The sequence below is a fragment of the Amblyomma americanum genome, chromosome 7, assembly GCF_052857255.1.
Source record: "Amblyomma americanum isolate KBUSLIRL-KWMA chromosome 7, ASM5285725v1, whole genome shotgun sequence".
Taxonomy (NCBI): Eukaryota; Metazoa; Arthropoda; class Arachnida; order Ixodida; family Ixodidae; genus Amblyomma; species Amblyomma americanum.
Window position 1 is genome coordinate 91732595 of NC_135503.1, and position 122327 is coordinate 91854921.

At 46.7% G+C, this 122327-nt stretch overlaps 1 protein-coding gene across 4 annotated transcripts; it reads left to right on the forward strand.

Moving 5' to 3' along the window:
• The first annotated feature begins 19522 nt into the window (after positions 1 to 19522).
• LOC144099397 (DCC-interacting protein 13-alpha-like) lies at positions 19523 to 83874 on the forward strand. 4 transcript variants are annotated; one of them, XR_013307395.1, is made up of 22 exons: positions 19523 to 19934; positions 25957 to 26055; positions 28811 to 28870; positions 31113 to 31187; positions 32284 to 32371; positions 34259 to 34300; positions 35685 to 35797; positions 37814 to 37992; positions 42008 to 42166; positions 48665 to 48749; positions 53261 to 53358; positions 54202 to 54243; positions 55330 to 55459; positions 57142 to 57221; positions 58770 to 58907; positions 59588 to 59824; positions 62469 to 62555; positions 64984 to 65071; positions 69068 to 69118; positions 70140 to 70184; positions 74527 to 75346; positions 75878 to 78057. XR_013307395.1 is itself a non-coding variant. In XM_077632656.1 (21 exons), exons 1-21 carry the CDS (start codon positions 19881 to 19883, stop codon positions 74668 to 74670), a joined length of 2094 nt encoding a protein of 697 aa, XP_077488782.1. In that variant the 5' UTR covers positions 19523 to 19880; the 3' UTR covers positions 74671 to 83874. The 4 variants fall into 4 exon arrangements, 2 of the variants coding, with proteins under 2 accessions (XP_077488782.1, XP_077488783.1); XR_013307396.1 differs by lacking the exon at positions 54202 to 54243 and having other exon boundaries at positions 75878 to 83874; XM_077632656.1 differs by having other exon boundaries at positions 74527 to 83874.
• Positions 83875 to 122327: the final 38453 nt, after the last annotated feature.

Sequence of the window (122327 nt, forward strand, 5' to 3'; positions counted from 1 at the left end):
GCACCCTGCCCGCCCGCTTCACAGCGATAACAGCTTCGTCGCTAACCCCTCGAGTCGATATGGTGTTCTAAACTGTTGTATTCGCCTTCGATTTGCCCATTCTTACCCTCGCATAAGGTTTCAAGCGACAAACGGCTTTTGTTTTTGAGACAGAAGGGCGATTTTTCAGCTGTTAAGCCTGACGAAGTAGCGTTGGTCGTCGTCATAGCAACCGTCTCGCTATGGATGGCTTGGCTTAAAGACTTGTCCTGGATGATTTAGGCTACAACCAGTGTCTGTGTTTCTTAGTAGATGGCGCTAGGCGTAACTCGCGGCGTGTTTCGCGTACGTGTAACTATAAGGGTTTCAAACGACCTTCGTGCATGCTACGTAACTTCTCACGTTTGCGTACGTGAACCCTCTACGTACGTGAAACTAAAACTCTCTATTAAAACGGCGTTGCACTCTGATGCGTTCAGGGGAACGCTAGGTGGGATGGATGCGACGCCTGCTGTGGAGAGCGACACAAGAACCGCGCCCGTAAGGGAAGGAAAATAAAATAAAGGTGGTTTTAAAGAAACGAAATCATTCCTTTCTCATATATCTCAGTGTACACCCGAACAGCGCCCGTAAAGGAAGGAAAATGGAATAAAGTTGGTTTTAAGGAAACGAAATGTCTGTTTCACATATTTCCCTTCTTCTTTCACTCCCTCCCTTGTCCTTTCCCTTACGGCGCGGTTCAGGTGTCCAACGATATATGAGACAGATACTGCGCCATTTCCTTTCCCCAAAAACCAATTATTATTATTATTCATATCTCGGTGGACACCTGAACCGCGCCGTAAGCAAATGAAGGTTGGCTTTAAGGATAGGATAGGATAGGATAGGATAGGATAGGAAAACTTTTAATATCCAACAGAAAGAGGGTAGCCAGAGGGCTACCCGCCTAGACGACGGCCGAAAGGTCTTGACTCTCGGCGGCGGCTTCGGCCAGTCGGACGAGTTGTAACTGAGTCGCCGGGTCGGAGCTCAGTAGTAAGGTCTCCCATTGATCTTTTGTGTTAATACCTCGTCCCTTCCGGGGAGCATGAGGACATTCCCATAGTATGTGGTCCAAGGTGGTCCAAGGTGGCCCTAAGTTCGCAGTTCACGCATTTTTCTGAAAATTGCCCTGGGTACATAAGACTCCAGAGGGCCGGGTTTGGAAATGTGTAAGTTTGTAACCGGCGCCATTTGATGGCTTGGTATCTGGACAAGGATCTATCCGCTGGAGGAAGTCTAGCTCGTTGCAAACGATAGTGTTGTGTAATTTCTCTGTAGGTCACCATGCGATCCCTGTCTGTAAAGACCACCTCGCTCGGGTCCGCCCGGAAAGAAAAGCCTCGGGCGAACTCGTGGGCCGTCTCATTACCAGGCAGGGATGCATGTGCTGGTGTCCAGACTAGCGTAATTTTCCGGTCTATTACATGACGGCTTAGAATTGTATTCGTTAGAGGGGAGACCCGGCCCCTGCTGAAATTTAGTATGGCAACTTTGGAGTCACTGATGATGTATCTCGCTTTTGTGCCTACACAAGCCAGTGCTATGGCAGCTTCCTCTGCAGTCTCTGGGTTACCCGAGAGTATGGAGGCACTTATTTTGAGGAGTTGTTTATTATTGACGACCGCGACGGTCATCGTGTTCTTACCATACTCAGCGGCATCCACGTAGACCACGTCCTCGTCTTTGTAGGAGCGGAAGCGTTTCTCTAGCGCCTCTGCCCGCTTGGCCCGGCGCACTGAGTGATGAATAGGATGCATATTCCTGGGTAATGGGGGTACAACTATATTGTCTCGAATTTTTACGAGCATGTCAACTTTGGCGGTTGTTCTGTTATCTCGGCTAAGATTGAGTTTTTCTAGAATGGCCCTGCCGGTTGTGGTCCCGGCTAAGCGTTCGATTTGGGACGTTCTCACTGCTTCCGTAATTTCTTCCAGGGTATTATGCATTCCCAGCTCTAGGAGGCGGTGAGTGGATGTACGGATGGGCAATCCTAGAGCTTGTTTCGTGCATCGCTTGATAATTCCATTTATCTTTTCCTTTTCTGAAACTTTAAGATCAAGGAAGGGGGCAGCATACGAGATACGGCTTACTACGAACGCCTGTACCAGCCGTCGGAGATTCTGCTCTTTCATGCCGTGTCTTCAGTTGGCAATCCGCTGCATGAGCCGCATAGTTTGTTGCGCGCAGTTTTCCATCTTAGTTATTGCATCACCGTTATACCCGTTGCTTTGTATAATCATTCCTAAAATTCTGATTTTGTCAACATGAGGAACCTCCGCCCCTTGAGTTTGTAATTTGATGTTAGGGATGGTTCTAGTTTGTCTTTGATGCAGAGGTCTACAAAAAAAAAGTTCAGACTTCTGCGGCGAGCATTGCAAGCCCCTACGGCTGACATAGTTTTCGACCTCATTTATGGCCTTCTGTAGCGTACTTTCGATGTGCGCGTCGTGGCCACGGGTCATCCACATGGTGATATCGTCCGCATACATACAGAAATTCAAGCCATCTATCCCCTCCCGTCTCTTCGGGAGCCGTATCATGGCCACGTTGAAGAGAAAAGGGGAAAGTACCGAACCCTGAGGAGTGCCTATGCTGCCGAAGTGTATGTCTTGAGACTGACTTTCACCAAAGTGGATGCTCGCTATCCTGTCCGAAAGGAAATTGGCAATGTAGTTGTATGTGCGCTCCCCGACGTTTAAAAGAGCCAGGTTTTCTAGTATCACCTCGTGTTTTACATTATCGAAAGCTTTAGTGAGATCAAGTCCCACTATTACTTTCGCATCCAGCGACTTAGTGTCTAATATGTCATGTGTGAGCTGTATCATGACATCTTGCGTGGACAAATGCGATCTAAAACCTATCATCGAATGGGGGTATAAGTCGTTGTCTTCCATGAAATTGGTTAGTCGCGTTTGTATGACATGTTCCATCAGTTTTCCAACGCAAGAGGTGAGGGATATAGGCCTTAGATTTTCTAGATTGAGCGGTTTCCCTGGCTTAGGTATGAAAATTACCTTAGCGGTTTTCCATTGTTGGGGAATCTCACCCTTCTCCCAGCATTCTTGCATGAAATTGGTCAGCGCCGTTATAGATTTGTCATCTAGGTTTCTAAGCATTTTGTTGGTTACACCATCGGGTCCGGGGGCTGATTTGGTTTTCAGTTTTAGTATTTCTGCTCGAACCTCGAATTCGTGAATAGGGGCGTCTAGTTCGCTGTTGGATTTACCCTCATAGCGCGGTAACGTAGTTTTGGTGGCGGAGCCTATATATCGACAACGAATTGCATCGAGGAGTTCCTGCTCCGAACCTTCAAATTTATAACCTAATTTCTGTAAATTTTGTCGCTGTGTTAACTTGCTACCTTCTGGATCGAGGAGGTCCCGAAGGAGGTTCCATGTTTTGGCGAGGCCGATATTGCCCTCAAGCTGGTCGCACATTGTTTCCCAGTTCTGATCGCAGAGTCTAAGTGCATATGCCTCAATCTCTTTGTTGTGGCGCGCTAGGCGTCTTCTGAGATTGCGATTCCACTTTTGTCTCTTTAATCGCTTTTCCATACTAGCTTTGGCCTCCCACATATGAAGAAGGCGGCTGTCTAGTACTTCAAGTTCCGCGTTGTCGTCGAGCGTTTTAGTCGCATTCTTGGCGTCCCTGCGGAGTTCCTCCGCCCAATGTTCTATGTTTGTAATTTCTGCCTTTCTCCCGTCCTGGTTACGAGCGTCGCGGAAAGCGTCCCATTCGATAATATGCGGGGAGCGCGTTTGGCGCTTGGCAGGGCCAACGTCAGTTTCCGTTACAAGTATGTAATGGTCACTGCCTAGGTTTAGCAAGGAGTTGGACCAATTAGCTGTACCCGCATTCTTCACCAGGGTTAGGTCTGGGGACGTGTCAGCGCACACGCTGTTACCCATTCTTGTTGGGGTAAGAGGATCCGTGAGCAGGGTGAAGCCCATTTGCTGTATGTCTAGCCATAGCTCTCTCCCCTTCGTACAGGGCCGCGGGTAGCCCCACGCAGCCTGGTGGGTATTGAAGTCACCTAGAATAACCAGTGCGTGCTTGTTGCCGATACGCATCACTTTCCTGAAGAGGGAGTCGAATTTAACTTTCTTTTGACTTGGAGTGCTATAAATATTCAGAATAAAACGACTGCGTTGAGTCTTTGTGGCCGGAATAAGTTCGACGAGGACGTGCTCTATGTGGCGGATGCCCGTGTCATGTTCAGTGGCCGTAATGTTCCTTCTAACGAATGTGGTAACATTAGGTTTGTCGCCTGTGGCGTTAAAAGCTTGATAACCAATTAATTTTGACGCGCCTCCAGTCTCCTGGAGGGCAATAACCTCTGGGTGGACCTTCGGAGACGCAAGGAGCTGCTGGAGGATCGGCCTTTTCCGCCGATACTCTTTAAGGAGCAGGTGCTCTGGTGTTTCCAGTGCACCGCATCCGTCACACACATCACTCGTCGCGATTCCGGGACGCTCCCGTCGTTCCCCGGGCCACACGTAGCCAATGCACGCGTGGAAGGTCATTGCACGTTGCGACCGCGTAAGTGCGCGACAGCCGTTGATGCTGTCGATGCGCTCAGCACCTACGATGCGTGGGTCGGGGTGCTGCTTTCGGAGACGGTCGTGGATGACCGCACGCACGTCCTCCAGTGCAAGGGGCAGATCACTGAGAGGAAGTTGATGTGCGGCGGTCGTGGTCTAATCGCTTGGTCAGTTTTACGACGAGCCTTTACATCCTCCGCTTCAGGAGTTGATGATAATGTTGCCATTGCTTCATCTTGATTTTCTTGCGAAGGAACCATGCGAGCTGCTATGCGCCGCTTGTTACGCTCCGCCTCTTGGCGTCTCCGCTTCGCAAGATGTTCTTTCCTCAGACATCTCCGCCAATCGTTTAGCTTTCTGATGTTCATCCTTTCTCTTCAGAGTGACCAAGTGCCAAGCGACGACTTCTGGGTCCGAAGAACTGATCTTCTGACGATACCGCCGCATAGCGGTGGTTGGAGTCTCCTTTTCGTCACCCATACGAAGCGATTGTGAAACACCTAGTCGTATCACCTCAGCTCTTATACACACAACCACAAATACGCAGTTTATCCACACGACCCCACGCGCGGCCGAGCTCTGACGTCCTGCGCCGGCACCTGCTGCCCTTCTCCGGTTGCCGCGCATGCGCATTCAAGCGCGGCGCCGGCGGGCCTAGTCCGGCCGGCGCGGCTCCTCGCGCGGCGGCGAACTCTGACGTCATGCGCCGCGCACCTGCTGCTCCTCTCTGGTTTCGCTCATGCGCACTATCGGCCTCCCAGGCTCACGGCGAAATGCTCGACTGTGCGGCGTAGTGTAGCTCTCGCTACAAGAGAGACGCCCTGGGTCCCCGCGCGACCCCACTGCATTAGAGTGTTATCAAGGGAAGGGTGTAGCGGTGGGTAGAGCTGGCGCAAGGCTCTGTACGCCTGAGTCAGCTCGCTGAATTAGTGGATGCGCTCCTTCTTGAATTCCCGGTTCGTGACCTCCGGTCAGGGCTGCTCCGGAATAATTTCGACCACCTGGGGATCTTTACTGTGCTCTGGCTTTGCACAGCACACGCCTTAGCGTTTCGCCTCCATCAAAACTCGGCCGGCGCAGCCCGGTTCGAAACCGGGAACACCGGCTCAGTAGCCGAGCCCTCTAACCACCGAGCCACCGCGGCGTGTTATGCGTTCGTAGTACCAGCGCGAGGTAGAAACATTGGTACCGTGGGATTTCTGAAATGTTAGATGTGTTTAAAATTTTGCCGCCACCATGCACTGTTGCCGCTGCTGCAGGGCAACTATGACGCGTGTCGACGCAAGGAAGCGGCTGTGACTCATCTCGTTGGCATCAGTGTTTATCATACAGAGTGTAGAACGGGCAGTTCCAGTGAAAACACGAGAAGCACAAAGCTCAGTGGTCAGGGCCCACGGCTACTGATACGGTGTATCCGGGTTTGAACCTCACCGCGGCGGCCGCGCTTCGATTGAGGCGAAACGCAAAAGGCGCCCGTGTGCTGTACGATGCAAGAGCAAGCTAAAGATCCCCAGGTGGTCGATATTAATTCGGAGACCTCCACTACGGCACCTCTTTCTTCCTTTCTTCCTTCACCCCCTCCTTTTTTCTTCCCTTAAGGGGTGGTTCGGCTGTCCACTTAGATAAGTGACAGTTAATGCGTCATTTCGTTTCCTGAGAAACCAATTGCCATACAAACGCATTTACTTCTACGAACAAAAAGAGTGAAGAAGGAACTGCCCGCCGCCGTGGCTCAGTGGTTAGGTGCCCGACTACTGATCCGGAGTTCCCTGGTTCGAACTCAATGGCGGCGGCCGCGTTTCGATGGAGGCGAAATGCAAAGGCGCCCGTATGCTATAAATAGAAGGCGGATGAAGTATAAATACGCACGGAGTATTTATATACACGCACGGTGTGTCCTTTCCTATGATGCGCTTTCTGCTGCGTTCGAGCAGTCGTTCTTAGTCCCCCTCGTATGTGGTCTTGTCAGCTCGAAAGTGCTTGCAGCGTCCGGGTTCATCCCTTCCTTCCTCCGGGTTCGATCCCGACTGCGGCGGCTGCGTTTCGATGAAAGCGAACCGAAGGCGCTCGTGTGCTGTGCGACGTCAGTGCATGTTAAAGATCCCCAGGTGGTCGAAATTATTTCGGAGCCCTCCACTACGGCACCTCTTTCTTCCTTTCTTCTCTTAGTCCCTCCTTTATCCCTTCCCTTACGGCGAACACAGTGTTGGGATTTGAAGGCGCGGGCTCCTTTTCCAAGCCATGCACCCTGAGAAGCCGAGCACCAGGCCTGGGAATGGCTTGTACCCATTTTGAGGAAACCGGTGGGTAACAGGCCGGCGGTGGGAGTCGAACCCACCACCTCTTCCCACTGCCTGCTGTCCTTTATTTCCGCTGCCCCAGCTCAGGTGCTTCAGTATCGATGGCAAATGCCGGGGCTAGCAAAAATCTTTTCCTTCCTTTTTACTATTATTTTTAGTAAAACCACTACAACAACAACAACGGCGCGGTTCAGGTGTCTGCCGAGATGTGAGACAGATACCGCGCCATTTCCTTTCCCTAAAAACCAATTTCCAATTTCCAACGAGGTTCAGCGATTGTAAAAACGCAGATAATTCTTACGCGACTGCGTGTACAGCTCGTTCGGTCCAAAAGCCGTCGTCGTCGTAGTAGTAGTTGTTGTTGTGGTGGTGGTTAAAGCATTTATGTAATCATAGAGTGTTGGGAGTCGTGACCTTTCAGGTCACGCCCTTACCACCCCTAGGTGGGATGCCTAGTCAGGCACCCCATTGGCGGTTGCCGCAGCCCGGGCGCGTTGCGTTAAGGCCCTTTGGGCATCGAGGGTGCAGCAGCCGGACAGGGTCGCCTCCCAGTCCTCGGGTGGGGTTTGGGATAGGGGGCAGGGTTGGTTTCTACTGGCAGGCCCACATCATGTGGTAGGTGGCAGACACCTCCCCACAGTGCGAACACCACCCGTCGAATTGAGGATCAAAATGATTTAGAGTCAACGGGCACAGCATCATGTTAATGATAAGGCGCAGGAGTGCCCGCTCGTTGGCCTTGACCAGCCCTTTGCACGGGGTGAGAAGAGTTTGGTGCGTGTATTTCTAATAAGCGCATATTCTCCTAAAATTGTAAACCGGATTGAAATCGGAGTCCTGGTCGGCGTCGGCTGCTTCTTTTTCGTGGTGGCCTTGGTGACCTGGAGCCGAAACGAGAGATCGGCACGCGAGATCCAAGTCTCGGCTACTGTTTTGGTAGATGCGATAAGCCAGGGGAGCAGCCCACCCTTGCTTGACGTTTCAACAAGCCCATCGCGGGTTTGTGATTATATATTTCGAGGAGGAGATGGAGGCTGCCAGGGCGATGGCAACCTTTTCTGCGTGAATTGCTGGCTGGAGCTTGAAAGTAAGGCCGTCTACTGTTTTGCCCTCGTGTACGACCGCGGGCGCGTGTACCGTCCCCTGGGGTCCGGGCCGGAGGCCGGAGGCGTAGAAGACTCGTGGTTTTGTTCCCAAAATGGCGGTGCAAGGCTTCCGCCAGCGCTAGGCGCCTGCCATTATGGTCCTCTTAGGTCATGGTGGGGAGAGGCTGCACGTCGAGGGCTTGTCGGCATTCATAGAAAAATTCGTAGAAAGACAAGAGAAACAACCTAACATAATAGCTTACAAGAGACCAACATAACTCCGACCTTGAGTGGCTATGATTGCCAGGAGAAAGGGCGCACAGCTACCCTAATTAGTAAGAGAATTACCACCATAGAACACGATGAGATCCCGGACACCAAGCTAGAGCACGTAATAACTGAAATAATTCCCAAAAAGAAAGGGAAGAGCATCTTTGTCGCTAACGTTTATAGCCCGCCGAAAGAAAGGGATAGAGATTTCTCCAAGTTTTTTGTGGGAGCGAGCAGACTGTAAGAGCAACGCCCTAGTAATCCTAAGCGACTTCAACGCCTATCGCCAGAGATGGAGATATAAGAAAGACAGCAAGAAGGGAAAGCAGATCGACGATGCGGCGGAAAGCACGGGATGTACACTGTTCACGGGGGAGAGCCAGCTCACGAGGACCGGCAACAGCGTGAGCCCGGACACCTGTCCAGATCTACTTTCGTCAAAAACACGCGCGGCGCGGAATGGGACAGCCTCCTGGAAAACCTAGGAAGCGACCACTATATACTCAGAACCACGATGGAGGCGCAGAAGATGAGAAGGGCAATTGTAATCGCAAAGATCGTGGACTGGCACGAATTTAGGCAAGCATGCAAAGAACTAAAGGTTGACATCGGCTCGATCAAGGAGTGGAGCGCGCAGCTACAGGAGATCCAGGCCAGATACACCCAAGAGGTCAAAAGAACAGAAGCACCGGAAGTCGGCACCCACCTACTCCACCTGTGGGAGGCCAGGAGTGGGCTAACAGGAGACACAGAGACACAATAAGAAGCTAAAGAAGAGGATCTGCGAACTACAGAATGAAGCCGAGAGTTGTGCCAACCTCCTCGTGAGGCGAAGCTGGGACGACTTCAGCGACCAACTGAACGACACACTCAGTACCGCCAAAACGTGGAGAATAATCAAGGCCCTGCTCGACCAGATCAAAACTAGGTCGGAGGGCAACGAGGCAATCCAGAGGGTCATCCACACCTTTGAGGGTGACGAAAACGAGCACCTTAGAAGGATAGAGGACAAGGTATACGGCGCAGAAATACCGGACGCCTACGACAAGGAATACCGAGGCGAAGACAACCCGCACCTGGACAGACATATAACAAGAGAAGAGGTCTATGCAGCGGCCAAGGCGGCGACGCGCAACACCGCAGCCGGTGCAGCCAGAATCAGAAACTCCATGATAAAAAACATCAGCGATGAAGCGGTCGACCAACTGACCCAATTCATCAACGAGCACTGGGAGAAATGAATGGTGCCAGAGGAGTGGAAACACTCCACGGTGGTGATGATTCCCAAACCCGGAAAGAAGCTCCAAATAGAAAACCTCAGGCCGATATCGCTAACGTCGTGCCTGGGAAAACTTTTTGAGCAAATAGTCACCCGTCGGCTACAGCAACACCTAGAAGAGAAGGGGCACTACCCGGACAGCATGTTCGGTGTCCGGGCAAAGCTGTCCACGCAGGACGTCCTCCTTCAGATCAAAAAGAAGTCCTAACGCAAGTCCCGTACAGTGGCGAAAAAGTTATCATGGCCCTAGACGTCAAAAGGCACTTTTGATTATGTAGGCCACGCCGCCATCATGGAGGGACTCAACGACACCTTCTGCGGAAAGAAGATCCACGATTACACCAGGACCTCTCTAAGCAACAGGACAGCCACAGGGGGAATCGGGGAGCTCAGAGGAGAAAAATCAACACGCCAAACAAGGGCACGCCGCAAGGCTCGGTCATATCACCGGTACTCTTCAACGTAACAATGACAGAACTAGAAAGAAGACTCGAAAAGATCGAGGACATCGGATTCGCAATCTATGCGGACGACATCACGATATGGGCCAACCAGGGAATGCTAGGACAAAAAGAGAGAAGTTTGCAAGAAGCGGCGACGTGTGTGGAAGAGTATTTTAAAGGAAGAGGACTGGCGTGCTGCACTGAAAAGTCGGAGATCCTCAGAATCCAGAGAGGGAAGAAAAACCCGGAGAAGGTAGAAATCCTGCTCGAAGGAAGCCACATTCCGGAGAGGGAAATGGCCAGAATCCTCGGAATGTGGATCCAAACAAACTGGAGATGCGTATTCGCAATCAACCGGCTTAAGCTGGCTGCGACGCATATGGCAGGAATGATAACCAGAGTACAGCAAACGAGAAGTTACTAGCACTCGGCATTCCCAATACATTCGAAGAGCTGGAAGAGGCACAGCTAGAGACACAAAAGGAAAGGCTGGTGCAAACAAGAAGCAGCAGAAGAATCCTAGAAAAGTTGGGATACAACTTAGAAAAAATGCTAGAAAAGGAAGCAGACATCCCCGACAACATCAGAGCCACTATCAAAGTCTGCTCGCTCCCCAAAAACATGGACCCAAACCTCCACCCGGCTAGGAGAAAGGGGAGAGCAAAATACATCGAAGAGAAACTTGCGGTCAAAGAAAATACAGTATATGTGGACGCGTCCAGATATAGAGGAAGAGACGTGAGAATGGCAGCGGTAGCACGTACTCAACTGGGAGGGCACAGAATTTGCTGCGCATCCATTCGACACGGTTGATGAGGGCGAGGAACTCGCAGTTGCTATAGCGATCGCCGAAGGCAACCGGATCGGAAAATCTTTAACCATCCTAACGGACTCGAAAGAGGCGTGCAAGAACTGTATGAACGGAAGGATAAGTAAGTGTGCAAGACAGGTCCTAGCACGAGTGGCTCCAAAAAAGGACCAGGCGAGGCATGTTGTTTTCTGGGTACCCGGACATGCGGAAGTACGGGGCAACCTCAGGGCCGATGAGACCGCTCGAGCTTACACGAACCGAGCCTCTCACCCACTCAGGTTGGAGGGGGTCTCAGAAGGTGGGCAACCTTCTCAGAAATCACCAATTACTACAAGGGGGTAAGGAAAACATATCCGGAACCGCACTCTAGCCTGACTCAGGAATAGGCGGTCATATGGAGGAGGCTCCAAACAGATACCCTAGCTAATCTTTTCACATTACTTAAGATTTATCCAACGCAGTACAGGGACACGTGCCCCAAATGCGGAGGCAGACCCACGATGTATCACACAACGTGGGAGTGCAAGGACAATTATAGTTTCCATAATCTGAAAGAACCGTGTCGGGAGCCTTCCAACGAAGGCTGGTACAACATGCTGTGAAAGCTACCAGATCCAATGGGGCCTTGGAATAGGGGCTCCACTCGCTGAAGAGGGCGAAGGCATCGCAAGATGAAGACGACCTCTGCACTCTGAAGTGTATAGAAACTAGAGCAGTAAAGTTTATCCTATCCTATCCTATCCTATGTCGGCACCACGTGTCGGAAATATTCCTTCCCTTATGGCGCGGTTCCGGTGTCCACCTAGATATGTGAGACGCGTCATTTCATTTCCTCAAACTGTCCTACGCGCAAGGCGTCGCACCGAATGGGCGATGGCGTTCCGTGGACTCTGGCAACGCTGCAACACGCTGTCGTATCCCACTCTTAAAGTCGAAGCTTAAGCGTCCTGCAATTTTTATCCAACTAGGTAGGTAGGTGAAAACTTTATTGATGAGCCTTATGGATGAGGAATTGTCTAGTGTTGGTCTGGCTCTTGATCCCGGGTGGTGGCCAACAGTCCATGACGTGCGGCGACTTGTCCAGCCCACTGTACCAGCCGCCTTTGTGAGGCCGGTTCGGAGCTGGAGACCGCGATCTCCCAACCCTCTTTGTCTGTGTGGTTCGAGCCAGATGGTGTTTGGAATTCTCGGCAGAGTATAAAATGTGGTCAAAGTTGGCTCTCGGAGCCCCACAAAGAGAGCATTCGGGTCTATATTGGCCTGGTTGGATAAGGGCTAACAAAGCCGGTGAAGGGTATGTGCGAGTCTGGAGCTGTCTCCAGGTTGTTTGTTGTTCTTTCGAGAGGGAGATGTGGGGTTGGGGATAGACGAGTCTTTGCTCCCTGTAATGGAGGGTTATTTCATGATAGGGGACGAGCCGGTCCCTATCGCTACCCCGGTCTACGGTGTGCCCTGCTCGGTTGACGTACGCTCGAGCAAGAGAGTGGGCCACTTCGTTGCCAGGGTTGCCTGCGTGGGCTGGCACCCAATCAATTTGAACTGGTCGGGGTTCTGTGGAGCAAGAATTGGGAATTTTTCGGGTGGTAGAATGAATCTGTCCCCGTGCAAAATTCGTGATTGCTCTTTTAGAGTCACTTGATCAGAATGAGTGTGGCAGCGGAGGAGGAAATGGCAAACGCTATGGCTGCTTCTTCGGCTTCAAGTGAAGTTGTTGCCTTAATCGAGCACGAGGCTATGTGTTTGAGGTCATGCGATGCTACAGTGATGGCGTAGGCCGAATTGTGGATGTACTCTGCCGCGTCCACGTAAACCGCGTCCTTGTCGTTTGCATGAGCTTTGTGTAAAGCATTGGCACGAGCTTTGCGTCTGGCCTTGTTGCGAACTGGGTGTATGTTTTTGGGAAGAGGGTGAACTATGAGTCTGTCCCTGATGTGTGCTGGGATGGCGTGGATTTTGTTGGGGGGTGGACCTGTTGGCTGAATCTTTAGAGAGGCGAGAATGTGTCTACTTGTATTTGTGGAGGAGAGTGTCAATCTGAGCCGTGCGATGAGCTTCAGTTAGTTCTTGTAGTGTATTGTGTACTACCACGCGTAGGAGATGGGTGGTGGGAGCTCGTTGTGGGAGATTTAAGGCTGCCTTGTATGCCTGTCTTATTAGCGCATCTACCTTCTCTTCCGCCTTTGTGAGGCAGAGGCACGGAAGGGAGTAAACCATCCGACTAAACACGAATGCCTGCACCAGTCGCCTCAGGACATGTTCACGCATGCCTCGGTGCTTGTTGGCTATCCTTCAAATCAGTCGGATGGTTTGATATGTAGTGATTGTTAGTTTGGAGATGCTCTCCGTGTTGCGTCCATTGTTTTATAAGAACATTCCTAGGATGCGTATCTTTTCAACCTCTGGCACTGGTAGTCCATTGACCTCGACGTGTATGGAGGGGTTTTCCTTCCTGTTGCGGTTCGGGGTCGGGTAGAGTAGCAAGAGTTCAGACTTAGCAGAGGAGCATGCGAGACCTATAGAGGCTCCGCACTCTACTACCGCGTCCGCACCTGCTTGAAGGGTTTCTTCCATGGTCCCAACATGCCCATGGTGGTCCATAAGGCAATGTCGTCTGCATACAAGTGGGAGAGGTGTGAGGTGCGCTCTAGCTTGCGAGCCATGGGAATGAGAGTGATGTTGAAAAGTATGGGAGATAAGACTGACCCCTGGTGTGTATCACTGCTGCCAAGAGGGAAGGAGGGGGATTCTATAGGGCCTAGTTTGATTTCCGCTGTGTGGTCTCGTAGGAAAGCTGCTACGTAGGTACGTGTTCGAGTCCCGACTTCTAAATTGGATAAAGCGTCCAGTATGGCTGTGTGTTGGACATTGTCAAACGCCTTAGTGAGGTCTAAGGCTAGCAGTGCTCGTGTGCGTTTGCAATGTGTGGGATGTAGGATTTCTTCTGAGATTTGAAGCATTACGTCTTGTGTTGATAGATGGCTTCGGAATCCTAGCATTGTGTGGGGAAAGAGCTCTTTTGTTTGCATGTAAGCTTGCAGTCTGTGTAGGATTACATACTCAAATAGCTTTCCCAAGTATGAGGTGAGGGAGATTGGCCTGAGGTTTAACAGGTACAGCGGTTTTCGGGGCTTGGGGATGAGAGCGACCCTCGCGTGGTTCCACTCAGAGGGAAGAGTACCTTCCTTCCAGTGCTTGTTGAAAAGTTCTGTTAGGGCTTGGATGGAGTTCTCGTCCAAATTTCGTATCGTTTTGTTTGTTATCCTGTCTGCTCCTGGCGCAGACGTGGTGCGAAGTTTGAACATTGCTGCTCTAACCTCCCACGTTGTTATGTCCGCGTCGAGCTCGGGGCTTTCTACGCCCAAGTAGGAAGGAAGTGGTAATTTGGGAGTTGTGAGGGACCTGTCTTTGATATTCTGGATCAGGACATCATCATCCATACCTATTCTGTGAATGAGGCGCGTTACATCACGCTGTTGCGTGCTCTTCGTGTTGTGGGATTCTAAGAGGCAGCGCAGAAATTTCCATGCGTCTCTTAGGCCCACGTTGCCCTCCATGCGGTTGCAGAGCTGACCCCATTGATGACGGGTTAGTTGTGCTGCGTGTGCCTATATTTCCTTGACCATAGCTGATATCCTTAACTTGAGTGATATGCGGTGTTTGTTACCAAGCCACCGTTTCCGCAGGCCGGAGTGAGCCTCCCACATGTGAAGGAGTCTGCTGCCGACCGCGCCCGATTCGTGATTGCTCGGGATCTCAGATGTCGCTGTAGCGACGTCCTTTGCGAGTTCTGCCATCCACCTCGCAAGGTGTTTGATTTGGGTGGGGGCGTCGTTCCGGAGGTTCCGAAACTTGTCCCAGTCTGTGATCTGCAGTTTCTTTTTCATGAGCCCTCCACTACGTCACCCCTTTCTTCCTTTCTTCTTTCACTCCCTCCTTTATCCCTTCCCTTACGGCGCGGTTCAGGTGTCCAACCATATATAAGACAGATACTGCGCCATTTCCTTTCCCCAAAAAGCAATTATTATTATTATTATATTGTTTTTCATGAAGGGGGTGATGTAGTTTAGTGAGCGTGAGGTTTAAATTATGTAGTGGTCGCTGCCAAGGGAGGTCTGCGTGTGCGACCACTTCATTGTGTGATATTCTTCGCGAGAGTAAAATCGGGAGTGGTGTTGTGTTGCACGCTGATACCGATGCGCGTATGTTGTTGCGGATTATTGACGAGGGTGAGTCCCTCGTTCTGAATTAGTGTCCAGAGCTGTGCTCCTTTCCTGCACTTGAATTTGTACCCCCATCTGACGTGTCTGGCATTAAAGTCACCAAGCACTATAAGCGGGTGTTTAGCGCTTATATGGAGCGCTTTGCGTATGGCTGCGACGAGGGGGGCTGCTTTGCCTTTCGGGCTGCTGTATGTGTTGAGGATATATAGGCTAGTGCTATTCCTAGTTTGGGGAAGTATCTCTATTAGGTTACAATCTATGTCTTGAACCTCTATGGGGTGATCTGTAGCGGTGTATACTCTGTGAACTAGGGTTGCTACCCTTTCAGTGGGTTTGTCCATAGGCGTGTGGGGAGTGTAGTTGACTAATCTGACAGGAGCTTGAGTTTCCTGTAGTGTGATGAATGTGGGGACTTCTGTGTTGGAGAGAGATTGAATGCGGAGTTGCATATTGCTTCGCTTGGAGCGATATCCTCTGCAATTCCACTGCTACACTCTAAGTTCCGTGTGGTTTGCTGCTATAAATCGCTGGTCTGAAAGCGAATGGGTTGAATTTGATATATGTGGGGGGAAACACTTCGTCTATTTTGCTCTGCACCTGAGCAGCGATGGCGTCATGGGCGCTAGATCTCTGCTCGAGCGTCGTCATTCTGTTGTTGAGATTGCTCGCCCATGTGCTCATGTCTTCGGTCATGGTTTCGAATTTCTTTTCCATTTTCTGTTCAAGAATAGTGATCGCGTTGATCAGGGTTCCTAACGTTGTGACGTCCTCAGTGGTAGTGTTTTCTTTTGCTCTGCGCTTGGCAGGTGTGCTTTGGGTGGGTGAGTTCGGTGGGCCAGCTACCGGGGTGAGAGAGGGGATATCTTGAGGAATTTCCATTTCCTCGGTTGGCGGGATTTTTTGTAGTAGCAATTCAAGTTGCTTGCTAAGGCTATCGATTTGTTGACTCTGATGTTGGATTTGCTTGCTCTGCTGTTCGAGCTGTGCTTTAAGTTGATTATTCTCACGGACAAGGGAAGGAGATCGCGGACCCCAGCTCACCTGTTTTTCAGATGTGGACTGTCCGGTCTTTCCTTGTTTCCCAGACGTGGGCTGTCTGGCCAGGGGTGGGAAGGACTCGGACCGGGACCGGGACCGGTGACGGGAGTTGGCGCGGCTTCTGGAGCTTGATCGCTGCCTGCGGCGGGATTTCCGGAGGGTTGAGTTCTTTGTCGTATCATCCTTGGATGTCGGCCTTTTGTTGCCCGGTCGGTTGAAGCGCTGCTTGCAGTCCTTGGAACCCGTGAAGTGCGATCCAATGCAGATGATGCATTTGGCTGCGCACGTGGGCGGCTCGACTGGGGAATGAGGATCTCCACAGCGCTGGTAGAAATTTTGCTTGGGTTAGATACAGACGTCGCTTCTGTGACCGGCTTTCCGGCAGTTGAAGCGTGCCTCGGCTTTCGCCAGGAAGGGACAGCAGTTATATACGGCTCCGTAAAAACGTACTTGCTTAGGAACCGACTTTGTGTTGACGAAAGTGACGAGTGTGGACTTAGTCTTGCCCAAGCGCCTGGCGTCCGTAATGTCATAGGAACTACTTTTGTTGAAAGTCTGAGGTTCCTGAACTCTCTCTTCGGGCGTCTGGTCTTAGATAGCGTTGTAGAGATCGAACGCCTCGGATGGCGTTGTCTGGTTGGGCGATGTAGGCCTTTAATGGGTAGGTCATGTTGGAAATTTGAAGAGACTGTAGCTTAGCGTAGCGTTCCGCTCACTTCTCTGATGGGGTACTGATGGTAAAGGAGTTGTTTGGAGGATTTATGCGTATGGCGTCTTGTTGACGTACTGCCTCAATGGGGAGTTACAGGGCGGTGCATACGAGGGATAGGATTCAGCCCCCATTGTGTTTGCGGAGACCTATGCCCCCACTCGGGCAGTAGATGATTTTCAGGTCTGATGCAGGTAGCTTGGGTAGCGGATCCTGACGCTTTATATTTGGTGGAGGAAACTTGCCTTGCTTGGGCTGGGCCGGTGTGGCGGGTCCATCCGCTGGCGGGCTCGTGGAGCGGTGCTGAGTGCGCCAGTTTACGGGCTGTGAGGGCCCTGGTTTACGGGCTCTGAGGGATCCAACTGAGGCTCGGCTAGAACACGCGGTCAGGCAGCAGCCTGCGGAGCCCCGGCGCAGCGACGGGAAAGATTAAAATTGATTTTCGAGGAAAGGAAATGACGCAGTAACTTTCACATATCTCGGTGGACACCCGAACCGCGCCGTAAGGGAAGGGATGATGGAGGGAGTGAAAAAAGAAAGGAAGAGAGAGGTGCCGCATAGGAGGTGAGTGAGTGAGTGAGTGAGTGATAACTATATTGAGTGTCCGGCAGGGTTTAGCGCGACCGGGCCTAGGTCTCCACTTGGCGACGTCGGGATCTTGTCTCTTCGCCGCCTCGAGGGCCTGCTGGACGGCGCAGAGTTGGTCATTGAGGCTGGAGCTGCGCAAAGCGGCGGACCACCTCGACGAGAGGGTTTCGGGATTGACACCGGTTAGGTGTGCCTTTCACTCCCAGCTAGAGTATGCGTTTACGTGTAGCTACGTCTGTCTTCCAGACCTTGCATGTGTTCGTGTTTTTCGGGGAGATCCTGTTGTACTGCAGCGGTATCGGGTGCGTGCTTGTTTGTAATTGCCTCCAGGCGACTGCCTGAGCTCATCATAGATTGTTGCTAGGCTCACGATTAAGGTCCGGCGGGCCAGGTAGAAGGCTTTGGTTAACTCATTGAAGCTTGTCAGCCTATCTCTCCCCCCGTTTTCACGTACATGGCTCTCTTCGGCACGGTTTGCGAGACATCATGCGACGGAGTGAGCGACCTCGATTTTGAGGTTGGTGAGGTGCAGAGAGACGTGTGTGCGGGGAACCAAACTAGCTCGACCTTGTTGTCCGGTGAGCGTTTCATGTTCTGGATTATTCGGCAGGCTTCCACAGATATTCTCCCCTTGGCGTAATTCCTTATTGCAGTGCGCGAGTCGCTAACAACGATCCCGCAATCGTGATCAGATATGACGACTGCGATGTCTATAAGCCACTTCAGCGTGTCGGGAGCTGGCGGAGTGGATAAGCGTTCCTGCAGTGTCGACGACCGCAGCGGCGTATTCGATCGTCTTGATAATCGGTAGCGTCCAAGAAGCGCGCTTATTCCCTCGCTTTTCCGTAGACTCGCCGCAGGGCCGCGGCTCAGGCCTGTGTTAATTGTGCCTTGATTATACGTCGGGTGTACGTTTCGCGGGACTTCGAGGGATTTGGATGCCGTCCCTGACATTCCGCGGGATTATTTCCTTGTCGCCATGAACGTTGGCGGTGGTAGCCGATGCCCGCTCGAGTACCTATGTGTCGTCCAGCGTCGGTGGTCACCAGTCTTTGAGCTGCGCCTCTGCAAGTTCCTCCAGTGTGTTATGGGTTCCCACTTGTAGCATCAGCTCTGTGCTGGTCGAGTCTGGCAGCCCGAGCGCCATCTTGTATGCCGTATAATCCCGTCTATTTTGTTTGTCTCCAGTTGTGAAAGGCGGCCACGTAAGCTGTGACATATATATATATGACGACAGAGTGCACGAGTCATATATATCAAGCTCTCCTCCCTCACGCCACTTCTCCTGTTGGACTGTGATTCTTTTCATGATGGGGATGGTTCCGCTGTCACTCGTGTATAGCCTGATTTCTTCATATTCTGTCTTCTGCTTGGATGCGTTGGGTGGTTGTCCCTTCTGGGTGGGGCGGTATAGCAGGAGCTCCGATTACTTGGGCAAACATTGCAGCCTCGTATTTCTCATGAGGTGTTCTTCCACGACATCTATATATCGCTCGATCCTGCTACAGCGATGATTCGATCTCCCGTCGCTGCTGCGGTTGGCCCAAATCGTGATGTCGTGAGCGTAGATCGTGGGTTGGGAATTTTCGACATCTTGGAGTTTGCGCGCGAGGCCGATCATCACCAGGTTGAATTAAGAGCATTGGCGAAATGACCGATCCCTGCTGGCTGCCGGTGCTTCCCAGCGTTTGCTCCTCGAACGTGATATCTCCCTCTACGAGGAGCGCCCGTCTGTCGGAGAGGAAGTCTTTGACGTAGTTATGCTCTTTCGCCGAGGTTCCTCTGCGAGATTTGGGCTAGAATCACCGAATGGGCGACCCTGTCGAATGCGCTCTCAAGGTTGAGTCCCAGGATGGCTTTGGTGGAGTGAGTCGGCGTCCAGGATCTGATGTTTCAGCTGGAGCATATATTGTCCTGCGTCGAGAGGTGAAGCCGAAACCCGATGACGGTGTGTGGGTACGCACCCGTCAGTTCGAGGTGAGTGTTTACTCGATTGAGGAACCCAGTTAACTCATAATTTGTCAGTTACCCGTACAGCTATAACAGACGAAAACTGCAGCCCGTCCAGAGGCAACGCAGCCTTCTTAAGTTGCAAATTATACCTATGACCTGAAAGCAGCATGTCCTCGTGCACGAAATCAGAAGTAAAAATAAAAGTAACCGTAAACGAAACCGAAACCTTTAAGTAATTGTCAACGCACACATCCAATCCAATCCAATGAAGGAGACAGCTGTTGGTTGCTGTAGGTGCTCGTCCGTAGGCGAAGCTGTGATTGCTGCGTGCGTGATCGAAAGTAAACAAAGTTTCACCCTGCAACGTCGGGGCGAGACCATCGCTCCGCATCTTGCAGCCGTGCGTCGCTTTCGGACCGGCAGCAGGCGTACGAGCTGGGAGCATTTCTATCCCCGATGGGTGGCGACCGAGAGCGGTGATCGTTCCAGACGCTCGTCGACAAACGAGCAGGTGTGCGTGTGTGAGCGAATTTGCTAGTAGCTGCCGACACACACGGTGCCCCGCGAAAGGTTCGAGGTCGTCGCTGGTGCTCGCTCCTGAGGTTTCCCATCCGGAGGCGAGATGCAGGGCCCCGAAGCGCTCCACCTGGAAGACGCACTGGAGGACAATCCGCAGGTTGGTGATAGCCAGTCAACAATTCTCGACGGCTCTGCACGCTTCGGCGATTTCGATATCTCGTGGGCGTTCCCATCGCTGCTCCCAGCAGCATTGTTCTGCGTTTCTTCGTCCGTTGTTCTGGCGCCGATGTAGCCATGTAGCTTTTTAGCTGGCTGCTGGCGCGCACGCATATTTGCTCGTCCTCTCGTATGGTCTGCCTACTCGTGTTCACACGATATGGCCTTTAGGGAGGCTACGAAGGAGGCGATACGATTGTTTCGTGTTGTCTTTGGTGTCGATTCAGACGGGGTGACGTTAAATGGTTTGCAGAAAATTTGACGTCCCAAATTCGACGGTGTTCGCGCGTTTTAAACGGGACGGGGCGCAGTCTTCGTTAACGAAGTCTGTTAAATCGATGCCTCACAGCTAGCTACCGCAGAATAGGAAATGCCACGCTGTGTAATCTGTTTAATGGCATCTAAAGACCCTAGGTAAGCTCAAGCTGATCTATGGACTTTAGTGGCAACAGCTGGAGCAATTTCCGTTCGGGCGTAATTAATGCCGCGGGAAGATAGGTTGCTTCGGTTATGTTGGCTGCTAACGACATACCTGCGTAATAGTCCAGGAATTTTGTTCTGCGAGCGTTACCGAAAGCTCACGTGCATGCTCCCACTCGTAAGAGCTCAAAACCATTCGTGCCCTGTAGTTTGAGATGACTCTGAAAAAAGTGCCTTACTGGTTACTCCATCACGCAACGGAGTTCCCCTGAGCAGCAATTTAAGTAACAAATTGTTTGCTCAACTTCTAGAATAAGCCAGGCATTGAGTTTGTCAGGCAAATCCAGGATCAGTTTAGGCTAGCCGTTATTAGCTCAATTTTCCTTTCCCTGTATATATATATATATATATTTCCCACATCTTTGCTGCTTCTACAAAAACATATTATTTCATTTCTACAAACGTGTAAAATCAAGAATAATTGTGGTATTACGCATGGTAAGAAGACATGCAAGCTTCAATACTTCCACTTTAGGTGGGTGTTTACCTGTCAAGCACTCAGCTGCTCTGTGTATAGTACTATGGAGACTAATCTGAGCTAAATATTTTTGACGGGTTGTTTATAATGTTTTCTTATCCTGATAAACTGAAATCAATTTGTAAGTGCCACACTGGATTACTGTGATTAGAGTTGCCCAAATCATGTCATGTTCCTTCCAAATATAAACTCACTAACATCACAAACATGAAATGCGCCTACAAATCCTTGGCATTTATTTATCGGCCAATAACAATTTCGAGCAGCTCATCAAAAACCATGGAATGTATAGTGTATTCCGACAGCAACATCATCCACCACTCACAGCACGGGCTCCAACTAGGACTGTGTTGTGAAACACTAGTTGCGGCATTAATTTCTTCATGGCTTACGCTGCATTCTTCATATTAACACAAAATCAGACACAGTATTTTTGACATGTAGAAACCAGTCAATGGCGGCTGCACTTAACGACAAAATTAGCACTCTTCAGTCTTGACTCATTTGTGTTAAACTCAATCTGTAGCCTTGTTTCTGACAGGATGCAGTGTGTTACTGTGAATTGCAATAACTTAGTCAATGGTGCCATCATTTCTGGATTTCCACAAGGTACAGTACTTTGGCCATTCCGTTTCTAATGTGTATCAGTAGCCTGTCTTATCAATGTGATTTGCATGTTTGCAGACAATTGCATTATATTTTCTTACATATCTTTCACAACCAGCAAGCACTACAAGAGGGCCTTTTAACTGTCGAACAGTGTTGTAAAAATTGGCAGACATCTCTAAACGCAACCAACTTCTAAGTTCTTAAATCTTCGCTAGTCTTTTTTTTGAACCTTTGAAGGACCTTTTATAAACACAACAACTTAGCTGCACTGTTTCTGCAGCAAGCAAATGCCTGGTCCATCAACATACATTAAAACTCAAACCTACACAAATAACGCTACCAGCATACATAGCACTCAGACATCCAAATTGGCTCTAGGTTGCAGCCATCTGGAACTCACAGTAATGGTACATTCAAATCTGGGCATTCAATGTCAAGAGCGAGCGAAATCCGTCTCTGCAGCTCAGATTTCAAGGAAAACAAGGCGGAAAGTTCAGTCAGTCCGGAACGAATTTCTGTTGGCGGAAAAAGCAGTCACTTGCCACTAGCCAACAGGTGGTTTACATGTGGTATCATGGGCGCTATGATGGCGAGCCGGAGAAGGCGCAATAAATGATTAGAGAAATGCGCAGGTTCTTGCTGTGCTTGTGGTGTGCGAACATCTTGTACGACCTTATTGTTGTGCTTGCAGGGCAGAAGCATCAAGTGCCTTGACGTTCCAGTGGCCGTGAATTTTGCTCGCTCTTGATGCCACCTTAGTGCCTCATATTACCACAAGAAGATTGCCAGAGTTTCAGTCTTTTATAATTAATACTGCACCCTATCACCTAGTATCTACATAGTGCCCCACTGTAAGCCCTGCAGTTGTAGGAGGAACAACTATTTATGAACCTCTCACCACTTCACCTTGACTATCATGTGCACGCGCTTGTTCTTAATTCATACAGCTAAAAAGTGGAATATGTTACCTGCAGCATCATACAGTTCATTGATGCTGTATGATGTATGGAACATTTATCAGAGTTGGAAAACATGTTACCATTTTCTTTGCACTGCGGATTTGTCTGATATTTCTCCTTTTTCCTGCCACTTTAACCTTGCGAGTGATAAGAACTTTCCATTGACTAGAGTGACCCTACAGTGACCGCAGTTTAACCATGTCCTTTATGTAATACTCATGCCCAGGACCTTTGAAGCAGATAAAATGAGATGAAGTTACAAGCACTTTGCATGTAAACAGAAAGAGGAAGTAGCCCCCCTTAAGCACTGCAGTGCTACAAATTTTTTGCTTTGCACCTAGAGTACAAAGGGAGAGCTCTTAAAATTTATAACAGTTTTATGTTCTGGCTTTTATAGCACATCACCGACCTGCACAAACAGCTATAAATGAGACAATGCTCTGACCCCCTGTGGCATCTGCCAGCAGCACATTGTCGTGGTCGATATGACAGGCGCCAGAGCTCATTGCAGATGTTTTGTGCAGAGCGAGCCGCGCATGTTTTCGTTCTGCAGATTTGCGTCGCGTTGTTGAGGTTAAGGCAAAATGCAAGGGTAAAGGGTTGATTTAGTGCTGTTGCAGAGCACTGTCCTTGTATTGCAGCTGTGCAAAGGACTTATCAACAAACAAAGTAGCAAACGATATATGCACAAGCTCCGAGTATCATGTGGATGCTACTTAACTAGCCTTTACATGCATATTGCTGGTATATGCTTGAAGCGATATCAATTATCTGTGACTTTGTGAATGAAAATACCAACAGTTCAGTGTTGAGGATATCACTGCATTCTGTGTTGTTATTACTTGAACTGTAAGCAGGTTTTTGCTCTTAACTGAATTATTTTGAAATGCTTAGTGTTTGTCAATTTCGGATCTTTTATTTACCTGTGGTACTCTCTAGGCTAAGGGCATAATGAAGGGAAGTGATTTAAGTGTTTTAACATGAAAACCACAAAAGAACAGCAAGAAAATATGACACTGGTGCAGTTTGGCTCTCAGAAAACAGTGCTAGCTGAAATGTTACATAACATGTTATCTAGTTGGTTCAGGAAGGCAGGTTTCCAATATGGTGGGGTGGGATGTGTAGGGAATGTGAACTGCTTGCTTCTGCAGTATCAGAAGTTGTAGTGCTTTGTACACGTAGCTCCACTTATTAGGCACATTGTTAGGTTCACATTTGATTGGTGTATAAATATGACCGCTGTCTCTTACTGTGATGTGTTGATCAGTTTAACATACAGAAATGAATGCGTGTTACAGTACACTGTATAGCAAAGTGTTTCGAGTCTAGCTTTGCCACCTTCAGGAATTCAGTTGTGGTCAAATCTTGCACATAGCTCTCTTTGCATGCTTTGTTACCACTGAAATGTGACCACTGCTACTGCAACTAGCAACCAGGCAGACCAGCGATGGGCTTGCATTGTTTTGTTTTTTTTGCCACAATCGCTCATCTCTGCTTTTTTGTTCCTTATCACAGCCAAACTTATGTGTACCCTTTCTGTCCTGCGTTCACACAGTGATTGTTCGCCTTGCACGTTTTTTCTTTTGACCTTGGTGGTATGCCAAACAAGTGCTGATTTGGGAGCATGCGTTGAAGGACAACGAGAAGCTCAGTGAACGTCAATGTGGGGAACGATGTAAACTGATATAAACGCAAATAACCAAACATCTACTTGTCATTGTGTGTCTTCAACTTGACCGTAAACTGAACTCTGTGCTACAACATCTGGCTGTCACAAAACATTTGGCCAAGAAAAGTTATCATTTGTCTGCATGTCTCATCTCTTCTGCCCGCATTTGTTGCCAGTTGTGGCATATCTCGTTGACGGACCGTGGTGCCCATCAAATGAAGCACACGAACTTTGTCGTCAGCAATTGTTACTGCAGTGCTTGCAAAAGGAAGCATTTTTTTATGTGCTGCCATCCTTTTTAACCCAAGCATTTATCACTGACGTTGAGGCTTTGAAGATAGGCTTTCAGTATTCAAATGGTGCGCACAAACAGCACTAGACCTGTGTCTGAGTGAGTTGGTGTATAATGAATAGAGAGGGACAGCAAACTAGAAAACATCACCAAGGGAAAGATGGACAACACACCCAGCCTCATGTCGTGTGTGCTTCCTTTGGTGTCGTTTTGTTGTTGGCTATACCTCTCTATAAACACTAGACTGCATGGCCAGTGCCAGCGCTGAGGTGTGACAGTGCTGAAAATAGTAAAAAGGCAGAAAAAAGAAGGGTGCTGGCAGCGAAGGGTGCCATGCATTAATCAAACACCTGATACGCAGCCAGCGCGAATTGGAGGGATATAGTATGGGGACTGGGGAGCCCAAAGAAAACAGAAGGTGATGTAATGAAGGACAGTAGGAAGTGGGTAAAAGAAGGAAAATCTATATATATTTACATCCTCTGCACACATTCATGCAAACATGTGAATAAGCAGGATGCCCAGTGCTATATGCTGGACGCTGGACAGCACAGTGCATTTTGCATAGCTTCAGCATACACCATGCAGTCAGGTTAGAGGATGCTTTGTCAAATAGCACCTCTGGTCTGGTTGTAAATAATGCTGTTTAAAAGAAGCTACCTTATGGAAGGTGCGGCATTCTGTAATTTGCTGTTTTGGGCAAAAGCGCTTTTGTATCACAGGGAGGTCATTGGGCCAAACCATTTAAAACTGATACTGAATATTGTGTTTGGGTAGTGATGTATCACCACCTTATTTGGCAAGAATCCTGGCCCGGTGTTGCTTCCAAACCTTATTTGCACAGGGCTCATTGAGCCTGTAATGAAGCCGCCGCGGTGGCTGAGTGGTTATGGCGCTCGGCTGCTGGTCCGAAAGACGCGGGTTCGATCCCGGCCGCGGCCGTCGGATTTCGATGGAGGCGAAATTCTAGAGGCCCGTGTACTGTGCGATGTCAGTGCACGTTAAAGAACCCCAGGTGGTTTAAATTTCCGGAGCCTTCACTACGGCGTCTCTCATAGCCTGAGTCCCTTTGGGACGTTAAACCCCCTTAAACCTAAACCTGAGCCTTTAATGAATAATTACGCCCTCAGAATTAAAGGTGAAAACTTCATTTCAGGCGAGAACGGAAGAAAAGAATGGCAGTGAACAGCCTTAACTATCTTTAACCAAAATGGCACTGGTCATTTGTGATTAAAATTCCGTATCATGTCTTTGCCCAGACAAAGACAAGTCCTTTTGTCAAAATGCTGGCTAAGCATCGTGAGGGTTTCCATTCCTTGTTCACTTTGTGTTGAGAGACAGGATACAGATGCACCTGGACACCGTGTGATGTGAAGTGAGAAACTTGACAGGTCCCTTCGAAACAGGAGTCGGGTGTTGGTATAACCTTGTTTTTCCATGCTGTTGATGCACTTTTCCCGCTGTTGGTTTGTGCAGACGCGGTCTCTGGTCAACCTGTTCGAGCATGATGCACACCACCTGGACAAGTATGTCAGGGTGATGTACGAACATGCCAACCGCATATGGAACGCTGAGGTGAGTGATAGTAACGTCTGATGATTTTGTTATTTTTTTTATGTACCAGCTAAGAATCTAAAAGGACCCCGAGGTGTTGCCATGGTTCAGGAGGTCGGGCAGTTCAAATGCCGGAGGCAGGGTTTTTCTGCTTACATCATGTCAGACCCGTGTTATAGTTGCTGTTGACCAGTTTCAAATGCATATGGGGCATATGCTGTGGAGTATGGCCTAGATTGAGATCTGTAGGAATCACCATTGCTTCAAAACGTTAACGAAATTTTGTGTGGGGAGATAAAATGGTAAAGTGGAGCTTTTGTGTCTTATCTTCATCAGAATAAATCCCTGTCACCTCTATCACTTGGTCTCTGCGGTTGCGGTTCTCGGTTTTCACTGGAACATTCAAGTGGATCTTCTTTTTAGTAAAGTTCTGAAGACAAAAATAAAAGACAAATAAAATTATGGCCCCTTAGATTTTTTTTTTTATTATAGTCAGTGAAAACAACTCTGCTGTGTTGTTTCCACTGAAGCTTGCACCCTTTCAGCTATGACTGCAGAAACGCATTGAAAGTGAGCTTTCCAAGCTTTAGTTGATAAGCTAAAAGAGATTTTGAAACTAAAAGGTACAGTTCTGATATTGGTGATAGTATCACTGCAATAACTGGCCTTTAGCACATGTCCGATTGAATGCAATTTGTCAATAATTAATTCCGATATGCATTAAGGGACTATAGACGTGCAATTTTTGCCTTTTTATTTCAAATGGTACGTTCAACATTATTATCCATCACCTATGGCCGCTAAATGATTTATACAGTCGACCCTGGTTATAACGATATGGTTCATAACAAAAAAATGCATATAACGAAGGAATGACGATTCTGCTAGGCTGTAGGCTTTTTTTTTTAATCGCAGGATGATATTGAAATATTTCACATTCAAATACAAATTAGTAATGTGATTTTTTCCCAAGAGTGCATTGCTTTTTAGCATAGTTCGCAACAATGAGGATGGGCCTTAATCACCGTTACGCTGTTACCTTCATGTTGTCATAGAAGAACAAGCGCGGCAGTTTCGCCTTACCTGTATCTAAAGTGTGGACCTCGCGCTGTTATTGTTCTGGCAGTTTTTCAGAATGAAGGAGCATAGAAAGACCATGCACTTGACATGAATGCAGTGTGCAGTTGTTGTTAACTGCTACCCAGCTTTTAAGGGGGGGAAGAGTGTTTTAAAAAAAAAAATTAATGAATTGACAATCAGTTTCGCCCAAATAAAAGGCAAATGACACGGAAGAAAAAGCTCGGGTAAGCTTGAGAGGCTTCTGGTCCCAATGTAAAAAGGCACAATTGCAGCGGCCTAAATACCGTATTAACTCACGTAATTTGCGCATCCCCAACATTTTACTCGGATTTTTGAAAAAAGCACTTTTACTCACATATTTTGCGCTCTCTGCTGCGCCAGACCGCCATCATATGCGGTTGCGTGCAAAGCAGGCTTAGGAAGATTAGCGTGGCCGTGTAATCGTGTGTGGTTGTGAACAATGCGAGTGGCGAGGGCACGAATTGTGCGCCGTTTACCCGGCTCGCTCGCGCTGAAGATTTCATAATTGTGACTTCATTAAAAATTTTTTTTCTTTGACCTTCTTCCCAAATATCAACCAGTGCTTAGCTCCCAAGAGAACAAAAGTTAACAGTGCTTTCATTCAGTTGATGCACAAAAGAGTTGAAAATGAGAGGCGGCATCTCTCATTTCTTCTCTGAGGCGCAGTTCCTCTTACCGGAGGCAGCCAAGTGGTTTATGCCAAAAAAACCAGTCGTGATGTGTAACTGTTGTGGAGGCTGCTCCCTTTCACAAAAAGATATCTTTTGCTTTATGCACCTTACATTTACATATTAGTGTAAACTTTAGTTTTACATCTTGCTTCCCAGAAGTCATTCTGATTTCTCTTTCTGACTCTGTTTTTGATCTCCTGTGCTGCTCACAGTTTGTTTGACTAGATCATCATGTTGCATCTAAAAGAAGCTTTATTCTTTTCAAATGAGTAGAAGATGCATCTCTCGGCCTCATTAGTGGAGCACAAGACAGACGACGCTAAAATTGTTCTTCAGTAGAAACTTCGCAGCATGGTTCACTTGATTCAGATAGATGGAGTGGTCATAAACCATACTTTAGTTCCGTTTTGTTTGCCATTGATTGTTACCTTCTTTGGCCGTTTCTTTATAGCTCATTGTCTCAATTATGCAATGTGCAGTGCGAGTGCAAGTGTCTACATGTTAAGTAAGTGATGAGCATGGTGATAAACAGATCTTTATCACACCATTTTTGTGAGAAACACATCATGTGCGAGGGGTAATGGGTATCGCATTTGGAAGGGGAGCTGCAGAAATCTTCTGTAGATTGTTTATTGCTCTTTTGGTGGAGGCCTCATCAGAAAGAAAATGGCGTGACAGATAAGCATTAGAAACTCGATTCACTGCCCAAGCTGTATGTGGTATTTTCCGAAAGACGTGAGTATTGATGATGCTAGCTAAAGCATTGTTGCCGTGTGTACAGAGACCAGGTATATCACTGCACCACTTGCTTGTGTTGCATTTCTTTCTCTTCTGTCTTCTGTACTTTAGCAACTATCATGCTCCCTGCTTATGTTGCATTCACCTTGCTATGCTAGTTGGTCCAGTAATTGCACTCACTCTTCTGATTTGGCAGACCCTGTTTTCTCTCTGCATTTTTTTCTCTCCTGTCGTCCACTTCCTCCACTCCATTGTGTGGCCTGCAGAAGGAACTGGCAGATGCCACTGCAAGCTTGGCATTCCACATGAGGCAGTATGATCTTCAGGTGAGCTCACCACTATGTTGATGCACTGGGTTTTTCAGTGGTGCAGATAGTGCACTGGTGTGGGAAGGATCACCATAGCTTCTATTGAAGGTACCTTGGAGGAAGGTGAAGGTAGCTGCACCAGCGTGTTGCTGCATCATGGCATGAACAGGATCGTCATGCATTTAATTAAACTGAACACAGTACATGCCTTGCTAAACAGAGACATTTAGCTTAGCGTGTACCGCCACCTCGATCATATACCACCTCTATCGCCAGTGACGGCGCCAGTACCAGAGCACACAGGCACGTGATGCCAGATGCTTGCACATGGCACCTCAGGGAGATCTGCACATGCAAAGATGAAGTGCTGCACCTGTGTAGTTGGCTGCACCTCATCTGACTCCCAGAAAATAAGCTTTGCACCCAGATGCAGCATGTCACTGAACCGCCCTGTGTACTAGGATTACAGGTGATAAATCATTGTAACAATGAGAACCTGGATCCTTGCACCCAGTCGTCTGACCTTGCATCTTGCGTGTTGCTGTAATGCTGTTGTGCCACCTTGGCTCATTTTGCCTAGAGAATGTCATGTCATATGAACTGAATAAGTGCAGAGCATTTCTGACACAGCGTGCAGTTCAGTGCGGTATGGATCAACACTCGCTCTTCTTTTTAAGACTCACGAGTGTCCCTTGAGTTCTCAGTCACTGAACTGTCACGGCATGAGCTTTTGGCGATGTATGGGCACAGCTAAGAAAATGTGAGGCTGCAGCACTTCCTCTAATTCGGCACCTTTTGTGCTCAAGCTAACGTAGCCTTCGTGATCATCAGCTGGCAATTGCAGCCGCATGAGAAATTAATGTGTCGGCAACACGCTAATACAAACTCAGTAATGCATTCTGAGAACTGACTGACTTGAGCCACCTAGTTTTTAGGCACTGTGGTACAGCTGTGGATAAATTTAATGCAGAAAGCTTGGCTAGTTGGTGTTTAGATAGAGACGACATAGTAGTAGTGCTAAATAACAGGGACAAAAGGAGAGAAGAAAACACAGGTGCTAGACATTGTGCCGCTGCATCATGGTATAATAAATGTAAATTTGGACCGAAGTATGTAATTGTTGTAGGTGCCTACAGGGCTGCCCTAGCATTTTGTTTTCTTACGCAGGAGTTGAGAATAGATTGCTGCATTCAGTCCTGTGGAATTCATCAGTATGAAACAGTTGGTACCTGGTCAGGAAGAATTTTGACAAAAATCTGTCTTAAGAGAGACTAAAGATGCTTACCAAAACTTTGTTTGAGAAATTCTGGCATTTAAGCTGTTGTGCGGAAATTTCATTCATTGTCTGACAGCAGTGCTGCATGAAAAACATTTTTGCTACGATTTAGTTGTCACTGTGATTTAGTTTGTCTTATTTAAGCATGCTGCTTGTGCAAGAAGAGAGCTTGGTGACACCGTGTGTGGCTTTGAAAGTACAAGCTTGTTTTTTGCGTATTGGACACCTTGCCCACTCTAAAAGGCCTGTTAACCCCTGATTTCATTACTGTGAAATTGATGAAGAAATTAGTATCGCTTTGCACTTTTGTTTGCAACCACAGAAAGGAGCTGGCTCTTATCTTAAAGTCCTTGAGAACCAACATATGTTCTATGTCAGTATAGGTTGGTGAGTTGGTGATTGAACATGCTGAACAAAAAGAGTGCAGCGGATTGGACGAAGGGGCAAAGCCAGCACTTGTGTGTGTACCTCCCTTCTTCACCCCTTCATCCTGTCCATTGCATATGCTCTCTAATTGAATCAGCGTCGTACCGCAGCAGTGGCCAAAGTGGTTGAGCATCCGCCTCGCATGCGGGAAGTACGGGGTTCGATCCCCAGTACCGCTGGGTACTCACCGGTGAGAGAATGGGTACAAGATTTCCCCTGCCCTGGTGCTCGGCTTATTTAGGGTGAAATCCTTGGGAAATGGGTCTTTGAGCCCACCTTGAGAAAAAGAAAATATCTTGTGTCATGGCGCTCTTTGGCCATAGATGCCCTTGCCCCATAAAAATCGATAATCATCATGAATCAGTGTCGTCGCTGCTTGATGTGTGTTGAGTTGGTAACCATCTCTCAAAACTGACAGTGCAGCTTGCCTCCAGATGTCCCAGGGCAGGACAGGAGGTGGTGTGTGGGAGAGTGTGGCATTGTTTGGACTTGTTAAAAGCTGCTCCCTCTTTGCACAGCCTGCCGGTCTCACGCTGGACCGAAAAATCTTACGTGCAGGATTTCCCCCTGGACACAGACCCCGACAGCATCCTCCGGTGCACACTCAGGCAGCTTTCCAGCAGCCTCGAAGAGGTGGGCGGTGTGGTGCTTCGACTTTGTTTGTTGATGCTTCCCTCAAGCGCAAGCCAGTTCTTGAGCTTATGCTTATCAAAATGATTCCTGTGCCTGGTTTTTGCTGTATAGTGATTCTATATGTACTCTGTGTACTCGGTGCATAGCGAAAAGAAAAAAAGAAGCTGTACATTTCATGATGAACTTCATTATTGGATTGCTGTGCATGGCTGGTTCATGCCGATTGTACAGTACAAAGACACTTACCATGCATATGACTGTAGTCTTGATAGGCAGTGCTCGTGAGCTTTGAGAAGAGCTCTGATAGTACATAAAATCTTTCTGGAAAGCTGAAACCGGATGAATGACACGTGGACAAGAAGTATGAAGGAGCACCTGTCTTGTGCAAATTAGTTTTGCTGAGAAAGAAATGGACTAGTTTTAAGGAAACAAAGGTGGTCTTTGGCAGAGATCTTGTAATATGGACACCAGGGAGTTTTCGTATTCAAGCTTGACAGCACAGTAAATAGAGGTAAAAAGAAAGGGGGGGGGGGGGGGGGGGGGGGGGGGGGGGGGGGGGGAAGGCTTGGAGGATAGAGTGTTCTGCCTTTCCTTTATCCTGTCTTTATCTCTTTTAGGCTGGGTAGCCAGAATATGAATAGTGTGTGCAAACTTGTCTTAGCATCCTTGCAAGCAAACATAAGTGGAATTCTGGGGACCCCTGCCCTGCTAGTCATAGTAGCAAGTCAGGATAGTTTTTTAATACACATGAGTTCCAAGTGTTGTCACAAAATTATTTTCTAGGTGTATTATTCGTGGAAAAATATTGAGCGACCATGCTGTTTATTCTGAGATTGTCTTCAACATGTAGCAGTACTTGTGGCGTTGACATTTTTTGTGTGCTGTCTGTGCTTAGAAAAAAAAGACGAGTTAATTCCTGTGAACTGTCAACACATTCTGCACGCACAGGCAAAATATTTAAAGAATAGGTGTGTGCTTGCACTTTGGGCATACTACCGCTTTGGGTGTGAGTAGTGAACACATGACTTTGCGCAAGCTGTTTTGTTGTGGCAATCCTTGACAGGTCATGACAAGCGTCATCGTTTGTTCTTTGCAGATCAGCTCCTGGCACCAAATGTGCAGTGCACAGATTGGAGACGGCATGGTCTACCCACTGTCCAGGTTTCTAGAGTCTGACCTCAGAGGTGGGTCTGTATGGGATGCTGTCTCTCTATGTTCCTCAGGTCTCCTGTTGTGGTTTGCATCGGAGAGAGTGTCAATGCTCAGATGCATGGCCCCACTGCTGTCCACTTATGGTGGCTGTTGTTCGGATGTCTTTTTTGTGGCTCTTAGTACCAACTTATGTTGTATTTTTGCTGAACCAGTGCGTGGAAAGTTCATGTTCAAATGCAAGCAAGAATCCAACTTGGCAGCATTTTTTCTTTCTGTTTTGTGTGGAACATTAGACTCAAATGTACAGTTGGCAATCTTGAAATTTTTTTTGTATGGATGACATACTGTGGTCACTTTTTTTTTTCTCTAGTGCAGTAGCACTTCCAGAGATAAGTAGAACCAGATGTAGGCATGTGCGAATATTCATAATTTCAAATATTCGGTCAAATAGTTAGGTATTCAACCCAAACATTCAATCAATGTTTGGTATTCGAAATCTCGATGTAGTCGTCTCGAGTGAATAACATTTCTGGAACTCTTGCTGCATGTGGTTTCGGTTCTGCATGCCTCCTCCGGGATGGCACCATGGCGCGAGTGCAACCAAAGCCCCAACTCCGCACTGCCTGCATGTGCTACTGCACATATGCTGGAGTCATTCTGTGCATGCTCACGGCAACAGACGAGAGCAGGCGGAAGCGTGGTGCCCAGATCTGTACCTGCCAGGTGTCTGCGGCCGCTCCACTCGCAGTGTTCACGCGCCGTAACCAGCATGGCGGTGCGTGCACATTAGAAGAGATTTAGCACAGTGCAATCCGCTTTCACACACCATCAGTTTGCACGCACTGATTGGGCCCGACGGGACAGGCGTGCAAACAGCTGACCGGCGCCTGATGCCTCGTAGCGTCCTCAGGGTGATCTGTGCATGTGCAGTGGCTCCGGTCGAAGTGGGTCGCCCTGTGCTAATAATAATAATAATAATAATTGGTTTTTGGGGAAAGGAAATGGCGCAGTATTTGTCTCATTTATCACTGGACACCTGAATGGCGCTGTAAGGGAAGGGATAAAGGAGGGAGTGAAAGAAGAGAGAGGTGCCGTAGTGGAGGGCTCCGGAATAATTCCGACCACCTGGGGATCTTTGATGTGCACTGACATCGCACAGCACACGGGCGCCTTAGCATTTTGCCTCCATAAAAACACAGCCGCCGCGGTCGGGTTCGAACCCGGGAACTCCGGATCAGTAACCGAGCGCCCTAACCACTGAGCCACCGCGGTGGGTCGTCGTGCTGTGCCAAAATCCTGTAATCAGAGGATGCTCTGGTCCCTTGACTTTCACGGGATGACTCTGAGCTGACTGCAGCTGCTGGAGGCACTGTCCTCCTTGCAAAATTCGCTAAACAAGCGCGACAGCGCAAGCGCAAAGGGGCGCTAGCATGAGACTCATGGAGATGGGTGCCCCTTTCCGACACCTGGCACGGTATGGCGCTGGGTGCGCGGTGCATACTTATCGCAGGTGTCAAGGAGTCAACGCTCAAAAACAACAGCTGTGCAAAGACGCAATTGCAGTTAAGAGCAGCAGTTGGAGGCCCCACATATAGGTCTCATACTCCGCAGATACGGCAGCATCGCATGCAGTTCGGCTCCCCCAATTTCTAATCGCCATTTTTGCAGACAGTCGACAGTGCTTCAACGAGTGTGACTTGTGTGTTAAAAAAATACGATTTTGAAAATCCTTATTTTGCCATTCAACCTTTTTTGTGTGCCACAAGTATTCGAAATCATTCTAAGAAAATTACTATTGCTTCGAACCAGAAAAACCACTATTCACATATACCTAGCCAGATCCTTATGGACGTCTGGTTAGGTTATGGTGTTATACTAATATCTGCTTGGTTTTTATCTTGTTTGTCTTCTGCTTTTAGACATCTTCAACCTTGAGGAACAGTACAACAAGGCCACTGCTGGTGAGCTGTTTTAACTTCACCTTGCCCAGATGTGGCTGATCTTATCTGAGCTCATTAGCAGTTTCTTTAACGGGCTTCGGTTCTTGGTGTGGGAAGTCCCAATTCTTTCTCAGTTGTGAGGGCTTTTATACATTCTGTTAAGGTGTTAGTGTAGCACAAGTCACACATGCAGTGCTCAGTGCCATGTGTGTGTTGCCTCGTAAAAATATACTGAGTTAAAAATGTGGTAGGGTTTTAGCGTAGTTATATCGAGTAGAGGTGCGGAAAGCATGTATTTAGCCTGGTTGGCTCATGGTTTTGCTGTGCTGGGCCGTCGGCAGACATGCCGACGATATTAGTTTAATAGTAGTGTTAGTTGGTGAAGACGACGATGTGCAACGCATAGTGCGAGAGTGTGTTGCAGTTTAAAGGGGCTGTGAATTGGGCTCTAATAAAGTTGCGGCATGCCTGGGATATTGAAGCATGCCGCTTCACGAATAGTGTCCAGCAAGGATTTTTAAAATGCGCTTTGTAGGAGCTGAGTTATCTGTAGTTAAAATTTGAATTTCAGCATCTTCGCGCCTTTCCCTCTCTTCTCGTCACTTTTTGCACGCTAGAAGGTAGGCGCTCCTTCGCCAACCCCCCTCTGGGAGCGGAGCTTTCCGACCCGCCGGAGCTAAGCGGCTTATTGGCCGCGGCCACGGTAGCTGCCTGACGTCTGAAAGAATCTAGCCAATGGCCACCTCTCACCTTGTCTACGCAGATGCGGGGGACGGAGGAGGGTGCGAGCATGAAAAAGTCACTGGGAAGGGCTCGCCAACTTTGACGCGTGATTGTGGGTCATCTGCTGCGTGTAGAAAAGTATTATTTGGCTCTGGTTTTCATGACAACACAGTGCAGTGATTGAGTTAATGTGCTCTCCTCGGAAGGCGTTTAAGAGCCCCTTTAACACAAAGCATGATCATCTGCAGTGATAACATTGTGCTCTTTCCAGGCGTGGCAATATTTCTTTTATTTATTTATTTATTCAAGGTCAGGCTTCAGCGATGAAACGGCTGTTGCAGCTTTGATCGTGAAGTAGGGTTTTCGTTCTAAAAAATTTCACGCAGCAAGCTTAGCCCAGTGTATATGGTATTGGAAGCTGGAAGGTTAAGGCATGCTCATTCTTCAAATGAAATTACTGAAGCAGAGTAATTTGTCTCTTTAAACAGTGGTACTAACCTCTGCAATGGAACTTCGGTTTAAATTTTGTGGGGAACCAGAGATGTGGATGTTGTGCTTAAAGAGCTGTAGCTGTTGGCACCTGTAATGTAATTTGGTGGAAGTGTAGAGAGGTGCAGTATAAATGTGATATAGTGGAAATGCCGCAGATACTTTTTTGTTGACGATGTTGTTTTGGACGCAGAACGAGAGCAGGCCCTGGGACGCTACTGCAAGCAGTCGAGACGCAAGGACACCGACCGGCAGCGGCTAGACCTGAGTGAGGAGTTGTACTTGGCCAACCGCCGCTTCCACACGGTCAGTTGCATGCGGTCATTCGATAACTTTTTTTGAATCAAGGCTTTATTGACAGAAATGAGGCAGGCAGGTCGAGTGCCGAGGGTGGTTCCAGGGCTTGTTGCCAGGGCTTAGGGGAAGTTGGCTCATGGCTGGACTAAGTTCAGACTTGTTCATTTTCTGCAGTTTCAGCTTAGTTCTTGTAGAAGAAATGGGTGTACAAAGGTCTGGGTATTTTATTTCTAATAGGCATAAGTTCATCATGTGCCTAGAGCCAAGCATTGACTGAATTGGTTCACGTGGATAGAGTGATACTGGAGCATCTGTTGGTGGTTGCTCAGTCCATGTAGAAGCAGCATTTGTTTTGCAGTTAACAATGTAATTGTATGTACTATGACTGCATTTTGATAGACTAGATCTGAACAAAGGCTTTATTCCCTCCAGGCACTATAATTATTATCCAAATGAGGAAAAATGTTAAAACCTTCAGAATTTTTCGAGGAGCATGTCATGACTGCACAGGAAAAATTCACTTTCTCCCAGACGCCTAATTATGGAATTTCTGTCCAGACCTTTTATCTCCTTATCATGTCTTAACTCCAGTTCCAGGGTCTCAAATACACTTCTTTTTTGACTGATCCTAGTAATGAGAAGCTGTGAAGTAAACAAATCAGCATATATTGGGCAGTTTAAAGCACTCATGCTTTTAGAATAAGCAAAAAAAAAAAATGCACTCACCGGATCTGTACCATAGCTACCGTGAAACGCAGACGCATCCGTCTTAAAACGACTTTTTGAATTAATGTCACATGCCTGGCTTAAAATGGTTCCACAGAAGATTTTGTACGTTTGAGCACTATGTTCTATTGAGCACATCTGTAGACATTACACCTTGTTTATGAGGATTTGACAGTGTTGAGATCATGCGTACAAGTATAGATGAAGCGCCTGTAGGGGTCGTTCTGAACTTTCTTTCATGCTCCAAACAAAATGCGCTGAACATTGGAGGTGCCTTGAGTTGCGACCACTTACTAACCTGTGCCACTGGTGGCTGGGGTTATTCGAACTTGAGCACACTAAAATCAGATTCATTGAAGGCAGTTTTAAATAGACTAATAACATGCTTGGCGGAATGTCAGTCTTCCCCAGTTGTGACGCGTTGGTGCTGCAAGTTCTGTTTCGTCAGGTCCGTAGGAACATTCATTTACTTAAGCTCACAGCTAGTTGAGGAAAGTGGCTTGGCAAGTTGAAGGTGCTGCCCACCGTCAAAGGTGTGCAGCCCAAGGAGTTCACTTCTAAGATGTTTTGTGGGGCTCCCTAGAATACCTAGCAATCCAAAGCTTGGGAGGATTGAGGACTCGAAGCCATTTATCGTTCAAGATTACGGTCGCTGAGGTTGCACAACGAGGCATGCTGAGCCTTGCAAAGAAACCCTTTTGGCTGTATACTTTTGACAGGGGGTGTACACTGCCTTTCTGGAAGCTTGCTACAGAACTAGATATGTACATGGTAATGAGGAACATGCCTGCCGCAGCCTGTCCATATCATTAGCAGTACATGGCGAAGAGCGTCGGGACTTTTCTATGTATGTGTGTGCTTCCTTGTTCTGAGTGGTGAGTGGCATGGTTCTGAGAGCAAGTTCACTCGTTTCTGTCTTGTGGTTTTTGATGAACAGTTCATCACAGACATTTCATTTGGCTATCTTTGTCACAAGTCTTTTATTGCATCACCTTTCTCATTGCATGGTTTCTATAGCCGTGTGTTTTGAGTACGACCAGCAGGAAGACTGCATATATGACGCACTTTTATATTCTATTTATGCTTCTTTTTGAGGTTACGATGAAGTATCTGCCTACTGGTCACGGACTTGGCATGTGTTGTTCCTGGAATGTTGTTGCAGCATTTTGCAGAAGCACTCAACTCTGCATTGGTCGCATGGCCACATGCATGGTACTGAAATTAAGCTTCTCAGCTGGTGAAAAAAAACAGTAAATAATGTATGGTGATTGGTGTTGCTATTGTGATGTGATCATGCAGGTGGCACTACAGTTTTATGCCCAGCTGAATGCCCTGCAGTACAGGCGCAAGATGGCGCTGATAGAGCCGCTACTTGGCTACGTGCACTCCATGAAGTCCCTGTTTGGCATCGCCCATGAGACGATGCACACGGCCGAACAGGACGAGTTCCTTGCCAACATTGCAACCAGCCTGGGAGAGTGAGTGCTCAACTCTTTGTGTGCTAGGTAGACACTCTTGCCTCTGGCTTGCTGGTTTGCAGCCATGTTCAGGAGTGGCTTTTGAATTTTTTCTTCTTAAATTTCACGATCTGTTGCTTTATGTATGTTCTTAAGGTGACACTAGCAGGTATTGAAACCTCATGTGGTGGACACTGTTGAGTTATATGGCCAGCCAATCACTGCATTGCCAGCAGAACTGTTCTTTCAAGGTGCTTGGTGCTGTTTTCTAGGAACATTTGCTAAGCCATCTCAGCATTATTGAAACTGTGCAGCCTTTGTTGTATTTTACAGCTGGGTTTGTTGAGAGTATTTTTTTTTTCGGTCGAATTTCGTTGGAGGCGAAATTTTAGAGGCCCGTGTAATGTGCGATGTCAGTGCACGTTAAAGAACCCCAGGTGGTCGAAATTTCCGGTGCCCTTCACTATGGCTTCCCTCAAAGCTTTAGTCGCTTTGGGACGTTAGACCCCCATAAACTTAACTAAACTTTTTCTTTTTCATCGTGACAAGGGTTCAGAATAGGGGTGTGCAAATATCAAATAGTACCTCTTGAATTGAATATCGAATCAAGTCAGGAAAAAAACCCTAATATCGAATATTAACAAATTTATTCAAACAATGTGCTGATTTGCTTATAACTTTTAAGTTCTCATGCAAAAAAAACAGCTGCTGCACGTGATATGGCAACAGCTTTTCTCGCCTGGACGTGACAATGTTGCCAGCTGTAGAAAATAGCTCTTCACTTGGAACTTGCGTTGCTGGTATAGCCAGGTATTTCGTGGCTATTCTGTACAGACCAGGAAAGTGCTGCTTGCTTGTTTTCCTCCAGTATGCAAAAGGGTCTTCATCCCTGCTGCAAACTGGCTCTCAAAGGTACCGCTGAAATTCATCAATGTTACCTGGTTCACGGTGTGTCTTTTCCCAGATGACATTGCAAGTTTGTCGATATCTTCCCATATGCTGGCACTACGCTGCTTTTGTGCTTTAGATGTTGAGGGCTTAGCACAGCCACTGGGTGGTGGGGTTGACGAGCTCTGCAGCTCACTGCATGCAAGTTCCAGAAGCCTTGTTTCTTGTAAAACTTGTAAAACCAGTACAGAAGATGTTTTTGAATCTTGGCCACATGCCGTTGCCATACTTTTTTTGCTCATTGTGGCTAGGAAATCTTGCCTTCACACATTTTTGCAATTTTTTTGCGAACAGTGACGTGTCGTCATCCACTGCAGCACAGTCCTTCAGCACCATGTGCGTTCAGTAAAGGAATGGTATCACCGAAGACAAGGTTGCACACTTCTGCCCACTCAGGTCTTTTGTTGCTGATGCAATTGGCTCAAGGGCCTTGACCAGTGCAGCCACCGTTTTCTATTCCTGTGGTGTCAGGTTGGATGCCACTGTCTCAGAGGTAGCAAGTTCAAGGCAAACTGCCCCTTTAAGCTGAAGGAGACATGACAGCATGTCCTGCTCGCTATTCCATGTGACGTCTACATTCTGGACGACCTCCAGGAGGGGAGCTCCATCCGTCGCTGGCAATCCTTTAGTCTTCCTGCAGTGTGGGCACTGTGCTTGTAATGGCCCACTATTGCACGGCATTTCTTAAGAATGGCAGGCACTCCTGCAGTTTCTTGCTTGGCATCCTTGATGGCCATTTGCAATGTATGGCCCAAACATTGCATGGGTGTACATTGAAAGTCCCGATGAGCTGCGCAGAAATTTCGAGCATTGTCCATCACAACAAAAACAGGTACCTCTTGCAGTGGCAGATCCCATTCACTCGTCATTGCTTCCAGGTGTGCTAAGCTATTGCATGCAATGTGACTGTCGGTCACATTGCATGCATTGTGACTGTCAGTCACGTGCTGGTTGCCCCGATGTGAACGCCCGGATTTTAAAGTTCAAGGTTGAGTAATGGCACGTGAGACTAATGTAGCTCTGGTTTGACCTCGACATCGACATGTCACTGGTGAACGACAAAGACTGTACACCTTCCTGCAGGTCGGCGTGAATTCGGTGCTTGACAGTGCTTAGAGTGTACAGGTTGGGGATGATTGTTCTTGAAAAAGTTGTCTGAGAGGGGATCTTGTACAGTGGCTCCAAGTCATGCATGAACTCCTTGAACCCTCGGCTTTCGACAGTCGTATGGCTGCAGGTCGAGTGCCAGCATCTGAGCAATCCGTGTTGTGATTTCTCATCTTCGAAGCTGCGACAGCTCCTTGGCCATGTCAAACTTACATTTGATAGAAGGCTGCGATGCGCTGCTGAAACTTGTTCGCTTCCCGCTTTCCACCAGAAACACGCTGTGCAAAGCGTAATGTTTGTTCCTTAGGTGGTTCTCTAGCGGTGTCGTGCCCAACAGCGTCCGAAGTTTGGCGTTGCACATCTTGCATGTCGCTTCCTGCTGATTAACCTTGATGTAATGTTTCCAGATCACACCTTTCGTTGCGATCAGCCATGTTGCTGAGACAGGTACTGCACGCAAGCCGATACAATCCTTTCACGCCTTTGGCCGATACAATCCTTTCACGCAGAGCTGAACTAAATAGCATGGAGACGCGGAAAACAGAACTATAGAGTCGCGGAACTGTGAAGCGCTGACAGCGCGGCGGCGTGGGCGCACGTACAACTAGGAGTGGGAAACTTCTTGCACTCGACAGGTGGCGCTGCGTGCATTCATCATCACCATCATCTGTTTTGTTCAGTTCAGTGCTGTAGTTTTCTAATGCTTCTGTCTTTTCTGAAAACTAAACATTTCTCCATAAATGCCTGTCTTATGAATGAATGAATCTGTATTGGAGTAGGATGGCTCGTGACCTAAATGGTGAACAGGAGTAGACGCTGCTCTTTTCATAGTCACTTATAGTGACCTCGCAGGCAGGTGTACCGGCGTTAACCACGAAATTTCACAGGAAAATTAGTTTTACGCGTGTCGACAGTGGGATAGATAGGCTTCAAAGGTGCACACCTACCGTGGCTTGTGTTGTGCTGTGGTTGCAGTCGCCCGTGAACTGTGCCATTAGTGATGTTCCGGCCGCGTGAAGTGGTGGATTTTTTTCAGCTGTTCATGATTCGGTTGCGTCATGAGTGCTATCAGGTTTGTGCTATTGAGAATTTTTTTCCTCCTGCTCTGCGGCGGCTGTAGATTAAAAATGTGCATCACACGATCAGAAAACCAACGACTGCACTGGAGAATTGGGAGGAGGAATGGCAGATCTTGCATCGACATGGTCACACGAATACTAGGTATTCGATTCGCAAATAGAGTGATTATAAAATTTGCTGTTCGATTCGTATTCGAATATTCGAGTATTAGCACACCCGTAGTTGAGAATCTTGTTTAGCCAGACAAAGTATGTTGTTATATTTCTTACTAGTCTGCATAGTTATACCTGATTCGATTTGCAGTAACTGGCCTCTTGAAATGTGATACCTGGTCAGCTCACTGCAGAATGCATGGAAAGCCACCATGCTGATTTTTTAAGTTGAAAAGAAGTTAAGCCCTTTGCATACTTGGTAAAGTAGTAATGCTTGTGGTAAAGCACTGAAAATGAAAAAGAACTAACAAACAAAATAAATGCTTTTGGCTTGCCTGTTGAACCAGGCTAGCTGTGCTTCTAAATACTGTCAGAGGAATCAATGATGTACAATTGCGTTTTGTTAGCATCAAGTAGGCTGTCTTGTAACAAGCAGTTCGAGCTTAGTCCTGCTTTTCTGTTATTATTTTTATTTGTTTTAATTCAAGAAGTAACCATAATTATAGAAGTGCTGATGAGCTGCACCGCACATTGCACTTACTCATCACTCTGCTCTTAGGTGACAGCATTCAGCAGACTTTATACTGGCGACCAAAGGAGCCTGGAGCAGCTGGGATAACGGGGCTCAAAATTAATTAGGGTATACTAGTACAAGGGTGGGGTGGGGAGAGGTGAGTGTGGCTACACACTCACCCATGTGGTATGGTATGTGCTACGGAGCCTTCATCGGACCAACATCGGCCTTGCAGGGTGCAGAGGGAGCTTCAGCTGCAGACAGAGCGGGCGTCGCTGCAGGCCGGGGCGTTGGCGCGGCAAGGGGAGGAAAGCGCCGCCTACCTCGCCGAGGGCACCTCTCCTCCGGCCCAGACGGGCCTCTCCCACAAGTCGGGCTACCTTTTCCACCGCACGTAAGTGTCCAGCATGGCAACAGGTACTAGGCATGTCCAGCACGCGAGCAACTGTCACTTTATGTTTTGGGCAGTTGTCTCGGACTTCGTTGTTTTTGTTTTATTGTATTGCTTGTGGATTATTTACGTTTTCATAGTGCATTGTTGATCATGGGTGGTTGCAAAACTTGTGGCAAAAGTTATTTTAAGAGTTTTAAGACACATTCAAGTGCAGTTGAAAGACATCTGCTATAGCACCACAGTGGCTGGCAAAGTGCTGTCCTAGGATGACAAGTATGTCAGTTGTATTACACACTGTGTAACAGTGAGATCTGAGAGCGGTATGAACTTCACTCTCATTTTGAAACTGTTTTGTATAGCCATTGGGAATAAAACGTGGTTGTAATGGTCAGATTTTCCTTCTAAAGCTCATTAATCCAAGCTTCAATACTTCCAAATTTGTGGATAATTCTAACTGTACAGCTTGTTCCGTCCACGCTCTGATGAAGTCTGTGTAAAGCACAACACTTTTTTGGAACGTGAATGGGGCGTGCACGGATAATTCAAACTACGTGCTGCCGCGTCTGGGTGGCCTGGCATGTGGTAAAAAAGGCAGCACTTCTGTTAGCGGCGGCATGGCAGCGGTAACACTGAACTAACTGCATGTCCTCCGAGATTTGTCCCTGACTTGCTTGTAAGCATTCATGTTGAAGGCCTCAGTAGCTTGCTGTTTTAGCTTTTGTTGTTGAGCGGTGGACGATGTGACCACTGAAGGGATTCAGCAAATCAGACATGTCACACTGTCTTGAGCGCTCCTTATTTGAATCTATGCGGTAGTGCACGAAACCGCGACATGCGTGAAACAATTGAATTGGAGCTTTTGCTGGTGCTTGCTGCACGTCTTGTCACCTTTTTCCACTGCCCTTTGCATTATGTTCTGTCTGATTGGTTGCACAGCTGGTGGCACCGATAGTGGTCAACCTATGTGGTGTGCCACTGTGCAGTGATTTAGAAATGTCATATATTTGTAATTACTGCATCAAAATGCTTCTAAGAAGATCGGAACCATGCGTGAAGTTGACGCCGGTTCGTATTGATATAGGATATTGCCACAAAACATTTTCATTGGCTAGGCAGTTTGTGACTCAGGCTCAGAAGGCTGAAAAATAAGCCAGTGTATGTACAGCCGTCCTAGTGACTTTATCTTTTTGACGTAAATGGTCGCGCAAGCTTCACAGCTCACAAGTGTGAATTTGTGAGTCGTGGAGAATGTGGCATTGTTTTCATTGAAAAGCAGCAGACACAGGGCGATCGCATGCTGCTCGGTTTTCCAGCCTTGCAACCATACTTACATCAAAATACTGGAAGATATGTATAGCAACTGCACAGCTACTATAGTCCTCCATAAAGTCAGCAATAAAATTCCAATAAGGAAGGGCGTCAGGCAAGGAGACACGATCTCGCCAATGCTGTTCACCGCATGTTTACAGGAGGTATTTCGAGGCCTGAATTGGGAACAGTTGGGAATAAGAATAAATGGAGAATACCTAAAAAATCTGCGATTCGCTGATGACATTGCCTTGCTGAGTTACTCAGAAGGTGAACTGCAAATCATGATCAATGAGTTAGACAGGCAGAGCAGAACGGTGGGTCCAAAAATTAACATGCAGAAAACCAAAGTAATATTCAACAGTCTAGCTAGGGAACAGCAGTTCACAATTGGCAGCGAGGTGTTGGAAGTGGTAAAGGTCTACTTAGGGCAGCTAGTGACAGCTGATCACGATCATGAAAGAGTAATAACTAGAAGGATAAGAATGGGGTGGAGCACATATGGCAAGTTTTCCGAGATCATGAATGGCAGTTCACCAATATTCCTCAAAAGAAATGTGTACAACAGCTGTATCTTGCCGGTACTCACCTACGGGGCAGAAACTTGGAGGCTAACAAAAAGGGTTCAGATTAAGTTAAGGACAACGCAGCGAGCCATGGAAAGAAAAATGATAGGTGTAGCATTAAGAGACCAGAAGCGGGCAGAGTGGGTGTGGGAACAAATGCTGGTTAATTACATCCTAGTCGAAATCAAGAGGAAGAAATGGGCTTGGGCAGGGCATGTAATGCGAAGGCAAGATAACCGCTGGTCTTTAAGGGTAATGGAATGGATTCCAAGAGAAAGTAAGCGTAGCAAGGGGCAGCAGAAGGTTAAGTGGGTGGATGAGATTAAAAAGTTTGCAGGCATAGGGTGGATGCAGCTGGCAAAGGACAGGGTTAATTGGAGAGGCGTGGGAAAAACCTTTGCCCTGCAGTGGGTGCAGTCAGGCTGGTGATGATGATGACCATACTCAAAGGTGGTTCAAGGCTTTTAGTGACTCCGGTGTGGTGCACAAGCTCAGACACACTGAACACCACCCACCTCTTCTTCATTTTTAAGATGAAGAGGCCTTTCCATAAATGCGGGCTTTAGAACAGACAATGTTGGTACCTTCCAAGAAAAAAAAAAGCACGCAGCGATGACAGAATACTTTAGAACAATAAAATTGAGTAATCCCACTACCCGACTGCTTCCTGATCACAATATACCACTTATTTTCCATTAGTTCAAACTTTGGTCAACTCAAACAATGTCAGTGTTCCCATGAAGTTCGCATCAACGAGCTATTACTGTACAGTCAAACCCCACTACAATGGAATTCTTGGGAGCCACAAAAAATTTTGTTTACATGGAAACTTCATTGTTGTGAAATCTGACCTGAACATCGACAGATTGGACATTGTGGTTCATGAACAAAATTTATTTCCAAAAATCTGTCAGTTTTGGCTCTTTGCTGTTTTGAAGTCAGTGCTGTGGTGCGATTTTCATGTTGCCCCAGAAAATGGAAATCTTGAACAGTGAGTCTATTCGCATAATAGAGGCACGTCTACATTGGCAGTCAAAATGTGCAATATTAAAGGGACAGTGAGGAGAACTCTATCAAATTTTTTTTGTTAGCAAAATCTGATAGTTCGGCATTTCATGGCTTTGTTGCCGCTTGTCCGAGAGCGAAAGTTGCATTTATTTCAAATAAATTTGGATTCGAAGTTAAAAAAGTTTTTCCCATCGCTCCGATTCAAACGCAAGGAACTTATGACATCGCGGCGTCCTCTTATGTCGTCACAGGATGGAGTGACGTGAAACGTGACGTAAACGCAGACTCTGCTATTTCTGGCAGCTAGCGGTGTGGTCTAGCAGCTGCCGAAATGAAAGCTACCGCCGCCGCACGTTGAACGCATCTATCAGGGGTCGCTACCGTCGCTTCGTTTGTGTTTGCACCGCCGTCTTGCCAGCGTTGCGATGGATCCCGTTCCTGGACCCAACGACGAAGTTCTCGCAAAAACTCCGGCCTGCTATTCAGCGACCTCAGCCCCACAGAGCGTGCGATGCTTTTGAGGGAGCACAGGTAGGTTAGGCGCCGGCGGATCGTTTCTCTCTTCCGCCGTGAGCAGCCGTTGCTAAATAAATATCGTAAACCCAGTGCAGGGAGTCGCGACGGACGCGGACAAGGTCGTCGCGTTGCGCCCATCGGAGGCTGGTGGGGCTTTGGGGCCAATGGATTGTGATTCCTTGAACGGCGTTGTTGCACAGTGCAGCAGGCGGCGTCGAGGAGGTTTCCCACGGTTACAAGGGCCAGGTTATTTATTCATTTCTTTTTCCCACAAAAAACGAATGGGTGCCCAAGGGCGCTTGCGTTTAAATTTGGCAGCTTGAAAGTAAAGCCGGCGCACGACGCTTCAACGGGTTCCGCGCATTTCCGGAGGTACGGGGTCCACTGGATCGAGCTCTCTCGCCCACTTGCATGTACCTTCAGATGCATACTGTGAATGGATTAAATTAGCTGAGAGCTAGAATAGAACAGCTCCGCCCAACTGCCGAAGCTATTGAATGGAGCCGCAAAGAAACGAGTTGGAAGAGAGCGAAGTCACGGTCTCTGCAGGTTCCAAATCTTTTTTTCTTAACTGCCTTGTATCTTGTCCCTAATAAACGATTTCCGTTAAGTAGTTTCAAGTTGACTGGCACAGCCAGGAATGTTTCTCCGGGCGAACGTAAGAAGACACAAGTGCTCTTTATACTGCTAACTGCCTTGTACGATCACCGACCATCGTGCCATCATAGTTTTTCATCGACCTTGGCGATCATCTGACCAGCCTTAACAGGCTCCTTCAAAGGTTAACTAGCACTTGAAGCGGCACTTGGAGTTCCTCTGCTGTTCGGCGCTTGCAAATCGAGGCGCGTCAAAAGCAAAACCACGGGGCACGCATAGCTCATAGACGCGAAGCACCTTGACAAATCGAAACTCTCCTGGAAGCCTGTGGCGCCGCCAAGCATCGGTTTTCTTTGCTTCCAACATTCAGGTTGTCTTTTGTCTGTCTTCCTTGTGTGATAAAAGTGCACTATCTGTTTCAAAACAAAACTTACTTGAATATTGAACTGCGCAACCTTACTTTGTCAGCCTCAAAGATTCGTGGCTTCCATGTAGGAAGGAAAATTCCTCCAAGGTGGCGTCTCTTGTCCTATCACGTCATCACGCTTGTAATTGCGAGATTGGCCTGTGGCTGCGATACCTGTATTTTGGTTCTTGCTATTTTCTACCTTACAAGAACTTTTTTTTTTCAGTAAGAGTGGCATTTTTGTGATCAGGAGCTGGTGTTCTATCAATACAAGCTAACTTCAATTTCTCCACAGTGTCCCTTTAAGGCAAAAACCTTTATAGGCTCATGAGTGACCAGCGGGGATGTTCCCAGAAAAGTGTCACACTATAGCTGTCAATTAAACGTGGTTGAGGTGTCCACAGAGATTTGGAGATCTGAGAGCTAGTGCCTACTGCGTCCTTTCCGCAAAAACCTTTCCTTCTGTCAAAACACATGCTTTTGCATTCCTCCAGGTAGGCAGACAAGTGTCCTCACATTTAAGTAGTAAATAGTGTTTAGTAATTGGTTGTTTGGTTAATTAGTAAATTAGTTATTAGTCAATTAGTAATACTATTGGCTGGTGCAGTTTGTCGTAACTGGGAAATCTGTATACGATAATGCACTGCGTGTGCGCAAGGTGCCAGCAGACAAAGCACCTGCGCTTCAGCCTACTGGGTATGCATGTGATGTCATTGAGTGGCGCCACCATTGTTCGAGAGGCAATCTTGCCAGACGCCTCCTGAACGCCGATCTGGAAGGATGCCGCCTTAACGTTCCCCTGTGTCTCCAGCAACCAAGCGTGCGGTAATGAACGTCAGCGAAAGTGTCATGAAGCAGATAATTGTGTAGTCTAATCAAAATCTTCACCACACATCACCAACACAAGCTGCAATACTGCTTGAAAGGCTTTCGCCTCACCGCACTTTAGGTCAGCAAAGTGCCGCCCTGAATTTTTTTTTACTCCCACGTCATAACAGCTCCCCTGTTTTTGTCCTAAAAGAGTTCTTGCTTTTACCGCCCTGCATGCAGGCATTTCGGCGTCAAAGAGACACGCATGCTCTCACTTCACACTTCCAAATCGTTGCTTGATATGATGTGACAGAAATGCAGTTGCTCTGATCCTTTGAAAATGTTTTGTGACATGCGGTACAAACATACCAGCAACATGTTGTACCCTTGAGACTCCGCCTGGAACTGCCGTCACTCTGCCTTAGCAGCAGTGCCTGTACTAGGCATTCGCATCAGAAAAAAAAAAAAAAATTTCACTCTGCTTGTCAGTGACACAACAGCAAGAGACTAGGGTACACCCACGCCGACGGCACGTGTCGCTTGCTCGGTTTCGCTAACCTAATGTGCTCCGCATTGAAGCCACAGCAAAAGTGCTTTGGAACTAGCCACCGCTTATCATAAAAGGTGTAACATTGTTAGCTATTACAGCCAGCACAATAACTTGCTAATATGAACATTGATATGAACTTCGATATGAACATTGATATAAACTGACTTTGATCACACCTTGTTCAACGAAGCTAGTGAAAAGTGGGCCAGTTAAAAGCTGCCTCGTGCCAACGGCCACAGGTCATAGGCGTGAAGTACCAGCCATCAGCTCACCGTCGCAGACATTCATGCGCCAGATTTCATTGTTGTGGCGCCTGTCTGCACATCAATTCTGATGACACATGGAATGTGAGCGTCTCCATTGGTAATGTAAATTACTTCGGTGGCTGTTTCTTGATGAAACGAAGTGAGGTTTTAAATTCGGTACGCATATTTGGGTGCGCAGAAAAAAAAAAATCAGCTGCTCACAGGCAAAAACTTCATTGAAGCGGAACCTTGCTCCGATAATTGTTGTGAGAGAGCCTGCATGGCCTTATGTGGTTTGCTGACAGGAATTGAGAGTTCTTTTTTGTGGCGAAAATTTCGTTGTAGCGGGGTTGGACTGTAATCCTGTCCCTATTGCCTTTGTTGTTTGGGGAGTGTTGACATTGTTGACTTGTGCAGTTCACCTGCTGAATTTTATAGTTTTGAAACTGCTGATGATGTAAGTCAAAGAAGTTCCCCCTTGTTTGTGCATAGGAAGATAGCAGGCATGGTGAGCCGCTGGGACCGGGCGTACTTCTACACACTCGGCTGCCACCTCATGCACATCCCAAGGGGCGAGGTGAGTTTCCTGTGGGATGTCCTGCCTTTTAACACATGGAATGCATTAGATGCCTGTGTGGTCACATTCATGCACTTGCACATTTTAACGTGAAAGTGTTAAGGCTCCCGTTGTGTTGAAAATCGTCGTCGTCGGTGTCGTGAGCGAGAGATGCTAGTTTAGTTTAGTGTAAAGTGGCCCAAGTGGCCCCCCCCCCTCCCTCCCTCCCTCCCTCCCCCCTCCCCCCTTTCGGAGAAGCAACCTAGGTGGGCCACCTAGGTCACATGACCTTGTGGCATCATCACAATCTACCCCCTGGATTGTAAACAAACTGACCATCGTGGCAGGTGGCAGTTAAATTAATTATTTATCACGAGAGGTTGCTCGGTCACACAAGACGCATCGGTGGCAGCACCTGACATCGCAGGGCAGTGGCGCATCGTGTAACCGCTGCGCCGTTGCGCAAGGACTGGTATGAGGACTCCCAAGGACATATGAACGTAAAGTTGAGAATGGCCAATTCTACACATGTAGGCAAAAACTCATGAGCGTTTTCATGTTATACCCTTAAGGCGGAGCTTAAGTGCTCCCTCCTGTTTTTTCTCCAAGTACACACAGATGAGGCAACTTGTTGGGCGGGTTGGTAACAGTATTCTATGATGACAGGCGCAGCTGACGAGACACAGCAAGGTAGGCTGCAGTGATGAGCCGATCAGGAATTTCAGTTGTATTTATGCAATGGTCAAGGTCTGTTGTATGGTGCCAGGTGGTTTTTACACAGGGTTGTCTAATGCCACACATACATTGTTTTTGCAGAGCCAGTGTGATCAAAATGCATTATGCTTTGCACAAAAGTTTGGGTGACTGTGTTGCCCTGTCCTTTCCTGCTTAGACGTTAAGTGCATAACTCTTGCTTTTGAATCATAAAAGGAAGATACTATACCCAATGATAAGCAACCAAAGTTCATTTGCCTCTGTGTTAAAAAAGAAAACTCTTTGCTAAGAGAACAAATGAAGCATGGGGACAGACTGCCTCCAGCATGTATTTTAATTGCTTAAGATTTCGTCAAAGTCAGGGATGTTAATTGCGGAGATGGAGGTAACAGTTACAAGCATTTCCTGCCAGTTTGCACAGAGTTCACCTGGGCGCACATGATGCATGCTGCGTAATAATTACAGCTTTGCCTGCAGCTGAGTGATAAACAGTGCAGAAAAGCATTGCAATTTCTGTGACAGGTAGTGCTAGGGATGTGTGAGGTTAATCGGAAGGACATCGTGTAGTATCGAGTGTACCATATTTGCACAAATTTAATGTGAGGGGAGTGTTCGAGACATCACGAAAATGAAAAAAAATTTACAAGTTGTTTTAGCAATGGTGATTCAGAATTCTTTAAAATGGGCTTTTTGACATATACAGATGGCTCCGGCAGCACTCTAGTACCAGTGTTGGCAAGCTGATCAAGTTTAAGAAGTTAACTGGTTAATAATTTTTATAGTTAACTTTCTAACTTATGGCAGTTGGGAGCCTGGTTGCTGTAGGAGATTTGTAGCTGGCCATTAGTAATAGCCATATCACTTTTTAGAATTTGGATAACGGTTACCATCTGACTGAGGAAAAAAAGCTCTCGTGATATTCATGTTAACACTGGGTGCATGCGAATAGTGCTTTTCTGGTTCGAATTGAATTTGAAGCGAGTACTCAGTAATTTTCTTCGAATAGTTTTGAAGCGACTATTTTGTATACTTCTGGCACAAAAAAAAACAGCACAATAAGCATTTTCAAAATCATATATTTTAAAGCAAAAGCTTTATCAGCCTGGCGGCGCCGATTTCGCTGTGTCTGTACGGTTGATCTTGAACGGCGCAGATATGACCTTGAAGCAGCCTCAATTTAAAAAAAACAAGAAAATGGTGCTGTAGGAGGGAATCGAACCCGGGCCTCCGGCATGCGAGACGGCGACACTACCACTCCCCCACGACTGTTCGACTCTTGGAAGTGAATGAAGGCGCGTCTAGAGAATGCACACATGTCTAAGAAACCTATTTTCGAGATATGTACTAAGGCGGGCATGAATAATTTAATTATGAGCATGAAAATTACAGATATCCCAATTAAGTGAGTAGCGAAGCACGTTTCCAGTGAATTTCCTTCGTGCATGGCGTGCAGTCGTAGCTTCATCATGCGGCGCCCACTGAAACCTGAACACTAAATGTACGGTGATGGTGCAGCAGGTACTGCAAGTCTAGTGAATGCACAGATGTCTTAGAAACGGATCTTCGAGTTATGTACTGAGGCATTCATGAACGGGCGACATGGATGGGAATGAAGACGCAGGCACTTCGACGAGCTCCGGTGCTGGCAGTTGTCCGGAACGCACTCAACGTTACAAGACACCAAGCCGCGGCTAGTTGCCCGATACACCACAGCTTCCACTCTGTAACCAGGTTCAACAGTAGTTAAACAATGACAAAAATTTTTTTGTAACACACGTGGCCAGTGCATGAAAAAAAGAGAGTGCATTAAAGCTTTCTCAGACCCATTGAAGCTGTGTCAACTTTCCGTAAAATGGCCATTGGATATTGAAGGAGTTCGACCTACGTGGTGAGCTGACTTATTTGTGGAGCGTAGGATCTACTGGTGGGGGACCTCCATCTGCTGGTCTTAATTGCGATTGCTTTGTTGTGCCACTGTTGTGTTTAAGTGCTGACTCCATGACACCTGCTAGGCATATACTCTGCACATGCAACTCTACCCTGCATCAGGTTTCAGAAAGTGGCACCCATCTCCATGTAGCTCATGCTAGCATCCCTTTTTGTGCTCACGCCATCGTGCTTGATTTGTGAATTTCAAGCGGAGATGAGCGGCTGTGGCAGTCGCAGTCAGCTCAGGCTCGTCCCGTGGAAGCCAAGGGCACTGCGCGTTCTCCAATCGATGCAAACCACCGGCTGGGTCCGGTGCATGTGCACCGTGGGTAACATGAGCGCAGACACCTGGCAGGTGCAGATCTTACACTGCACTTGCGTCTGCTACTGCGCACATGCACAGACTGGCTCCGGCATACATGCAGGCGTGCAGGCTCGCGGTGCATGCGCCTGGCAGGCAATCATGGAGTCAGGGCATTGGCTGCTTGTGTCCCACAGTGCTGTCTTAGAGGAGGTGTCCCGAACTGAAACCACATGATGCAAGCATTCCAGAAATGTTATTCATGTGAGACAAGTACTTTCAGATTTAGAATGCTAAACATGCAGATCGAACAAATAATGCATACTTTTCTATTCGACCGAATATTTGAAATTGTTGAATTTTTGCACACCCCTTAGTTCTTTTTGATTGACACAACTTTGAGCAGTGCAATGTCTGTATTGTTTGAAATTAGGAGGGAAATGTTGAAGAATTGTTGTTGGATAACTCATGCACGATTATAAAGCTAAGGGGAGACGCGAGTCTTGCAATGACAAAAAAAGTGTGAAAATTTCGATTTTGCAAAAATGGCATATTCAGGATCAAAAAACTCTAAAGTTCCTGCCTAAAAATGTTTCAAGTCTAAATTTGACCTCCAACGATACTAAAATATCAATATGTTTCGTGCCAGCCTATGAAATCTGGAAATGGTGATTTCATTGCGAAATGCGGCAGGACTTTACACTGCTCGCTTCCCATGACTTTGTTTTGTTTTGGTTTTATTTGAAAGCTAGGCCCCTTCCCCACTACCCGGTATTACTCACTACTGCGAAATATTTTTGGAACGACGTGCGCATTCCGCTCTTTTTGAGGCTTCTACAACGACCTCCGAATGACTGACGCACACACTTCAAATGCGATTTTCTTAGCTTCATGCTTTTTGTCAACTTGACTAGCCTACAGAAGTTTTTGATTATGTTTTTACGGTGCAATTTCAATTTACCTTATGTTGTTGATTTCAGAAAAGAACAAAACTATGGAGCTATGCTGTTTTTGTTTGGCTGAGTCAAACATTTCAAATTTTGTGAACCATAATGTCGCATACCGGTATGGGGCTTGGACAAAATTCAACATTTTTGTGTAATGGTGTACTTCAAAAATACTAATATGATTAGCATAGCTCCAGATAGTGGTCTTTGGCTACAGGCCCATTTCAGTTTGAACCAAAAAATTTAGAAAGAAAGTGTCTTAACTACCCGTAAGAATTTAACTAATTAGGCTTCAGTTATTTTCCTATAATATTTGAACTAACTGAATTATATTGAAACTAATTATATTGTAAACAGGAAGAAGAAACACAGATACATACCTGATTTTATCTCTATACATTTAATAATGAAAATGTTCATTTCAGGACCCGCGTCTTCCCTTAATTAAGAAAAGCAAGAGGGTAAATTAACGGATCAGGAATTTTCTTGTCTCTGCCTTTTTGGTTGTATTTTGCTCTGTGGTGCTTATACTGTAAGTCTCTTAATTTGAAGCTGGTCTAGCTTTGCTAAGAATGCATTGAACTCTGGCCACGAAGAGAGTTCCTTTCTTGTTTTTTTTTGTTCTTCCATCTCTCGCTCAGAGCGTGGGGAGTGCTGTCATGGAAATTGACAGGGGCACAGTGGCGCATGCGCTAGACGAGGATCGCCGCAACGTCTTCCAGATCAGCAACGGCAAAAAGTAAGTGTCATCATTTCACATGACACTGGGTGACAAGTTTTTTGTGGACACAGGAAGCACGGTAACACTGTAGTTTTATTGCAAGGAACATGTGCACAGTTCCTTCATCGTATTATGGTGCTAGTGGCTTTCTTAAAAGGGGGAGAGGTTTAAGGAGCTGATGAAATGAACAGGAAATGGGACATGATAATGGGGACACTCCAGGTGAACAGGGAATACCGAGGTAGCTGGCAGGTTTCTCTAAACCTTTTTGCTTAGTACTACATATTGCATGTAGTTATTTCAGTTTGCACTTAGTGCAAGTGCCTTCTTGTATATCTTGTTTCTAATTGTTTTGGGCATTTATTGTTTGTAGAACATCTCAATGTTCATGTAGTGAGGCCTTCGAGGTGTGTGAATAATTATATAAAATTTTTAAAAATCTGTGTAAAGTGTGAACAAAAGAGCTGAAGCATTGTGCTAACAATTCTCATGTGAGCTTCACTGTCATTTGGCTACTCATATGTGAGACTGACGGCTTCCTGTCGTAGCATTTGTGAAGCAGAAGATTGATGATGCGACTTGTTGCTTGGAGGAGGCTGATTTCGATGGGGAGTGGAAAGCGTAGGAGGGTCTTTGCGGACTTCAGGTCTGTTGCATTTTGGTCATCACACGGCACGGATGTGCACGTAAGGGGGTAAACAGTAATGGCAACTCTTTCAATAGATCTTTTTTTTTTTTTGTAAGGAGTACTGTGGCACTGCATGATTTATGTGTTTGTGTGTTATATGTGTGCATGTGCACAGGTTTGGTCCCAGCTCATAATTGGCAGGATGATTTTTTTTTTCATCGTTTTCTTTCCAGTGTGGCACGGAGAGGGAGCAGCATAAGAATGACAACTCCACGGTGTGCTTGAGATTTTTTTTCTCTGATACAATTCCAAGTATAGTTGCTATAGCGAAGGCTGGTGCCCCAGGATTCGAGCAGTGCACACAAAGACACTGACATTCAGCAGCAGTGCCACTGTCAGTTGGTGCTCACAATGGGGCTTTCAAAATATTAAAAATTACCCGGGAAAAAAGAGATTAGGTAATCAGTATGGACACGGTGCATTTTTGATACAGGCATTGCACCAGGTTATCATGCATCATGTGAAAGGACTTAATCCTATAATGCAAGGCGGGTGAGGGAGCAAGGTGTTTGTACTCATGTTCAGTTTTTTTTTTTTGCTTGTATATCGCTTTTGATCGAACTCATCTTTGGGCCTGCACATCTGGGCAGTGGTACAAATTGTGTAGTGTGCTGCTTTTTTCTTGTTCATGCTGCTACCTTCTGAAAAGTGCATTATACAAAGCAGCCAGGGCCACTTCAAAACGGGCCAGAAATGTTTGAGGCTTAAGAATACAACTGTTAGCATTGAAATAATTCAAGATGTATGTTAGCCAATGCTCAGAATGCGAAATGGTGTGACCTTTTGTTATTTCGATTGTTAGTGACTAAGTTTTGTTGTCAATTGAGCGAGTGGTAATTGGAATCGGCAGAGCGTTGGTGTGTTAACGTTTTTGCAGTTTGGATGGGGATACAGGCGATTTGGGCTTGGGACTCGAGCAAAACAGATGGAGCATAACCTCAGCAAGTTATTAACTCAGTGACTGAATTCTAAAACCTGTCTGCTGTCCTATGGGCCTGTGGTATCAATGACAGGCCTTAGGTTAAGCTCTTGATGGGCACAGGGTAGTGTTCAGTTTACAAATAGGCCTTAAAGGGAATTTTGCCAACTCTCACTGGCTAAGTTTCTTCCACTCTTACCCCCTCTCATCAGTTTACGTACGCTAACATGGAATTAGCTACTTGTCCACTTGCTTACCAGGGCCGGCTCATGTGAAATATTTTTGCTGGAAAATATTTGGGTTGAAAGATATTGAGTGTTGAATAGATGGTACCAACCTTCAGGCATGTTTTGAATCGCTGTTGCCCTTCTCTGCTGTGCAGGTCAGTAGTTCTTCAAGCTCTGAGTGAGCCGGAACGGGACGAGTGGATCACCACGGTGATGAACATTGCCGCCGAGTGCCACCCGGGTGGCCGGTCACACTCTGTGCCCAAGGAGGCACCCGCGGCCAAGGTACGCAGGACACCGCTCCAGAGCAGTTCTAGAAAACTCGTGTACCACTTCAGCAGTGTGGCTGTCTGTTTATAGAATCGGAGAGCACATTTATTTGGCAGCAGAAAACTCTAATGACTTTATGCTGTTAATTACCTCATGCTGGCACGTAAGGTGGCTATGAAAGTAGCTCAGCGTTCAGTGCCTGCTTAATAGAGAAATGTTCTAGATAGAGAATGTTCAAGTTGTGGTGGCTTATGCTAATGAAAAACTGTTTTTGGCGGTAGTGTTGCATCTTTGAAAACCCAGTTGCTTTCTGTTGTTTGAAATTGAAAGCAAAGCTGCAAGCACCTTATTTTTAGTGAGAATTTTATGGTGACGCCATTGCATCACTGATCTCATATGAATTGTTGTACTTTAAGTTTACACCGCTGCTTAAGATAAGTCGTCTCTTTTTTTTTTCATTCTGCTATTACCCAGGTTTTATCCCTCAGATTACTTTTAATATGTTGTTGTTCCATTGAGAACTAAAAACTTCCATTTATCATTTCAAGCATAAGCAGTCACTAACCGATAACGGATTTGATTCTTGCCATGCAATTTGTTAATCTGTTCTTTCACTCTCCATGTGTTTCCTCTCTGATGGTTCCACACCTAATGATAGTATGAATGAAATTATGTGAAATGAAATAGGGTAGATTCAAATTTTGTGGACGGCAGCTTATGGCCTGCCATGGTTAGTCACTGGCTGTAACCTTCAGGTGCTGAGCCCAAGGTTGTCGGATCGAACCCTGGCCATAGCGGCCACATCTCAATGAAGCTAAATGGCCTAAATTGCCTGAGTACTGTGTCACATCAGTGTTTATTTAAGAACTTCAGGGGGGTCGAAATGAATCCTGAGCCCTCAACTAGTGTCCCTCATGGCCCATGTGCACCTTTAGCTGTTAAAACTTCCATTCCCTGGTGCCATACCATTCCATACCGTACCGCACCGTACCACACCGTATCATGTCGTACCGTACTGTACCGTACCGTACCATACTATACCAAACCGTACCATAAGCTGGTAGCTCAGTGGTTATGGGGCTCGGCTGCTGACCCAACAGGTTCAATTCCAACTATGGCGGTCGCATTTCGATGGAGGCGGCTAGAGGCCCGTGCACTGTGCGACGTCAGTGCACGTTAAAGAACGCCAGGTGGGCGAAATTTTCCGGAGTCCTACACTACGGTGTCCTTCAGAGCCTGAGCCGCTTTGGGACATTAAACTCTGTAAACCAAACCGACAGCATACCATACCGTACTATGTGATGCCATGCCATGCCATAGATTGCCATACCATATGGCTTATGGAAGCAAAGGTTGCCTGGGCCATTTGTGTTCTTTTTGTAGTGGTCATAAAAATGACCAGGTTAAGGTCAGCAACAGAGCACCTCTGTTGCAGGGCCTGTCTGGCCTTGTGTCTGTGAGGCCTCAACAGGGCAGCAGTGTAATGATTGGTGCTGGTAAGTGACAAAAGCATGCCTTTGAGCAGAAATATAAGGACAGATGCAAAGACATGTCCCACAGTGAAGATATGAAGTGGAAAGCTAAGGCAAGCAAGGAGGAACATTTACTATGCCCTCAAGGAAAGAGGAAGTGTTGTTGTCAGATGCATCGCTGCCAGCATATGCACATATACTACTTGTCTCTTCCGCGCAATGCAGACGGAACGGACCCCATCCCTACCTAACGCAACACCTCTGGGTGCCGCACCTGCAGCTGCTGCACCTCCGAGTCAAGACCAGTGAGTGTGGGTGCGGGTGTCCCTTCACAGACTGGACAGAGTTTCAAATTTTGATCTTCAGTAGAGAAACACTGGCATGGCAGTGTGTCGCAGATGCAGTGGATGTGCCAATTCACTGGACCGCTAAGGGCACTGAGCTAATGCACTGGCGAATGCTGGAATCGGTGCTTGCATCTGCGCTTATGTCTGTCTTGCTGTCAAATCATGAACGGCAGTTTACCAGTATCTCTCAAATGAAAAGTATATAACAGCTGTATCTTACCGGTACTCACCTACGGGGCAGAAACGTGGAGGCTAACGAAAAAGGTTTAACTTAAATTGCAGACAGCGCAGCAAGCTATGGAAAGGAAGATGACAGGTGTGACGTTAAGGGACAGGAAGAGGGCAGAGTGGGTCAGAGAACAAACGCGGGTTAATGATATACTAGTCGAAATCAAGAAGAAATGGGCTTGCTCAGGGCATGTATTGTGAAGGCAAGATAACCGAGGTAACGGACTTTATACCAATGGAGGGCAAACATAGCATATTGTGCCGTAAAGTTAGGTGGGTGGATGAGATAAAGTTTGAGGGGATAAGGTGGCTGCAGTTAGCACAGGACAGGGTTAATTGATGAGGTGTGGGACTAGCCTTTGTCCTGCTGTGGACGTAGTCAGGCTGATGATGATCAAGCTCAACAGCGCAGGTGCAGGAGTAGGAGCCCCTCACATGTGGCTGCTTTTTCATCAGAAGATCTGAGATGCATGGATGGAGACTGCGTGCTCATCCTTGCATGTGGTTTGCACCTCAAGTGGCTCTGTATGAGTGTACCAGAGTGACTTGCTTTGTGTTCACTCATTTTCTGTCAGGTAGGCATTACTTAGCCCTGTAATGGCCTTGGATGAGGCCAGTTTGTTTTTGGCCTTGGCTCATATCTGGCTTTTTAGGAACCTACTTTGTTGGGTATATTCTAGTGCATTCATACAACGGTTCTTGGCAAGCTCAGCATGTTGAGCAACTTCCCACTTAATTCTGATCTGTTATAGTGATTCTGGCTAGCAATTACACTCATCAAACATTGCACAGCTCGCAGAGGAAGCAGCGAGAAGTGAACTGCAAGATGGCAGGAATGGGCCTTTATCCCGAGACTATGTCGCGACATCACGAAGACGTTGTGGAAGACAGTCGTAGTGATGTGGTTTCTTATTATTCAAGCAAACATAGTAGTGACGATTCCATGAAAGGAGGTGATTCTAATTACGATACCGAAGAGCCATCAGTTAATGAATCGAGTTGTCATGAGTGGCGTTGCATTGATGTCAGCAACACGTCGGCAACACCGCAAAAATTTGCATTCAAGGGATCACTTGCCTATGCAGTTGGCTGTACTGTGGACCGATCTGTAGGCAGGGAAGACCCAGCAAAGCAGTGCACTTGTGTGAATGCAAAAATAAAAATGTCAAATAATTACTACTAATTCGAAGTAAAATCACCAGTGCACTACTTTTCACTTCTGACTGGTTGTCGCAAGTGCACACTGGGATGCACGTCTTGGCTGTTGTCTTTTTGCAGTCTGGCTGCAGCACGGCCAAAGCCAGCGACCCAGCAGGACCTGAAGGAACTGGCAAACACCCCAATTCAGTTCGACATGTTTTCCCCCTCCGAGGACAAGAGTTCGTCTGGGCAGTCGCCAAAGGATGCGCCAGCTGTGTGCGTACAACTGGCAAGGCGGCTTGCTTTTTTCTTTTCCCTCACATTTCACAGCATTAACAGCTGTAACAGGTCTGATTCGGTAAAACGTGTGATGCGAAAAGCCTGTACAGGTGAAAGTCATGATGGGAATAGATGAGAAAGTGTGTATAATAGCATAGTGTCAGTATGACATCTTGCAAGCAGTTTTTTGTTGCTCTTAGGGAATGCGAAGCGTCCTGGGCTCAAGCTCTGCTTTCATCGCTGGTAAGAGTTTTCAAAGGGGTAGGGTATTCATGGCTGGTGAAACCACATTGCCACACGATACAATTCATGACACCAACTAAACACCAGGAAAGGAATGCTAGTGGCACAACGTGACGCGGTCTGGATATCTGCAGTGTGGTAGCTGACTTCTGGTAGCTGACTTTGCAATGCCAAAGGGAGCCCAACATGCTATGAGTATGTTCTTGTGAGACAGCCCTGTGGTCCATGTTGCTTATTGCCGAATCAAAACCGTGTCATCTATTTCAAGGACCCATTCTGAAATTTTTACACCAGCACACATTTTTGGTCTTTCTCACGTGAGCAGAGCAAGCATGCCACATTATTTAGCAGCCTACATTCTTTCTTATATTATTTCTTTGTTTCTGTTTTTTTTTTATGTATGCTGTGTATCTTTCTCTGGGTGTTAACAACAGGCGCATCAACCCCTTCGACCAGTGTGGTTCCTCTATCACGATGGAGTCGGCCAAGGACGCGTCGTGCTCCTTCTGGGAGGCCTTCACCGTGCGATTCCTCGGCTCCATGCAAGTGCCCTGTGACAGGGGAGACCAGCTGGTCTGCGAGACCATGCGCCTCATCCTGGCGGCCCGCATGGCACACAACGTGTTCAAGATGGCCGAATCCCACATGGTGGTCAGCCAGAAGGAGCTCAGGTATTGTTAATTAGCCGCACATTATGGTACTATCATTCACCTGTTTGCAGTAGTTCCTGCGGGAGGAGATGGGTATTGGTGGGTCACTGTCAGCAGCATTAGTATGGCGAATGGTGAGCAGTCAATATAACGACAATCATACCTCGATATAACGAACACGGATATTAAGGCGATAGCCTTTAATGGCTCATACTCGCATCCGTCCGTTACATTTTAGGTCACGTGATCTCTCTGCCGCGCTCTCGCCAGCTGCTCTTCTCCTATGTCGTGAAATGAATTCAAGCGCGGAAAATTCAAATCAGTGCAATGAGTCGCAAACGGCTTTCGCCTTCCCGCAGTTAAGAGATATCCAAGTGCCTCCAACGAATTCTATGGATTATTGGCCATATCGAATTCTTTGTAAATATTTTTGACAAACGCATGCAAGTTCTGCTGTATATATATCGAACGCGGTTGGCCATGAAACGTATATATCCAACTCTCCAGTGGCAAATTGGCCATTCGGATGGCAGGTGGCAGGCTTCGCCTCACTGCATAAGTGACTGGTGGTGGTGCGGCAAGCGTTCGGGCCAAGGTTTGCACTTTTAACTCGCCAACAGCGGCGTGTAGGGTTGCATGTCATCCTGTGTCATCCATCGATAGCGCCCTGGAAGCAGCAGCACAGGTGGTTGTAAGTTTACAGTAACAATCCAGCGCTTATAGCTGTCGAGCTGACGTACCGCATTCCACGCGACACGGCTGTGACGCGGGCAAGCCACCGTAGCCAGAGCTTAACCTGCGCTTGCGGTGCTGTGCGGGGAAGCCAACCTAACTGGCACTCGGATTTTTGCGGCCTTCGGAATAGCCTCGAGCGCCGTTGATACGCCGCCAAAACCTGGAAAAACGTCACTCCGTTTCTCTATAAGGATAGCCAGAATCTCTGTTCCTTCGACGACTAAATTGCGCAGCTGTTGCGCGCGTTTCTGATGAAATTTTATATTACGAGTTTTGGCTATAGCGAACTATTTTACGATTTTTTACTTGTTCGCTTAATGAGGTTTCACTGTATTGAAAATTGCTAGTAAGCTAGAATATTGGTAGTGCTGCACATCCATTTGCAGAATTCATTCCCTGAGCCAGCACTGCTGGTAGAAAAGTGAAGGCTTGTTTCTAGCACAGCCTGTTTTGTGCAGATGCTTAGAACTTAGGGTCCTATTGTGACAGAGACTGTGCACTTGTTACCACAGCCTAGCCAGTACGAGAGTCAGACTGCAATAATGTGCGGTGGTTTGAGACATTGAACCAGACTTTTAGGACATTGCCCAACAATCTTTGTTCTTCGTTGTATTCTCCATTGAAGTATCACTGGTGTTCATGCACAAGTATCCGCTTCCTTAGAGTGAACACCGGTAGTGTATGCCACCTTTGCTGTTTTTAATACCACTATTTTTGAACTTTGGCAGCTAAAAAAAAAGAGTACGTACACATAGTTTTCTGTGAGCCCATTGTAATTTGCAGGTGCAGTTCCATAATTTTTTTGTCTCCCACAAAGTGTGCGAGGGTATTAAAGTATTAAAATACCTTATCTTATTTTCCACAGGGATCGATTTTAGCCCCTCTTTTATTGAACTTGTATGTTAACGACCTCAGTCAGGGCATTCTTCATAGCCGGGTCTTTCAGTGCGCAGATGACACTCTTTTAGTATCCCGTCATACTAGTTACAATCAGGCATTGGCTGAATTACAAATTGACACTATAAATTTCATGAGTGAATGTCGCCAAGATAAAACTAAATTAGTTTGTTTTTCACAATTCAATAAAAGTTGTTCCTGTCACCGCTCCAGTGTTTCTTTATTCTCGTCAGTGTAGCAATTGTGCCTGTTCTCCTATTCCATACCGTTCAAGTGTCAGTTATCTTGGTCATCTCAATTTCATCATATCCTGGAACAGTCATTTGGCTAACATTTGTGAAAGGCTGCGGTTAAAGCATTACGCTCAACTTATATAAGGAAAATAATGGCACCTGCATTGGTGTACAGTGTGCTGCGATATATGGAATTTGTTCTTTTTACTTCTGCTCAGTGTTATGGCACAACAAGGTTTATTTGCTTACTCAAATCTATAATCCATGCTGTGATGTATGGTGTGCCAATTGCCAACAATTCTAGTCTTTTTTTGTGTTCGCGTATGTCTTCATTCACGTTTTTTAAAGTAACTGTTATTCTTAAGTATGTGTGTAGTAAGGAATTCTGCCTCCCATATGTTCCCGCTCGAGCATTACATCCATGCGATCGTTTTATTTTGCCCAGAGTATGGACAGGATATGTTGAACATATGTAAGCGCTTTCTATGTGCCAACTGTGTTTAACGACTTACTGAATGATGTTTTTTTTTAAGCGGCCGTAAAGACATGGAGTCTGTTATCTTAGATTTGTATGTTTCGTTTTTTTTTTTAATTCTTTCTTTCTCTGAATTTTCTCTCCTTTTTCTTCCTGCCTATTCTTTAGTCTTATTCTACTTGTTGTGCATTGTGAACCGCAAGTGCTGTATGCTCTGACTTCACCCACGCTGCAGGGCACTGCCCCACAGTCCCTTTATTGGCTTGGGCAGGCCCATATGTGTACTATGACATTGCACCAATAAAGAAGAATTTGCACTGTTCAGGATTCTGGACCCTTCCCATCAGGCTGTGCGTGCCTGCTTCCCATTGGCCGACGTCTCCTTTTGGACTGTGCACAAGGAGAACAACAGGTGAGTCATGTGGCGGGCTCAGTTGTGCCTCAGTATATATTGTGCTCTGTTGAGTTTGTTTGGTGGTTGTTGTGAAAAATTTCTTTCTGTTTCAGTGTTTATTTTCATTTTAAGTGTGTAATCTAGCTTCAAGACATCATTGATGACAGTGGCCAACTGATGAAGCATGAGGTGCTATTAGTTAGAATCCATACCAGTGACACCGACTCAGCATCATTTCAAAAGGCCATCTGGATGTGATGTCTGTTTGACTGATTTTTTTTTGTGTGTGATAGTTTTACCAGATTCTTCAACTGCAAGGCGTTGCTCTTCGTTCATTTGGTTCTGTTCAGTAATGCTGTGATACAGAGCTGAAATTCTGCAACTTTGTGTAATAAATAAAGTTAGCTGAATTTCGATTAGGTTTGAAATTAAATTTTAAGTGTGCAGGTTATGTAGAAGTTTAAATATTACCTTTTTGAGGCAAAAATTTTTGACATTGTGGGAAATTCTGTGTCAGCAATGCAGAAGTTCTAAGCTGTAAAGTGGATTTCATTACTGTTCAGAGCACATTCATGGCACGTCTCACATAAGCGCAATTTCAATTAAAAAGCAACGTCAAAGGCAGTAAGATAATGAAACATTGTTATTCAGTAAAATGGGGCATATTTTATTATTTATTTATTTAAAATACCCTCATGGCCATGCGGCATTATAGAGGGGAGTGGTTATACAAAGCAACGAAACAAAGAAATATGAGCACAATATTACAGAAGGTTGCTAGTTATACAGTGTTAGCTAATGCATCTTGAAATAAAAGGTGATCACTAATTAGTGCCAGTGGTGCGGTAAGGTGGCTCCACTCGTCGAATGTCCTGGGTAAAAACAAATGAAAGTAGGTTTTCGTTCTGCAGAATGGTATTCCAACCTTGTGGGCGTGATTCATCCGTGGTGACACGTACTGCGGGGGTGAAATAAGTTTTTCGTGCAGGTAAGAATGGTGGAAAATGTTTATGAAACAGGCAAAGACGAAATACTCGACGACGGGACGCAAGGGATGGCAGACCGAGACTAGATTTCATGCTGGTTATGCTTGCAGTTCTGTTGTAATTAGAGAGAATGAATCGAGCAGCTGTATTTTGGACCATCTCAAATGAGTGCATTAAGTTCTGGTGATAAGGATCCCATACTGATGCTGCATATTCGAGTTTAGGTAAAATTAGTGTTTTGTACAGTAAAAGCTTCAGAGATGAAGGTGCTTTACCAAAGTTACGGCAAAGATATCCAAGTGTTTTGTTGGCGTTGTTAACAACATGTGTGACATTAGCAGGGCACGTAAGGTCATTAGTAATGTGAACACTGAGGTATTTATAAGAGTGTACAGAGTCTATAGCAACCCATGCAACCCATGCTTTGAGCACATGTATATTTTTGTATACACATTGGAAACACTCAGAGCATTATTTATTAATGGTATGATGTAATTTAATACCTTGGCAATTTAGTTATGTGAAATATTTATTGCTGTTTACTTCATTTTATTAAGAGCGGAGCTCTCACTCTCCGAGCCGCAACTTTGACGGTCACAAAATATGCCATTTGACCTCTAAACCGGAGGAGCAGCTTGATGTCATACCGCATGTCTTGCCACAGCTGCGCCGGCCGCTGCCGCCTACGGGCCGGGCTCCGCCTACGGGCCGGGCTCCGCCGCTCGCCTGATCACATGACTAACCATGTGACTAACCATGTGATGCGCCACTTCGTGGGCTGCCACTTCGCCATCGTCGCTCCGCCGCCCATGCAGTATATAAGTGCGGCAGCTACGTTCGCTTTCAGTACTCTCTCCGCACAGCCATGGAGGCCCGGGCCTAGTGAAAGAATGGTTTGGCACAGAAATCACGCTGCGTCCAATCACCCAGCCAGCATTTCTCATCGAGCCGAGGCGCTGCGAAAGCGGAATGCTAAACGTGAATCAGGCAAAAAAATGTGTAACCTTGCTTAGCTAGAGCTTCCGCTCGTCGCACTATGTATAACAGAGCTAAACCACTGCCAGTTTTTTGAAGCAGCGTGAGATTTTTTGATTTTCATTGATCATTTTGTTGCCCACACACTGCTTCACATGAACGGGTTTTGTTGGCACCCTTAAATTTTCGAGGATTCATCTGTTCTTGAAACAAGTTGTATATACATCTGAAGACATTGCTTGTTATAACTGTTCGGTAGCAACATATGTGCATGCTTGCTTTGTGGTATGTTTCCAAGCAGTAAACTGAGCAGTTCTGCAAGCTAGGCACTTCTGTCTAGATAGTTGGAGCTAACAGTTGGTATTAGTTGGTTGGTAAGCGTATATTTCAGGACCGCGACTGGGAGCTAAAATGTTGCACTTTAACACTACAGAGGATGAATGTTGTTGGAAAACACTGGCTAAAGGGTGTCTTCCTGTGTGCAGGCTGCTGGGTTTCATCACAATAACTCCGGGTGAAGGCCCACCCACCTACAGGTGCTACGTTTTTGAAGTCAACACAAGTGCAGAGGAGGTGAGTGTTGCCAGAAAAAGGAGGGGTGTGCAAATGTTTGAAATTTTCTAATAATGAATCGAATATTCTATTTGTGATTCACTGAGCAAATCAAATAGTGCTCATTCAAAATTATTCAAAGTGAGCTGAACAGATTCTAGAGTTTTTAAAGTTTTCGAATAACTGTCCTGGAGGTCGAATAGAGCACGTCGTGGTCTTCTTCGACGACTGTTTCACAAAGCAGGGTCTGCTCCGACACCACGCAGCATGCTGCCATTTTTGCCGGAAGGACTGTTAGCACCGTGACGCGGTCTATTCCTGTGCCACTGTTCATAATTCTGTTACATATGGCCTTCAAGGTTGGGCGATGCAACACGGTTCAGCCAGGATATGCAAACTCTGCCATCATGCCCAATATTGTTGGAGGCTGTGGCTCATAACTCCAGTCTATCTCAACTACCGAGGTGTGGCACTAGTTTGTTCACTGGCGTCATCATCATCATCAGCCTGACTACGCCCAGTGCGGGACCAAGGCCTCTCCCATATCCCTCCAATTAGCCCTGTCCTGTAGATCCATAACAGCGCGACAGATGGGACAGAGAAGAGAGGACACAACACAACGCAGCGCTCTGTGTTGTGTCGTCTGTTCTCTGTCCCGTCTGCGCGCTCTTATGGATCTTTGTGAGCACCAACTCGCCCAACAAATGGTATTGCCCTATCCTGTGCCAGCTGCAGCCACTTTATCCCCTGTTCCATCTTCTTTCTTGTCCCTGTTGCTGCGCTGCTTTTTTTTTTTTTCACTTTATCCCCGCAAACTTCTTAATCTCCTCCACCCACCTAACTTTCTGTTGCCGCTTGCTACGCTTGCCTTCTCTTGGTCGTCAGTAGCAAAAGGTAATTTTCCTCTGTGCATGACATGACAGTCACAGAGTTAACATACTGACCTTGTGCTGTATGCCCCCTAGTGAAGATCACTGTTGCGTCTTGCGACAGATGCAGCTTTAACTCCAAGAGTTATAGCGCCACCGCTAGTGCTTTACTCTTTCTCATGAATAATGGCTTCGTGCAAATATTTGGGCCAGTAAGAAATAATCATGCAGATATTGAGTTCATATTCAATTCGGTTTTTAACTACACCATTTGTATTCAATACGTTACCAAAGCTAGGCTATTCATATTGGATTCGGTTTTGAAAAATTACTTTTCACGCATCCCAAGCATCCGTGCTTCAGTTTCCTCCTTTTTGCACACAGCTGAACATCCGTGATGCATATCATATGGTCATGTATAACTGTGGTCACCAATACAATGTTCCCTTTCTGAAGTGCCTTGAAATCGATTTGTGGGATTATCCACATCAAAAGAGGCAACACACATCTTATAAGGTTCACATCTGACTCTCTTCCAAATTGCGAAAGTTTGCTGCTAAATTTCAAGGGTCAGTTCCCAGCGAGCATGTGTGCAGCGAGGATTATGCTCGGAATGAAAGTGCAGCACTGAATGGTCATGACTGTCGTGAGGATAAGGCCTGAATGTGAGAAAGGAAAGAGAGGTTGATCCTCTCTGCCAAAAAAATTGCATGAAATAAATTGGACGGACTACTTCTTGAAAAGGACCAACATTACAAATATCTCGGGGGTCTATTTTTCAGAAAATTTAACATGGAACAGACACATTGAATACTTAACCTTAAAGTCATCTCCTTTGCTAAACCTTGTTAGACGTAATTTTTATAAAGCCCCCCAGAAAGTAAAAGAACTGCTTTACATAACAAACGTTCGTCCGGTGCTCAAATACGCTTGCGCGGTATGGGACTCTCAAAGCTCTTATCTTATAAAAAAGCTTGAATGCATTCAAAACCACGCTGCAAGATTTGTTTCTGGTAATTATAATTTCCGTAGCAGTATTACATTAGTTAAAGAGAACCTTGGTTGGAAAACACCAGCACACCACTGATTACCTAACTGCAAAATTAGAACTTTTTTTCCGAATCTACTCTGATCTCACAGAAATAAATAAGAACTTGTATATTTTCCCTCCCCACTCCATCTCTTAACGATGTGATCACGAGCTGAAAGTTCTTAAAATGCGCTGTCGTATTGATGTCTACCGTAATTAATTTTTTCCGCATGCTTCCGCACACTGGACTAGGCTTCGCAAGAGCATCGGTGAATGTAAAACGTGTTCAGAGTTTCTGTCGTTATTATCACACAGTCTGCCGTAGATTAATATCATCCCATTTACTTCATATCTTTTGGCTGGCATCGCGCTTCATGCGATAGTGTACCCTTCCCATTTCTGTGTCGTGGTTTTTGCACCGTGGTGCCCTGAAGACCGTTTGCCGTCAAGATGACTTATCGATGTTACGTATTTTCTTTCGTCCTTGCTTTTACCAAAATAGCTGCAAATTGTGTGATGTAGAAGCTGTCGCAGTTTTCTGCCCAGTTTTTGATGATTTTTTGTGAATAGCCTTACTGTTGACCTTAGCTCTTGTGGCTGGCTACATATATTCAAGCTACCCTCCTTTCACCTTGTATGGCTGTGATAGATGAAGTACCACAAAAACTGGTCACATAATAATAGAGGATATTTCGAATTTTGTTTTTTGAATTTTAACTGAACATACCAGTGTGGTCACGTTAAGGTTGCAGAAACTGCAAATATACTACTAAACTGTAAGAACCTCCTCGTGCACTGCAATTTTGTGTTAGACATTTGTCAGATGGCAGAGCAGCTTTGAATACGCACATTGGTTACGTATACAAGCATACATTATTAATGCAATTGCATTGGAGTTGTCGTGACAGCAAATCCCCGCCAGTGTCCGAGATGAAATTTGCTGATTGGTCATAAGAGGTCACATGACCTTGTGTCATCATCACCACCTGCCCCGATGGGCCACCCTGATTGGTCAAGAGAGGTCGCGTGGCCTTCTGATGTCATCACAACTAGCCCATTGTGGCAGGTGGCAACCTGGCCACCAGATTGTGAGCAACCTGCCCACTGTGGCAGGTCACAATTATATTAATGATTGGTGAGTGGTCACGTGCCCTTGTGACGTCATCAAGATTTGCCCACAGGGTTTTAAGCAACCTAGTTTCTGGACAGCAACCTAGATAAAAAATTGAAATCAAAATCAGAAAAAAAAAGGTGGTACACATATGCAAACGTTGGCACCGTCAGAGCATAGCAGATAGGTGCTTTTGCAGCTAGCGGTCTCAATATGGAGGTCGACGGAACAAATATTGCAAAGAAACTTATGCAAACACACACAGAAGTTGCAGCAGAAACTGCGACAAATGTGAAATCTAATGCTGTCACATTCCACTCTTATGGTGACTTAATCGTCCCCATAGGTTTTTTTTTTTAATTTTTGCCACGAGACGATAAATGTGAATTAAATAAAAGAAGCAATCAATCACATCTCTTAATCCCAGGCATGTATAGTGCAATTCAAAGAATCTTGTGGCTGGTAGTGAAACTGAAAGGCTGGAAGGATTGGACTTTGAGGCAGCAAAGTTTCAAATCGGCAGTGGATAGTTTGCAATTAGGAGATCAAAAAAGCACGTGTTACTGCTAGAAACTTGTACAGCTAATCTAGAAGGTGTCAAAAAGCTGAAATTTTGTGTTGCTCAGAGAGGTCAACTGAAGAAATGTCTTTTCCCTTTTCATCATTGGAGAAGGGAGGCAGTGTGTAAAAGAAAAAAAATTAACACTAGCAGTGTTGTGCTAATGCACATGAATACACATTTTCCTGAACAGTATCAAGGAGCAAAATTTATCGCGACTTGGTGACCTCTTTGGGTTTGTAATTTTTTGTGACTCTTGTTCCAAAAACATGTCTGCACCCTGCCTACCCTGGCTGTTCGCGCACAACAGTGAATAAATGAACAAGATCGCCTTCCTTTGGGATCAACGCAGTCAGCACTTTTTTTTCGGTGCGGCATGCTTTGGCATGCTGATTAAGTGGTGTGCCTAGTCAAACTGACCTTACTTTTTTCTTGTCTTATTTGCCAGGTGTGCAATGCCTTGGCAGTGGCTGCCAACATTGCCCTCAAAGCTCTCATGGTAAGCTTTCATTTGAGTAGCCTGGTCTTTGTTCCACTTTTACATTGTAATAATTGAACAAATTACTATAATTACTATAAATCACTGTATCGAGCCCTGCAGCTCCCCTGCAGTCGTTTCCTATGGTAGTTTGTTTTTGGGGTGTCAGCATGCATTCGAACACAGGGTGAAGTCAAGTCACGTTGGTGAATGCAGCTCCTGTAGTAATGGGAGGCATGGCAGTAAAAGCGATAATTTCAGTAGTATCATTTGCAGAAAAGTAATTCAGCGCTACTTATTTCAGACGAGTGCACACGTAAACATGATAGGACAGGCGCTCATTTCAATTAAGTTTATGGAAACCCGCATGCGTTAACAAGTGTAGTGAGTTCAAGTCAGCGCCCGTCATGTCATGTTTTTCTGTGTGCCCGTCTGAAATAAGTAGCGCTGAATTACTTTTCTAGAAACAGTGCTTCAACTAGCTGCACAGCATGATTTTTAAGTCAGAAGTATATCGGTGTGCCATAATTATCAATACCGAAAAAATAAAGATGTAGTTCTCTTAGAACTATATCCGCACCAGAGGTTTCCCACTGCAATGGCACTAGCACATCGAGGAGATTTTTTTATTTTTAATTGAGCCAGATTGAGAAGCAGAAACTAAGCAAAATATGGCTCCAATGGCAAGAAAATACACAGATCTTTTCTTGGCAAAAATATCAAAACAAAATGGGCCACATAACTATCATGTAAAGCATATCAAATAACAGCTTTGATAATGCTATGGTTGCTGTGGATAACAAACTTTCATGTTTTTCTCAGTTTCTATTAACGTGGATTTGGCTCATTTCAGGAAACACTCCTCATATATAAGCTTGCATGCTTCTCCAAGTATAGAGGGTTGTGAGCAGCACTCTTTTAAGTTCCTCTCGCAGGGTCACTTCTTGTCTCTGTGCCCTTGACTTAACTTCAAGGAACATCACAATTTGATGACTAAGTGATAGTTTTACTTTCTCTTGCTGTGTCTTTCCCATTTTCCTAGGGCCAGCAGCACCAAGAAAAACATGCACAGAAGGAAGATGAAAAGGTAAGCAGCTCATTTTTGCTAATGAATTGCAGAGCTCTCCTGCAGTTTTCAGCCCTGGAAATGAAAACAGTGTTATTGAAGAGCTTGTAGAGAATTATGCGGCAGTGCCCGATTTTGCCTCAAACGAGTGAAGTGACAGCCTCTCGGAGCCTCAAGGTGGTGTTGCAGAGCGATGCCGAAGCTTGATATGCGATGCGCCTCAGCCCAAGTACCTCCAGCACAAAAGCTAGCCCGTGGTAGTATTGCAGATTGGCAAAGTGCGCGCTTGCAGAGTAGAAAACGTGCTTCACTGCAACGCAGCAGCGGATACCAGTTTCAGTGTCACTAGCTCTCAGCGCTTTGTCAAGGCATGACCAGACTGGAGGTGGCGGTGCGCATGCTCATCTCCCCACTCTGGCCTGGCCATTGTTAAGGCAGCGTCTAGCAGAGGTGCAGGAATCGCTGCCAGTGTGAGTGCGTGTCTCGCGGCGCGACCATTCTTGCTCCATGCCCGCGACGGGTTTACTGCGCACCACAATGTGCTGGACCGCCACATATGTGAATTGACCTTTATTTTAGAAAAACTTCCATCTGATTGCAGGGGGTTGACCTATATGTGGAACCAACCTATTTATGGGATGTAAGGTAGTTTTGGAGGAACAACGGGGAGTACTCGCCCCGTGCAGGTGCCCATTGTCGATAGTACGCGTGAGACTCCATCATCAAAAAAGTCATCAGTTTGCATGCAAATCAATTCCTCTAAAGAAAATTCGAATTGCGTGCCGTTTACTGGGCTTGTTCGCAGGCGGTCACTTGCTCGGACGAGCGGTAGGTAACGCGAGAGCAAACTTACGATAGTCTCCGAGGTGCGTGTTGCGCCAGAATCCGAAACTACAGGACGAGTTTGCAGCTCGATTTACCACAAGTCACTCGGGCCGCACGCGAGTGTGCAAGACGGGGTGATCCATGTTTTTTCCCTTTTGATTTTCATTCACTTCAGACAGCCATCCTTGTGATCGCATCATTACGCATTTATTGCTTTTAGTTGTATGCCCGTCTTGATACCATCCTGCAGGATGTGCTCTGTTAATTCAAAATCCTATTTAATTAGATTATTTTTCATGGTCTCGGTGACATTGAATGAACTAGGTTTTAATGTAGCACATAGTCTTCATGGATGTATATCTAAACTACACAACAGCAACTTGCGAATGTGGCGTACTGCTAGGACAGTTGTTACTAAGTACATTGTGAGCACGAGTGACTGCGTACAACCAACCTCTTTCAAAACTAAAACCCTGTCCGTGGAGTGTAGAGAATGGAATGGAGTGTTGTGCTGTCACCTGAAACTTGCACTTGCTGATCATCTGACTCAGTTCCTGCAGTCAGCATTCTTATACTAATTTTGTATTTGCTAGAAACCTTCTTTGCAGCTCAGAATGTGTGTCTTTAACAACATTCATTTGACCTCATTCTGCTGATGCCACGAGTGTAACATCAGCCATGTGTGTCAGGTGGACTACTATAACAGGCATGCAAGGCAGTACAAGGAAGGAGAAAGTTGCAACCTTGCCTTGTTGGAAAAACTACTGTGGACTTTGGCGACAGCGAGCCTCTATGGCAGAGATAATGTTGCACAGTAAAAAGATGCATGCCTCTGTCAAGGGTTACTGTCTGCAGAGCCATTTCAGTTTCGGCAGATGGGCACAGCCATCTTAGGCTTTTTAGATGAAAGTTTAGCTGCCATGTTTAGCACCATGTTACAGCCAATGTACAAGTGCCAATGGGTCTGGAAGACTTGCTTGATTTTCTCTATCATTTTAATTTCATGTAGCTGTGTCCAGAAGCCATGGAGGTTCTGTTTTACAGCAGTAGTTTTTCAATTGCTTTTACTTGTTGATTGAAAGTGAAACAGTCTAAAGGTATGTTCAGATTGGCTGTACTCGCTGCATCAGTTCCATGGCAAATTGCAGCAACACGAGAATCAGTTCGCATAGTGCAGATGAATTAACGAATCTAAAATATACCGTATTTACGCGCATAATTTGCGTCCTCGCATAATTTGCGCACCCTTAACTTATCACCCGGGTTTACAAAAAAAGAAACATTTTTTACTCGCATATTTTACGCACAGCGCTGCGCTAGACCACCATCATGCACGCGGGCTCTATCTACCCTATGGCTCTCCCCAGTAGCATTCGGCTATTCTGCGTGTTTGTTCGGAAAGCTTTTTGAATCTTTTGTGCACTGGGCGTTCATGGTGGTGTCAGGGGCCGCTGTTACAATCGCGGTGGCACCAGTGGCATCGCCATTCGGAACGGCCAGCAGCGCTTCTGGGGAGGATCGGCAGCTGATAGAAGAGCCAACATCGCTGTTTGTTTGGCTGATGCATGTGACTCGACTGCCGGCTACGCTTTTCTTGGTGGCTCTGACGGCTTGTGTTTGGTTGTTCGGTCGTGTCTTGCGATGGGATATCACAACTATACGGCAAGTTTCAAACTGCTTGTCAGCGCCTTATCACGGCGCGGAGCGGCGGCACCAGCGAGAATAACCGCGTGCGCACAAGTTCGCCCATAGACAACAATCCTTGTGTTGGAAAACTTGTGCACACGTGGCTATTCTCACTGGCTTCGCAGCTCCGCGCCGTGATAAGGCGCTGACAAGCAGTTTGGTCGACGCTCGCGCGGCACTGTTAAAGGGACACTGAGGAGAACTCTATCAATTTTTTTTTGTTAGCAAAATCTGATAGTTCGGCATTTCATGGTTTTGTTGCCGCTTGTCCAGGCGCGAAAGATGCATTTATTTCAAAGAAATTTGGATTCGAAGTTGAAAAAGTTTTTCCCGCCCCTCTGATTCAAACTCAGGGAACTCTTATGACGCCACGGCAACTCTTATGACGTCACAGAACGGAGTGACGTGAATCGTGACGTAAACGCAGACTCCGTGATTTCTGCCGGCTTCCAGTGCGGTGTGCAACCTTCCTTTGCAAGCCTCAGAGATTCGTGACATCCATGAACTAAAGAAAATTCCTCCAAGGTGGCGCCTCTTGTCCTAGGAAGTCATCACGCTTGTACTTGCGAGATTGGCCTGTGGCGGCGATACCTGTATTTTGGTTCTTGCTATTTTCTACATTACAAGAGCTTTGTTTTCAGGAAGAGTGGCGTTTTTGTGATCAGGAGCTGCTGTTCTATGGATGCAAGCCAACTTCAATTTCTCCTCAGTGTCCCTTTAAAGAATTGTGTGGTGTGGTAATTGATTTATTGATTCGCGCTTGCTATCCCGGACGAATTTGCGAAAGCAAACATACGGAATCCGGAAATACCGAACACTTGGCTGGGCCGCAAGCAATGACGCTGTTTTAGCGTCTTATTCAGCTTCATGCATGCACCTTCATGCCATCACAAGAGGGGGGGGGGGGGGGGGGGGGGGGGGGGGGGGTTGCGTGGTTTTTCATTTAGAGTGAACTTTTTTTCGGGGGGCGGCCAGCGTGGGGTGCGGGTCCCGGTGCCGACATATACGCAGCAACATAAACTATACCTATATTGCACGTTATGACCTATGTGGAGTTTTTTAAGTCACGCTCGCGAAATCCCCGCGTAATTTGCGCATCCCCTTCTTCGAGCCATAATTTATGAATAAAAAGTGCGCAAATTATGCGCGTAAATACGGTACTCCACGTGCTTCAATGCAGTGTTTATATTACTGCTCATCACCACCCACCGCTGTACCAAGGGTTTAAACAACACTGGAGACAGAAAGAAAACTCTACTGCAGTTTTCATCCGCAACATAATGCTGCTGGGGAAATAGCACCTGTTAAGCACATTGTCAGTGGCCAACCAAAGGTCTTGTCATACCTTCGTTGTTGGAGTACTGTGCGTGTTTCACCTCAAGTCTTTTCATCCCTTTATCACCTCTTGCATTTCTATTGTGTTACCTCACAGTCTTCAGCTGCAGAGGTTTGAGATAACGGCATATCTTTTCTTTCTAGCCATTTCACTGTACTCAGAAGGATATTGTTGGTAATTATTCTTTTCTTTGAAATACTAAATATAACACTACACTTTGGGCCATCTCTCTGAACACAATGGGCTTTTACTTATCGATATTCTGACTGCTTCTGCCTTCTCACACGAAGGAGTGTTAACATTTTAGGATTCCAGATGCATTGCTGTATGAGCATTGCTGTTTCTTTCCTTGCTTTAAGTATGGCCCCGCACTCTAGAGTTTGTGAATTTGTGCAGGAAAAACTTGTGCAGAGTGTCGGCACTCCTGCGGGTCTGCTGCTGTACTGTTTTTGCTCGAATTTTACTTCTGTGTTGGGTAGAAAATAAAGCCGAGTGCGTCTTTTTTTTTTTTTTCAGCAAAGTGAGGAGCTTTTGCAAAAGCTGAAGCTTTCAGCCGACGAAAACGCCCTCTTTCCGTCAGCAGCCAAGAAAGTTGAGTCGGCCGCTGCTGGAGATGGTGGGAGCACACCACAGGAAGCGGCCGACATCAAGACAGCCTGACTGCACGCGCGCTTTTGAGCGAGTAATTTTTATGTGTATTGTAAATCTCTATAAGCTCGTGGCTATTAAGCTTTTGTCAGTTTCGATGGGCACCCAATGTGCACGGCTGTAGGGTGGGCGTGAAGAGTGCAACCTCTGGTGTCGGCGGCAGCCACGCGAGCTTTGCGGTAGTTGTCAACGGCGGACGCTCTTGGAGAAGTTGACGTGGCAGAGATGGTCTCTCACAGAATGTGACAGCTGGGTTGACCCTTTGGTTGATGGCCTTAGCTATCACTTTCTTATTAGGTTGCATTATGATTCCGAGAACTGAAGTCAGTGTGAAACAGTTTTTTCCGTGTTGCACATGACTAAGCAGTGTGAAGGCTGGAAGGCTGCACAGGCCGAAGTCGTTTGCTCTGGGCTTGGGGTAAAGCTTTGTAGATGTTTTATAAATGTGCTCCTAACACCAAGAAATTGCAATGGTCGTGGTACCATGTTCCATGATATGTCATAATAATTGCAGACTCTATTTGTGATTGATCCATTGTCATCTGCTATGCGTGTTAATGCATGTTGCGAAAGAGAACTCTGAAAGAGCTTTGAGAAATTCGCTAGCATTTGGAACGACTGACATAGCCTTCTGTTGTTGGCGGCACACGTGTTGTAAAGATTGACAACATTGTCATTTGAAAATAGAGCTTAAAGGGACACTGAGGAGAAATTGAAGTTGGCTTGTATCCATAGAATAGCAGCTCCTGATCACAAAAACGCCACTCTTCCTGAAAACAAAGCTCTTGTAATGTAGAAAATAGCAAGAACCAAAATACAGGTATCGCCGCCACAGGCCAATCTCGCAAGTACAAGCGTGATGACTTCCTAGGACAAGAGGCGCCACCTTGGAGGAATTTTCTTTAGTTCATGGAAGTCACGAATCTCTGAGGCTTGCAAAGGAAGGTTGCGCACAGCACCGCTAGCCGTCAGAAATCATGGAGTCAGCGTTTACGTCACGATTCACGTCACTCCGTTCTGTGACGTCATAAGAGTTGCCGTGGCGTCATAAGAGTTTCCTTAGTTTGAATCAGAGGGGCGGGAAAAACTTTTTCAACTTCGAATCCAAATTTCTTTGAAATAAATGCATCTTTCGCGCCCGAACAAGCGGCAACAAAGCCATGAAATGCCGAACTATCAGATTTTGCTAACAAAAAAAAATTGATAGAGTTCTCCTCAGTGTCCCTTTAACAAAATCAGCATGTCACTTAGTGATCTCGGCCATTGCAGTGTTTTTCACTTAAATCATGACATTCTCTTACTGATAAAGCAGGATGAACAGGGCCTGTAGGATCAGAAAATTGACATACCGCCTTTTGTTTCTCTTTTGGCTACATGCTATAAGTCAGAAATTTTCGCTTGTGGTTCCAGAAACTCTATCAAAAAGGCTTTCACCTACATCTCTTGGTGCTCCTCAGTCACCCTGATAAAGCAATGAGGATACACGAAAATTGTGCACTGTATGCAGGCTTGTCCAGTCAGCTAGGTCACCTATCAGGCCAGCTTTCTTTGTCTTTGCTTAAGCATCTTTGGGGATCAGACGACAAATGTTCTGTAGTCACGAGCAGTTTTATGCTTCAGGTTAGAGCTCATGAATGTTATTGATGTGATCAGATTTGTACGTTATAGTAGTTTCAAGTATGGACACAACGTTTCTGTGCTGCCTGTATGTTAGATTTTATTCATACTCAGATTCTGCATACTAAGTGGGCCAATCATCTTTCTTTCTTTTATAGTAATGAGTGCTTGGCCTAGTATAGTAATAAGTAATTGGCCGAGAGTTTTCGGCTGTACACGTCAAAACGTAGTCGGAATTTTAGAGCAAGCCGGAGTCAGGGAGAAATTTTATAACATTGAAATTCATGCAGCTGAGCGTACTGAGAAAAGGCTTGCATCGAGAGCACTGCATATTTAGCTTCTTTACGTATTCGCTTGTAGTGTCTGAACATAGACAAGTGCGACTATATGGCTTTCTTCTGCTTTTGTTCACTTGCAGGAAGAGTTTTAATTTCTGCCATCTGTTACTTTTGTTTGGTGTATATAGTACTTGGAGCTCCAAGTTTGAGATTTAATGTAGTCATTTGCCAAGTAATTAGTCAGTTTGTAATCATTCAAGTAGTGCCATAGTTTCAATGTACTGAAAAATATAGAGACAAGGTCTCCTTATCTGCCTCGTGTTCTGAAAATGCAGATGAGGACTGCATTGACACCTGGCTTTTTTTGGTATACCTATTTTGAAAAATTTGCTGCCTTAAAGTGGTAAATAATTTCTTGGTGATCATTAGTTGTTCCCACTTAACGAAACCCTGGAAAACACTGAACTACTCAGGCAGCTATGTCATCTGAGCATAAAGAACACTTGTAAATATGGTCACTCCGAGTCTTTTTGTGCTAGGAATTAAAACAGTTGATTGCTTTCCAACACCAACAAGCTCTTTATTCTCTAAGTTCATCAGCGAAACTGAGTTCTGTCAAGTGCTTTTTCACTGACCTTAGCCACTCTTGGCACACTGTCCAAGTGCAAACTACTGAATTAGTTATGAAGAAGGTGGTTTTATTTGTTTTCTTTTTCACGCATGGTGTTTCACATGTCTAGAGTGTCCAGCATCAATTCTAAGAATGATATGTAGACGGGCGAGCTCTATGTGGCATCCAAGTGGCAGCATTTCTAAATTGGCTCACAATGATGACTTACAAAACAGTACCCGCTCTGTGTCAGGATGAAAAGTCCATCCCACACACATAAATGGTCAGCCTAGCATGCATAACCCACCGAGCCGATGCCACCTGTGTCTAGTCGGAAGAACCTGCTCGGCATGTCACGACCGTCTACTCTGGATCGATTGGATATAACTTTTTCCTTGCACGTGAGAAAAAATGTCGCAAACCTTCTTTTTATGCCTTTAACCCTTTGATACACTGTGTACGCAATTTTGTACAATGCAAACTTGCAGCTTTTTCTGGGAGTGGGCTGCACCTAGCAGGGACTTTTTTATTTCAGGTGAATTTCACATCCTTCATCTTGCAAGTAAACTGGTATTTTATGCCATATAGCGAACACAGTAAATATTTTGCGAAACACTGAGCAGAGTAGCATGTCAGGTGCCATTTGTGTGCAGATATATTTTGGCACCACTGGTAACATCATTCTTTTTTTGCAATTTCAAGCGTAATGTGGATCTCTCAAAATAGAAATTATCTCTACGATCCTTAGGGTGTTTACTTGGTAAGTCATGGCATTTTGATGTTGCTATTTTTATCAGTTATGATAGTCTGTATGAAATTTTGTGCATCCCTGCAAAAAACCAATTTCTAGTATTTTGTGTAGTAAACTAATAAATTCTCCTTCTCTAGGCCTCAGTATACTTATTTAAGCAATAACCGCGCTAATGAATGTTCATTTGTCGTGTTTTCTTTTCCTGAAGCACGATACGTGGTTTTTTTTAAAAGGCTTTTGTGCAGCTAGCAAGCATGGTCAAATAAAGGCAGTAGTATGTGGTATGTGGGGTTTAACGTCGCGAAGCGGCACATGGACAAGAATGGACGCCTCAAATAGAGGCTATCTGAGTTATATGAGTTTGTTTACGAGGTTTTGAAACTTTTTTTCTACTTATGGAAATTAGCGAATGTCTTGCTGGAACATTGATAGCATAGTGTTGTCCTTTGCAAGGCGTAGCATACAAGCATGTGTGCCTACAAGTGTACTAAAATTTGTAATGGTGGTAAGAAAATTGGTGCATGGCAGTGGACGAGGAGGACAGCACAGGATGACGTGTGCCACAAGCACTTTCAAGGTGCAAGCTTTCAGTCGTGAAAAGGTCTTGAAGTAGGCGTTAGTGGCGGAGTGTTGTATATATTGTTTATCGCTCTGCTTACTGTCTTTAATGTTTAGAATTTTTTTGTTTGTACGATTGCAGACAGTCTTGTTCACATGAATTGATGGGTACATACTGTACAGACAGTGTTTTTGGTCTTGCTGGATGCACGACAGTCAGCATAGTGCAATGCTGGAGAAACTAATGAAAAAAGAAAAATGGAACTCTTGGTGCCATTTCTGATTGCCGGCAACTAAAAGCGGAATCGGTCACAATGCAAATATTCCTGGCTCGACGATGTGTGGTGCTCTCTGGTCCAAAAAATGAATGAAATGCAAGTCACCCGGGGCACGCTAGCCGGTCTAGTCACCTCAAGTACAGGAAGAGCCTACATACTGTTACAGCCGTAGGCTTGGACAAAGACGATGATAAAGCATGGTGCTTGTGTGTGTATTGAATGAGGAGGACGAATTGTATTCTGGCACTGGCCCTTATTCTATGTTTTCTCTGCCCAGCACCTCCATCAATAATATAACGGGTAGAAATATATATTTGCAGAAGGGGGATTAGTATATACAGAAAGAGACAGCAGAGGAGCCATAGAATAAGGGCCAGCACCGGAATGCACTTTGTCCTCCTCGTTCACCACACACACAAGTACCATGCTTCGTCATTGTCTTTGTCCAAGCCTATGGCCATAGCAGTATATAGCCGTTGCATGATTGTCAGTGGCAAAGAGATTGATTGCTGATTTGCCGTCACATTGATTTGAAACAGATTCACGCACAGTCATAAGCTAAAACGAAATTTCAAACCGTCATTTCAGTTGTAAAACGAGGAAAAAGGGTTACAAAGAGCTGCTCGCTGGTGTTTCCAGGCTAAATAAGCTGCGCAATGCGAGACAAAAAAAAAAATGGAACTTCTGGGAGACTCTACAGTGTATGAAGCACCTGAGTAAAAAGTTTTGTATGGACAACTTTATTGAATCTAGCTGCATTTGTGAAGTTGCCTTGCTGTTATCGCATCGTGGAGGGTGTAAGTAGCACTAGTGCTTGCATTCAAGGCTGTGCTTGTCACTACTGCTTTCGCTTTACACTATTGCGTGGTATTACCATCAGCTTTGTCATTTTTATTTTATTTTTTGTCTGCTTTCTTTACCTTCCTTGATGTCACTAGAGCATTTCTGCTGTTTTTTTATGTTTGCACAGCTTCTACATGTTGTACTAATTGTATTCAGTGGTGTGGAAAAGAAGTCACACCTTTGCTTGCTTGTTACTCTACAGGTGTCCAGTGTTTTTGTACAGTTACCTCATACAGGGTTTGAAAACATTCTCTCAGGTTCTGGCTGCTGCACGTGTACTGTTGTCAGCCTTGGGAGTTTCAATTAACCAGTGTACAATGCTTGTAGTCACATTCCACTTTGTTGAAATCAGCGTTTTATTGAGCGTTGCTCGCATTTCAACTGCAATCCTCGCTTCTCATGTGTGAGCTTTCCATGCAACAAGCTGGCTCAGAGGCAGTGCTTATGCTTGTCTTGTCTCCTTTTCTTAGAATTGAAAAATGTTGAACAGATTGAGACTTTTTTTTTTTTTTCACATGGCTTGTGATTGAGGAATGCACAGCTTGGGCATGCTTGGTGTAGTCGCAGTTTGTGATTGCCAGCTTTCTAAGCTAACATGTTTCGTCTAACTGTTGTATGGAAAAGCTGAGGCTTTTGCAACATAGACTTTCGCAGTGTTTTTCAAGTATCTTTATTTTGTTCTTGCTTTCCCCTCAGTAGTATTGAAAATAGTAGGACAGATTGTGTAGTTTTGTTTTTGCTGACTTCCGTGGCATCCCTTTTCATGCAAAGGGTGTTTGTTTTGCCTTATGGCCTTAAATTTATATATTAAAAAACGAATTGAAAAATATTGCATTCAGATTAAAGTTTGGAGTGCTCTCTCATCTGGGGGGCTAATCAGTTGTCAAAAAAGAAGTAATAAGCTAAACATAGTGAACGCCATTCATTGTTAACGAACTCACAGTATGTGTGCCTGCTGGTTGGAGTCAGCGTGCACTACACCAGCTTTATTGTTAACACTGAGGTTTGGATTGCCACACTAGCATTTCTATGGGTCAACAGTATGCACCAAAATATGTCATGATAACTCCCACCAGTGCACCGCAAGCATCACACTAACCTTGCACTCAAAGCACTCACGGGGCCAGTTGCCATTGTTGCTCGCACGCGGCCGCTTTCCTCTTCTGGGTTGCTATGCTAGTGTGCATCATCATGGACTGTACCAGTTAAGCATTGCTTACGCTCGCGTGTTTGAATTACTGCCTGATTTCTGTTTAATTACACATCATAATTACTGGGTCCTAGCATCGGTTCCTGTAAACAGGAAGTTAGATTCATTTCCGCTTAAATTATCAAGGTTCCGCTTTACTAGAGGTGCCTTTTGTTGCAGCTTGAAGACATGTGCTTACAAGTACTCACTTCCAGCTGAAGAAGCATGGGTATTTCACCTCTGAAAGTTCCAGAGGGCTAAATGCAAATGTTTGTTAACTCTGTGGAGTAAATTTTAGGCACCAGGCTTTTGACCTCAAACTTTTCATTTGCCTTTACTATCATTAGTTTTAACAAGTGTGTAATGTAACAGCACAGCTAGGCTGGCTTCACTGGATATCTCCTAACGATGTTGGCAAGAAGCCATGTTGCAAAGAAAATCTTTGGTGGAGAACCCATTCAAAATGACTGGGCAGTGCTTTCCGCTACTGCCCCAGTACATTTCTTTTGATTTTTACACAACTAGTCAGAACCCTTGTACAAATCCAGAGCATCCTTTCCAGCCTGTCCAGGGCAACTCTTGTGAAGAAATGTTGCTGATTTAGCTGATTTTTATTATTTTTGAGTGGGTAACAAATGCATTGCAGATAGCAGCCCTTTAGAAACAAGCCTGTTATGCTTTTGAGTGAATGCTAGTTTAGTGAAAGCAGTATAGCTTTTTTTCTTCTTCCATGGGGCCTGCGTTTGCAGGGATGCAAAGTAGGTGCATCTGAGAAATTTCTGCAGACCTGAAAGTGCTGGAAATAATTTTATTTGTTATTGTAATATCGGAAATATCAGCTTTCTTTTAACATTATAATTTAATCAGGTGCTGATGGTTGGGATTTGTTTAAAAAAATCATAACCAAAATTTCTCCTACATTATGTGCACCACAGAAGGTTCTTGGAGGAGATGCGCAGTCTCCGCCGTGCATACATAGCAGAATTGAGTCTCTAGTTTGTGTCCCACTAACTTTATACAAAATAGGACCTCGCCATTCATATCCCTCTCCTCATTTGCTTGAGCTGCAGGTGGAATTGCACAGTGTAACCTGCAGGTGCAGTCACGACATGAACATGTACTATCGTGCAGTTGCCATTGGTGTTGTGCACCTCAAGTGCATTACTGCTTTTGCTCTGCTTTTCAAAGCAAAGCAGGCTACCAGTAGAAAACTGCAAAGCTGCAAAGATGGTAGGGGGCTGCACATGAAGACTTTCTTTCGATTTGTTCCTTTTTCAGGGATGTGCTTACTGAATGTAGCATTTACCAGCAAAGTACTACATCACTGCAAAACTATGATATTTCCTCCTATTGAGTCACGTGCCGGGCTTTTGCTGTTTAGTGTGACCAATTTTATGAGCCAGGTCGCAAATGATTATGTGTACAGACTTCCTGTCTGGTTGCCATAAGTGTACATTTCCAGGCTTGTTTGAGAACTGTTTCTGTTCATACACTGGAACATCTCCTCGGGAACGGTGTCTGCGCAAGTACCATCCCACCATGCTTCCTTTTTTTTTCATCTTTTTTCTTGGCTACTGCTTTTTGGAACACCAGGGTACTGATACGGAAGAAAAAAAATTCACGTTGCTGCACTTTCATGATTTCCTGACATGCTCTTGTGGTGAGAAAGTGGTATGCGAGATTGGCAAGCTCTCTGTAATCTACATTTGACTCTCGTAGTACGCATTACTCGAAATAGAAAGGTTTTGTACTCCGAGCTGACGGCTCCAGTGGACTCCACTTGGTATTGTCCATCAGTGACAATGTTAGTAGTGTTAGTTGTCCAATCAAACAATGGATAATATTAATGTTGTCTATTGTTTTAACATTTTAACGTTGTTCACTGGAGTCAATTGTGTGGTGTGACCTAGGCTGGGGAGGGGAAAAAGAGGATGGATTTTCCGGAGTGCTTATCGCTATTACCACCTTCTTTTTGCTGCCCAGAAGCAAATCTGTGCCGCTTATTACACAAAGTAGGGGGGGGGGGGGATGCACTCCCTTCTCCACAGACAGAAAAACTTTATTGAGCAAGTGAGTTTTAGACCCAGCTGCGGTTATAAACGACAGCATCATGAGCAGTGATGGTGTTCAGAGGCTTCGATCTCCTGTGGATGCTGGCATCGAGGTGTCAGCACCAGATGCGCAGTGCACCTTTCGCGTAACATTGTTTTGTACTGTGAAATTTTGCACTGAGATAGAAGCATCACACATTGTGTTGTTCACATGCGCTTGAGCGTCTACCTGACTTTTCTTGTTTTTTTATTGGTGTGTGATTTCCGAGGCTTTCTTGATGAATTGAGCTAAATGCTCAAGGATGTACCACTACAGGATCTGATTAGAGAGGAGTTAGGAGGGCAGCAAAAGATAAAAACATGCAATTTCTGGCAGCGCTCAGCTCCAGGGTGCTTGACCAACACAATACCATGAGCTTATTTTTTTTTTGCCACTATGCACTGTTATGCGGCCGTTGAGTAGTGGTAGGATTGTAGGGCATCCACCAGTAAAGTGGACAGAGACATTGGAAAACTTGGCGATGGTCATTGGTCTAATATGACAGAGCATCACGTTTCGTGCGGGATATTTCTTCTTCTTACTCTTTTTTTCTGATGCGGGGGTCTGTGCTGGTGTTTGGCTTATGGTTGAAGGACTTGTACAGTGCCTGCTTTGCTCCGCATGAGCATTGGGTACGCATGCGTATTGTTGGTGTTGCGCAGCTATGCAACAGCATAAACAAAAAACTTTCCCAGCAGTGCAAGCAGCGATGTCTGTGCTTCAGTAAAACATTTTGCTGCTTGCATTTGGCTGATGTGCAGTCTGCATGTCACTGACGTAAACTATACGTGATGTGTTCACCTCGTGAATGCGCTCAACCCTGTTGTAGCGCCACTTGGAGCGTCTTTCAATTAAGACGGAAAGTGCACATTCCGCGGTGCTCGTAGCGTTCAGATATTTGTGTTCTCGTCTTTATACGGATCTCTTATTATAGCTGTGTATGCATGCATAGGGACGTTTTGCGAGAACCATTATTTGGAATAAAATTGAGTGATTGTGTCTCTAGGTTCTGCTGTGTCTTCTCCCTTGTTTGGAATATTTTTGGGAATTTGTGAGTGGCAATTGGGGGCTATTGTTCTTTTTATAATTTGGTCATACACGTCTTAAATGTGAACTCTCATTAGGTCAAGGTTACAATGAGAAAACAGTACACTAACAACACAACATTGGAATAGCATTCAGGCATGTATTCTATTCTTTATTCTTTCTTTATTCAAGAATTACCACACATTGCCCGAAGGAGTTATAGCAGGGGGTTACAAATTGGCAAAAAACACATCTTCATTTACAGAGCACACTTGAACCTCCGAAAGTCAATTCCACTGTTGCACAGTTTACACAAAAAATGAATTTACAAACAAGTTCGTCTTGGCACGGTACTCTCGAATTTTACAAGAATGGTCAAGTCATTTAAAAAAGTAAAAGGGCTGTTCAAAATAACTTTCACCATTAATCCCAGTTTTTCCATGAAATATTAAGTACAACTTTAGCCTTAACTTTCTTCTACAAGCAGCAAGACTTCCCCACGTTAAAACATTATTCATTTCTGTACAACTGTCTCTTTGCCCGTGCCTGCCCAAGATGAATCTTGCTGCGTTGTTGTGAATTTTCTCCAATTTTTCAATTAATAATTTCCGTGCAGGGTTCCATGCAGTAAAGCCATGTTGCATAATGGGAACGAACACAAGACAGAAAAGCAGTTTTCTTGAGGCTTGACTGTGAACATCTTAGATTTCGCTGAATGAAATTCAGTGCCCTACCAGCTTCGGTAACCACGTAATCCACATGTGCATTCCATGAACAGTCTTTCAACAATATAACACCCAAGTATTTGTATGTACATCTCTGGCTGAGCAACACATTATTTATGTAATACTGAGTTTGAATTTGATCTTTTTTGTGAAACACAAAGATGAGCACACTTTTCCGTATTCAAATGCATCTTCCGTTGTGAACACCAAGCATGGATAAGGGTTAAGTCAGTTTGGAGTTGAGCAGTGTCGCTAGCATTGTTAATTTTTCTATACTAAGCGCAGTGATCTGCAAACAGGCGTATACGTGAATAGATATTGAGTGAGATGCCATTTATATAAATCAAGAACAGGAGCGGTCCTAAGACCGATCCCTGTGGGACCCCTGAAGTCATGTCAACATAGTCTGAACACTTGCCATTCAAGACTACATGCTGACGGCGCTCGAACAACTATGAATCCATGCTATTACAGCTGTGTCCAGATTTAACATTTTTGTTTTACAGAAAAGGAGTTGGTGTGACACAGTGTCGAAAGCTTTCCAAAAATCCAAAATTATGCAATCTGTTTGCCCCCCCCCCCCCCCCCCCGTAATGAATTTCTGATGCAAGTTGATGGTAAAATTCAGCAAGTTGTGTAGTACATGTTAAACCTTTACGGAACACATGTTGTTCCTTTATTAATAAGTCATTCTTCAGCAGACGATTCATTACTTCTGTATACAGGATGTGTTCAAAAATTTTGCGTGAAACTGATGTTAAGGAAATAGGCCTGTAATTCGAGATCCTTTCTGATCCGCCTTTATGAAATGGGACCACATCAGCTATTTTCTGATCATCTGGTAAAAGACCCGTATGCAAAGATTTTGTATAAGTAAGGTAAAGACTAAAATTGGATCAGCACAGCGTTTTAGTAATCACGGTGATATGCCGTCCAGGCCGCATGCCTTTGATTCGTTTATATTCTGTCGGAGCACTACAATCCCTCTTACACTTATCTCAACTGGCTGCATTAGTGGCGCGTAGCAGTAGTACACTGTCGTTGACTGCTAATATCTTTAGGTGAGAAAACAGATTGAAAGTAATTATTGAAGAGAGTTGCCTTTTCTACGTCATCTGAGACGATCTGCTGATTACTAGTAATTTCGCTTATCCTAGCTGATTTGATCCATACTTCTTTAAGTAGAGGCAAAAAATTTTATGATTTGTCTTCATTTTAACGTCCAGCATTAGAAAGTACTGTTCTCTCGCACTTCAGAGTTTTAACCAAATTGTGCTCCCGTGTTAGTTCAACAAATCTTAAGTGATCATCACGTTTTGTCCTTCTATATTTGAGATGCGCACGTCATCTTTTCCTTATTGTTCTGACAATACCGGAAGTCGCCCACGGCTTTTCACATTTCTTTAGTCTAGCAGAGTCTATACTTGGCACGTGTGCATCCCCAAGTTCAGTTTTTTTACAAATGCCAGAGTTCATGAACATCACACTCATCATAAATGCACTCAAAAACGGGCAAGTGATCTAATAGTTTTTCAAAGATTTTAACATAGTCACCTTTCTAGTAAAAGTATACTCGTTTACACTCTATTTCTTTTCATAGTCACCTTTCTAGTAAAAGTATACTTGTTTACACTCTATTTCTTTTCATAGTCACCTTTCTAGTAAAAGTATACTCGTTTACACTCTATTTCTTTTCTCTGTGGGATGTCGGTGCACGTTAGAGATCCCCAGGTGGTCCAAATATTCTGGAGCCCTCCACTACGGCACCTCTAATTCTTCCTTTCTTCTTTCACTCCTTCCTTTATCCCTTCCTTTAGGGCATGGTTCAGGTGTCCGCCCATATATGAGGCAGATACTGCGCCATTTCCTTTCCCCAAAAACCAATTATTGTTATTATTTCTTTTCTCTATTATGCTCAGCTTTTATGCACGCAATGACCACATGGTGATTGCTGATGCCTTGAATAACATGAAGAGTATTAACCGGATTCAGAAAGTTGGAAAATAAAAGATCCAAAACATTTTTATCCCTAGTTGTTCCTGAACGCGCTGTAATAACCCAAAAGCATCTATAATGCTCTTCATTTCTATATTGATGTGACTGCCTGTTTTGGTTGCACACATGCCATCACACCAATGCAAATCCGGGAGATTGAAATCACCACCGAGCAATATAGGTTGTTGGGAAACCTCAGAAATAATTTCGTAAAGCGAATGCAACGTGCCAGATCCGAACTGGGTAGGCGATAAAATGATCCAACAGCATTTGAAGCGTTATCTTCCGTAAGGTTACACCATACCGATTCAACATTGTTGCTGTCGATAGCTAGTAACGTTGATCTTATAGAAGAATGCACCAGCAGAAAGGCACGGAGAAATAGCAGGATCCATCTTTTCGATAAACTGAATTCTTTCGGGAAAACCTCGGCATCTCGAATTGATGCATCCAACCATGATTCCATACCACATACTGTGTCAGCCCTTACGGACTCCAGGTTACTGGTGAACTCGTCAACTTTATTTACAATGCTTGTTCAATTGACAAGTACAGCAACTAAGTCTCGTCGGACGCTTTTTCTTTGTCACAAAGGGGCGTCATCGTTTCACAGCGGGGACAACCACCTGTTTTTCTTTATTCTATGTGAAAACCTTTCCGCTTAAAATCAGTTTATCGTGTTTCAGTTCTCTCTTGCTATTGTTTTGTGACCATTGAGCTTTTGCATATTACCATAATCGCTTCCTAGTGTTTCATGCTTCTAGTGAATTATCTTGATCCACGCTATAGGAGGAACCCTTAAACTTTTTGGCAGTGGCCAAAACTTCTTCCTTTTCCTTATAGGAGGCGAAACTTACAATTACCGGTCATGCAGTATCACCCTTATAACGACCGCCGTGGTGCGCCCTTTGTACAGTTTTCATTTCGATCCCTAGCTCTGACTGACAGATGCCTTTGATTAGGGTCTCAGATTCTTACCATGTTTCTGATTGGTTGTTGTCTTCACTGCCATAAAAGAGAAGGCTTTGCTTACGACTTTGATTTTCAAGATCAGTATTCTTAGTCTGCAGATGCCTCATTTCTTGCGATAGATGTTTAATAGCAATTCCTTGTTCAATCACCAATTTGTCAAGAGCTTGAACCTGCCCAATAGTTTTATCAAGTTTACTGCTTATATCCCCTATGATGGCTTCATGCTTAGCGATCCTTGTATCAATGGAATCTAGTTTAGCCATGATAGCTGCCTGACCGCTTTGTAAGCTCTTGAGCAATTCCACATCATTGGGAGGACCAGGATTGAGCTCGATATCTCCGGAAAGAAGCAGTTGGAGCATCAGATACAGCACTCAATTCACTATCAAGTGAAAACGCTTGCGACGTACAGGAGCATGTGATCGTTTACGATGACAAACAAAAGCACTTGACATGGCTGGAGCCAGCAAATCATGCAGTAGTTGACGTACGTTAAGAGAATAATGGTAACTAACGAACCTGCATGTGCAACAGCAGCATGAGGTGCATATCGGCGAGCGGGCCGGCTCCAAATCCCACGTAGCCAAAGCACTGCAGGATTAAGTAGACATGGTTCTGGTCACATGACTTCCGTTGATAAAAAAAGATTGGTGGGTTGCTGTCGATGAAATCAAATCAATAGTGCTGCTTAGATCATTTGAGGAATTACATGTCAAAGATGTATTGATTCAGTAATGGGCTTGCACTTCCCAAGGCAACACTGCGAGTTATGACATAAGCCTTATTGTAGGACTCCGAATGAACCTCGACCATGTGAGATTCTTAAACACTCACCAACACCTCTTTAAGAAGCCCCAAGTGGTGGAGCTCATCCAAACGAGGTGTTGCACGTGAGAACAGATGCTTGGACAAGTTTATATGCCATTTTGTGTCATGTTTTCCTTTTGCTGTTTGGAGCCTCGCCTATATATTTTTGCAGTCCAAGCAGTAAAATTTTAGCTAAAAGTCCGTGCCCATCCTTCTGTGTCTTCCCTTTGTCGCCATCGAGTATGCAATGCTCATCTTGAAAAAAAAAAGATGTTGCAAGGCATGAGATTTCAAGTGAACATTATCCACAAGTATAGGCCATAAGTAACCTAGTGACAGTGAATGTTCAGTCTTTGTCAAAAATATACTGCTCAAGAGGTTTGTTTTCAAGCCGTGCAGCACGGCTCTTAAGCACATCTGACAGTTGTAAGCTTGGGAGGGTTGAGGACTTAAGTTCGTCCCACCTTCATGAGATTAGGGTCCCTGAGTATGCAATAGGAGCTGCGCTGCAGGGCTTTGATGCAGACCCTTTGGGCTGTATACTTTTGAGAGACACTGTACATTGTGGCCTCTCTGCGCGCAAAAAGAACTGGCAGAACATAATTCACTCTTACCAAGAGTGAAGTGGTAGTGTCAGCACTACTATGCTCCACGACTGCCCACGCAAGCATTGGGTTGCAGGGATCTCCATGAAAGAGTAGAACCAGCTATTTGAGTCCCTGCATCTTGGCTGTCTCTCGCATCCATACTTGGCGTCGCATGCATAAAAACCACCGCATAACACCTCATTTCTAGCAGAATATGCTCCAGCATGTCCGCATCTCAAGATGTTGCCACAGACAATCCCCTTTGGCCACAACACTTGCATCTTGTTTTCCTCGGCATCAAAACTAAGCAGAAACCAACTTCACTGTTGTGGAGCTTGTTTTCTATGGACCTCCTGCATGTTTGTAAACAAACGAGGTGGCGCTGCAGTAGCTAGCGAGCTCGTGGTAGGCAAAAGGTCGGGGAGTGGCGTCTCGGATAGGTGTTAAGCGTGCGTTTTCAAGGCTTGTAGGCGCGTTTCCAGTTTCTGCGAATCATAGCAATGGTCGATGCTTCCAACTTAGTAATTTGTCGAAGTACACGAGCTGGCGTTGGCCACGTGCGGCCTATAAAGAGAAATAGTTTGCCAATGTGTATTGTATATATGGTTAGTAGTAAACATGTAGAAAGCGTTCCTGCCGTTTATTTTGCGCTAGGCATTGAATAAAACAAGTTTTGACACTCTGCACTAGCCGGAATGATTTTACTTCGGGACAGTAGTGAGGGGAAGTGCCGGCTTTGTTTCGTCGGAGCAGACATGCGCTCATCGTCTGCTGACATAAGTACGTGTCGCGCTGCGCGAAAAGTGGGGACAGCGTCGTGTCCCCGATCTCCTGTCTCGCTTAGCGCTGTTTTTAGCCACATGACCACGCACCAGCCACGCCGACTTGTCCGCTTGTTAAGCTGGTCGATTTGGTGAAAATTTTTGATTTCTAGAATTATTTTCTTTCCTAGCCCTGGAGTCTTGTTTCGTCACGAAAAATTATAGCAAAATATTGAGCACAAACTTATAAATTACGCTTTTTAGATGTGTGGTCGTCAAAAATTGTGAGGTAATTTCTTTGATTTCAGTGCCGCATTTCTTTGACCAAAGCGAAAGCGAAGAGGCCATAAACGAGGGAATAAACTTTAAGGTTCGTTTACTGACCTCACATTTTCTGCGACTGGATCACTCACCTTCGTAATTCGCATGAAAATCAAATGATTACATTTGTCGCGAACTATTCCCGAGACGTTGAGGAGCGTAATAAATCTCGATTTTTTTTCCTACACGTGCAGCACTGTGTTAGTCATTTCTTATAAGAAACGTTTTCATGTAACTATGCATGCATAAGTACTGATCATCTAGAAAAAGAACTAATTGCGTCATCATACAGAACCGGGCTTTGTGTACATGCTGGCATAAAAAAAACGGCGCACTATCTACTCAATTATTTAAGACCTTGGGTTGACTTGACGAGGGCGTTAATTATAATTACCCAGGACTGCACCAGTATAGCTATAAATAAAAGAAATTACTGAAACTAGCGTAGGAATTTCATATTTTCACCAAGTTTAGTTACATATCGCATGCATGAATAACGAAAACACTTTTCATTGCCGCGTCCCCTCTCAACCTCGTCACGTGTCTGTTAGTAGCAGGCCTCCAGCTGCGGCTGTGGTTCTTTCCAAACAAGCTTCGCGATCATGTACTACCTCATGAAACATGACACATGCATGGTGCAATGAAAAAGCATATGGCGTTTAGCACACTTAAGGTACGCTATTCTAAGCACACCAATGCGACCGCGCAAAATTGACACAACTTACCAGACTTCTTTCTACTCGAATCAAATAATTACGTCGTCATATCAAGAAACAGTTTCAAGTAAATATTAAATACCGTAAAACGCGCCATTAAAACATGCTGTGCTATTAACAAAAGAACGCATTCCTTGGGGGCGAGTGAACCTGCCGGCGCCCCATGCACACCGGCTCAAGGTGATGAGTACGTGTGCAGCTACATGTCTTTTTTTTCCTTGAGCAATTATCAGCCTACTATCCTGATGTTCAGGTGAATGAACACAGTAACTTGCATGCTATTAAGTGCATTGAGTGGCAGTGCCGATCGACTCCCAGACTTCACGCTTTACTACCGTGGCCCAATGCCTGTTAGCCAGTTTTCGAATGCGGCATTTATGTGCGAGAAACCTATCGAGGCAAATTTATTTTTTTTTATGCTACTACGCGGATCCAACAGTGACGCAGCTGGTCAATACATGCTGCTTCTGCAGTGCACAGGTTGAAGCAGCCGCCGGTAACTGCCTACCATGCGAAAGTCGCTGCTAACATAAGCGCCACCGCATCTTCGTGACGTCGCGGGGTGAAGGAGGTCCATAGGACGTTCTGCATCGCTGGAGAGCTTACCGAATGCACCACCGCGAAACGTTTAGTGTGGCCGGCTATGCAACCACTTTCCATATACGACTAACCCATTTGAGGACATTCACCTTTTAAATGCCACACTATAAAGCAATGTTACAAAGGCAAAAAATCCTATTGGCAATTCACGAATTCTTCCTAAAGTGACTGTAAAAAAAAAACGTAGCCGCATTTACAATGAGTAAGCATGTTTTTTTCTCAGTCTCATTTTTGGAACATTGGCATTTCCGATATACAGAATTCTGATGTCTGAAGCAGCTTTCATGGCCTGTGAAAAGCAAATTTCTTCTTTCTATTTGAAGACAAATTTATAGTTGCCTGCAATGTCTTCACAAATTATAGAGCAAACCACTGTGCTTGAATAATGTTTTCTTTCATCGTGCAAAAATTAAGTGTGTTGCATTCAGCACTTCAGAAGCCGTAGTAGGCAGGAAAGGATGTCTCGAGCAATGGCTTTTATAACCATTGCTCGTGATAACGATTGGTGCGTGGCTCCGCTGTGTTACCACGTGACCACTCTCTGCATGTGCCTTGTGCTGGCTCCATTTTCTTCAGGTGGGGTGCGTGCTATGGGGAGGGAGGTGCGTAACCACACCCTGCATGCACCTTGCTTCTCGCTTCATGCAGTCTTTGCCGTAATCGGGTGGGACGCATAGCCATGAGGCACGTACCTAAACACTTATAAATCTCTCTTGGACACTGCAAGTAACTGGTCGGCGGGGGTCGCTTGAAAACATGCGGCGGGTCCAACATGTGTAGCATGCGCTTGAGACGCTACCCGAAAACATCCGTAAATCTGGTGTAAACGCTGCCCCAGTCTGCCTACCTAATGTGTGGGCCCACACGTTTAATCACAGTGCGGGAGCATCCGAATTTGGGTAGTGCCAAATGCTGATGTTCGAAAAATGGAACAATTGCATAAAACTCGCTGCTAGTCAGTGCTGTTCCATTGGAGGGGGGGCTCTAGTGATTCGGGCACAGGTGGATTGAAACAAAGAGGGAGAGAGGGAAAGCAGCTGGTGGCCTGTTTCGCACATCGTTTCTTTTTTTTTTTTTTGCGAGGGTGACAAATCATTGTTAAAGGTCGTTGTTTGCTCAGTTTATGTCACAGACCTGAAAAAAACTTTTTTAGGGATTTAACTGGTTGCGCCCAAGATCGAGTAATTAGTTGTACGGTGATATATATTTTCGGATTCTACTCGTCGACACCTTTTCAACAGTATATAACTCAACATTGCAACACAAAGTTCAATATAATTCTAGTCACAATTAACTAATTAATGATAATTAAGACATGTAATTAGTGCAGTGTAAATGTAGTCGATACAAGCTATCCGACGATATATGACTCGACATTGTAGCATAAAGTTCAATTTTTTGTCACAATTTATGGTGATTATGACGTGTGCAATTGCTACAATGCAGTTGTACTAGACATAAATATATACAATATATAACGACAGTGTAGCGCAGCGTTCAATTTTAGTCAATAAGACGTGTAATTTTAATTATTACATGTAAATTTTAACATTCTAAAAGGAGATATGTCTATCACTAGTGGTCGGCTATAAATTTGTAATTGCAACCGTGCAGGTGCCTATCTGTAATAGCCTAAAGGTTAGCTATCAGACGAGTATCAAAACCTAACTTTTGGGTGCGTGTTTTCTTCTTTTTTAATGACGTGTAAGCCATTATTATACAGAGATTACCATGTGGTATTCTCGTACGAATAAATACCGAAACGGCGTGACAGAAAAATTCGATTATAAGTTATGTACGTAGCGGTCGTAGGCAGATAACACATTCATGCATACATATAGTAGTGTTTTCCGCATCATTGTACAGAATGAAAAATGGCACCAAAATTGGGTGTCTATACTCCTTTAAAATTAATTAGTGGCTTACTATAGTCTGATACAACTTAAATCTGCAGTGAAGTTCGGTGCACATTCAGGACCGGCGCACAGAATTCCACGACAAAAAAGTAGACCGTTGTTAAAACTTTTCTTGTTACCTAAACAAGAAGCTAATCACGAAAGAAATTATAAGCTCTAGAATATTGATATCCATGGCTTAAATGTAATCTTGTTACCTAAACAAGAAGCTAATCACAAGAAAGAAATTATAAACTCTAGAATTTTATATCCATGGCTTGTTTAATAACGTCAAATGTAGTGGTCGCCGCCTTGTCCTTGTTTGAGTGGTCACGCGATGGCGCTGGGAGCAAGAGGGCGGTGCCCCTCAGTGTGTACTGGCATGAATAAAGGCTTCTTGTTTGGGCTTCCCATGTTGGGGGCACGGTAATCACTCGTCTCTTCACTCGGTAGAGCAGAACATCAAACATTAAAAAGCTGATTTCGTTTACGGTTGTGAGAGCGATCGAAACCCGTCGCTGTGGCTCAGTGATTAGGGCGCTGGGCTACTGATCCGGAGTTCCCGGGTTCGAACCCGACCGCGGCGGCTGCGTTTTTATGGAGTAAAAACGCTAAGGCGCCCGTGTGCTGTGCGATGTCAGTGCACGTTAAAGATCCCCAGGTGGTCGAAATTATTCCGGAGCCTCCACTACGGCACCTCTTTCTTTTCACTCCCTCCTATATCCCTTCCCTTACGGCACGGTTCAGGTGTCCAACGATATATGAGACAGATACTGCGCCATTTCCTTTCCTCAAAAACAAATTATTATTATTATTATTTATGGTTGTGATTGGCTAGCAAAGTAATACAGGACGCCGCGGACCGTGGCCTAGTGCTAAACTGCTGTTTTTTAAAGTTGCACATCATAGAGCTAACGTGACTCACCTGTTTTCTGACGTCCGCTAACTCTGGTATTATATATACTTTGCCGAAGAAGCCATTCTTTTCACCTCAAAAAACCAGTTTGAAAAAATTTGTTGCGAGCTTGCCTGAAACATCCGGTGTAGGTATACCGAGGACACCACATATAGCTGGCGTTTCATGCGTCGCCGACATGCGTTGTGGAAGTCATCAACGCGCGCAACGAACGCCCACCATACGTATGTACGGTAGGCGAAGCCGAAACGTGCCCGTTTCTTCTGCGGCCAGCATAGGCTGGCTAAGGACTCCAGCTCTTAGAATTGGACGAATATTATGCTAGAAGATATTCAGAATATTTAGCACCGCATGCAGTCACAGAAGTTCACCGCATGATAGGACGGTCCCGTGGCGAATACCGAAGGCTTTGATTGCCCCCATCTGGTCAACGGGAATTGTTTTGCACTTTCGTTTTCCGCCGCTTGGCCCCGTGAAATAGGTGTCGATACCGTTAAGCACAGCAAATCTACTGTCAAACGCTTTTAGCCATGATACGTTGCTGTGGAAACGGGAACTATAAACTATACATGAAACCAGCTGAGAATCAGCAGAGCGGGCTCACAGTCGGAGCTGTATGCCATGAGTGGATTGGAGGAGGAGGAACTCAAATGACCTTGGCAAGCGGCCTTGGGCCTTGGAGCTCCCGGCTCAGAATATATACGCTTACGCATGGTGCAAACAAAAATTCTATGCAGACCCCGCCTGAGGCGGCATAACTGCTGTGTTTAGCGCGGTGACTAATTCAGTCTGCCACATCAAACCGGCGCGGAAGCTTTGTGCGCTGTTACGCGAAATGGCCATGGGGGTTCATTAAGGTTCGTTATGTCCCGTTGTACAAAACTTCTACTTCGATAAACCAAAATATCAAATGCTTGACCTGAAGGACGCGGGTTCGATACCGGCCGCGCCGGTCGCATTTCGATGGAGGCGAAATGCTATAGAGACCAGTGTAGTGTGCGATGTCCGTGAAAAGAACGTAATCGCCTTCCAATACACAGGTTTTAAGGTTTCATTATTAATGTCTCCCTTATCTTTACGCAAAAAAAAACAGGTTTCAGGAGGCTTCTCCAAAGTACTCCCGATGTAACAGGAAGGTTGTGCAGTGTGGTCATTAATGCTAACATAATGAGCGACCTATTAGGTAAGCAGTGCCAGCATCGACTATGAAACCACGACCCTATTTCATTGTTTAATTTCCCGCCCCTTATCACTGCCCAGAAAACACCAAACGTCCTGAACACGTCCTGAAATAGAACGACCTCATCCCGAACGGGACATTCTGTCTTCCCTGAAGGGACGCGCCATCCTGCGTTACCTCGCTTCAGGACTAGGACTAAGGACGGGGCATTCAAAAATTAAATGAAATTGGTTTCAGAATCATTTTATTTCATACCGAACCGAAACTCCATTCTTACTCGAGAACTTGGAAAGAACATATCGTCAGTCGATGGCTCCCTTTTTCATCCTGTTAAGGTCCACAAGACGCTGGTACAAAAACATTGGACTATTAAGTTTCTTTAATAGAAGATACCTACGAAGGCGTCCCGCTCATTTTCACTTCTCGTTTGAGTCATCATAAGATCACAATTGATCGATAGAAATAATATTGCTTAACGCGAATATATATAGCCGCCGGAGCCAACAGGAGGGTCTTAGATTTGGAGTATAAGCTCATGCAAATTCTTCGTTCTGCGAATGTATGCTCAACATGCTGGTGTTGCATGATCCCTTTTGGTTTGCATAGCGCTTTTAGACCTTGATCTGTGTGTCGCATCTGCGTTTCGTTGTACATTAGTTTTCGTGAGTGTGATGCTATTACTATTCTTATTTCACCCGTAAATATGTCGACATAGGGCCAGTCAATTAACTACTCCGTTGTAATCGGCTCCAGACTCTCTTATCCTCCGGCCGCTGTGCTCCTCGCTCGGTTACACCGTCGACGAGGCACGACGCTTAATCCGGGAACAGGCGCTATATGTGAGCTGCGCTCTAGAACACTCCCAACGCAAGCCGAGTTTTCCTTAATTCAGCTGCATCATCTGGTGTCCACCTAAAAATGTTCACTCAAATTCAGTGAAGTACGAAGAAGGCAAGAATAAAGAGATGTGAGCATGGATGCAATTAATAATAATAATTGGTTTTTGGGGAAAGGAAATGGCGCAGTATCTGTCTCATATATCGTTGGACACCTAAACCGCGCCGTAAGGGAAGGGATAAAGGAGGGAGTGAAAGAAGAAAGGAAGAATAGGTACCGTAGTGGAGGGCTCCGGAATAATTTCGACCACCTGGGGATCTTTAACGTGCACTGACATCGCACAGCACACGGGCGATGCGAACTAGATTCGTTTTTTGATCCTGTTTTGTGAAAGCAGTTTTTCTTTGTCACTGGCAGATGGCGCTACAAGTCCGAACAACTTTGCTTAGCAAGTACTGGCGTTACGGTTAATAATAATAATTGGTTTTTGGGGAAAGGAAATGGCGCAGTATCTATCTCACATCTCGGCGGACACCTGAACCGCGCCGTAAGGGAAGGGATAAAAGAGGGACTGAAAGAAGAAAGGAAGAAAGAGGTGCCGTAGTAGAGGGCTGCGGAATAATTTCGAGCACCTGGGGATCTTTAACGTGCACTGACATCGCACAGAACACGGGCGCCTTAGCGTTCTGCCTCCTTAAAAACGCAGCCGCCGTGGTCGGGTTCGAACCCGGGAACTCCGAATCAGTAGCCGAGCGCTCTAACCACTGAGTCACCGCTGCGGGTGCGTAACGGTTTGCGAATGCATGTTCAGTGCACCTCCGCTCCGCTTCTGCTGAGCGCGTCAGCGCAAGCGGGCTGGACTATAAAAGCGGTCTGCTAAAATAATATTTCTGAGCCCTCCACTATACCACGCCTCTTTCTATCTTCCTTCTGTCATTCTGTCCTTCCTCCCTTCCCTCACGGCACGGTTGAGGTGCCCGCCGAGAAGTGAGAGAGTTACTGTGCCCTTTTTCTTACCTCGATATACCAGTGTTTTTCACACAGCTTTCCTTGTTTAGCTACCCCGCCTGTTCTCTCCGTTTTGCCACATCCATTTCCGCCGCTTTACTTACTCGGCTTGTCGCCACCTCTGCGATCGTAATATTCTTGGTTGCCTTCTTGCCTCTTCTTTCACTCCCTCCTTCATCCTTGGCCTCACAGCGCAGTTGACTGAGGCGCCCACCGAGAGTGAGACAGTCACTACGCCTTTACTTTCCCCGCAACCAATATTCACTGTTTCAGAAGGGGCCGGGCTAATCGGAGCGCGTTGGAAGGCCGCGTATAGGCCTCTGACTAGTCTTCGACCAAATCTAGCACAATGTCTGCACGCCCGAGCGGCACTGCAGACCCTCGCGTACCTGCCGATCAGTTCGCCGATAAGAACGCAAGCCGACAATACACAGCCGGTAAGGTACAGCTCCAAGTACTCGAAGAAAGGCAGCTCCACGACAGCCGTTGCGGGTGGCTTCGGAAGCCAGCGGTAGTAGGAGTGGTTCCGGTAGCCCAGCGACGTCTCTACCGCCCGTCGTGTCAGCCGCTTGTGGGCGAACCTGCATTGTGATGCGCGGAACAAAGAAATGAGCGCGACTTTATTTCATTTCATTTCATTTCATTTATTGAAGCCTTAAGGGCCCGTGGGCATTACATAAGGCGGGGGCAAGAACAGTGTGTACAACATATGGTACCAGCTCAACAAAAACAAAAACAAAAAGCAATGAAACGAAACAAAGCAAAACATTAAAATTAAAACATTAAAATTAAAAACATTAAAGGAGATCAGATTATTTGATGAAGCCGAATACATCACGTAAGACACAGGTGATTCGCTAATTCAGTGCGGAAAATTGCTCGATCTGTGCAAGAAGCAATATTATCAGGTAGGGCATTCCATCGGGCTATTGCATCTGGGAAGAATGAAACATTCATAGCTGATGTGCGGCCTTTAATGGGAGCTATGGGATGAGTGTGGTTTAGGCGAGGGGATATTCTTGATGGCGGCTGCAGCAAAGGATGCCTGTTAATAGGGCGGTAGAAAAAGGAATGAAGGAGGCATAGGCGTGATACGATGCGACGCGATTGGAGACTTGGGAGGGAAAGGGCTCGTTTTAGTGCAGTGACACTACTATCACGCGAGTACTGTGACATGATGAACCGTGCAGCTCGATTTTGAACGGCTTCTAATTCATTTGTAAGGTATGCTTGTGAAGGGTTCCAGATGGAGATCCGCAAAGCATGGGTACGTATGCTGGCTCGAGCTACTTGTCTGATAGGTGGTCGCTGCAAGTTAGGTCAGTCGACCAAGCTGGTTGCAGCTCGATCGCATACTTGACGTCTGACAGTCAGGTGTCCTGCTCAGGGTGCGCAGGGTTTATCGACGGTTGTTGATTCTTAATCTAGCATAAATGATCTCCCATCTAACACGAGATTAACCAAGACTTCGACTTTTTGCGGATGGACTGGCGTCGTTATAACATCATCCATGCCCCTGAAGACACCATTAAGCTACAAAATGATATAGACACAATTGCATCATATTGTGTCTATATCATTTTGTAGCTTAATGGTGTCTTCAGGGGCATGGATGATGTTATAAACGACGCAGTCATCCGCAAAAAGTCGAAGTTTGGTTATTGTGTTAGATGGGAGATCATTTATGTAGATTAAGAATAACAACGGTGATAACCCTGCGCCCTGAGGGACACCTGATGTGACGTCAGTATGCGATGAGCTGCAACAGTTGGCGAATGTAAATTGCACGCGCCCTTTAAGAAAGTGCTCGAGCCAGATAAGTAATGTTTGCGGGATTCCAAGTAAAACAAGTTTAGCTAGCAGATGACTATGCGGAACACGGTCGAATGCCTTGGAAAAGTCGAGAAAGATGGCATCAATTTGTAGGCGATTGTCCATGTACTGAAGGATGTCGTGAGTGAATTCGGCGAGCTGTGTTTCGCATGATAGTAGTTTTCGAAAGCCATGTTGGTGCGGGTAAAAGTAATTTAGTGATTCAAGATGAGCGATTAAATTTGATGCTATTACGTGCTCAAGGAATTTGGACGGGATGCTGGTGAGCGAAATTGGTCGATAGTTGTTTGGTTTTGACCGATCTCCTGATTTGTAAATAGGAATTATATTTGCTTTTTTCCAATCGTGAGGAACTTCGCCGGTACTTAGGGACTGTGAGAACAACAGGTATAGTATTTTACTTGATATTGCGGTAGTATTCTTTAACATTTTGGTGCTAATTTGGTCACATCCAGCTGACGACGATAGTTTGAGGGAGTTAATTAAGTTGGCTATTCCATCGGCATTAATTTCTATTTCTGGCATTGAAGTCACTGGAAAGTCATGCATGGAAGGAACAATAGCGTTAGTGGAAGAAAACACTGATGAAAAATACTTGTTAAGAGCCGTCGCGCATTGATCTAACTCGACCGGTTGGTCATCATCTCCTGAGAGTTCGAACTGCTTAGTATGGCTTTTGGGGGAGAGAATTCGCCAGAATTTACTTGGGTTTGACTGTAATATTGATAGCAGATCAGAAGAAAAAATTTTCTTTTTAGACGCCTTCAATTCTTTAACATAATTATTTGCACTAAGACGGTATCGCTCCCATGCCGTGCAGCTATTAACTAAGTTTCGCGTGCCTGTAGTGCCGTTTTTTCTTGTTAAGGAGGCTTTTAAGACGGTTGTTGAACCATTGGTTGTTTAAATCAGTCTTTATAAGGACGGTGGGAATGTAAGAGGCTTGTAAATTATGGTCATAGCAAACGCAGGGGGTTTTGTCGCAGTTTAGAGACGTCTCAATGGTAACTTCAAATTGGCATACCTCTCGTTGTCACTGGTGTGAAAGCGTTCAATGAATGAATTAAAAAGTTTATGTAGCAGTATCATATGAAAAAGTAGTAAATTTAACGATTTTCTTTTTGACAGCGCTCTTTAGCGCGAGGGAGTGGAACAGGACAGACCAGAACAGCCGCCGCGGTGGCTCAGTACTAGTGGTTATGCCGCTCGGCTGCTGACCCGAAAGACGGGGTTTGATCCCGGACACGGCGGTCGAATTTCGTGCAGGCTGAATTCTAGGGTTTAAGTTCTGAAAGGCGCAGAAGACACACACACACAGGAAAAAAGGGGGATGACACAAAGAGCGCCTACTACCGAGTTTATTGCGGAAACACCCTATTTTATAAGCCGAGACATATCAACCACGAACCGGAAGCAGGAAAACACATAATCATGGTTTGAATTCACATTTCGAAACACCATCGGCAGAAAAGAAAAAGCCACAAGAACAAACAAAAAACCCCAGAATCTAGAACTACACATGGCCGTCTAAGAAACCCAGCTCCAGGCGGCAGAGTTTAATCGATGAAGTGCTAATGCACGTGGACCCATCTGATGGTAACAGCGATATGTGAATCTCTGCTACAAAGTATCAAGGTCACTTCTAGCGGTGATACGCAAAGCAAGCAGAAAGACAAGAGGCCTACGGTGGTAATACCGTACATGCATAAGGTAGCGCACAACGTCAAGAAGGTAGGGGGTCGATATGGTGTAAATGTGTTGTTTTCAGCACCATGTAAGCTTGCAAAAATTTGCTCCGTGATGAACAGACGACCCCGAAGATGCGCTATCAAACATCAGATACGGTTCACCGATTGCAAATCCGAAGTCATATATCGCATACCGCTCAGTTGTGGATCTGCTTACATCGGCCAGACTGGCCGGTGTTTCAACGAGAGAGCTAGCGAACACAAAAGAACAATTAAAAACAATGACAGGGGCAACCTGCCGGATCACTGAAGGGAATGCAGAGATTTCGGACCGGTGTTGGAACAGGCAACGTTTATTGGCAGAGGCAGGGAGCGATTTGAAAGAGAGATTATCTAAGCCTATCATATACAGAAAGCTGGGTCCACGTGCATTAGCACTTCATCGACTAAACTCTGCCGCCTGGAGCTGGGTTTCTTAGACGGCCATGCGTAGTTCTAGACCCTGGGTTTTTTGTTTGTTCTTGTGGCTTTTTCTTTTCTGCCGATGGGGTTACGAAATGTGAATTCAAACCATGATTATGTGTTTTCCTGCTTCCGGTTCGTTGTTGATATGTCTTGGCTTATAAAAGAGGGTGTTTCCGCAATAAACTCAGTTGGTAGAAGGCGCTCTGTGTCATCCCCCTTTTTTCCTGTGTGTGTGTCTTTTGCGCCTTTCAGAAATTCAATCATAAACCAACTAGCCCCAAAGCAAGTTCTTCTGAATTCTAGGGGCCTGTGTACTGTGCGATGTCAGCGCACGTTAAAGAACCCCAGGTGTTCGAAATTTCCGGAGCCCTTCACTACGGCGTCCCTCATAGCTTGAGTCGCTTTGGGACGTTAAACCCCCATAAACTAATGAATTCATAAACTGATTGTCCCAATTCAATTACTCGTTTGCTCACACCACCGGCTCCGGCTCCAGTATTACGGCGTATTTTGAGAGAGAAAGACAAACGGAAAGGCAGGGAGGTTAACTAGGAAGCGCCTGGTATGCTACCCTACACGTGGGAAGGGGAACGGAGAGAGAGAGATAGAAAGGGAGAGAACAAAGGGAGATCACTTTTCCGCATGTCCGTTGGCCATTACTTGCAGGGTACACAGGGCACACACTGATAGTTCAAACCTTGCACTCAGTCCTGAGTCCTTCAAGAACTTGAGAAGTGCCTTCAAAGCTGTCCTTTGCGATGAAGGCTTACTCCAAGCACCCAGAATATTGGCTTCAGTAAGGGGCCGATGATCTAAACGGCGGAGTGTTGCAGCCAGGAGTGCACGCTCACGCTGAAACCGAGGGCAGTTACGAAGAAGGTGTTCTATAGTTTCGTCGCACTCACAGATCTCACACGCAGGAGAGTCTGCCATTGCGATTAAGTGGGAGTAGGCATTTGTGAACGCCACTCCCAGCCACAGGCGACACAACAGCGTAGCATCGCAGCGGGAGAGGTCGGACGGAGGACTTAGTCGGAGTAAGGGGTCTAGGCGGTGCAGACGGCATGTGGAGTTGCCAGTAGAAGACCATGACGCTAAAAGCTCTCTTCGGCCAAGCATTCGCAGATGTCTTGCTGCGTCGGCTCTTGTCAACGGTATATGGACAATGTTGGCACTGCCGTGAGCCGCTTGAGCTGCAACGTCAGCTGCGTCGTTTCCGACAATGCCAGAGTGTCCTGGTATCCACTGGAAGGCGATGTCATGACCCTTTTCCTGTGCCTGGTGTTGGAGATGACTAAATTCAGCTACAAGTTGACCGTGATCGCCATGGCGTAAAGCAGAATTAAGAAATTGTAGGGCTGCTTTTGAGTTGCAGAACACAGCCCATTTGTGGGGTGTTTGTGCACCGATGTACTGCACAGCCGCACGAAGAGCGGCCAATTCTGACCTGGTGGAGGTTGTCCGATGCGAAGTTTGCTGGATAATACTGGTCTGTCTCGCACGAATGACCACGGCGTAGGTTGAACTTGTACCTGAGACCGAACCATCTGTATACACATGAGTGCGGTCACTATATCCGGCGTGGAGTAGGCAGAGTGTCAACTGTTTAATGGCCGGTGTAGATAAGTTCGATTTTTTCGTTATGCCCGGAATTGTCAGGCGCACGCATGGCTCCCGCAGACACCACAGCGCAGAGGAAGGCCGTGCTGCCGGGGTTACTATGATGGGATGGACGACTGATGGGCTGCTATAACCTTTGAAAACGCTGCGTGTGGTCTTTGATCCGCCACTGACACAAGGTAGTGCTGGAGAATCCTTGTTAGATGCCGTATTTGGATCCGCAGGGTGTCAAAGGTTATATACGTCGAGAGTGGGTAGTCCTGGGCGATCGCGATGGTAGCAACTGTTGACGCGCTGCGGGGGAGACCCAGGCATGTGCGAAATGCCTGACCTTGCATAGTTTGGAGGGCACTCAAATTCGTCTTGCATGTGCTTGAAAGCACTGGTGCACTATACCGCAAGAATCCCGAAAAGAGTGCTCTGTAGAGTTGCAGCATTGATAGAATCGACAAGCCCCATGATTTGCCGCCAAGAAATCTGAGCAGCTGTGTGATAGAGGTTAGCTTCTTTTTACAATGCTGCATTGCGGACTCCATGATAAATTCCGATCTATAACAATTCCTAAAAAACGATGAGACGCACGATAGGCAATGACATGGCAGTCAATAGTTAGCGGATAACGAGTCATACTTTTGCGCGTAAATGCCACTATAGCGCACTTCCCGGCTGACACGTTCAGACCTTGCTCTCGGAGATAGCAGGAAGTTATGGTTGCTGCCCTCTGAAGTCTTGCTCGCACCTGGAGACGCGTTACAGAGGAGGCCCAGATGCAGATGTTATCGGCGTACATAGAGATATGGACGGTACTGGTAGGTACTCCTGGAGTCTTATAAGTGTTAGATTAAACAAAGTAGGACTGAGCACTCCGCCCTCGGGCACGCCCCGGTAGGTGTAATGCACGGGTGTGGAGCCATCTTAACACATAATAAAAGATGTCCTTTTGATCAGATAGCTTTGGATCCACCTAAACACCCGTCCGCCGATTCCAACAGCCTCTAGCGCATCAAAGATGGCCTCATGTGTCACGTTATCGTATGCACCTATGATATCAAGAAAAAGTACCGCGCACATGCGCTTCTGGCGTTTCTGTTGCTGTACTGTGGACACAAAATCAAGGACGTTGTCTATAGAGGAGCGACCCCGTCCGAAACCCGCCATGGCATTAGGATACACGTAATAGTGCTCATGGTACCACTCAAGACGCGCCAGACGCGCCACACAACTGGCCAAAGCTATTGGCCTGTATGATGACAGGTCGAGCGGGTATTTCCCTGGTTTTAGTAATGGTATCATGCGACTGGATTTCCACTGGGGAGGAACAACTCCGTCTTGCCACGAGTGGTTGTAAAGGATGAGTAGCTCTCTACGCGCGTCGTGGCCAAGCTGGCACAGCGCAGCATATGTAATGCCGTCTGGACAGACGAACGCTTACATTCTGCAAGGGCATCCTCACGAGTAAAGACAACATCTATCGCTGAATCCCGTGATGCAGGAGGCACACGCTGGGAACCCGAGGTAGTCACTGCACCCGCGATTGTCCTGCAGAAATCAGTTGTGAGTAGTCAGAAGTCAGTAGAGCCAACGCATAGAAAGGCTGTCTTTGCTGTGGAAGCGTTCGAAGCCCCCGCACTATCCGCCAAATGAGGGACATGGGCTTTCGAGGATCCAGAGATTGACAGAAGGACTTCCAGCGCTGTTCTGCCAGCGTTTTTAAAACATTTAAAACTCGAATGGAAGAGGCGTGCAAAGAAGCCCTCACTTCCAGTTTGGAGGACATTATAGCACCAGCAATGCAGGCTGCTAGAGGCTTCCTCACGTCAACTAGAATGCGCACCGAATTTGATGTCGAATTAGACCACCTACGTGCGATTCGTCGGCGTGCAGAAAGACGTTACAGGCGAACCAAATGCATAAGGGACCTCAGAGAGGCGCGTCGTACGCAGAGGAAAATCAAGCGACGAATGGACGGCGTATTAAAATTTCTTAGTGTATAATATGGTGAGGAATGTGAGGTTTAACACCCTGAAGCAGCACGGTGAGCTGCGAGACACACCTCAGTGAGGAGTTCTGGATCAGAATAACATCGAACACCGCACGGGTGTTTTAAGCGGGATATGATTTCAGCTCCCAGTGTTTGCGACGGCCGCATTACGATGGAGACTACTTGCAAAAAATTTACTGGACAATCAGACATCTGATGGGACTACTTCGAAGCTGACGCTTCAAACACGCGACTGAATTTTTGTGGAGCATGGGGCTGGTTGAGGTAAGTGGTGCTGCTGGATGGTGGAGGGGGCTTGGAAAGTGTGTCGGGGGTTTCAGTGGGTTGGCGGGCAGCCCCCTTCCTATGGTTTGGGGTTGAGGAGCTGGCATGTGGGCGGTGTTTCTGTGGGCAGCTGGCTTTCTCGCTGCCTCTTCGAATCCTATTTCGCGGTCGCTTTTTCATTCCGCTGCTGCGTAAGCTTCTGGACGGTAGCGTTGGGTCAGCTAGAGTCCCTGTTACTTATGTAACAGCGCGAATAAAATTAAGGTAGGGACGACGACAGAGTTCACAGCGCTCTTTTCTGAAAACTCTGTTTCTGTCGTCGTCACTTCCTTAATTTTATTAGGGCTGCCTGTTACATAAGTTACAATGAACCTACTAGCCCCGCAAGCAGCCCTTCTGCCATTCTGTAGTCACTGGATAAAATATCCAGTGACTCTAGAGCTCTAGGGTGAGCGGGTGGTGGATCGTGCCTCTAGAAGCTGAAGGTAGGCGGATTTTGGGTGGGGAGGTTGCTGCTGCGTTTCTAAAACTTAGGCTGGAGGCTTCACAGATTCACGGGGTGCTGTACAGTAGCACTGCTTTCGCAGTAAAACGTCCGCGTGCTATGCGATGTCAGTGCACGTTAAACGACCCCAAGGTGGTTATCCTCGCTCTCTCCCCTATTAAAATACTCGCCTGTAACATTCTAATGCGACATAAACTTGAATATGCCGGTGCCGTTTTCAGTCCCTCTATGCAACGCATTCACCCTTCTAAAATCCGTCCATAACCACGCATGGAGATTCGTTCTAATTACTTTTGGTACAACAGCATCACCGCGCTGTAACCGCGCCTTTATCTCCCCACCCTGGCCTGACGTCGTGTGATATCACGCCTGTGCCTTTATCACAAAACTTGTCTAGAAAGGTTTCGTTGCGGGCTAGTTGGTACAAAATCATGTAAAGAGCACAATTGCAGTTTATTACAAAGACAGATATTGCTAATATTTCATAAGTGCCAGTAAAAGACGAGACGGGCGCACAGTTCGTGTTAGTTTTGTATGAATCTGTCCTTGTAGTAATTCGCCAGCGCGCTGTTGCTAAATTTGATCACAAACATCTTCAAAGCCTTTCAGCCGACAGCCACCACACACGACCGCCACATTGCTTCTCCTGCCATAATAAAAACGCGGTTTATATCCTCAGAACGTACGTACTGATATTTCTGATATCACAGCAGCAGATCTCCCTATGTACAGCCGATGACTGTAATGCCTTTCCGCCCACATTGCTGCGATAACAGGCTGGTCCTGTTTTAAATCGGCGACGACTCGTCAGAGTCCCTTCCTGCAAACGTTCCTTCGATGCCCCCCTTTCATGTAATGTCCTATGACGCGGCAATCGAGGTAAAATAACTATATTTACCTTTCCATGGCAAACTTACCTGAGAGGCCATTTGCCGTTCGCAAGGCAGGTCTGTAAGGAAAGTCCGAGCGTTTCTTTTCCCGCCACCAGTCCATACGTGGACGCGACCAGGAGATCGTGGGTGCAGCACGTTGCTATGTAGACGTGCGTCCCTCTGTTGGCCCTGCGGTAGCACTGGTGTGAGCCGTGGTCCTGGAAACAAGGGAATCCGCAATGCTGGAACGTAGCCCCAAATAGCTTGAACTCCTCGGTAACAGTGTCGTTCATGTATCGCCTCATAGTTCTCTGGGCGCAGGGCCGATACTTCCCGCTGCTGATGGCGCTGACCAGTTCTTGATGGGTGTCCAAGTTAGGCACCGACGCAGGCACGTTTTTAGATGCCGTGATGCTGGTCTGCAAGAAGACGGTCAAGAACAGCCCTCCGGCCATCCAGACGAACGTCGCCAGTCGGACGGAAGCGGATTGCAAGCGTGGGGCACCAGAGGATCGGCCAAGAAGCGTCGAGACCAGGAACATTGCAAATCCGGAAGGGACGGGCACGTGTCTGCGGACAGAACGACACAGACGCCCATGCCCTGCCGCTATGGCCAAGACTGACGCACCGGTGAAGGTGAGACCAAAGAGGAGAACCCCTAGCGACAGCCACGAGTCTACAAACGACGCCCGTGGAAGACCTCCTGGTCGACTGATAAAGCACACGTGGCACGGTGAGAACTGCGCGTCCCTGTAGAAGAAAGCGTATCGGAGTGGAATGTCCGGTGGAGGAGGAAGCAATACGATGTCGTAGAGCTTGTCGTAGAGCATCTCAGCGGTGTCCCTTCGGTCTGTCTTCCACTCCACGAGTGTGTTGTTGAGGTGCGCATACGCTTCCATCAGTCCGGCGATCTCTGGGTACAGTAGTGGAAACACGAACTCATCGTACGCCATCGATTGTAGGTAAACAATGACCTTGTTTCGAGGATAGAACTCATTGTTTAGAGGATAGAAGTCAGTGGCAGGCATTTTGCTGAAAAGGGTACCGGGAGTTACTATTTTGCGCTTGCGGCACGAATAATATCTGTCGGCCGGAGCGTTTATCTGTGTGGCGGTGACTGTGACCACGTCGCACAACGCCTCAGGGGTGAAATGGCGCAGAAGGTCCTGGTGTTGTTCCACCGTGAAAATCCAGCGCGCGTTCCTGCGCAGCACCCAAGACTCCTTCAAAAAGGATAGCACAGGATCACTTTTCGTGTTCACAGATGGAACAAAAACAACAATATTTCTTCCAGTGAGTTTGTCCGACGTTGCTTCCCAGAACACATCTGGCTGCAAAGACGTCCATAACGCAACCGGAAGCGGAGAACTGAATAAGCCGCTCCCGTTTTTAGCGATATCCTGCGAAGTAGCATAGACTACAGTGTAAATTTTCGTCTCGTTGAGCGTTTTCATTAGGTTCCAAATCGGAGATCCCACGCGACAACTCGTGGCTGCGATCCGAGACCACAGGATAGCTAAGGCGAGAGGACAGAAGGAGAGCATACTGGCAACCGCAGTTTCCGAGTGCAAAGTCGTGCAAAGAATACTGTGTTCTTTTGAAAGCCGAGCTATCAAGATATACTAAATTACTACGCTAGAGCTGCAAATATATTTATGGTCTTAATGTAACTACCGCTATCCTGGTACCTGAAGTCGCAAGGAACATGACATGGTGTGCACGACCTGCATTTTCTACTGCACGGCGCCACTTGGTGTGTATAGAAAAGTGCCGATCGTCATCTGTACGGAACCTTGCGTGTCTACACGTCCTTTCAAAAAATAAAATAAATGTGGTACGAAAATACGCTGCTTTGTCAGACCACAAGCGGACGGTAATATCGAAGTGCTCGCGCGCTGCCATACAACTGTGTGCAGGGAAACAAATGAACGACAGATCATGCAACTAATTAAATAGGGCGCCTAAATGTCTGAAACATCACTGGCCTAATGGGGCCTTGCTCATGGCCCCATTAAGAAGTGGCGTGTTTAGACTGACATCACGACACGTAGCTGCATTTCTGTTTTAAAAAAACGCATTTATTTTGTGGTACAAACCTTTTTATGCGAGCAAGCACAACGACGGTAGCAGTATTGATCAGTTTGAAGTCACCCAGGCACGAGGCTAAGACCGATCGAACAATGAGGCCCAGATGTGAGCACGTTTTCCTTCGCGTGAGTAGTAATCTAGGCTACGGTATTGATTCGCGTTCGCAGTGTAGCATCATCATCAAAAACAGTTATTTTCGATCATGAGTATGTCTCTATACAGTAAGTAGCGCAGAAGATCCCCTGAACATTGCGCAGGTCGGGTCACAACTCTCACTCCTGGCACTGGTTAGGCGACATACGATTCTCTGGCGCGTCGGCCACGTCTACAACAAGGTGAAGAGTTCCAAATGATTTGTCATGGATGTTCTTTCGAGGCTACAGACAACTTTGTGGGAGCATGAACGCAGTCGACAGATGTAGAGAAAGAAAGATCATGTTGCTCAGCTACTTCAGCACAGAGGCTGCCAAGCACAAGCAGTTTATCGACGACATTTTTGACAGTTTCAACTGAAAACAAGCCCAATCAGCCCAATCAGTTCCGGCAACACCGGTATAGACCATATTTTCGGAAGAAAGTGCGCGAGTGCAAGAAGTTGACCAGATATCCACTTCATCCCTCATGCGTAAAACAGTATTAGTCGCCGTGAAATAAATGTACTTCACATGAGCAGTTGTGTAATATCTGGTTGTTGCAGTGATTGTTCGCAGAACATCATCATAATTCAACCAAACTAATGCTGAAACGCGCAGAATCTTGGAAAGTCGCCTGGTAACTTTGTTCCTTGAAATCGGGCGCGCGTGCTTACACACACACACATGCACACACACATGCACGCACACGTGAACACACACACATGCACGCACGCACACACGCACGCACACATGCGCACACACACATGCACACACACGCATGCGCGCGCACACACACACATGCACGCACACGCGCGCGCACACGCCCACATACACACGCACACACATTCACACACATGCACATGCACGCACACGCGCACATGAACACGCGCACATGCACACACAAACACAAGCACACACACACACACACACACACACACACACACATGAAAGCTCACACACACACACCACACATGCATGCGCACGCACACACACACACACACACACCACACATGCATGCACACACACATGCACACACGCACGCAAATATGCTATCGCATTAATAATAATAATAATAATTGGTTTTTTGGGGAAAGGAAATGGCGCAGTATCTGTCTCATATATCTTTGGACACCTGAACCGCGCCGTAAGGGAAGGGATAAAGGAGGGAGTGAAAGAAGAAAGGAAGGAAGAGGTGCCGTAGTGGAGGGCTCCGGAATAATTTCGACCACCTGGGGATCTTTAACGTGCACTGACATCGCACAGCACACGGGCGCCTTAGCGTAGGTAGGTAGGTAGGAAAAACTTTATTGAAAATGCCGGCAACCGACGGTTTGACGCGTCGTGACGTTGGCCAAGCGTCGACCCGGGGTTATGCCCTCCTCTGCACTACCCCCGTTCGGCCCGTTTGTGGTGGGTCGTGAGGCTTGTGCTTTTCGAGCGCACCCCGGGCCTGCTGGACGGCCCATAGTTGAATGTCCTTGTCTGCAGATTGCATTGCACTTTGAAGTTCGGGCGGGTATATCCTGGAGGTAGCCTCGGTCGGGAACCTGGCACAGTCCCACATGATGTGCCATTGGTCCGCCGGACCAGCTGCACAAACATTGCACACATCGCTCGGATAGAGTTCTGGGTGAAGTACGTGTAGCACTGCCGGGGCGAGGAGTGACCCGGTCTGTATCTGTCTTAGGATGACGGCCTCCTCCCGACTGAGTGCCGGGTGGGGAGGCGGCATTGTCCGTCGAGCTAGGCGGTAACACATGGTAACTTCGCCATAACTGGTTACGCGGTCCTTGGTTTCGAACCACCACACGGAACGGTCACTCTCGGGGGCGCGGAGGGTAAGCGCTCGCGCCGCCGAATGGGCCGTCTCGTTGTGGTTCGGCGAGGATGCACACTCGCCCGCGTGCGCCGGGAACCACTTGATACGGATGGTGCTGCGGCGGTCTTGGGGCTGGAGCTTGCCGATGATGGCGGCCGCTGGCGCGCTCACTCGCCCCTTGGCAAAGTTGCGCACGGCGTTCCTCGAGTCACTGAGCACGGTGTGACACTCGGCCTCGGAGATCGCCAGAGCGATGGCAACCTCCTCGGCGTCTGTGGCGTCCGTGCACCGCACGCTCGCTGCCGTTGTCGTGGTGCCGGTAGCCGCCGCAACGACCACTGCCGCGAAGCCTTCTCGTTTGTATTCCGCTGCGTCCACGTACCGGGCGTGCGGGTCTTGGGCGTGTTTCTCGATGAGGGCCTGGGCCCGTGCCTGCCGCCGTTCTTGGTTGTATTCGTGGTGCACGTTCTTCGGGATGGGGTCCACATGGATGTGAGCCCGCTCCTCCTCGCTGATCTCGCATGGTTGCCGGCTGGGGGTTCGGGGGTTGTAACCCAGGGATGTCAGTATACTGCGCCCCGTCTTGGTGGTAGAGAGCCGCTCCATTTGCGCGGTGAGCTGCGCCTCGGCTATTTCTTCTAGGGTGTTATGGACGCCGAGCTGCAGGAGCCGAGCCGTACTCGTGGTCCGTTAAGCCCAGCGCCGTCTTGTAAGCCCGTCTGATCAGCGTTTTGATCTTGTTCCTGTCAGTGACCTGCCAGTTGAGGTAGGCCGCAACGTAGGCGATGTGACTGATCACGAACGACTGGACGAGGCGCACGAGACTGTCTTCACGCATGCCCGCCCGTCGTGTCGAGACTCGGTGTATGAGCCGGATGGCGTCCATTGCCTTGGTGGTAAGTTTGTTGATGGTCGCGTCGTTGCGGCCGCTCTTGTTTAGCAGCAGGCCCAGGACTCTGATCTTGGGAACTTCGGGGATGCGTTGCCCCGATGCGGTCATGATCTTTATGTGATCGCACTCCCGAGGGGGAGCGCGTTTCCGTCCCGGTCGTAATGGTGTGAGGACGAACAGCTCGGATTTGGCGGGCGAGCACACTAGGCCGGTGCCGTCAAGGTGCTGCTCGATGGCGGTAACCGCGGCTTGTAGCTGTTGCTCGATGCTGGCGTCGGTGCCGCCGGCCGCCCACAGGGTAATGTCGTCGGCGTAGATCGTATGGCGGACGCCGGTCCCCGCTACTGCCCTCGCTACCCCGATCATAACGAGGTTGAAGAGCAACGGCGAGATGACCGAACCCTGCGGGGTACCCGTGCTACCGAGCTTGCGTTCGGGGAGTCTGAGGTCTCCGGCGTGCAGTTCCACCGTGCGGTTGGTCAAGAAGTCTTGGATGTAATTGTAGCTCGTTACCCCCATGTTGAGTCGTGATACTTGTGCTAATATGGCTGAGTGTTTGACTTTGTCGAATGCGCTTTGTAGATCGAGCCCCAGAATTACTTTGCTGTCTTGTGTCTCGTTGTCGATGATTTCTTGTTTTAGTTGTAGCATGGCGTCTTGTGTGCTGAGTCTGTGTCGGAAGCCGATCATCGTGTCCTGATAGAGGCCTTCCTTCTCCAGGTATTCCTGCCACCGGTTGGCCACCACGTGCTCCAGCACCTTGCCCACGCAGGATGTAAGCGAGATGGGACGCAGGTTGCCGATGTCCGGTGGTTTGCCCGGTTTCGGGATCAGGATTGTTCTTGCCGTTTTCCACTGTCCGGGGAGCTTGCCCGAACGCCAGCATTCGTTGAAGTAACGGGTTAGTGCCTCGATCGATGCATTGTCGAGGTTTCGTAGCATCTTGTTGGTAACGAGATCGGGGCCGGCTGCTGAGCGGGTGTTGAGCTCGTGCAGCGCTACTCGTACCTCTGACACGGTAATGTCTCGGTCGAGCCACGCGTTGGGCAGCCCCCCGTACGGCGGGTGGATTTCAGTTGGCGTGTCCGGCAGATACTTGGCTTCCAGGCTCTTGATAACGGCGTCTTTTCCTTGTTGTTGTGTGGTGGTGTGCAGGAGGCGGGCGAGGCGGTCGCGCTGGTGTGACTTGGTCTTGGTTTCGTTTAGGAGGTGCCGAAATAGATTTCAGGTGCAACCGCGATGCAGTTGCCTGTCAGCTAGGTTGCAGATTTCGTTCCATTGCTGACGGCACAGGACCTTGCAGTGGTGTTCAATGGCCCTGTTTAAGTCGGCTACCTTCTTTCTCAATTTGCGATTCCACCGTTGCCGCTTCCAGCGCGCCTGTATCGCCTTAGCGTTTTTATGGAGGAAAAACGCTAAGGCGCCCGTGTGCTGTGAAAATCTGGTTTGTGGAAAGGAAAGAGCGCAGTATACCTTTCTCACTTCTCGGTGGACACTGCAATTCCGCCATGAGGAAGGGATGAAGGAGGGAGTGATTGGAAGAAAATACGCGCATCGCCGCAACCGCTTCCACCATTTTCTTGCACTGACATATTTCAGGGAAAACGGACGTCTTCAGCATTTCGTCTCCATCGAAGCGCGGCCGCCGCGGCTGAAATGTATTGTCGCATTTCATTCGCTTACGTCTGTTGCCATTGCCTCTCTCCCCCTCCATTTAATGAGTGAGGCCAAGATTCTAACGTAAGCTTTAATTCGCCAGTGACCATTTCGTGAGAGGAGCCTTTGACCGACTCAACAGCCACTGGACTTCTGGACGGCCCCACTCTCGGGGCGGGGGAGGTGGGGAGAGGGGGGGCTGGACCAAGGCATGAATTTTACTTCGCTAGCAGGATCCCTTTCGTCAAAAAATCTTGGTGTGTGCGTGCGGTTAAATTCAGTCCAGACTCGATGGGAAGGCGATCAGTGTGAAAGTACAATGTACTATCGGGATCAAAAGCTTACGGGACGCGCGAATGCAGAAACACATTTGAATCTCCGCAGTCACTTAATTCACTCGTCTCAAATGTGTGAAAGTATGAGTGGACGTGCATGCTTTATTCTCTGATAAGAAAATCACATGACCGGATGGCGAGGCAGAGCTACAATTAAGATTTCTCTGAAAAGAGCCGTCCCGTAATATTTTGATCGGGAGAGTACAACCAGAACTGCTAACGCAGATTTGTCGCATCGCGTCGTATGATCGCCTGCTCATATATTTTATCAATGAAAGTATCTTCTGTCTGCTTTAGGGAGCGTCGCATGAGCTTTTAGACTGCAGTTCTCAGGTACTCGGTCTTGGTTGACGCACTGACAACGCAAAGCCGCCGCGACAAGCCAGTTCTTTTATTACTATACACTATAAACACGAAAGGAGTAATAGAGAGAGTAAGCTGGCCTGTAGCGGACTCCGTTTTGTAGCGCGCCAGGGGACAGCTTACTCCCTTCTTACTCCTACATAGGCGTTTTCTTAATTTTAGTATGGTGAGCAAAGCAGGAAGGCCTGCGCGCACTTAAGTTGCGCAAAACATCACATGGTAAAAGTCGCAGTTTTGTCGAGTTAAGTATTCATTAGGTGTACCAGCAAAAAAAAACGAAATCGACGGGACGCAGGCGGGAAGAAGCGCTGACAAGCGACGTCGATCAATGAATTTACTCCAGAGGCTTTTCACTTTCAAAATAAACACGTCACCGGCATTAGCCACCCATCGGTGGTTTTGTCTCACTAGCCATGATTGACATGAATGAGTTCTTTTGCCTCCTTTCTGCCGTATTGCCAGCCCATTTTAATGCATTCGATGTTTTTTTGTGGCAAAAATAAAATCAATACATTAAATGCCGCTGCCAGCTCTCTGCAGGAGGTTACACAAAGCGTCATCCTCGGGTTGGTACGCAGACACTCGATTTTACAAGTGACGCTTTGAGCCTGCTACAGGCGTCGCTTGCCTTTTTTCATGAACGAAGAGTTTTTGAGAGCGAAAACAGTACCTTCGAGAAACGCCGTCAGAGTGGTAGCACTCTGTAATAACGAGACACTGCACAAAATCGATTGTAAAAAGCCCGCAGGCAAGAGCAAAGAATGTACGCCACGACAGTCGGCTATCCTTCGCGTATGAAGTTTTCCTCACTAATGCCTCTTTCGTCTGTGCGTGCGTGGGGGCTTCATTTTTTGTCGCTTACACTGAAATGTGGTGGGAATTTGACAAAAAAAATAATGGAGCTAGAGCACCGCCGCAGCGGCAGCAACTTTATCGAAAACATCGCATTTCTCAATGATGCAAGGGGTGAGGCAAAACAACGTGTTTAAGATTAAGTGCTATTACATTTCGCCTACGACGCGCGGTATAGCCGGCGCGGATGCAACGGACGCCGGGGCTTCGTTCAAAGTGGCGGTCATTTTGGGCCCGTTCAGTGCTGCCGCAACGCCTCCCGCCAAGCGCGTCCAGGCAGGTTTCAATGCCACGTGTCGTCGTGTGTGCGTGTGTGTGTGTGCATGTTGGTGCCCACGCTTGTCAAAGCGCGGCAGCCGGGGAGAGGAGCTCCCCAAATGGGAAGCGAGGAGGTCTGACCGGCGCCGGCCCGGCGGACGCGTCACTTCACGTCTCAACATGTCCGTGCGTCGCCGTCTCGTGCGACTCATTCCGAGCCGTTCCTTCTTGCCCTCGACTCTGAGGGTATAAAAGCAGCTGCCCCGGACGCCAAAGAGAGACTTCGATTTCTTCCGTCGAGTAACGTGGTCGCCCTGACCGGCTGCTCTTTTGCGATGCCAGAATAAACAAGTTGTTCTGTTGGCAGTCGACTCATCCTTTGCCAGGACCTTCGGATGTTTCCAGCTGTGCCCCAGGCCGCCAGGCCAACGCTACCCTTGGGGCTTGCGACACATTTGCAACAGTGCCGATCATCTGAAAGCAAGTCCTGCTGGTGTATGCGCTTGCATGCATGCACCAATAGATAGCAGGCCCTGTGCATGCACGCCTCTTGTGCACTGTACTGCGGCGCGCTAATTATTCGATACTTGGCTATGACTAACGGCTGCGGTGTCTACAGTGCTGAGTTCAGTGAAATTACGCGTTTTGGCGTCATAAGCCTACAACGAACAAAAACTGCGGTGCGGATGGGATTTGCCCGGCTCTTCTTCACTCACGACTGCACAGGAAGTTCCTGGGGTATAGACTCAGTGTCTTTTGACGTATTCTGACCGGCGATCGGGAACAGAGCCCTGAATCCGCGAAGGAACACAAGATTGTCTCGGCCAATAAGAACTCAGGCGGGGGCGCTGCAAACAGCCGTCTCGACCAGACGCACGTTCGCATCGCTCTGTCTGAAGTTTTTTGGCCCTGATTTTTTTGGGCTAGGCTCCCACAAATGGATGTGCCATCACCATCGTGCTCCTAGCCACCGGTGGACAACGGTTTCAATGCTTCCGCGTCGAAGACAACCCCAGGAAACTATCCCGATGCATCGGATACGGCTATCGCCGATGCCGCCAACATGGCTGCCGGGCAGCCTCGGTAAGACGACGCGGCCGCATCGCTCCGCAGCGGCACAGATAACGCGGCGCAACCTATCGCTGTGCTTGACGCCGACGCAAGCATGGCGAATGAGGATTCCAGCCAAGTGGTTGCGGCTATACCCGTCTCCAATCCCTTCTCTGTTCTTCCCATGAGAAAGCATGCCTGGAACTAACCCTTCTCAGGTAAGATCTTGCACTTCTCCATTTTCGAAATTTGCCAAGCAACCTAGGATGGGGTTAGGTACCGCCCAGATAGTGAAAGACAACGCCAGCTTTGTAAACAAACTACGCGCGGTAAAACTTTGCCGCTCGCAGGCAGCTATAAATGCTCGCTACGCGGATACGCATTTTCGTTTGCGGGACTCTGCCTCGGCGCCCATGGTCACCACAAAAGGCAGAATCGATCACTTTGCTGATAATAACCATTCTGAAGAGGATGATTGGCAGCCAGGCGAAAGAACAAAGCGACAGCTTCCGAACCAGTCAGTGTTAAACACACTGTGATAATTAAGCTAACTTCACCTGGACAACTATAGACAGGCTTTCGGCACACTGGATGCACGGAGCCATGCCGATGAGCTTATAAAAATTCATTTTCACTCAGGCTTTCAAGTACGACCTCTAGAAAGAAGCAATCTGTTTGCACTCGATATATCGCATGCGCATGCCAGGGATCATCTTCTCGGACTACAGTCTCTTAATTTCTGGAAAGGCGACACTTATACACGTTATGAAACCATTTCCCCCCCGACCAAATCCGCGGTGTCATATATCGTGCCAACGGGTTACCAAGCGAACAGCCCATGGCCAACCTCGCGTGCTATTCGTGGAAGATAACGCCAGGCCCATGAGCAAGAACGGGGCAGCTCTGATTACATTTTAGGGCACCAGACTTCCGCGCAAAATCTATCTGTACAGCGTATACTCCTACCGGTAACACCTCATCACCCGAAATCTGTCATTTGTGAGACCTGTCACAAAATCAGGCACAGGAAAAATTCGTGTCCACCAGTCGACCAACGTCGATGCTCATTCTGCGGTCGCCCTGCACATGGCAACCTCGAGGTCTGTCCGACAGAACCACTGTGCCAAAATTGCAAAGGTCACCACGTAGCCACAGACCCGAAGTGCCCTGCTCGGCGACAGGCTACCAATGCCCTCAGGAACGGCATTGTCCGCCGTATCCGAGTATCGCGACGAATGAGCGCAAGCAACAAGCCGAGCTTCTACGTGGCAGCCAAACGTTGTCGATGGCTGGGCACAAGAGTACACAGCAACCAGTATACACCTACCAGTACGCAGCAAGCAGCCTCGGAGCCAATGGCGCTTGTTAATGAGAACTTCCCTTCAATACAAAGTCAGCCGCTACCGAAGACATGAGGCAGATAACATAAAACTAGAGGGACAGATGCACACAAACGCTCTACACAATCTGAGGGCATCAGTCTAAGGAATGCCTTTCCTTCATTCCTAGCAAGAATTTTTGAGCATTCTGTACCGGCGCCAAAGCAAGCATGCATACATCGGGTTTATGGTGAAACTCTCCGTGCTACACAGCACGGCGCAGAAACGCATCTTGCGAAAGATCACTCGCGCACGGTACACTTAGATGAAGATCAGCTCAGGCACATTATCGAACTGGTCACTGCCGAGGTGATCAAGCGCATGTTTCCACTCTTAATAATATCACAGGTTTCTCCGAATCAAGAGCCCGGAATCGGGCACACATCATATTCACTTCCGCGCACCTTGCACTTTAATTAGGGCGGGCATTAGCGCGAAACCTCAGGACATTTTTGCTTCGGACTCTCTGATATGGTTCTTGCAATGGAACTGCCGGGGAATCCGTCCCACAAGCAGAACTTCAGAGGAGGCTTCCATCCTGCTACCCTACTTCAGAGACTGGTACTAATAGGCCCAGTCTAGTAAGGTACGAACCTTACTGCACCCCTTCCATAGGGCACCGACATCCTGGGCCGGGATCACGATCTACAGATCCAGTAGCCAATGGGCAGTCATGAGCTCTTGTTCTGTTGCGCGCTGCCCACAACGAGTTTGATACTTCCGCGTGGTGCACGCAGACGTAGGAGGTAGCGGGAGTGCGCCTTACCTTAGATGGTGACCAGCAAGCCTTAATTTTTCCGATTTATGCTAGATCGTTCGGTACTTCGACATATCGAGTGGAATATCATTTTTGGAACACTTCTCAAGGATATACCCCCAGGATCGCGTTATTGTTGGGGGAATACTTTAACGCCGTGCGTAACAACTGGGGATATCATCGCTCAGATGCTAGGGGAAGACACCTATGGCAGCACATTGTCAAAGCCAAACGGACCATCGCCAACGAGCTCACGCTAGCCACTCGCTTTGGCCAGTACAGCGGTCAACAAGACACTTCTCCAGACCTGACACTTGTTTCCCATCCCAGTGAGATCCTATGGTCGCGGGCTGATGATGATGTGGGCGATCACTATTCCGTGGTGGTGTCATGGGCCCCTCGAGGGCGAAAATCACTACGGCGGCGACAACGCCATCGAACAGAGGAGCCCGTCTCGTGGGATGATTTCCATAGGAATCTCGGTGAGGTGAACGTTCCCACATGATTAGACAAGCTGATTGCTCATATCAACGATGCCAAGAAGAAAGCTACAACGAAGCTTTCATTCGAATTTAATGCCTCGAAGCCGGACTCCCAACTTTTGAGTCTGTGGAATCGCAGGCTTCGTGCTGTCAAGGCGTATCGCCGATCTGGCTGGACATCCCATCGTAGGCGTGTTCTCACTCGCATTACTCAAGAGGCTGAACAGTATACTATGCACTTCGCTCGCCAAGACTGGCAGCTCCTGTGCCACTCGCTCAATGGAGTAGTTAATTTGTCTATGGCCTGGCGCATATTTCGAGCTACCATGGACGCAAAAGGCCGATTTCTCCTTCCCATGGCATGGCCTTGAAATTATATGTCTCCCTCGATGAGCTAGCTATACAAGCAGGGAAACTCTTTTTCCCCAACCTGAAAATGTGGATGCCATGCCCGCGGACCCCCTATCTGATATATCGAAAGATTAAGACGTCCTCTTCACATTAGACGAACTGGAGGCAGCCTTGTATGACTCCAACCATAATAGTGCCCTGGAACCGGATGGTGTACGCCATTCACCAGGTCTGAGCCTCCCCAGGTCAAATAAACTTGCCCTGTTGAAAGAGATCAACGAATAGTGGACCAGTGGTGATCTTCTCCCTGTCTGGAAGGAATCAGTGGTGATACCAATTCCAAAACTTGGCAAGCGAAGTCGGCATTACAAGACGTCAGGCAGATATCGCTAACATCCAAGCTAACATCCAGATATCGCAAACATCCATGCCGGGCAGGCACAGAAACTAACCTTTGTAAGGTCATGGATAGAATTACTCTAAAAAGACTTGAATGGTACTTAAACGAGTGCAACGTCCTGCCCCCATGCAAGTAGGTTTTCGTCGAGGGCTCTGAGCGCAAGATATTCTCAGAAGGCTTTATAACGACATTCTCGGTTACCATAGCAGCTCACCATGTGGTCGTTGGGGTGGATGTACGTTAAAAAGGCGTTTGATTCCGTGCCCCACTCGACCATACTTCACCGGCTCCAGGAAGTGGGGAAAGGCGGGAACCTCTATCGATTCGTGAAAGCCTTTCTTGCGGACAGAACTTTCTCAGTAATGGTTGGGGATAGTCAGGGTGAATGACAACGTAACCAAATCGGTCTCCCCCAAGACGCTGTCATATCGCCGGCTCTTTTCAACATCGCTATGTCAGGTCTCCCGCCAATGCTAACCTCTATACCTGGTATTAATTTTGCCGTGTATGCGGACGACATAACGCTATGTACCAATTCGGGGCCCCCAGCGGAGCAAGTACTAGCCCTACAGACAGGCCTCAGTGCCGTCCACGATTACATCAAAGAGTGTGGCATGAAAAGCTCTCAGGAAAAAAACAACCGAGTAGGTGGCTGTCATAAACGATCCACGGCTGCGAGCCGAGGCCGAACAGAACCTTATCTCTCTTCATTTAGGGAACTCAGTTGTTTGCCAGAAACAATCAGCATACTAGGCATGCTTGTTGACGAGGATGGAGGTGCCGAAAGCTGGCTTTATAGCACGGTACCTAGTTGCCATCAGGCTTTACACCTTATGCGCCGCGCCTCAGCGCGCGGGTGGGAAATCGGGCTCCGTTAGATAGCCCTGGCATCATAACATCAAAAATCCTGTACGCATATTCATACAGGCGGCTTAACGCAACCCAAAGCCTTAAGCTAGAGTGAATCAATCGCAAAGCGATGTGCCTGGTTACTGGTCTGCCGCAGTACTGCCCAGTAGAAGACCTACACGCATGCAGTAAAATCAATGCCCTGCAGGATATGGCAGAGCAGTAATTGCAAGCCCAGCGTGTCCGTCTCTCCACAACGGCGGCTGGCCGTCAGATCCTGCGGGCATTAGGCTACAGCGTTGACAGTTTAGAGCCACTCTCATCTCCTGCCCACCATGGGAACTAATCGATTTAGTAGATGTATGCCATTACCAAAGAACATGAGTTCAGCTAATCCCCAAAGGCGCAAAGCTGCCGCTAAACGTCCCGAGAAGATGACACTCAAGCTAGCCCAGGAAGGAGCCACACAACTATACACAGACGCCGCTCATTTTCAACATTGCGCCGCCACAGCTTGTCACGACTTTGAGTCAGATAGCGCTGTAGTTCAACTACTTTCTAAGGAACACACTGTAACTAATCTGGAGCTCATTGCCATACGCCTTGCCATTACTCGAATAGTAGAAAGACAGGATCCGACTCCTTGCACCTACCAGGTTTACACTGATTCAAAAGCAGCGTACCCCGCCTGCCGTGCAGGGGAAGCAAACTATACCGTTCTTAACACCATTCCAACAGAAGCCCGTCGCCTGCGAGAGGAGGGCTACACTATAGTTATCAAATGGATTCCTGCACAAGGAGGAATCACTGGGAACGAAAAGGCACACCAGGCAGCGCGCGCTGCAGCTCTTTCCGCACCTTTGCCTCGATCCACACTTGTATCCGCTTCTTGGGCCCCTGCTGACGCTGCACATCCGTCGTCGCCTCCTGTGTATAGGGCCGAGACGTGGCATCGCACACAACGCTATCGCCGCAGCGTATTCGAGCACTTGGCCAACCCTGAACAACTATATCGCCGCTCACCTAGCACATTCCGAAGGGTAGAGGAGATACTTCTTCGCCGAGCCCAGACTGGCCAGCTTTTGTCACCAGCAAGGTTGCACCTCATAAACCCGCGCTCATAACCGACCCCTCACAGCCCGGCATGCCCGTCCAGATGCACGGCCGAACATTTTCTGTGGCGTTGCCCTGCCTTTGGCGCGGTGCGGGAGAGAGCACTTGTCCCTGAGCGGGCACCTGGCACCCTCCAGGAATGGATCGATCCGCCATCGCACATCGGACCATCGAATGCACTCCGGCTCTGGCGGGCTTTTCTTCAGTATTTCAAGGAAGGAGAAGGGCTTGGCCGTTTCTTCGCGGAGCCGACCTCAGGACCACTCCACCTCGAGGAAGAAGCACCCCCCTCCCCCAATGAAGCACCTTATCTCTGCCGCAAGGTTCTGGACTACTGAATGCAGAAAATAGAGGTATATATAAAGAAAGAACTCAGGCTTTGAATCTGAATCGCCCGTTCAGAAATGCCGCCACCGTCTGGAACACGTTGAAGTAACGAGTGTTAGCTGTTTGGTATAGCAATCTATGGTCCATGCGATGTATTATTAATGATTAGCCTACTTTTTCATACCTCACGGCGAGAGACGCCTACCGCCTTGAAGTCGCATACTTTTGAACACTTGGGCCGAAAAAGTTTTTCGACTCTTTGGAAGGCCATTTTTCCTTACCTCAAGGCGGTAGGTGCCCGGTCGCCATGAGGTATGAAATTGAGCTGCTGACTGCTGACGTGACGGCCGCCATGTTAAGCCTAACCATAACTAAATATTATTCTAATTAGGCGATATTGGTGTCTAACATGTTCTGCTCATTGAGCCCGTTACGAATATGTCATTAGTTAGATCACGACATCATAGGTTAATTAAATGTAAGCAATTACATTTAAGCCTACCCATAACAAAATATTAACTTCATTAGTTAATATTGGTGTCTAACATGTTCTACTCATCTAGACGATTCCAAATACTTCATTCGTTTTATGATGACCTTATTAATTACTGAGTTACAAGCGATTAAGCATACTCACGTGATTAGTTAAATTATGACGTCACAAAATCAGTGACCTCTCCAATCAATCACCAATTCGATATACTAATGACGTCCCCAATGAATCAATTGCATTGCTATATCGATTTACCATGGG

Bases quoted from the DNA above. Each gene is read 5' to 3' on its own strand.
- LOC144099397 (XM_077632656.1), top strand. From the start codon at position 19,881: ATGCAGGGCCCCGAAGCGCTCCACCTGGAAGACGCACTGGAGGACAAT. The intron at 53,359-54,201 runs GTAAGTGTCATC...TTTTCTTTCCAG, and splicing joins CAGATCAGCAACGGCAAAAA to TGTGGCACGGAGAGGGAGCA. The intron at 69,119-70,139 runs GTAAGCTTTCAT...CCATTTTCCTAG, and splicing joins TTGCCCTCAAAGCTCTCATG to GGCCAGCAGCACCAAGAAAA.